Source organism: Crinia signifera, chromosome 11, assembly GCF_055691185.1.
Source record: "Crinia signifera chromosome 11, ASM5569118v1, whole genome shotgun sequence".
Lineage (NCBI taxonomy): Eukaryota > Metazoa > Chordata > Amphibia > Anura > Myobatrachidae > Crinia > Crinia signifera.
In genome coordinates, this window is record NC_139227.1 from 8,388,422 (window position 1) to 8,532,600 (window position 144,179).

General features: G+C 44.4%; 1 protein-coding gene across 2 annotated transcripts; it reads left to right on the top strand.

Annotated features, from left to right (window-relative positions):
- Positions 1-32,791: 32,791 nt before the first annotated feature.
- Positions 32,792-93,213, top strand: LOC146045561 (uncharacterized). Of its 2 annotated transcripts, none has more exons than XM_083164503.1 (7): positions 32,792-33,612; positions 86,352-86,814; positions 87,564-87,641; positions 88,854-89,036; positions 90,079-90,710; positions 90,801-90,922; positions 92,173-93,213. In XM_083164503.1, the coding sequence occupies exons 2-5, from the start codon at positions 86,361-86,363 to the stop codon at positions 90,699-90,701; spliced, it is 1,338 nt and encodes a 445-aa protein (XP_083020629.1). In that variant the 5' UTR covers positions 32,792-33,612; positions 86,352-86,360; the 3' UTR covers positions 90,702-90,710; positions 90,801-90,922; positions 92,173-93,213. The 2 variants fall into 2 exon arrangements, with proteins under 2 accessions (XP_083020629.1, XP_083020630.1); XM_083164504.1 differs by having other exon boundaries at positions 90,466-90,710.
- The last annotated feature ends 50,966 nt before the right edge of the window (positions 93,214-144,179 follow it).

Consider the following 144,179-nt stretch of genomic DNA (forward strand, 5'->3'; position numbering starts at 1 on the left):
TATGAAACCCTAAGGGGACCACGAAAGGTATCTGTGCAACAAAAGATATGGCTTATGAAACTAATTTTGTTCTCGTCAAGGTGAATTAAGGCTGTAAGAAGATTGCTGCATAAACAATTTCTCTTCTCTACATAAACAAAGGTTAATTTCTTATCTTGAAATATACAATTGAATTACTGCTTTCTCCCCAGGGGTTTCCAATTTAGGTTTCAACTTTCTTTGACATTGGACATCTTTGACAAGAGAATACACATGTAAGTCACTTGGACAGATGCAGAGATAAGGCACAGAATAAGCTATATTAGGATGTACACTGTATACACTGACAATAGAGCTTTTCTTTTGTGATTTATTTAACATAATGGGTTTGATTTGGTTGAAAAATAAACAGTAGAGCTTTAAACCTGGACTTATTGGGCCTACACAGGGGGCGATTTCAGAGCATTGTCTAATTGATCTCACTAGATCGCTTAGAAAATGCCCCTACATCGTTCTGTGTGTAGGGGCCATAGCATTACATGGCGCTTTGCGTCACTGTGAGATCACTGGTCATTGAGATCACCGGTCAGGGACAGTGTTCTCACCAGAATGCACTGGCCCTGAGAGATTGCTCTGCAACAATCGCTGACACAGCGCTGTGCGATCTTCATTGCTCAGATCGCTCTGCAGTGTCGCCCCATGTGTAGACCCCTTTACTATGTCACAATTCAAGAGGTGTAATTACATATATTTATTTGATTTTGCATACTGCCTGTTTTTGCATGTATTTAAAAAAATATTCTGCACGAAAAAAATTATAAAACACACACAAAAAAATATTAAAATAAATTTTATTAAAATATAATAAAAATTGCACATACTTATTTCAAAATATATATAGTAAAAGAAAATGGCTGCTTCCAATAACAATCTGGAACACGCTTATAGCGACAATATGAACAATATCATAGTATCTAAATACAAAATTATCTATATGAATATTCGGAAGGGAGCACCCCAAAAAACTGATCAGATAGAATTAAAGTATTTATTAATATATAATATACTATTAAAAAAAATATAATTACAATTTTAGACATATAAATAATCACATATAAAGTAATAGAAACTGTAGCACTTCTCAACAATTAATGGAAATACAGGTTGAGTATCCCCTATCCGAAATGCTCGGGACCACGAGCATTCCGGATAGGGGAATTTTCCGGTTTTTGGAATAAATTTTTGTAGCCATACTTACCTGTCCCCTGATGGTGTCTGGTGGTCCCTCGGCGTCCGCGCAGTCCCCGGGCATCCACAGCAGGCCTCCGGCATCTTCTCCTGGTCTCCAGCGGTCCCAGGAATGCATTGCACGAGTGTGCGCGCACACCGGTGACGTCACCGGCGTGCGCGCACACTTGCGCAATGCATTCCTGGGACCGCTGGAGACCCTGGAGAAGATGCCGGAGGCCTGCTGTGGACACCCTGGGACTTGTTAAGTATGAAAAGAGGGTTAGGGGGGTTAAAAAAAAAATTCGAATGATTCCAAAAACCACGGTTTTTGGAATAATTCGGATAGGGGATGCACGGATAGGGGATACTCAACCTGTAATACCAATGTCCAGAAATGATTACTATGCTCCACTTCTGTTGAAATGTCAGTTAACCTCTTCTAACGTACTGTATATTTAGATTATCCTCATTTTGTGCTTTTGTAGCTGTGGATTCAAACTGAAGATATATATTCTAATTTGGACTAGTATCACCGCCACTGTGCATACGTCCCAACATGACCCTCTCCAGGAGGGACACAATGCTCCGTTTCTGGACTTCCCTCTTAATGTATGATTGCCATCACCTGTTTTAAACAGGTTAATTGATAAGAAAGTTGTTGCAACACAGGTGATGATAATCATACATTAAGAGGGAAGTCTAGAAACAGAGCATTGTGTCCTTCCTGGAGAGGGTCATGTTGGGAGGTATGACTGTGGGAGGACCTTAGAAGATGTAATAACCTAGTTTGAAGTAACCATCTGTGTAGATAGGGTCCATTAATGGCTCCAGCTGATCACCGTAACCGGCCACCATCATCTGTTTGCTATCCGCCTGTGGAAGGTAGCAGTGTCCGCAAGCCTGTGTCCCCGTATCGTATAGGAACCGGCGGTATGAAGCCGGGGCTTACTATTGCCTCAAGTTGTCTGCCGCATGCAGCAGCCACTGCCTGATGACAGAACGCCTGTGAATGGTCTGGTAGACAGAGAGCCATGCTGCAGTAGATGATATTGAAACAAATTATGGTGTCTTGTTTTAATTTGCTGCGGGTGAAAAACCACAGGACCAAGAGGCAAAGCAATTGGATTAGCAATGAATTGGATAGAAGTGCTGGGTATCCCATTTCTTAACGCGTTTCTAAACTATTCTGGGTGCAGCAGTTTCATCAGAAGAAGATTTGCATTTTAGTTTGGACGTGCCCCTCTCAAATCTAAAAGGTGTGTACACACCTTCTGTAGGTATCTCAGCCATCGCCGATATTAGCAGCCAGGGGGAACTGATGGGGTGCCAGCATCAGCGTTTGATTTGTCCATTGGGAAGAGTGTGCACACTGGGCTATATAATGATATATCGCTCAGAATGTCCAAAATCAGCTATAGAATTTATTATATTTCCCAGTGTGTATGGGGTTTAAATTTCCCTGCACGTTTAACATCTGCCCCATTTGCAAACCTGGATCAGTCATAATGGGCGTTCATTAATCAATGGTTGCAAAAGTTTATTGTTTATATCATATGTTTTGAAATTTGGACAAAGTAGCTGTTAAAAAGAAGCTATAGTTGACACTTATAGGAAAACAATGTCAGGCAATGCTAAACACCACAAATATCACGTTATTTTCCAAATTTATACAAATTTTACAAACAAACAATGAATAGCAGTCTACAAAATGGAAGCCATTTCTGGAGATGTGATATTTTAAAACGTGTTATTTAAAATATTGTCCCATCATTCATTTTGTGGAGAATGTGATTTTTATTTGGGTGGATTTTGACAATAGTTTTCCATCCTCAAGTTCTCTCTAAATCTTATTTTCTTCCTATTTTTCGTTTTATTCCATGTTATAACTTATCACATTACTCTCATGTTGGGCTCTTTATGAAAAGCATGATAATACTACGGTATCTGCTGCTGTGAATGCCAGCTGCAATTTGAGAGACAGAGTCACAGAGATCCAGCTAAATGGTTCAATTTTTTCCCTTTAGAAATATGGGGGGAAATGTAATAGGATGAGAGAAACAGAAAGCCAGAGGTTTGGTAAGAAAGCTCCAGATTTTTTTTAAAGCGGCAATCATTTACACGGCAAAACCAGTTTGAGTTTGCAGTGTAAATGATTGCCACTTTAAAAAACTGGAGATTTCTTACCAAATCTCTCACTTTCTGAATCTCTCATCCTATTAAATCTCACCCAACATGGGTTGTGGGTGGGTAAATGTAAAGGTACTTGTGTATTATCACGGCGCCCACCTTTTCCATCGTAGGGCATTGTACAACTAAAAAAATCGCGTTGCACCACATTGCATGCAATGTCATCGCATGCGATGCGACGCGATTGGACCAGATATTTAATCGCACAGGCACCCAGATACCCGATTCCTATGTTAAATGCCCCCCAGACCAGATTTTTTATTGTATACCCACCCTGATGGGTAATGACTATGATAAATGCCCCCCCATTGTTAATGCCACCCCACTATAAACGCCAACCTGAAGCGTGGTGAGCGCAACGAGCCAGCGAGGGGTGGCGGTACGTGTCCTCCGACCTTTTCATACCCCCACTATCCACGTCTGCGTGGAGTTGATTTTATATAGTGTGGCGAGTGCAGCGAGCCACCGAGCCCAAAGCGTGGTGAGCGGACGCGGATGACTTCACATATATTCCGCGTCCGCTCGCCATGCTTCGGGCTCGGTGGCTCGCTGCGCTAGCCACACTTAATAAAATCAACTCTATGCCGACGTGGATAGTGGGGGTATGAAAAGGTCGGAGGACGCGTACCACCATCCCGCGCGGGCTCGCTGCGCTCACCACGCTTTGGGTTGGCATTGATAGTGGGGTGGCGTTAACTATGGGGGGGCATTTAACATTACCCATCAGGGTGGGTATACAATTAAAAATCGGGTCTGGGGGGGCATTTAACATGGGAATAAGCCCAAATCGGGCATGATCGCGTCGCATAATTACATTATTATCTTCCAATTATAATGGCATGCGATGCGACGCAATATTAAAATTGTATGCTCACGCCCGGGGAAAGGCTCAAATCGGGTCCCATCGCATGCATTAATTAGTGGGCCGCCGTGATAATACTCAAGTACCAATGTAAAATATGCAAAGATATGGTTGTACAGTATATCTATTAAAGCTATATTGCCAAAGGAAATTTGGAAAAATAGACCAGCTCAAGCATTGCAACATGGTTGGAATGAGCAATAGGGTGCTAAGGAATGATTTGCAACGTGTCCTTTCAATAAACAAAAGAGAATATACTATCTAACAAGCAGGAAACTAGAAGTACAGTACATTGTGCAGTCACAGACGTTCAATTATTATTATATTTTTTATTTATAAGGCGCCACAAGTGGTATGCAGCGCCGTACATAAAGAACACATTATAACAGTACAGGGTATACAGAACTAGACATAACAGAGACAGAAAAACAAAAACAGAGCACAATTAACCGCACTAATCTTGGTACATAATACAGCTGAGATATAGGGAAGTGAATGAGAATAGATGCAGGTATAAATTGTAGGTGAGTAAGAGAGCTGTAATTGAAAGGCAAGAAGAGTGCTGTGGGAACAGGATGGAGGAATCTAGAAGGAGGGGGAGATAGACAGGTGACATGAGGTGCAGGTGAGGAGACCTGAGGCAAGAAGTGAGCATGGCAGGGATGGTCAGGACATGAGGCAGCAGGTAAAGAGAATGGACAAAGTAGTTTCTTAAACCTTTGTACTGATGCAAGTTGTGTTTCGGTTGGGGTTATCTTATTAGAAAACTTGAGCACAAAGATGGAAGGTTATTGGTTCTACACAACCTTGTAAACTTCCAAACAGTTCTAAGAAATGTTGCATACCTGACACATAGGTTCGTGGGTAGCCTTTTACAGAGCACTCAATGCCTTTAGAAGATCCCACATGTCTCACATATTCCAGTGTATGTAGTTTATCCACTGTAAATAATGGAGCCTTATGAGGAAATTACATAATTATCTGCCAAACTATTGAGATCTTTGTACAAGACCAAAGTTAATTTATTAATTAATTTAATTACATTCTAATATGCACAGCTGTACTTATATGAAACAGTGAAATCAGGTCTGATTTGTACCAGACATTTCCCTTTATAGATATTTACCAGTCCTTATATTATGAGGGCCAAACAGTCCTTAAGTAAGATGACTTGCAGTTGCTTCAGCTGTGGATCTGTGCCTTGAGAGATAGCAGGTTGCTGGTCCTGGTGGGCCTGGGCAAGATGCAATCCTAATTTCTGCAGTAAAGAGAAGTCAATGCAGCATTTGTGTAATGTGCAAAGGAGGGATTAAAAAGTTGCTGCTGGTGGCAATCTCTCCCCAGCTTCTTCAGAAGAACTGCACATAAATATAAGCATCTACTTCACAGTGTAAGTTGTCATTGTACAACTTGCGTGTGCTGTAGGTGTCACACCCAACTGTGTTTACATAAATATGAGCAGCGTGTCATGCAGTACGAGCTGCCATTTATTTTAAAAAGGTTTTTTGTTTGTACAACTTGTGTGCTGTAGCTGCCGTACCCCACTACTGTACATTAACATTAATAAACAAATGTGTCCTTTTAAATTGTTGCTGTGACACGTATACATTACAGCATATGACTCACAGTTTAACGGGAGTGCACATATTCATGCTCTTGCTATACATTAATAGTAAATGGGGGGCAGGCGGCTGTGAAGAAGAGCTGCATACCACAATGTGTATGCATCACAGCAGTGCTACTATAAAGTGCTATATAAAGCATAGAATTAAAAGAACTCATCTGTAAGCAGTGTGACTCCACATGCTGTACTCCATAATTTTCACATAAATATAAGCACTGTGACTCTGTAGTGTGAGTTTTTATTTGCGAAAAAAAGAAAATACTTTTTTTAAACCCATGTATAGTTGCTAAGCCACATTATTTTTATCAATAAAAGCGCTGACTCTAGTGTGAGAAGTTATTTATTTTTTTTAAGTGTTTTTTTGTACAATTTGTGTGTGCTGTACGTGTGAAGTACCACACTTCCAAAAATATAAGCCCTGAGTCAATTTAGATCTAAATTTTGATCGAAAAGCAGGAGCAGCAACCAAGTGCTAGTACTGTGGATGTCAGTTATTATAGTTCTGCAATATTGAGTAAAGGTGGTCCAGGGGGCAGAAAGTTTGACAAACAAGCTCTACAGTCTCTGGTACCCGCTCCCCGCCACGAACCCGGACCCTGCCAAGTACCAGGACCCTGCCCCCGCCACGGACCCGGACCCTGCCGCCACCCGCCTGCAAGCTCCCCCCAGACCCTGCTCTCCTGCAGCTCCCCCGGAATTACATGTGATAAATCGATCCGAATTATCACGTAAAAAAAATGGCACATCAAGTGCCAAATCTTATCAGGAGCTGTCAGGGGAGCTCAGGGGAAGTCGGGCCGACATTAGGCCGACTTGTCCTTAGGACAAGTCAGCCTAATATATGGGGGAATTTACTCTCTCTCCACATTACATCTGCTCCACCTGCAGTGCATATGGTTTTGTTCATTTTCAAACAAAGGGCCTGATTCTGTACCGCTCGCAAATAATGTCCCGCATGTCGACACGGACACTGTATCAGCCATGCTTCAGGCACACTTTATTTTATTCTCCCCTAGTGGATGGTAGGGCATAACATACCGCCAGTCGGCACATGTCGGCTTAAAAAAAAACCTAATGACATGTCGACCTAAGCCCATGTCAACATTCCCATGTGTCGACATTGGCTCATGTCGACCTTCAGTGGTCCCAATGCATGTCAACCATAGTGCTGTTGACCTAACAACAGTACATCAAAAGGTCACCATGCACTAGATCAGGTCGACAGATCCAAGATCTATTCATATAAAAAAGGTTTTCATTTTTTTTTATTCAGTGTCGATACCCTCGCATAACTCGCTTTGCTCACAATGCTCCGCTGCTGCTGCACTGGGCATACTCTACCGTTCCCATTTGGAGTCCATGTGGATGGTAAAAAGTCAAAAGAATTAGAAAAACTCCTGAAGAGTAGAACAAAAAAAAAAGTAGACAAGTGTGGGTTGTAATGCTGCAATTCAACATCAATCACCTTGTACTACTTTTTCTCTGAAAGCAAGTGTGGGCGCAGGGGTATACAGGCAGTAGCAAGAGAGTGCAGGTGAATATAGGCCAGCTACAAGAAACCTAGTGGCCTGGAATGCCACTTGTTTTTTGGGCCATTCCTGGATTGTAGGTATTAAATAGCATATCTGATTATAGCCAGGCCCGGTGCAAGGCCCGAAAAGCTGGGGGGGGGGGGGGCGATGACTCCACGGAAGGCCGCCGATGACTCCAGGGGGGGTGTGTGCCAATTACTCCAGGGGGGCCGCCGATGACTCCACGGGGGGGGGGGGGGGGGGGTGAGCGATGCGGCGCAGTGGGGGGTGATGCCAGGCGGCTACCCGGCCTGCTGAGACACACGGGTGGGGTGATGTCCGGCATGTGGCTGACCTGGCTTCCGAGCCTGCTGATACACGCAGAGGGGTGGGGAGCTGGGCGTGCGGTGGACCCGGCTGCCCGACCTGCTGACACGGGGGAAGGGGGGGTGCTGCTGGCGAGTCACTCCACGGGGGGGGGATGGGCGTGGCGGCGGGGGGTGTGTGTGAGAATTTATGCTCACCTCCATGCCATCCAGGGGGACACCAGCTCCAACCCCCGCCCTCCAGTGGCTGGTGCCCTAGGCAAATGCTATAGACTGGGGCACTGATTATAGCAGTGCTTTCTTTCTTACATGAACAGAAGCACACAAACTCCTCACATTCTCCATTATGTATAGATGATGATTGCTAATGAATTCGCTGTTTGTAACCAAATAATAAAATCTACAGCCAAATACAATGATTTGTGTCCCTTGCATCACGGAGGAGACAGCTATGTGAAGCAGGATTTGTTATAACTCACAGAATCTCACAAAACACATGGAAGTAAAGCCATACATCTCCTTTAGGCTTCTACCAGAAAAAATAGCTCCATCTGCTCACTTCCGAGGAATATATCAAGTATAAATGCGCTAAACGTGGATGTAAAAGGAAAATTCCAGAACAGGAAAACAAATGTTCTGTAAATTATGTCGGTAGCAGAAGAAAAAAAAAAAAGTTGGAAGACGCTGTGTACAAAATGCTTTATTTATGTAAATGCTCATTTTATCAAAGTAATCCTGCCGTTCCTAAATCCCAGCTGCTGTCTTTTCCTACAGTGGGAGCTGTACACATTTTCTACAAGTATCAGCTAACTTAGCTACTGTAACTAAAGGCTTTCACAGTTTAAATAAAAATAATGCTCTATGCGGCTCTTTATTTGAAACTAATTTGTAGCTGCGTTATACCGGTCATATGATCGAGTCCTTTTTTTTTGCCGATTTTAAAGGATATTAATGATTAAGGGGATAACTTAGGTTGGATCGCATACGTTATCCAACCGCCACTTTTCACTATGGTTGGGAACTGCGCACAGCAGGATCCAATCTGTGCATGTGCAGCAAAGAATAGCAAACACCTCTTCCTGATTGACAGGCAGACATGTTCAGGAGAATAGACAGGGGCAGGGGTAGCAATGGTGGAGTATCATCCTTGTTTTTATGGGAGTGGCCATGCCAGGGACTGTACCACAAAGGGCAGTTTCCTTGACCTCACAAGCCATCCTGCAACTGGAAGTCTGATTAAGGTTAGACTTACTCAGGATGCAGTTGCAGGTGGACTCTGTGTTCAATGGCCGTGATGTTCCTCTATGCTGAGATCATTACTGAATCAGGCCCAAAATCTTCAGAATACATTTACAAAGAGTATCTTTTGCAAATAATACACTTTCTTATTTTCTAGTAGAGCCTATCACATACTTCCCCACACATTCTACATCATTGGTTGGTGCACACATACTGTACTTCAGTAAATTACTGACCCAATTTAACCAGACTAAAAAGCAAATTCTATGGCTCATTTGTGTTATTGTAACTTTAAGGAAACTGAAAATATTGGCCCAAATTCTGTAAATTCTGTCATTTAAATTATAGAGGCCTAAGCATGTTCTCAATGTCTTCAAGGTCTACCTAACTGTAGGAGTACATGCTCCAATTAGGGTCATAACTGTGAGTGGTGCGGACAACCAGGGTGCAAGACAAAAACTACATTATACCAGTGTTTGCCCTGCAGGGTTCTTGGATCAGACTGCAGATCTGCTGGTGAACCACAATATGCATCAGGCCAGGAGATCAGCTTCCTAATACCTTTCAAGACCCAGCACTCACTTTGTGATGACATGACCCAATAAGCAGTGACAAATATTGGAATAAATGACAGGGCGGCACCACAATGGGAAGAGGGTAAAGGTTGTATGGTGTGTGACAAAGATATGACCACAGAGTGAATACCAAATTCTGCAAAAGTTGCACTTCCGGAGAACTACTGGAGCAGGTATGGGTACTGGAAGCTTCTAGTTTTTCCTAAAGTTTTCATTTTCATTCTTTTTCCTTCTCTCCCCCCCAAAGACCTGGTTTCCATTGCTTTTGTAACATAAAAATAATATCTCTTCCCGGCTCCTGCTTGGCTGCAGTCCAGGTGCATTGATTTCTGATGGAGCATTCTATTTAATGTTTGAATTAATACCAGTTTCCGATGCGTTTCGCTGCTCATGCAGCTTTTTCAAGGCCAGCTTGAAAAAGCTGCATGAACAGCGAAACGTGTCGGAGGTATTGGAGGAAGTACTTGGAAGGGATACCACCCAATATTTGCCTAAGAGGACGAACTGCACTTTTGTGGGCCCAAAAAGGAAGGGACACATAAGGAGACGAGGTGACTGAATGAATCCAGTATAAATGTGCACTATTCATAGCAGCTACTATATACATTTTATGTATTTTATTTCATTTTAATCACATTTTAGGCTACTCAGCCAATTCTTTCTAAAATGTGATATAACAATGTTTACTTTTTAAATCCTTTTTTGCACACCTGATTTACCGTATAGCGCAACTACTATTTGTTTTTCGTTTGTTTACTTATAAAGGGCGTGACACCCCTTTTCTTGTTGCAGCTTGGCAAAGCGGCTCTATACAGGCGCCCTATACAGATACTGCGGTATCTGTTTTCCCTATCCCAGGTGCACAATCAGCCAGGAAAGTGATGCAGCACATACTGTAGTCTCACACAGAAAGCATAGCAGCATAGGGGCAGATTTACTAAGCTCGTGAAGTGATAAAATGTCTGGTTTTTATCACCAGCCAATCAGCTCCTACCTGTTATTTTTCAAACCAAGCCTGTAACTTCACAGTTAGGAGCTGATTGGCCGGTGATAAAAACCAGACACCATCACTTCACTGAGCTTAATAAATCTGTGCAGTCAAGGCAATTTTGACTAGATCATAGACTATAATTACTTAGTCAAAATCTCCAGTGCATCTAGCCAACATCTATTGTGCATTTAGGCAAAATTGCGTAGTCAAAATTGGCCATTAGCCAATATCTCACCATGTGTACACCCCTTCATTTTTTAAACATAGCTGATTGGCTGCTGCGTTATCACCTCCTACTTTATCTGCATTTTATCTCCACTTTAGTTCTTCACCAGGCTTAATACAAGTGTCCCTCTGTTTTTTTAGGGAACTCTGGCATTAAAACCAGTGGGCCAGCATGGAGCACAGAGAGATCAGAGCACTGCAGGGTGCTACATCCAAGGTCAGCAACAAGTCACTTGGCAGAGGCAGTGCAAGCAGACCTCAGTGACAGCTGAGAGTGATGTGTGGATGCGGTGCGATCGGCATTCAGCACCTGTCGACACAGACATTGCAGCAGTAAGAAACTTTATTTAGAAATTTAGAGTGTGACATTTTGTTTCTGAAAAAAGGCAACAGGGAGAGCGAAAAGAAGGGTCATTCTGTCCACTGAGATGTTGAGGAGCAGGGCATGGCATGGGAGCAGAAAGATTGACAGTCAAAAGATCGACATGGGGAGTGTCACTTTTTTTTATCCTGAATGTGGACACTAAAAAAGTGCACCAATGCACTTGCCATGCTTCAGGCACACTATTTTATTCTCCCACCGTGTCGACCTAATGCATGTGTCAACCTAATGTCCCTGTAGACCAAACCCCATGTGGAAATTCAGACAAGTCAACCTCCAAGCACGTTGACCTTCCCCTTGTCCTACTAGTGACCGTATGCTGCCAGAAATACTTTTAGGACCATTAAGTCCATATCTCCTCATTTTTAAACAATAGCTCCAAGTGGCTGTTTAAACAAATTAAAAATAAATATCTAAAAAACAATAGGAGGGGGGTGGTCCTGATGCCTGGCCCCGCCTCCTTCCCCCCAGCTGTGTGTGGCTGACCTTGCTAACGTCACGCTGTACACAGCCGGGTTGCGGGGGGCAGGGCAGCGTCTAATATAGTGTTCAGCGGCGCTGCCTGGCCTCGGGAGACGCAGTGGAGGGTTTTTTTTAGGGAGTGCTCCCAAAAAACCTCACCCAGTGGGGAGCACTCTAAACAAAACACACAAAAAAAAACCACACCACTGACTGGGTTACGTAGTATCATACTTTAGAGAGACCTTATGGCTTAGAAACTACAGCTATTCTGTATATTCTGTTATAATTAATAAACTGTTAAAAAAATCTAACAATTGGGCAACACCTAATTCTGCAGTTACAGTATACAAGATGATATCAAATTATTATTTTAAACATTAAGGCATGCATGTACTATATGTTCCAACTTTTGTCTCCCTTCCTCCCTCATGGTCACTGTAGGAAGTAGGTTGGGGAGCTTTCTGCAACTAAAGGCCCATACACATGTCCAAACTGTGGCCCTCCAGCTGTTGTGAAACTACATTTCCCAGAATGCTTTGCCATAATTTTAGCAATCCTAATAGGAAAACTGTGGCATGGCATGATGGGACTTGTAGTTTCACGGCAGCTGGAGGGCTATAGTTTGGGTGTGCCTGCACTAGGTGATAGCGGCTATGGCTGTGGGTCCTGATACTGTGCATATATACTGAACAATATCGACAAACTATATCGTCCAATGACATCACCGGGACCCGCTGTACTTGTGGGTTATTTGGCTGTATATTCAAATGGACCTGTATGTTCAGCAGATATCAATCATTGTAAATGACATGTGGGAGCGCGCATCGATAATGATATTGAGTGTACACACTAGACGGTAGGAGTGACCCAGAGATAATGGGAGACTATGTAAGTATGTACCGTATATACTCGAGTATAAGTCGACCCAAATATAAGCCGAGGCACCTAATTTTACAACAAAAAAACTTATTGACTCAAGCGGGACCCTCACTTGAGTATAAGCCGAGGGGGCTTTTTCAGCATAAAAAATATTTTGAAAAAGTAGGCTTATACTCGAGTATATATGGTAAGTATAATGGATAAATGAATCAGTGAATTAGGGAAAACAGTGCACCAATTATTGATCTAAAGAATATTAGTTGCTAACTAACTAAAAAAAAAAAAAAAAAGACAGGTTTTGGTGATCACCATCAATTTATTTATCAAAAGCATTTATTATAGGATATTATTTACATAGCTTAGTTTGCTCCAAAGCAATGATAAACAGATTTTAAATTCCCATACTCAAAAATCCTGGACAGTTATAAAATAAATCAAAGAAAAATCTCTTTATAAAACATTGTGTGTGCTCTCTATATCAGCGTTGGGTCAGTATTGTATAACCAAAATGGCAGGTATGTTAGTAGGTAGTTCTTATGGCTTTGCCTTCAATAAACATCATTTGTAAGTACAGCAGATAATCAACTCTGACTCCTGGATTTATTAGAATATTGTCACATTACTAGAGACAGCACCTCCCAAGGTTGCTGCTGTGTATCTAAGAGGCAATTGCCCAGCTAATTTAATTGGAGCTGCATGTGTACAGTAATAATCAATGTATAATGAGTGCGCAATTATACACTTGGTTAAAAATGTTCAATTCATTTTAGAAGAGGAATATGCAACAGAGAACACAACAATCAACTGACAACAATCGAAAGCAGCACCGTACATGGAAGGAGATACTCCTCAAAATGATAAATACCAAACTGAAAGAACTATTACAGGAAAAGAAAAAATAGATAGGTGAGACCAGACAAAACAAGTAGATCTAAAAACTTACGCAAGGTATTTTTTTTTTTCAATAACACTCTCCAGATGCACTTTTCATTGGAACACATGTATCTATGTGAAGTTTGACCTGTATGTGATGTATTAAAAATTTTTAACCATTCATGTTTTTTCCCGGACTCTTATACCCCTTTCACATCGCCAGTACAAGCCTATTTGACCCAGTAATTAGTGCGATGTGAAAGGGGTTACCGTGTCCCAAACACAAGTAGCAAAACCCGACAATAAGAACCAGTAAGAAAGCAGAGTTTGTACCGGTTCGTTGCCACATTGCTTGGCGGTGTGAACGGGTTTAAACAGGTCAAACAACCCGTTTCACTCTCACAATATGGAGGAGGAAGCAGTTGGAGCAGTGCTAGCTCTAATTGCTGCCTCCTCCCCCGATGATGCGCCGACTCCCTGCCGCGGAGCCCCTAATGTTGTCAGTGATGTGAAGATCCCAAAATGCAGGCTCGTGCCGGGACTGAACCGTTTCAAAGTCCCGGTGCCAACCTTCATTTTGCGATGTGAAAGCGGCATGAGATGTAAATTAACCAAGAAGGGGGTCCTATTGAAGATGGGATGTTGCCCAAAGCAACCAATCATATTCTCTTTATTATCTTCTAGAACATGCCCAAACTATGGCTATCCAGCTTTTGTAAAAAAGTCCCATCATGCCTTGCCACTGTTTTGCTAGTAGGGAATGCTAAAAGTATGGCAGGGCATGCTGGGATGTGTAGTTTCATAGCAGATGAAGGACCATAGTTTGGACATGCCTGTTCGAGAAGGTGCTAAATAAATAAGTAAATAAATAAGATGTAGAATTTGAAGCTTTAGTAACCTGGAATTGGTATTCAGCATTTTTGCCGACCTTCTAAATGTCAACTTTAGAATGTCAGCTTGGTCAAAATGTCTACAGTTAACTTGTTGTCATTATGAATGTTGACATGATCATTATGTAGATGTTGACATCCACAATGCCGGCAGTACATGTCACTGTGTTAGGGAAAGGTTTAGGGCAGTGATGGCTAACCTTGACACTCCAGCTGTTGTTGAACTACACATCACAGCATGCCCTGCATCAGTTTTAGCATGGCCAAATAGTAAACCTGTAGCAGGGCATGCTGGGTTGTGTAGTTCATAGTGGAGTGTTAAGGTTAGCCATCACTGGTTTAGGGCTAGGCTGCAGTTAGGGTAGGGTAGGGTTCAAATACTGAAATAATTCCAGGTTTACATACATAGAACACACATGACGACTATGTGGACTGCTGACATGTCATTCTGAATGTTGACAATTTGTACCGTACTCCTGAAGTGAAATCCAAGAACAGTTATGTACGTAGAATGGTTTTAGGGGGCTGTTCTAAAATGTGGAACATTGGCATGTCCAACGTTATGCACAAGGTGGACAGCATGTTGGTATAAATGTATAAAGAGAATGCACATCATCGGTCTCCTTCCATAATAAATGGGACATGTTTATTCGTTCACTGGATGACATCTCAAGACAATACTGTACATTTTGGACTTTTTTGAGAAACGCCAATGGTATAGAATTAATCCTTTGTTGGATATAGTTTAAAACAGGTTTCAAACTTAACTTTAATACTCAAGGTCAACACTGCCTACAGTATATAATCTTAAACCAAGTACCTATGGATAGTGCATAACCTCCATACTCAATTCCAATCCATAAGACTCCATCAAGTAGGCTAACGAGATTTGCCTTACGATGAGACGTTTTTCAATTGTCCTACTAATTTGACAAATTTCCTACCCTCCCAATAACATAATGTATTTCAGATGTATATTGAATCCGAATAAAACTATTATACTATATGCATTGATTCCCAGAAAGGAAATTCTTACCAAACCCCCCCCCCCCTCCACATCCCATTTTTGTGTCAGCCTATTTATGTGTTAGAATGTCTTAGGTCCTAGAAACAGTTATAAATATATTGGTCAAGTAGCGAATTGTTGTCTATACATAGTTGATGTAAGTGTCTCCTTCAAGATTATTCGGAAAATTCTTAGCTAGGTAGATTTCTATGCATAAGTTCGGTACCTATATGATGGAGAATTGTAACTATGCAAAAATCTCTTGTTGGAAATTGACATTGAAAATTTAATAAAAAGTAAAAAAATTAAATAAAAAGAGAATGCACATATTTAGCAATTTCTAATTCCCATATAAGTGTGTATCTCTATATCTATGTGACGGAGTCCTATAGTGCATAGCCATAGCCAGTAGAAATAAAACAAATGCTCAAAATTTGAAGACTGTAACTGTATGTTTTCATCTAAGAAGTAATTTAATGGACTCTGTAGCAAATATACCTATTGGCACAATAAGCTTAAATAGAAAAGGAAATAAAAAGACTCCCAACCTTTCATTACTTCTTTCTGTGTTATCACCCAGAAGCACAGAAATCTTTGAAGACTAAGGAAAGAACAACTGGGGCTGTTCCTGATATTATTATGCAATAAAGAAGTTCAGTCTTAGCTGTGCGTTGCTTTCAAGGATTATACCAACTGCTGCCATTGATTCTAGTACACATAGGGAGTTTGTACTGCCTTCAATAATATTTTTCTGCATTAATTCCTACAGAGTACAGATAATAAATGAACTTTTCTTTTCAGGTGGTCAGTATGGATTGAGCAATATTACTCTGAATGAAACTATTTGTTGATCTGTATTCAAGCTATTGATTTGAGACTCTAACATCCAAAATAATTTCACCGCACAAATTCTAAAATGTGCAATGATAATATACTTTACGTCAACATTTTACAATTATTCCAAATATTTTGTTGCCAAGTATAGCAAATGAAAAAGTTAAATTGTTATTCCATTGACACAATGGCCCTTATTCTAGTTGAATCGGACGGTTGCGTATTTCATACAGGAACCGAGTGTTCTTAGCCCTGCCTACCGTACGGATTGCTTACACCATATAAATGCGGTAAGACGCCGACCGAACGGACCGTGAGTGGATGTGTCATGTGAACTCCTCCTCCATCTGTGGGAACCTCCCCCATCATCCGATGGTCGCCGACCATCGAATAATGGACCGAGAGCTCCAGATCACTCTGACATTTTTCCATATGACAGCAGGGATATGGGCGGGCAGCTGACATCCGGCTATGTTAGCTGTCCGCCCCCCCCCCACACACGTGCGTCATGGCCGCATTACCATACATACGCCCAGCGTTTTCATGGGAATGCCCATGAAACGTGGGGAGTACGCATATGGTAATGAGCCCAAACAGCACTTCACGCCCCTCTCCACCCCCTGATCGGATGGTTCCGTACGATCATTTTCTGTACGGAGCTCACACCGTGTTCGTATGTGTGAGGCATTCGCACATGCGCAGATACGCCTCTGTACATGCGCAAACACCAACCGTCGGCCGTCCATCTGCATTCAGACCCATCCGACTCAATCAGAATAAGGGCCAATGGGCGGGATTTAATTCAGTGCGAGTCTGGCAATGAGATGCATACCGGACACATTTTTATTTAAATAGGGTAAGCCAATTACAAGGCATGAATTTACCTTGTAAATTACTACCCCTTTAAAAAACCTCTGAGTTTGGCCTCCATCCTGCATGTCAAAGAAAAAGAAAAAAGGATAGGAACCCTGCGCCTCCTATTGGGGTAAATAAATAATTGAAAGGTGATGATCTTTTTCTGTGATGGATAGTTCTCGTTCCTTGGATTTATTCCTCTGGATTTTGTACCGTGTCCGGGCCTCTCCTTTAGGCCAAGAATTTCGGCGTAGGTCAGGGGTCACTTAATAAATTCAGGGATTTTTTACCCCAAGGTCTTCCTCGTTCCCTCATTTCTGAGGCCAATGCAATGTAGTCACGTAGAACCCATATACTATACACTGTACATATACCATATACTATAAGCCCAAATGTCTACCTGAAATATATATATATATATATATATAAAAGCACAACAATTGCATAATTGTGTGTGGAAAATAGAAATGCAATTGTAATACTTTATTATTAATACAGTTGGCTAACCAGGTGGCCAACTGATGTCTGGTGATCAGCATTTTGTCATGTTGATGGTTATTGTTATGTGGAGGCCTGAAGTTGCAGCTCCATCTGCCCCAATGTTAATCTGGACCTTGGGAAAATACAATGTACATTACATTAAACCCATTAAAAAAACCTAACCTATTAAAATAAAAAAGTTTCATCAGTGCCAGGCGTCACTTAAAACATAGGCAGGTCACTCTCCAGCTTCCTTTACACAAGGTATTGTGCAGACATCTATACATCGGTGGCCTGGTAGAAAGAGGTATAGTGGTTTTCCAGCTTTCCCAGACCTTACCTATCCTTTATTGTTGATATTATTTTTATATATAATAAGATATTTCCATTTTAGATTAAAATGCAATACATGGTTGTATTCATAAACTCAGCATCGGTAATCTTTATGCCGCACACTTTAACAAACTTATTCAAACCTTAAACATAACTTAACACTAAAATAACGAGACAGACACAAGTGCTGGAGTTTTAGATATAATGTCAAATTTATTAATTGACAGCTATAACTTGACTATAAAGGGTGGCGGCCCTAAAGAACGGTCATAGAAGAGAAAGGGGGGGGGGGGTGGTAAGATCACAACACACCATTCATATATATATATATATATTTCACTGCCTGTACAGATTTGAACACGATATGGGGAAGATGTATTAAGCAAGGAGAAGAGATAAACTGCAGATAAAGTGGAGATAAGGTAAAAGGAGATAAAGCACCAGCCAATGAGCTGTGTTTGAAAATGACAGTTGGGAGTTGAATGGCTGGTGCTTTATCTCCTTTTACCTCATCTCCACTTTATCTATTCTCCAGGCTTAATACATCTGCCCAATTATTAGGTTTCAGCACATTAAATAAAATCCCACCGAGATTTTCCATACACTCTATGGCTTAATCCATATCATTAAGCAAAAGATGTAATTTTCATTTTATTTCTATTTATTTCACTTGAAATAAAAGCAAACAATTAATCAGGGGATATATTAAAAAAATGTTGTCATGCAGAAATATTCTCCATAGCGATAGTGTTTTCAAAAGTGCTGATTTTGTTTGTGTTCAAAAGAAATGAAAGGTGCCCAGACTGATTATCAAAATAATCTGTACACAGGAACTCCGGGCATAATTAGACTAATTATCTACTTGCATATAAACAATGTGATGAATACAAATGAGCTGTGAAGAACAAATGTGATGATGCTGGTAGTATTTGCATAAAACAACAGATTGGATGAATATCAGCCAATATATGAGCAGTATGGTACCAGACCAATATGTATGTTTTTATGATGTTGAAATATTGCCAAGTTCCTCTCTTCCACGGTCAGTACATATTTATTTATCTTTTTGAGTTGTGAACATTTCTTGATCATTAGATACAATTTTTATTTTTTATTTAATTGAATCTAATTAAATTTGTGCCTGGTTCCTCAAAACAATCTTGACCCAATTTTGACCCAATTTCACCCATACCAGACCATTTTATCTTCTTTCTGATGTGACGAATGTGAATGGAAGATGATAATCTAAACATTGCTGATCAGCTTTTGTTAATTGTAGGGTGAGGATATCCGGGTAGGGGTGCCCTCTTCTGGGGAAACAGCACATCAGTCCTGAGTTTTCAGTTTTCTAGTTATATTGTGCAGTAAAAATTAAAACATAATAAATACTAGCCTATCTTGACAAATATAATATAATAGATTCCTTCTCTCAGAGTGGTCAGGGCAGCCGAGAGGAAACTTTTGGGGGTGTGGCCTAAGTGTGGGGGTGTGGGCACCTCCCGCACTTAGGCCACACCCCCAAAATATTTAGAGGAGGGTGAAAGGAAACTCTAAAAACTGTAATCTCAGCAGCAGCACACACCCACAGCATGTGCTGTGCTGACAGCAGGCTCAGCATGACCTCTCACGCTGTCAGTGAGACACTCATGCTGAGCCTGCTGTCAGCACAGCACATGCTGTAGAAGTGTGTACTGCTGTTGCTCCTCGGGAGGGACGGAGGGGGAAGGGAGGGGTCAGACCAAGGCCCCTGCAGGGCCCCTCCAGCAAGCCTGGGCCCAGGTAATTATTACCTGCCCCCCCTCTCAACTGCCCTGAGAGTGGTAGGACCTAATGCCCCTACCACAACCAGAGGCAGTGGTGAAACTTTTGAGTGGCGAACACAGGTGCAAAAATATAATTTGGGCCCTCTCCTCTACCCCACCCAAGAAACCAGTCTGGGCAGCAATGGGCTCCTTAGTACTAGGGGCGACAGTGCAATGCAATGCACCTGCTACACCAATGGCAGTTTGACCTCTGAAAATAGGCATATGCACAGTACTTACAGACAGTGATACCGCTTTCAGACCACACTCTAGACCCGGGTTATTGCTGTGTCCTGGCCGATTTCAGGCCAATATCTAATTGATCTGACTAGATTGAGTATAAATTAAGCATGGATCACTATAGGCCCCCATACATTAGTCCGACTTGTCCTAAGGACAAGTCGGACCTGATTTCCCCCTGCAGCTCCCCGGGAGGGGGACACACGATTTGGCACTTGTGCCAAGTTTTGCAAATGATACATCGCATGCGATGTATCATTTGCAACTCCCGGGGAGCTGCAATGTGGAGAGAGCAGGGGGGCCGGGAACATCGAGGTGGTGGGCGGGGGATGCTGCAAGGCGGCTGGGGGGACGGACGCACGCTGCTATTAGTGCGGACGCTGCGGGGGACACAGGCGGCAGTAACATAGAGCCGGGCGGGGGGAGCCGGGAGCTGTCAGTACTGAAAAAAAAAGCCCATACAATGAATGGGCAGCCTGTGATTGGCTGAGCGCTCTCTCAGCCAATTGCTGACAGGCTGAGAGAGCGCTCAGCCAATCACAGGCTGCCCATTCATTGTATGGGCTGTTTTTTTTCAGTGCTGACAGCTCCCGGCTCCCCCCGCCCGGCTCTATGCCACTGCCGCCTGTGTCCCCCGCAGCGTCCGCACTACTAGCGGCGTGTCCCCCCCCTACCCGGACGGAGCATGACAGCTCCCTGCTCCAGCTCCCCCTGCCGCCCCCCTCCCTCGCCGGCGTCTCCCGCCCCTCTCCCTCGCTGGTGTCCTCAGAGTCCCCACGGCTGCACACAAGATTTATCTTATGTGCAGCCGGTTCGACGTCCCGACTCTGACCCGATGCGCACGGGACCGCGCATCGGGTCTCGTGTCAAAACCTGCGATTTGGTCCGATTTCACTGCCCGATCCATCTGGATCGGGTGAAATCGGGGCAAAATCGCATAGTGTATGGCGGCCTTATGTGTGCATGCCCCTGAGCGATGGAGATGCGTGGTCCCATGCATCACCATAGCCTGACTAGATCTTTACTGCATGCAGTCAAAATGTTGTCAAATTGCCAGTGTTTCACCAGAGAACACTGGTCAGCACAGATCGCTCATCACACATCGCTAGTGCATAGCATGCGTGTCATCGATGTGTGCTGAGAGATCTATGCTAAACTACATCACTCAGCACGGGGCTAAAGTTGCCCTGTGTGTACTGGGCTTTACAGTAGGCACTTTTCAGCCTGTTGTCTAAAGACCAAAAGTGGGCCTCATGCAGTAGCGTAAATACAAAATATGCGTCCCCCTCCCTTGCTGGAAAATTTAGATAGCGCCCCTACCCCTTAATCACCCCCCTGACGGAAAATTGTCAGCGCCCCATAACGCCCTCATCACCCCCCCTTCTCACACACCCCCATCACACCCCTCCCCCCAGTAAAGTTTTCCCTCATTTGCCCATCCGCTTGCCGCCGCCGGGTCTGCGGAACCTCCAAATCTACTTGCCTGTGGTCCCGATGCTCTTCCTGCTGCTAATGAAAAATGCGGACATTTTGTTAGGGCTATTTTTCATTAGCAGCAGCAGGAGGAGCGCAGGGAGTCGGGACAGCAGGCAAATAGATCTGCAGGTCCCGGCAGGCAGCAGTGATTCAGCGATAACCCCGCAAACCCTCTGCGCCCACATTTAATAAGCGCCTCCCCACCACGGTGGGGTCTGCGTAGCTATAGTAACGCCACTGGTCTCATGGATGGAACCCTCCTTTCTCTATCACAGTCACACTTTACAAACCATTGTCTGGCTTTTAGAAAAGGCTCAATGGCTTACAGCAGAGCAACCACAACATTTTCCTGGGGTTTCAAAACATAGGCCAGAAGGACAAAGATATAATATATACAACATAATACGCACTTTTGTTATATTTGACATACTGTATTATTAAAAATGATTAGCGTTGATAAGAAGTCAGATTTGTGTTTAATATATTGATTATATTTAAATGAATTAATTTGAAATATCATATTTATTTTATTTTAACAATACACTTAATTCGAAATTGATAGGAAAGAAATATATAAATTCAATAAAAATCGAATTAGCTATTTAAGCAAAAGAAAAAGCTTTTTGAGAGATACACAATTGGGAAACTATTTCAACTTTGGTCACTCTGGGCCTTATTTTGGTTCATTCTTTCTGACAAAATCCTTCTTAGATGGACAAAACCATGTGCACTGTAGGGGGGGGGCAGATGTAACATGTGCAGAGAGAATTAGATTTGGGTGAGTCATTTTGTTTCTGTGCAGGGAAAATACTGACTGCTTTATTTTTACACTGCAATATAGATCTCACTTTGAAGTAAAACCCCACACAAATCTAATTCTCTCTGCACATGTTACATCTGCCCCACCTGCAGTGCACATGGTTTTACCCATCTAAGAAGGATTTTGTCAGAAAGAATGAACCAAAATAAGGCCCTAAATGACTTTTTGGATTCATGGTACTGCCTTGCTCTTACTAATGGACCTTTAATTAGTCCATTAATGGTCACAACATAGGGGGGAGTCCTAAATATTAATAATCCACAGAAGCCATGTCAGAAGCATATACATTTTATGATGATATATCATAAGTATTGATAATAATGTGGCCTATACAGTGATAATTTTGATTTATTTTACAGGTTTGATATTTTAATAAAGAATTGTTATGCTACTTACAGTATAATAACCATCCACCATACTTTTAATTTAACATAAACATAAAGTAATATGGCAGGTACACCCAGGGGACACTGGAGGGCCGAAGTTGGACCAGGTGTCGCCCTCGCCTGCTGCATTGCCTGTGCCCCCCCCCCCGTGGAGTGACTCTGTGGCAACAGCAGCACAGCCACCGGCAGCAGGAGGTGAGTGGACACACCCCTCCTCCCCCCGTTCTGCTGCCGCATCGCACATCCTCCCCCGCCCCCCCGTGGAGATACTCGGTGGCAGCAGCAGCACGAGGTGAGTGGACACACTTTACTCCTCCCCCCATGCTTCCGCCGCATCGCACATCCCCCCGCCCCCCATGGAGATACTCACCCGTGGAGCAGGCGAGAGCTGGGGCGCCCCGGTGCCTAGCACCGGCCCTGGGTACGCCCTTTATTATCTGTTTTCATGCTTTGATAGATACTCCGCATAATAGAAAAAGGCCAAATTATCAAAAGGCAAAAATATACATCTGTATCTATCTATCTAATACCACAAAGGGGATGCAGTTAGAATCCTGGTTGTCGGAATCCCGGCGTCCAAAATCCTGACCGCCGAAATCTTGACACTTTCTCCCTCTATCGGTGTCCATGACACCCATATAGGGAGAATAAATTAGTGTGCCGAGCGAGACGAGGCACCAGGCCCACTGCGTGGTGAGCGCAGCAAGCCCCCAAGGGGGGACGATCCATACCCCCCCATCAGGATTTCGGCAGTTGGGATACCGGTGTCGGGATTTTGAACGCCGGGATTCCGACCCCCGGGATTTAGTACCCAAAACCATGATTTAGTATGGCCCAAACCATGAAAAAACAGCACCTGCTTGGATTTCTGTCCTTAATGTGTACACCAACACTGTCCAGTAAAAAGCATTAGGTCTTATATGAACCTTTCAAGACCGCTGTTTCCAACCTTTGGGGAATCCCGGGATCCAGTCAGGATTAAAATAGATCTAGAAGTAGAGATGGAAGTAAGCGCTTCATAGTAAAGAAATATTTTTTATAAAAAAAGGTAATTCTTATAAAATGGTTGAGCACAAATAATCAAAGACTCGTTCGTACCTTGCTTGTCAGCAGTGTGGGCTGGAATACCACATAATATCACAAAACGTTTTTACCCCGGTCACCGTCAGTCTGTTGGGCTGGCAGGTTCGGGATCCACTGTAGTGTCTGTGTCCAACAGACATGCTAGAAAGCTGACAAGCGTCTCTCACTCTCCGCACGTTTGACCGGCGTCCGGCAGGTGTATGCATCGATATCATACATCAAATGTCCTGAAAAAGGAAGCATATTAAACTGCTTTGAAACGTTGACTATACTCACCGTTGTTGGAGTATTCTATTTCAAGTGCCGCCCATGCACTGCAGTAGCCAGCAGCGTAGCTTTGTTTGGGGCACCCACCCGCCGTTATCGTGGTCCATCTCCATAGCATTGATTGAAGCCAGGAGGGGAGCCAGGACGCGCGGACAGGTAAGCATGCGGGGGATTACTATAGCACCGCAGCCCCCCCGGCGCCCCCATATGCACAGCGCCCCCCCCCCCCCCCCCCCGCGCGACCGCGGGGGCTGCGGTGCTATAGTTACGCCACTGGCAGCACTAGCTATATATATCTAGTCTGCTACCTTCTGTGTTTGTGCATGTGTGAGAAAAAGATGTAGTTTCATTCTGGCGCCGGGAGAGTGACTGCCGGAGGAGGGGAACGCTGCTGCCGGGGTGTCATGGAGGAGGCGATTGCCGGTGGAGGGGAATGCTGGCACCGGGGACATCGCTGCGGGGATCCTGATGGACGTTTGCCGGCCCGCAGGAGGGTAAGTATAAAGCACCACACACACACACACTATCAACACACATTTCACCCACTAACACAATCGTATTCCCACTAGCCACGTCATACCCCCAGTATCCACGTGGGCATGGAGATAATTTGAGCATGAAATGGTGAGCAGTCACGTATCCACGTCCCATCGCAGGGCTCGCTGCACTCACCATGCTTCAGGCTCGGTGGCTCGCTGTGCTCGCCACACTTTATATAATTAACTCCACGCCCACGTGGATACTGGGGGTATGACGTGGATAGTGGGGATGTTAACCATTGAGTATTAGTACAGCGCTAGAACAAGTTACGTAGTTTACGTAGCCAGCATAGTGGTGTATTGGTATTCTCAATACACCACTACGCAAACTACATAATGGGCACCGTGATAATACACAAGGACCAATATATTACTATTTAAAAACAAAACCACTGGCTAGCATTTCTGGACTGAAGTTTCCAAGTTTAGAGGCCAGCTCCGAATTCGCTCCCCCCGGCTGATGGTGCAGGTCTGTACATGTACATGGGTGAATATGCGCAGAACCCCTGTGCAAAGGCTTTTGGGGTTTGCTTTGTGAAGGGAGGGGGGGCAGACAGAGGGCTGGGGAAAGCCCAGCGTTTTATGGGCATCCCCATAAAACCGCTGGGCGTTCCCCTGGGTACACCGGCATGTCGATGCCTATGTGGGGCAGACAACTGACATCAGCGCCCCCGCCCTGAATTTGGCCAACTCTGTAGGAAATAAAAGTCAGTCTAGGCTAACTTTTATTTGTGAACTGGGGAAAACAAATATTTGATGGTGATTTTTCAACCCATGCGGCCGCATTCAAGAGGATGTATTAGCATACATGCAAATGTGCAGATTCACGTGTCAGGGGGGTGGCCATTCAGGCATGCAGCGCTTACCTGTTCGCTAAACTGCGAGCATACGCAGTCTAGTGAACAGGTCCAATCAGAGCCCTTGTTCCATGATGGAACTCATACCCTCCAACATTTGAAGGCCAGAAATCGGTACAAATATAGGAAGGGGCGTGGCCATGGGTAAAGTGGGTGTGGCCTTGTGTAACGTGCCACTCTTCCCAGGCACCTGGCCCAGTGCCTGATGCAGTTCATGTCACATGGTGGCTTGGTGGGCTGCTGGCATATTAAATAAGTATATTTAATATACTTATTTAATAAATACGTATATTAAATATACTTTTATTTATTATTTATTTATTTATTTATTATGCCAGCAGCCCACCAAGCCATCATGTGACATGAGCTGCAGCAGGTGCACATGTCACATGATTTATTATTCAAAGTGCAGCCTGAGCCCAGCCATCTACTTGCTACACGGATGTGCTGTGAAGTTCAGGCAGGCAGCAGGCTCCGATGCGAAGATGATCCCCCCATTACGTGCGCCGGGGCTGGCAGGGCACCGTACCCCACTCAGCCTTTCGCGCCCACAAGTGGGCATGTGGAGAATGAGGGCTTTCCTGCTTTCCCAGGGTGCGCGGTCCCTGCGCGTGATGTCATGGCGCATGGGACCGGCCGCAATGCACTCTTGGGAACGGGGGAAAGCCGGCGCACCGAGCTGCAAAAACGGAGGTGAGCCCGAGGAGCCAGGAGGGAAATTATGTCTCACCACCGCAATCTGGAAAAAACGGTACATTCGGTACAGTTGTAATTTGCCGGTACAGACCGTTATAAAACGGTACTGTACCGGCAAATTCTGTACAGTTGGAGTGTATGGGAACTTCCTATATGTGCACTGTGCACATGGGACACACTACACCATGGGCTATTGACATAACATCCATATCAATTTTAAAATAATCCAATGACAGTTTTCTTATTGAATTATGTCATATTTACATTACTTGTATCAGAATCATCTGCGGTGCTTCTTTGAAAAGAATTGCACTTGACTTGCATATGCGTGGTTTAGATATTGATCGTGAAATATCAATTCATCCTTTTAAGCACTGCCAGCAAGAAGGGTGTCTGCAAAATGTACACTAAGCTGTCACACTCGTAGTAAGATATAATACAGTTGGGCAAATCTAGGAATATTTACAGTAATATAAGACATCCTTACTTGGCAACATCATAGCAGGTTTTGTCTGTATAATCTCTATTGAGCAGATTGTTTCAAGGGCAGTACATCTGAATAAAGGTGGTCACAGCGATGATGGTTGTATTGCATTCATTTATTGTAAACATGATGTACTGTACTATATTCATTTAAAAACATTTTGTGCCACTGGAGGACTCCAGAAGTCCCTAAAATCTTTTGGTAAGCGTATATTAAACAAAATAATATTGTCGGCAGGGTGAAGAATGATGAACATCAAGCAATGATGCAGAGCTAGGCTTCTATGGTTATGGTATATTACATCTACAATCTCTAGGTCTACATTCATATGGTCAGTGTCTCCTGGTGCTTTTTCCCAACCATCAATCCACTGGTAGCTAACTGTGCTGCCCTCAGAGATCACTGATCTGCCCCATGCTGATACGGATGGAGGAAGCAGCAGCATTAACCCTACAGGCGCTAGTGGGAACCACAAAGACAGTACAGCCAGAGGCCAGACACAGAGGGACCCAATTCCTGACCACACCCTACTCCTTCATAAGGACAGGAATACCGCTCATTTCCATTCCACTCGTAAGTACTGTTGACATTTCAAAATGAAGAGGAGGGTGTACTCATAAATAACAAGCCTTAACAAATGGGAACTGCGGAAACAGGGAAATGATAGACAGAATCTGATTGGTTGCTATGGGCAACGGCACCTTTTTAATTTTTAGAAGCTTTGGTAAAGTTACCACTAGGTGTATATTTTAGACAGAGCAGATCTCTCTATCTTACACATGTTTGTCCTTTTCATTGCTAGCACTGCATTCCTTCTATTTGCCTTATTCACAGTCATTGGTACACCCTTGCTGGTATAATGACACTGCAGCTGCATCTGTTCTTTCACCTACACATGTTGTGTGGTCCCACCTTCGGTCACTGCCCCTGGTTATGCGCATCTGGCAAGGGCGGCAGCTGGCTAAATGTCCATGTTCTCTGGCTTCCCTTTGTGGGTAGCTGTTGCAGCAATCCCACTATTAAAACTAGGGCACCTACATGGATGCAGGCTCCTACCCCATTGCTTCCTTGCCCTAGCATAAGCATAAGCTAATCACTATCAGAAATGCTCTCTCCCAGTCTCTTCTTCTACATAGGACTCCATCACAACTTCAACACAGCCGGCACATCAGTCAATGCCCTGTCAGGAAATGCTCTGTAATGACTTTACAGAGGGGCTGTGGCATATTCTCTAACCCAGCAATGTAAATTTAACATTCTCCTTGTAATGTATAATAGAGCGATGGAGGTCCATTTGGAGTGCAAGGAAAGGCCTTTTTTCTGGTATCTCCTTTTCCAGGTCTAGTGTTGTTCCTCATATAAGAGATATCCAAAAAAGTGCTTGGTAAGTTCCTGATGGGTCATTTGTTTATAATGTAATCTCTGTTAATTTGCCCCAAGTCAACTATCAGTCATTCAACCTAGCTCGTAAGTTTGCTATGGTCTTCTTACTAAGATATTATCAGCTATTTGGCTGCTTTTCTTCCATCCCTTGGTTCTAATGTATGGGATTTTGCCTGAAGGATGGTTTCGACTTGGTTCCCTGTGGGTTTCTCTGCTTTCTGTGCATGTTTTTAATTCTTCAGCACTTTAGTGGATCGTGGCTTGTAGTCAATGACTAAATTCTGGCTGTCCTGACTCTCAGTGCTTTACTGTTGACTTAATTTGGCATTTAGTTGCTGTTAACAAAATGGAATGTCCATTGCACTCAATTTGAGACCGATTAAATGATATCTACCTACCTATTATTTGTTTATTTACAGTTTCTTATATAGCGCAGCATATTCCATTGCACTTTACAAAAAGAGACAGTGATGCAACAAACTGGGTATTTACAGACAGTCAAAAAGTAGGTGGGCCCTGCTCACAAGCTTACAATCTATATGGAAATAGGCATTGATACATAAGGATAGATACTGTATTCTTTATTGCATCGATTCCACCACAATACAAGGTTCTGTGACTGGTTCTGGAATTTGATAAGCTTGCCTGAAGAGATGAGTTTTTGTGGCAATCCACTCTGAGTGCCCCTGTGCCCTCAAAAAGGTTTAATGGCAGCCAATGCTGCTATTAGGAAAGACTGCAGCTTCATAGACACTGCAGGGATGTGAGGGGTTAACAGACCCAGCTCACATCCACGTGCAGAGAACCTGACACCCCCCTGATTAGCTGGCTGAGGGAGCGTGAAGAGGAGGTCAGAGGTCAGCTGTGCAGGAACTGATGAGAGAGAGAAGTCTGCAGCAGCATGAGAGGGAAGAGAGACACGTGCTGCCAGAGAGGATACGCTGTGTAGTGTGTGTCCAGTAGCCAGAGCTGGACAGCGTGAAGTGCAGCAGCCAGGAGAGACTAAGAGAGGAGCTGCAGCACACAGCCACAGACCCAAGGCAGTGATTGATAGCCAGTGCCCGGCTGGAAGGGGAAGAGAGAGAGAGACAAGCATCAAAGCAGAGCAGTGACCCCACAGACCCTGGATGCTAGAGACAGCTGCTGAGAGGAAGCAATCGTTACTGGCTGGAGCCAGCATCAGCAGCAGTAATCACAGGTACCCAGTCCCCCTTGGCTAACCCACCCATGTGCCAACCTGCGTAGAACCCAGCTGAGGCCCAGTTCCAGGGACACCCCTACCCAGCACCTGGAGAGGAGGCCCCTTGAGAGACTCCCTTGGTGAAAGCTCCCTATTTTGCATAGAGCTTCCAAAGCCTGTTGTTACCTGAGTACAGGAGGTTACCCCAGGAAACGGGAATCTGCCTGCCCCTCTTTCATGAGGATTGTTTTGTGAGTTACATTTTTATTGGTAAGCTGCTCAATCAGAGGTCTGTCATTCAGGTGCCAACAGGGAGGGGTAAATCTGGTTAGGAAAGAAAAACAGTTTGTATCCCTATTGCACACTGAATGAGAAATATACATATAATAATCAGACAATACAGAGATCTTGGTTGCATATATCTGCAGATATAGGGTTAAGCCCCCAGGCCGTACGTCAAGGCGTCTCTGTCACTGGGGGTCCCTAACACTGGGTATGGGTCTGGGGTGTGGGCCCCCAACATGCCGACACAGGCTGACTACTCCAGGGCAGCACACAAATGAAAATTAGTAAGTGTTAAATAAGAAGCACATAAGTGCTATGTAAGGAGGTGAAGGTGTGATTAAAATAATACATACAATAGGGAAAAAACATAAATGTTAATAAAGTGTTAGGGTGTGCTACCCTGGAGCAGACCAGCCATACCAACAAAGGGGGAATCACACTCCCAAACCCATCCCATGCACAATAACAAATTTATGGGCCTAATAGCCCAGTGTAAGGCCACATGATAATGGCCTTACAACATCTAAGAGCCAGCTTACCTGGAGATACCCCTGGCTTCTCCAATGGCACTCAGGTGTCAGCAATCCCTCCTATTGCTGACCCATCTATGCCTCTCAACTGCACAACATTTTTATTGGTAAGCTGCTCAATCAGAGGTCTGTCATTCAGGTGCCAACAGGGAGGGGTAAATCTGGTTAGGAAAGAAAAACAGTTTGTATCCCTATTGCACACTGAATGAGAAATATACATATAATAATCAGACAATACAGAGATCTTGGTTGCATATATCTGCAGATATAGGGTTAAGCCCCCAGGCCGTACGTCAAGGCGTCTCTGTCACTGGGGGTCCCTAACACTGGGTATGGGTCTGGGGTGTGGGCCCCCAACATGCCGACACAGGCTGACTACTCCAGGGCAGCACACAAATGAAAATTAGTAAGTGTTAAATAAGAAGCACATAAGTGCTATGTAAGGAGGTGAAGGTGTGATTAAAATAATACATACAATAGGGAAAAAACATAAATGTTAATAAAGTGTTAGGGTGTGCTACCCTGGAGCAGACCAGCCATACCAACAAAGGGGGAATCACACTCCCAAACCCATCCCATGCACAATAACAAATTTATGGGCCTAATAGCCCAGTGTAAGGCCACATGATAATGGCCTTACAACATCTGAGAGCCAGCTTACCTGGAGATACCCCTGGCTTCTCCAATGGCACTCAGGTGTCAGCAATCCCTCCTATTGCTGACCCATCTATGCCTCTCAACTGCACAACATTTTTATTGGTAAGCTGCTCAATCAGAGGTCTGTCATTCAGGTGCCAACAGGGAGGGGTAAATCTGGTTAGGAAAGAAAAACAGTTTGTATCCCTATTGCACACTGAATGAGAAATATACATATAATAATCAGACAATACAGAGATCTTGGTTGCATATATCTGCAGATATAGGGTTAAGCCCCCAGGCCGTACGTCAAGGCGTCTCTGTCACTGGGGGTCCCTAACACTGGGTATGGGTCTGGGGTGTGGGCCCCCAACATGCCGACACAGGCTGACTACTCCAGGGCAGCACACAAATGAAAATTAGTAAGTGTTAAATAAGAAGCACATAAGTGCTATGTAAGGAGGTGAAGGTGTGTTTTGTGAGTTACCCTGTTGTGGGTCTATGTAGATAAGTGTGCACACTGTTAGGGCCTAATTCAGAGTGAGGATTTGACTTCGTGGGACCTTGTACTCCGACTCAGGGACTATCGTGTAGTATGCATATATAAGGTGCCCGGCGCCATCTTGTGGACAATCTTTATTACACCGGTAAAGTCATCTTGTTTTGAAATACCAGTCTTTGAAGTAAATCTCTTTACCCTTGTCTTTATTATAATATTTTTGTTGACTGTCATTTTATGTAGAACTGTCATTTATTGCACCAGTGTTTAGTGTTACGGTACCGTAGGTAGGAATGCTCATGACCAGTACAGTCTGACCCTTGAAACAGACTGAGGTGGTCATTGGTTACTAGTTAGCGTTGCAGAGATATTCGTTCATTCACCCATTCATACAGTCGTTATTGTAAGTGTGCTGTTTACGCAGTTATGTGAGGAAAGAGCAGCAGGATTGCACTACGTATTTTTTAAATAAATTTCAGTTGCTGCTAAATGTTTAGCGTTGTCTTCTGTGGGTCCCTTGGGTTGTGCCGTTCCCTGCCACAGGTTCTCCAGCAGAAGCCACGAAGAATCCAGAAGCCGCCGCCGTCACCAGCTCCAGATTAAGGTACGCCATCTTGCGTCACACCATACAGGGGCACTGTCACACTTGGCGTCTACGAACAGGATTGCAAAGACCCCTGTGAACGACGAGATGTGGCGATCGCAATATGCAGCACCTCAGGAGATGCGGACAACCGCCAGTCCACCACCCCAAGTAGGTCCAGACGCTATCGAGACCATGATAGAACAAATCAAGGAGGCGACTAAGGTAATCCGTGAAATGCGTCGAGAACGGGAGGAAGATGAATATAGAAGATGGCGACGTGAACTTGATAGAAGGTACAGACACCAGCGGAATCCCCGATGGAGGTTGGAGCGACGACCCACCGACCAGGTCACTGTGTGCCCACAGACCACGAGAAGACACGGGAGAGGCGGTCCACCGGCAGTGTTCCAGAATACGACGAGAGCGTCCTGTGGAATGCAGATGACCGATAGGCCGCAAACCGGCCCAAGAAGAATTACAGGTCGTGTCCTGTGGTTTGATGTGCCACGCGGATATGGATACATTAGACGTGCAGATACCGGGCGTAGCGTGTACGTCCATTACACCGCCATCCAGCATGCCGATCCTCAAAACTGCTTCCGGAGCCTGAGCGACGGTGAGGTAGTCGAATTTGAACTGGTGAATGGGAGTAGGGGCATCAAGGCCGCCAAAGTGACTGGGCCGAATGGAACACCGGTGCTGCGCAACAGACACGCCCCAGAACAGCATTGGCACTACCCACACCGTAAAGAGCCTCCACCTTACCACCAATACAGCGGAAGTAGAGCTGAACCGAGAGAGGTCAAGCAGGAAAATAAAAGGGTGAACACCAATCCTCCTAGACCAGGACAGATGCCCCGCCCACCAGAACCTGACATCATGAGGTCAAGCGAGAAACCGGTCGTGTGGAGTGAGGCAGTCCATCAGAATCGGCAAGAAGTGACCAGGCCTCAACTTCCAGAGCCGACGCGGGAGTATGTGCCCAGGATGGACGATGCCAATTACCGAGCGGCGAACCTAGGGCCAAGAAATATCAGAATGGCTGAACCAGAGAGAAACTCCAAAATTGTGGTCCATATGACCGTGGAGCCATCAGAAGTGGAACCAGCTATACCGTTGCCTGAACCCAAGGCCAAGATAGAACCAGCAGAGAGAGATGAAAAGGCCGAGACCTGTTTCATCAATGGGAAGCCTGCAACGGACGGCGAGTACACGACTATCTCTGGAGAAGAATTCGCCTTCAGAATCCAGCAAGCAATACAGAGGTCGAAGAGGCAAGATCGAGAGGCAAGACGTGCCTAAAGCTGAGTGCAAGTCGTGAGAGTGGGCGCCATCCGTTGACAGCAGTGGAGAAGCTGGACCGCAGAGGGATGGAGTCCTGTGGCGGAGGGATGGTTGACCCGGGGAGCCCACATTAGATAGGAAGGTAGTGATACTTGTAATGGTTATGTAATGTATAATTGTTCACACCTGTTTTCATTTAGCGTTTAAATACTTTGTCATGGACATTGACAGGACTTTGCCCGGAACTTATTGGTCCTGGTACAGTTGCCTGCGGACAGGCAAATTTCCAGCAGGGAGGTATGTGGCAATCCACTCTGAGTGCCCCTGTGCCCTCAAAAAGGTTTAATGGCAGCCAATGCTGCTATTAGGAAAGACTGCAGCTTCATAGACACTGCAGGGATGTGAGGGGTTAACAGACCCAGCTCACATCCACGTGCAGAGAACCTGACACCCCCCTGATTAGCTGGCTGAGGGAGCGTGAAGAGGAGGTCAGAGGTCAGCTGTGCAGGAACTGATGAGAGAGAGAAGTCTGCAGCAGCATGAGAGGGAAGAGAGACACGTGCTGCCAGAGAGGATACGCTGTGTAGTGTGTGTCCAGTAGCCAGAGCTGGACAGCGTGAAGTGCAGCAGCCAGGAGAGACTAAGAGAGGAGCTGCAGCACACAGCCACAGACCCAAGGCAGTGATTGATAGCCAGTGCCCGGCTGGAAGGGGAAGAGAGAGAGAGACAAGCATCAAAGCAGAGCAGTGACCCCACAGACCCTGGATGCTAGAGACAGCTGCTGAGAGGAAGCAATCGTTACTGGCTGGAGCCAGCATCAGCAGCAGTAATCACAGGTACCCAGTCCCCCTTGGCTAACCCACCCATGTGCCAACCTGCGTAGAACCCAGCTGAGGCCCAGTTCCAGGGACACCCCTACCCAGCACCTGGAGAGGAGGCCCCTTGAGAGACTCCCTTGGTGAAAGCTCCCTATTTTGCATAGAGCTTCCAAAGCCTGTTGTTACCTGAGTACAGGAGGTTACCCCAGGAAACGGGAATCTGCCTGCCCCTCTTTCATGAGGATTGTTTTGTGAGTTACCCTGTTGTGGGTCTATGTAGATAAGTGTGCACACTGTTAGGGCCTAATTCAGAGTGAGGATTTGACTTCGTGGGACCTTGTACTCCGACTCAGGGACTATCGTGTAGTATGCATATATAAGGTGCCCGGCGCCATCTTGTGGACAATCTTTATTACACCGGTAAAGTCATCTTGTTTTGAAATACCAGTCTTTGAAGTAAATCTCTTTACCCTTGTCTTTATTATAATATTTTTGTTGACTGTCATTTTATGTAGAACTGTCATTTATTGCACCAGTGTTTAGTGTTACGGTACCGTAGGTAGGAATGCTCATGACCAGTACAGTCTGACCCTTGAAACAGACTGAGGTGGTCATTGGTTACTAGTTAGCGTTGCAGAGATATTCGTTCATTCACCCATTCATACAGTCGTTATTGTAAGTGTGCTGTTTACGCAGTTATGTGAGGAAAGAGCAGCAGGATTGCACTACGTATTTTTTAAATAAATTTCAGTTGCTGCTAAATGTTTAGCGTTGTCTTCTGTGGGTCCCTTGGGTTGTGCCGTTCCCTGCCACAGGTTCTCCAGCAGAAGCCGCGAAGAATCCAGAAGCCGCCGCCGTCACCAGCTCCAGATTAAGGTACGCCATCTTGCGTCACACCATACAGGGGCACTGTCACACTTTCAGGGAAAGGTTATAGGTTTGGAGACTGGGGGAGAGTCTTATTGTGCTTGGGAGTGCATTCCGAGTGGGTGCAGCCCGAATAAAGTCCTGCAATCAGGAATGGGAGCGAGTAATGAGTGTGGATAAGAGACGCAGATCTTGGGAGGAGTGTAGAGGTCGTGTTGGAAGATATTTTGAGATAAGAGAAATTATGTATGTTGGTGTAGTTTGGTTTATGGCTTTGTGTGTAAGTAAAATAATTTTGTATAAAGACGACGAAAGGCCCCCACACACTAATCCGAGGTATTGCATGCAGCCTTGCATGGAATACCTAAGTAACTGTCAACCAAGTAGACGCCGGGCTCCCTGGTGACTGGACCACATGTGATACATTCTATGCGTTCCTTTAGCATATGATTTATCGTAACCATCAACCAGCAAGTGCTGCCGGATCCCGCCAGATCCACTAAGATCCAATCTCCAGATCCGATCTGATGTGCATGTGACTTCGCACCGGATTGGAATTGGAGGTTAGACACATTCGATTTGGGCTCTTTTCATTAGGTTTCTTGGCCCGATTAATCAGAATTGGGTGAAAAGGACCCGAATGGTATAAGTGTATAGGCACCTTAACTGGTCTCCAATCTTAGTGAGAGACAACTGCTATATCAATTATGGGGAGTGGTTCTACTCAGTCTTGTTTGTGTATTTATTTAAATATCATAACCTGGTTGTTGCTGAGGTTAGCATGATTTTTTACTTCCCCTTTACTGTTATTATTCAGATGTATCAATAGATTTGGCAATACAGTTTTTTTGTGTTTATTTCTTTAGTTAATTCTTAAAGTTATGAAATAATAAAAAATAAAAAAAATCAATGTGTGACTTAAAAACGGTTACTGATTTTTAACCCAATATTGCTTTTTAATTGTAAAGGTTTCAGCATTGCAGGTAAATTAAGGGCTATTCACTCTTGATGTTAAAGTAAAATTCTTTGTCGAGTACAGATAGAAAACAAACAGCTACTGTATTTCAGCATGTGTGGCCTGTCAAGGTCAGATTGCTTTGTAGGCGTATGCTGTATGAAACATGGATGTACTACAAGGAAAGAGACAAGTGATACAGTGTAAAACAAATCTATCACATTCATGCCTGTTATCTGCTATAAGATTGACTACAAATACTGCATGTGGAGTAAAGAGCTAAATACACCTTAGCTTTCCATCTTGGCGCGCCGTTTGCCGAGAATAATACGCACATACGTGTGAGATGCTCATGCGCTCCATTTGCGGTAATGGGATACGCAAGCATGTAAGATGCATGCATGTCCCCGTCTCTGCGAACAGCACGTCGAGGTGGAACACTATGGCGCAACTGCCTTATAAGCAAATGTGGCAAATCTGTAAATGAAAGACTTTAAATGACAATAATTTACACAACAAAATCTGCCTGGATTTGCAGTGTAAATGGGTACTTGCTTCCTAGCACGGCGCCACCGATTTGATTTGTATGCAATCGGGTTACAAAAATCGGGTCAATCGCATCGCATGCAACCAAATTGCATGCAATGCGATTGACCCGACCAACCCGATTTTACATTGGCCCCAATGTTAAATGCCCCCCATACCCCATTTTTCATTGTATGCCACCCATTGTTAACACCACGCCATGATCAACGAAGCGTGGTGAGCGCAGCGAGCCTGCGAGGGGCGGCTGTATGCGTCCTCCGACCTTTTCATACCCCCACTATCCACGTCGGCGTGGAGTTGATTATATATAGTGTGGCGAGCGCAGCGAGCCACCGAGCCCGAAGTGTGGCGAGTGCAGCGAGCCCCGCGAGGGACCGCACATTACTTCAGATGTATTACGCGTCACCTCGCCACGCTTCAGACTCGGTGGCTCGCTACACTATATAAAATCAACTCCTCGCTGACGTGGATGGTGGGGGTATGAAAAGGTTGGAGGACGCGTACCGCCGTCCCTCGCGGGCTCACTACGCTCGCCACGCTTCGGGTTGGCATTCATCGTGGGGTGGCGTTAACAATGGGGGTGCATTTGATATAGAAATTACCCATCAAAAATTGGGTATGGGGGGCCATTTAACATTGGTTCCTATGTAAAATCGGGTCCATCACATTGGTTGCATTGTATGCCATTATAATGGCATACAATGGACCCGATTTTACATAGGAATTTAACATACAATGCTTACAATGTAAAATCGGGTCGGTCGCATCGCATGCCATTATAATGGCATGCGATGGACCCGATTTTACATTTGTCGGGAAACCTAAAAAATAAAAAAGCCCGAAATCGGGTCCGTCGGGTCCCATCGCATACCTTTAGTTAAGGTATGCGATGACACCCGATGGGCGCCGTGCTAGGAAACAAGTACCTGTAAATATCTGCTAGCAGAGGAGACTGGATAGCGTCACTGTGGACTTTCCCCAGCATTTGACCTTCTGCCAAGCAGTTATTTCTACAAATACATTATTTGGGTCTGCAACCTATTGAGGCGAAATTCGAGGTGGACTTTATTGCGGCACCCCCTTGTTTAACCCTAAGTGGGTGGAGCTTATTCATAGACCCCCAAGGTCACGGCCACCATTTAAATCTATGTTAGACCTGCCATTAGTGAAGGAATCCCCCTGAAGGGATAACCGTTTATCCAGGAATTTAAAACCTGAGATAGATATTATACAGTGCGAAGACACTCTTCTTACATCAATCTTGTCAAGATTTTTTATATAAACCTTTTTGCTATACCCCTGACGAAGTCCTGTGCGACAAAACGCGTTGGGTTTTATGAATAAAAGATCACTTATCATAATAGGAGTCTCCTTCTTATTTGGAAAAACGGATGAAAGAACTTTCTAATTTCTTATAAGAATACCAGTAGAATGGACTAATTGTGAACAAGCTAGTTGGTACTCATTATAGCGCACTCCGATAACCCCCTTCTACATCTAAGTACCTGTAAATGTTTGCCATTTAAAAAAAAAAAAAAGGAGAACTGACTGGTATGCTATAGTGTCCAAATTCAGCAGCCGTGCTGGATGCTGGCCGAACGCTGACATTTTTTTAAAGGGGCAAATGTGTACAATGCATGGTTTTGCCATTTAAATCATTGGTTAAAAAACCATCTGGGTTTGGCCAGCTTTTCACACAGCCGATAAACTCAGACAATATTAATTCCTGCCCACAATCTCGCACTGATTCTCACACCCGATTACATTCTCCCTAATGTTCTCTGCTGCTCTACTACAGTACTGTATGTAATGTTTTGTTCTTTCTGCTCAGGGAATAAGAAAATGCCCTTTCTGAGCAGGCTTTCTGTTTGTAGCCTTAAACTGCTGGCCAGGGCCGGCAGCCACTTATGATGCCACTTATACCCACTTATACCCACTTTGCAACCCTTTAAGGCATAGTTGGCTAACATTCCAAAATGGCAAGGATGCTGAAAAAATTGGGTGGTCCTCCCAGCCTCCCAGGAAGGTGGTAAAGTCCCCTGCTTTCCCTGGCGACTCCCTTTGCCACAACAGAGTACAAGGAGGAGGTGGCAGCAAAATAGGGATGTATCTCTCAAGGCAGGTGGTATTCACATCAATACAACAAGGATCTTCATAGACATCCTTGATTTTTTTAATTGGCAGACTTGGTGGCACCCCCCCCCCCCCCCCCAGATCCTGGCACCATAGGCAGTTGCCTAAAACCACCTAATAGTAGAGCCGGCCCTGCTGCTGGCTAGTTACACGCATGTTGATATATCCCTATACAACATACAGCGCTATTAATGAATGCCCCATGCATACTGTATTAGGAAATCAGAGGTAATTATAAATGTGTTTAAGAGCCTCTATAATTTCTCAAAATAAAAATGTGCATTTTCCAATTTAGCAAAGCAAAAGATTTGTCGACTGTGCTTAGAGGTCTATATGTTACAGTAGCCAGGTTCAAGAACAGAGCACAGCCAATCCTCCACCTTGCTTTAATCCTATAAAAAAGTATCATCTCTGTAGAAGATGTGTTGTATATACATTAAAATCTATAACACCATCCAGGAAGATTTTGACAAGCTAGACAGCCAGGAGACTCCAAGGTGATTGTCTGTTGTCATATTTGACTGATTCTTCTTCCAAGCCGCACAAACTTGTTGCAGTTTGACCTTGTGGTGATAGTGATCTATCTTCATGGAAGACGACTGTCGGCAATTTCATGGAGGGAAACTGGGTAGAGCAGCATAAGAAAACATCGGCTATCCCTAAAGAGGAAAAATGTGCTAAACATCCACCGACCTTCTAACATTAACCATTAAACAGACAAGACATCATAAAAGTCAAAGCTCTAGAATAAAGCTTGCTGCATCTAATTGTCAAATGCTTTATTATACCATGGAAGCTGTAACCCTGGGCCATAGAGGAATAAATGTTTTTTTTTTTTTCTTTCAATTTTTTTGCGTGCAAAAGAATATAATATATTTTTAGCTTGCATACAATGCATGCCTGTGTGCTTGTGTATGTGTGTATACAGTGTGCATGTGTGAGTATGGGCCTGATTCAGCCCTGATCGCATCGCTGGCACGGTCTGCAGTGCACATGTGCGAGCCATCCGTGTGCAACATGCGAACAAAGCCCATGATGGCTAGCCCTTCGACAGGTGCTGGTAGAGAGGGCCGATGACGTCCTTCAGACTTACTTCGCGGTTCCGAACAAGGGGAAAACCATTTGTTGGTGAGTGATTGAAAAAGGTTTCCCACTGTGTGCATGGCTGCCATGCACAGGGGCGGGTATACACTCTGTCGGGTGGCGCTCACCTGATCGCTGAGCTGCAAAGATTGGAATCAGGCCCTGTAGGTTTGTGTGTGTGTGTGTGTGAGTATTAGCGATGTGTGCAAAACCATTTTTGCTGGTTGTTGGTTTTGGATTTTGTCTGAGACTAATTAATCGTTTTGGGGGAGTGGTTTAGCTGGAATTGAGGCAGCTCAAGCCCTGGTTCGGATTGCCTCGAATCCTTGAAGTTCAAATTTTCTTAAATCTGAACCTCTCATCTCTAATATAAAGACACTTCTTAGGAGGATATTCAATCCCGGGTCACGACTGTCGGGCTGGCCCAACAGCCATGACCCTGTCCCATTCCCGGCTGGCTCGATGAAGAATTGGCAGGTGTTCTTCAATGTCCCTCCTGCCGAATGCTGAAAAGGGGGCGTGGCCACGAGATACGGCCGTGGATTGTCAAGCTGCAGACAGAAGCTCGACAATCTATGGCCAGTCTCAGCAGAACGGGCCCGACTGCTTCTAATGACGGGTCCGTTCTGCCGAGATCCCTGTTCAATGCTGTTGGGCCCCGTCACTATTTCCCTCATCGGGAATAGTGGCGGGAGATTGAATACCCCCTAAACGTTACTGATCGGTCTCACATATTTACCATTGTAAAATTGCAGTGTTACCGCATAAATTATGCTTAAATAGCAGTAGAGCATCCACAGCAATAGTCACAACATACAGAAAGTAATCTTAACTTTTTATATCATATTAGTGAAGACTAGATCATTTAATGAAAGGGGACCAAAGAGTGGATTTGTGGTTACAGAGGAACAATATATTGTTATAGAGATATTAGGCACAATCACAATTATTCCCATTTATCTTTTCTAATTAACTACACACATGGCAGGATATACAGGAACTAAATGACCTTTGTAGCATTTTCTAACTTTATCTACACTATAACTTTTTAAATTTTAGCTTCAAAATAAAGTCTGTTTTAAATATATTCAGATCTTGACATAATTATCAATAAAGTATATATTTTAACAGCAAATTACTTGGTCCTTAGAGCACACATAGACAACTCTACTTCTACTTGTTCTATCTTTGTTGCATATTACTTAAGAAGTAATTGTATTATATTAATCTTGAAGGGGTAAGGTAACCCAACTCTGCTGGTTAGTAGTTATTCTCCTATTACCTCAGACAGAAATCCTGAAAACATGACCTGCTTAGGTTACTGTTAGTGTTACGGATGCTGCCTGGGCGCTGGATGTAACTACCGGAGGCTGGAAGCTGGAGATCAGGCGTGAGCCCGTAGACGGGACCGCCGGTTAGGACGGCCACAGCGAACCCTATACTGACTCTATTGAGTACCCCGGGCAGATGAGAAGCCCCTGCGGATACTAATACAAAAAAAGGAATGGAGGCAGCGCTGTGCAAAATCACTTCCTAATTTATTTAAAATATAAACATTAACACTTTTAAAATATATGACTAAAAATCAACAATATTAGCAGCTATTAATACTATGGTGAGTATCAAAGATCTGAAATCCCCTTCAGCTGATTAGTAAAGCGTAATTAGTTGCATGCATGCACAAGTATTTGGAGGATTCAGTTCTCTTCAGTGATCACATATAACTTTGTTAGAATGGTTAGTAACTTGATAAGTAATGCAGTCCAGTCCCACCACTCTCCGACCGCTGGTGCTTTCCAGATAGATGCGGTCATGTCAAAGAAGGTCCACCGGCTCTGTAAACGATAGCTGCCAAGCAGAAAGTCCCCGTTTTTCCCTCAACGCGTTTCTCCGCCTTATTGAGTCTCAGCGGCTACCTCCTGAGGAAGCCGCTGAGACTCAATAAGGCGGAGAAACGCGTTGAGGGAAAAATGGGGACTTTCTGCTTGGCAGCTATCGTTTACAGAGCCGGTGGACCTTCTTTGACATGACCGCATCTATCTGGAAAGCACCAGCGGTCGGAGATTGACACCGGGGTCTGACAGCCCTCCCCCACCCTGCATCTGGAATACTATAAGTATCACATCTATTATACCTTGTGCACATAGGTGGGACTGGACTGCATTACTTATCAAGTTACTAACCATTCTAACAAAGTTATATGTGATCACTGAAGAGAACTGAATCCTCCAAATACTTGTGCATGCATGCAACTAATTACGCTTTACTAATCAGCTGAAGGGGATTTCAGATCTTTGATACTCACCATAGTATTAATAGCTGCTAATATTGTTGATTTTTAGTCATATATTTTAAAAGTGTTAATGTTTATATTTTAAATAAATTAGGAAGTGATTTTGCACAGCGCTGCCTCCATTCCTTTTTTTGTATTTGTCTCCAATTCTCTAAGGGGTCCGGTATTCCCCTTAATTAGAGACAGCTGCAGTGCACAATCTCACAATCTGCGCTCAGAACCCTTCTTTTGTCCTGCGGATACTAGGCTTCACCTGTGGCCGCCGAGTTCGAAGGAGCGAGTTAGGCCCGCTCCAACCCTGATGCAGCTAGGTCTATGTGGGGACAAAGGGTAAGCGATCGTCAGGGGTAACTCAAGAGGATGATCTTACTAACGGGCCTAACTGGAAAATGCTCCTAACTGCCAGCACCTGGCCAATGATGGGAATGCGACCCAGTCGCAAGCACAAGAGACGGAGTCCTGGGAATCTTCACACAAACAGGAGACAAGGCTAAGAGGCGAATCCCCAAAACAAAACCAGGACTGAACGGGGGAGGCCCTGCCTATTAAATGCATAGAAAGGGCAAGCAAAAAGGAAACAAAGGTACATAACCAGAGGGAGGAAATGGGCTTGGCCCACGGCGGGGCGCAATCCTGAACACTAACAAACTAGACAACAGGCTGAACGGCCCAATAACTAAAAGAGCTTGGCAGCTCTCCAAAAGAACAAATGGAAAATAACCAGGCTCCACAGGAGCACTTACGTGAACCGAGATGGAAATAACCAGTGAGACTGGACCGGGCACAGGAACTGAAAACTGTGTGATGGCCAGGGCCGGACTGGGATCAAAAATAGGCCCTGGCATTTTGAGCACACAGGCCCACCAGACGTGGGCGGGACCTTGCGCGGCCTAGCCGCGCCGCAAAAAGGGGGTGTGGCCTCATGAAAAGGGGGAGTGGCATCACAAAAAGGAGGCATTACACATTATTGAACACACCGTAATGCCCATCATACATTGCCAGATACACATGCCCCACAGTGCCAGATACACATGCCCAACAGTGCCAGATACATATGCCCAACAGTGCCAGATACATATGCCCCACAGTGCCAGGTACATATGTCCCACAGTGCCAGATACATATGCCCCACAGTGCCAGATAAATATGCCCCACAGTGCCAGATACATATGCCCCACAGTGCCAGATACATATGCCCCACAGTGCCAGATACATTTGCCCCACAGTGCCAGGTAAATATGCCCCACAGTGCCAGGTAAATATGCCCCACATTTCCAGGTAAATATGCCCCACAGTGCCAGATACATACAGTATGCCCCACAGTGCCAGGTAAATATGCCCCACAGTGCCAGGTAAATATGCCCCACAGTGCCAGATACATATGCCCCACTGTGCCAGATACATATGCCCCACAGTGCCAGATACATATGCCCCACAGTGCCAGATACATATGCCCCACAGTGCCAGATACATATGCCCCACAGTGCCAGGTAAATATGCCCCACAGTGCCAGATACATATGCCCCACAGTGCCAGATACATATGCCCCACAGTGCCAGATACATATGCCCCACAGTGCCAGGTAAATATGCCCCACATTGCCAGGTAAATATGCCCCACAGTGCCAGATACATACAGTATGCCCCACAGTGCCAGATACATATGCCCCACAGTGCCAGGTAAATATGCCCCACAGTGCCAGATACATATGCCCCACAGTGCCAGATACATATGCCCCACAGTGCCAGATACATATGCCCCACAGTGCCAGGTAAATATGCCCCACATTGCCAGGTAAATATGCCCCACAGTGCCAGATACATACAGTATGCCCCACAGTGCCAGATACATATGCCCCACAGTGCCAAGGAAAGGAAATAGTTACACTGACCTGGGAGCTGATCACCGCTGGGGGGGGTACTGCAGTAGTGCTCCCCCTGCACCAAGTGACTGCCTGCTGAGGGAGACTGCCTGGAGAGGGTGCCGGGAACACATGCTGTATGCAGGCGGCTTCCTGCTTGTATCTGCCGCCGGTGCGTCGGCAGCTGACGTCATGACGCTGCAGCGTCACATGACGTGAATATGCTATTGATGCCGGGGGTGGGGGACGCGGTGGTGCAGTGCACAATGAAGGCATCAGCGGTGCTACTGCACCGCTGCAGTCTTTACAAGAAATCGGCCCACAAGGCCATCGGCCCTTCTGGCATTTGCCAGAAGTGCCAGATGGCCAGTCCGGCCCTGGTGATGGCACACCAACCAAAGGCCAGACACTGATGCCAGGACTGGGACAGGATGAGTCCAGGGACTGGGCACAGACATGCAAGCAGGGACTGGGATTAGTTTGCAGGAAGCTATCACTGGCAGATTATTGCAGGAGAGCCTGTCCTATAAAGGGCTCAGGTGATTAATTACACCTGAAGATCCAGGGAGCTCCCAGGCTTGTGCTTAACGAGCAAATTACCTTACAGCCTTGTGAATAATTGCTCACAGAATATTGAGCTGATGTGGCACAGACCTGCCACTGGAGGCCACCAGTGAGTCAAATGCTGAACACAAAACCAAAGCAGACTGAATCATAAATCCAGATTCCCAACAGTTAGGTTACTTGGGAATTGACATTAATAAAATGGTATGAAGGGCAGGTAAAATTAATTCAGTGATTGTACAATTTTTTTTAAAAAATGTAACTGGTTCATATTGTACCAATCTGAATGAAAAAAATGAACCACAACTTTTTTCCATAATTCCTTCACCTCAATAATAAGATAATTTCCTTTCAAAAGTGTAATATATCCATGTAAGTAGAATGGAGCCAAGAAAGCAGGCTCATGTCATGGGGCTACCCACCAAACACTCTTATATAAATTCACACGCACATACACAAAGACACACACACACATATACACAGAAACACACAATACTACTAAAAATAATAATAATAATAATGATATTTATATAGCACTTTTCTCCCAATAGGACTCAAAGTGCTTCACCATTGTCTTTACAGCTCAAATACAAAACAAGCTTAAAAGTAGATGTCAGTGAAATGCTTGAGTAAATAAGTACGAAACAGATGTGTAAACACTAGGAGTGAGCACCAAGCTATTTTTCGGGTTTGTATTGTGTTTTGGATCTGGATCTCCTTTGTGTTTTGGATCTGGATCTCCTTTGTGTTTTGGATCTGGGTCTCCTTTGTGTTCTGGATCTATATTGGTTTGGCCAAAACCACCCTTGAATAACAGGGTGGTTTTGTTGTTGGTGGTGTTGTTCCTACAGTATTAACCTCAATACCATTAATTTCCACTAATTTTCAGGCTACTCCGGACACCTCACAATATTAAAATATCCAATTTAGGCCAAAAGGTTGCACTGAGGCAGCTGGATTGCTGTATTAAATAAGTACAAAGAATAGTGAATAATAAGTACAAAGAACGAAATAGAAACAGTTCTGATACTTTGAGGACTTGGAATGAGGCAGAAGCTTGAGACGAGGTGAAGGCTTGAGATGCAGTGGAGAATGGACCAGTGCTGATTGAGTTCACTGCAGACTGGATCCGATAGAATGGCCTGGAGATGCTGGAGAAATACTGCTGGCTGTAGAATATAGCAGGCAATAGAATATAGCAGGCTTGATCTGGAGACTAACCAGAGGACTGGACCACAGACACTGGAGAAATATAACTGGCTGTGGAATATAGCAGGCAATAGTTATAGAAGTCTTGATCCGGAGACTAACCAGAAGACTGGACCAGAGACACTGGAGAAGGCTGCTGTAGAATATACTAGGTAATAATATATAGCAGGCTTGATCTGGATATTAACTGGACCAGAGACACTGGAGAACTATAGGCTACTGTAGGATATAGCAAGTAATAAAATATATAACGTCTGGATAAGGCATAATGTCAGAATACCAGGAACCAGCTGAAAGCTGTAGCTAGATGGTATAGCATTGGAATACCAAATGGGAGTCAGGTATTCGGGACAGTGGCAGGTGGGGAGTTTGACCGACGCGGTACACCTGTCAAACCGTAATGCAGGTGTCCTAAAATGAGCTCAGGGAGGACAGAAACCTCCAGTGGAGCAGAAGGGACAGCAATGGGTACAGGATTCAGGAAGTTGTCAGGAACCAAGTTTATACAGCAACAGATTGGATAAGCAACTGTGCACAAGGCAGTGGCTGTTAGTTTGAGCATGAAACTTAAAACCCCTGTGTTGCACTGTTTGGATAGCTAGGCAAATGGGAACTGCAAAAACTGGAGTGGATTCTCAATGGATCAATCAGTGTAAAGCAGGAGACTTGCATAATTCCACCCAGCAGCTAACTGAGGAGTTAATGACTGCACAAGATTTCACAGAGCTAGGAATTCCACAGGTGATAATCAGCAGAAATGCACAATCACTCAGGAAAGGAATATCAGCATGATTGCAGTCTGGATGCAGCAGGACTGGAATACTAGAAACCATAGCAACTAAAGAGTGGTCAGGGAACTCGGTCCTCATTACCCCACGCAGTGCATGTTTTGCAGGTCTCCTTACAGAATCACAAGTGAAATAATTAACTCCACCTGCGGACCTTATAATATGTGTTTGTGAGTAATTAGTACACCTGTGCACCTGCTGGGTTACCAGCCAAACATGCACTGTGTGCGGTAATGAGGACCGAGTTCCCTGACCACTGGCATACATGATAAGCCAGATATACAGGATTTAAGCAGGAACGTGACAGTATACAGTTTTAGGGTGGCGGTATTCAAACCCAGATTCCGGCTGTCGTGATGTCCCTATAGTCAGAATCCTGGCCATTTTTCGTCCCTTCCAATTGTTGAAAAACGTTCGTGAATTTGACAATCCGCGGCCATTTCCAACAAAAGAGATCTGACTTAAAAATTACCCGAACTGATGCTGAGAAGTCGTTTGACAGGATAAATTGGTTGTTCATGAGGGGGGGGGGGGAGGTTAAGATTTCTAATGATTGAATTTGGACATTTCAGGATTGTCGATAGATGGCCATGAACATAACTTGCTTTCATTTGGGGATGATCTTCTGGCTGTTCTGACCAATTCTCAATTCCAATTTCTGAATTTTAAAAAATGTGGATCTCTCTCTCACTTCAAAATTAACTATTCTAAATCCAAAGCAGTTAATCTCACAACTTCTCCTACAGTAGTTAAAAGAGATCTGTCGCAATTATTAAGACAATTTTTCGCCCCTTCCGTGATTGGCGCTGAGGAACATTCTCGTGGTTGGGTAAGGCTAGTATAATTAAAATTAATGTACTTCCCAGAATTCTCTATTTGCTATAGGCCCTCCCAATACATGTACCCAGGTCCTGGTTCTTGACCATTCATCTACACTCCGCCATGATGTGCTCTTCTGCTGCAGACACCTAAGCGTTATACAGCTATCACACTTCTATACATACTGTATATTAAGGCTATGCTGCTGGACAGAGTCCTGGAATGGACTAAATGGGATTTGGAAAAACAGTGGGTGAAGCTCGAGAGTTATGGACTCCCTTGGCTTCAAGTCCTATCCTTGGTTGCACACCCAACTTTGGGCCGACACTGATGATATGGAAGGCCCTAAGAAAAATATTGTGCATTTCTTCCATGCTATCCCCGATGACACCACCTTTTAATAATCCACATTTCCCTCCAGGGATGACTCCCTCCCCATTTGGTATGTGAGACCTGGGATATACCCTATTCCAATATCTAGAGATATGTCGCTATTAACTATTTCCTTTCAAGACCTCCGATCCCCAAGGCTGCAAGTAGCCCCCTTACAATGTTTGAATCCTTGTGCCAGACTATATCCCATTCTCAACATTTCCTTTAAACAGGCTATACACTTCTTATAGAAGATACTTTCTCCAAGTCACCACGTTACACTTCTGATTGGGAGAGAGGCCTTGGCATACACCTGGACCCTAATGACTGGGATAATATTTTCCAGGTTACGATGTCCTCTTTGGTCAGCTACTCAGTAGTAGAGACCCAGTTTAAGGTCTTGGCCAGATGGTACAAGTGCTGTTTTATATTAGATAAGACGTATTAGAGAGTTCCTGCTTTATGTTGTAACTCGGCTGTAGGTTCGCCACTCCATATCTGGTGGGATTGTACTGCACTACGTCCCTTCTGGAAATCTGTAATTTTTCTGACCAAAGAAATCATTGGTCAAAACATTAGCATGGATCCATTGTTCTGGCTTCTTACTAAAGGTATGCACACGTGTATCGATTTACTTTTGAATTGCACCTATTCCACCCCCTTTGCACCTATTCCACCCCCTTTCGATTAGGCCTTTGCTTTCACATTTGATTTCACATTCGATCTGCACATTTGCATTCAATATCGATTTCGAATTCGATTTACATTCAAGGCACATTGTACACATTTAATTTACTGGATCAAATTCGATAGTTCCTTGCCTGCACAGTCTATTTTTCTTTTCGATATAGAGAAAACGGAAGCGTGCATCAAATGAAACGCAGAGCGAAAACGTCTTAAAAACCGATCATTTTAGAATCGACTTTGCTTCTATAAGCAAATTCGAATTGAAAACCTGCCAAAATCGAACCCCTTAAGATTGATTTTTTGAGTTTATATGACCATGGACAACCTAATATTATCCGGATCTTCCAACTATAAAGCTTTTGGTACCGTGTGGACGCTTGGCTCCTTTTCAATTCTTGCACACTTATTTATAACTTTTACATTTTAAATTTATACCTATTAGTGTGTTGATCATATGATTATCTTTTTCTAATTGTAAAAGTTTGTGCAGGCACTTACCTATCTAGACCAGTACATTTGTTGATTATTTATTAATAGATTGTTATATAGCGCACACATATTATCTATATTCGCTACCACATGTACACACACACACACAGACATTCTAGGGGTAATTTTGTTGGGAGCCAATTAACCTACCCGTATATTTTTGGATTGTGGGAGAAAATCGGAGTACCCGGAGGAAACCCACACAAGCATGGGGAGAATATACAAACTCTGCACAGTTAGAGCCATGCTGGGACTGCAACCATTTGACCTCAGTGCTGTGAGGCAGTAATGCTAACCATTACACCATCCGTACTGCCCTGTATATATAACACATGGTGGGGATAGAACCCATGACCTCAGCGCTGTGAGGCAGTAATGTAACCATTACACCATCCGTACTGCCCCGTATATATAACATATGGTGGGGATAGAACCCATGACCTCAGTGCTGTGAGGCAGTAATGCTAACCATTACACCATCCGTACTGCCTCGTATATATAACACATGGTGGGGATAGAACCCATGACCTCAGCGCTGTGAGGCAGTAATGCTAACCATTACACCATCCGTACTGCCCCGTATATATAACACATGATGGGAATAGAACCCATGACCTCAGTGCTGTGAGGCAGTAATGCTAACCATCACACCGTCCGTACTGCCCCATATATATAACACATGGTGGGCATAGAACCCATGACCTCAGTGCTGTGAGGCAGCAATGCTAACCATCACACCGTCCGTACTGCCCCATATATATAACACATGGTGGGCATAGAACCCATGACCTCAGTGCTGTGAGGCATTAATGCTAACCATTACACCATCCGTACTGCCCTGTATATATAACACATGGTGGGAATAGAACCCATGACCTCAGTGCTGTGAGGCAGTAATGCTAACCATTACACTATCCGTGCTGCCGTTGATATATAACACATGGTGGGAATAGAACCCACGACCTCAGCACTGTGAGGCAGTAATACTAAGTGTGCGATCCTGTATTGCAATATTATATATATATATATATATATATATGAGAAAGAAAGATATAGCGTGCGCTCAATGGTGTCCACCACCTTAGGATTATAATTATCCAGTAGACAACAACAAATAAAATGTAGTTTAAAAGAAATTAGTTTATTTATCAGACACAGGTTTTGATTTGCAGGTCTTCAAACAACAGATACCTGACGCGTTTCGTCTTATATGACTTCATCAGGGGATAGTTTCTAAATAATTTAAAAATACATATACAATCATGTAACAACTTTTTGTTAAAATAGCAATTAAAAAAGTAGATGCCGTGATAATGAAAGCATGGATACATACCAAATTCTTTAAAACATAACGTTTAAGGAACGAATCCAACTTTGTGGATAGACTGCGTGCCAGAATAGACTTAAATCTGAAAAAAATGTATAATTAGATTTAGTGGATGAGCATGACTGAGATGGAGGAATATTTAAGGGTATGCTCTTTGTGTTAAATACATACCCAGCCAGGACAAATGTATACGTATGTATATACGGTCCAACTAGAACAGCACTCCTCACCAATGTCAAAGAGTAAGTGTCCTCCATGGATGCCCCTGTCTCGGGGATCCAATATATCGTACAATGGCTGGCAGGACTCAAGTAAATCCATTTCAACTGGTCCAATGTACAGTCAACGTTTTGAAGCCTTTATTGAATATGCTTTTTCATCATGTCCTGATGAAGAAGCGTATTCAATAAAGGCTTCGAAACATTGACTGTACATTGGACCAGTTGAAATTGATTTATTTGAGTGCCGCCAGCCATTGTACGATATATTGGATCCCCAACCAAAATAGAACCCAATCACAGCCCAAAAAATGGAATAAACGCTGGGAAGACAGACGCTCCCAGCCAATTTACCATCCAGTACAGAGATCTAGTAATGATTGGGTCAAAGTGACCAGAAATAACAATAAAAATTGGAGACCTAGGAACTATGAAATTCCAGGCCCATCCACTCCGATAACTCACAATAGATTTGCCCCACTTCAACGGGATAATACTCTTAATGAAAATCTGTCTTTTTTAGAACAACGCCGCAGGGAAAACCTGGCACCCCAGAAATGGGGGAAAAGAGACAGAGACGAAGGGGGAAGAGAGGGAGAAAAACTCCCCGTCTTCAAAAGGCGAGTGTTCAATCAATAGACACTGAAATTAAAGGTATATTCAATTTATCTGGAGTTAGTTTATATCAACCGCAAATGGATCTTTTAAAAAAAGGACTCTCTTTTGCTCCATCGACTGGTGTGAATGAATTCGCGCTACAGGTGGATTTAAACTTATATATACGCAAATTAACACTTAAACGGCATTTTTGTAAAAATAGCACACTAGAAACCAGAAATAGAGACACCAATTCCACCAATACCTCTAGCCTTAAGAAACCTGTTATCCTGTGGAATCACGTGGCCCAAATTTGGAGTTATTCGCACAGCTGGTAAAACATGACTTTGAAGGTATAGCAGAAACAATTAAAATTAAAGATAATAATTTAACACATAAAGAAAAAACGGCCCTTAAAGAGCTTATGGATGATAAAATTATAGTCTTTAAACAAGCAGATAAAGGGGGGGGGGGTTAGTAATTATATCTAGTGATTATTATGTAATGGAGATGGAGAGACTCCTATCGGACCCCATCTCATACAAATTGTTACCCAATGACCCCACAAAAGAATTTGTAGTAGAATTGAAAATAATTCTTGATTTTGGCTTTTCTAATAAAGTAATATGCAGAGATGAATATAACTATCTGTACAATGAGCAACCACGTGTTGCAACAATATACCACCTGCCAAAACTTCATAAAAATTCAGAGACCCCACCAGGCAGGCCTATCGTGTCTGGAATCGATTCTGTAACATCCAGACTGTCTTCATATGTGGATAAGTTTTTACAGAAATATATCCCCAAATTGGTTTCATACACTAAAGACCCTATCGCCATTTTGCAAACAGTTGAGAAACTAGAATGGAAAGAAGGCTATAGCTGGGAGACTATTGATGTTAATGCTCTCTACACCTTGATCCCTCACAAAAAGGGATTAGAATGCATAGCAGCCGTTTTAGCTAGAGATCCAGACATTTCAGAAATGAAATGTACATTTATAATTAAATGATTGAAATTTGTATTGAAGTCTAACTACTTCACCTTCTTGGGTCGTTATTACATTCAGCTGTGTGGGACGGCGATGGGGACAGTTTGTGCCCCGGGATTCGCTAATCTATATTTGGGGGAGTGGGAGGAACAGTCTATATATGCGAATAATCCATTTTGTGAGAATATCATTCTCTTTATGCGCTATATAGACGACCTCCTGCTGGTGTGGAACGGTTCACAAGAATTATTCAATGAATTTGTGGAATTTATCCACCAAAACAGCTATAACCTCAGCTTTACGTTTAATTTTAATAGCGAAGGTCTTGAATTTTTGGACCTCACATTGTCTAAAAGAGTAGAACAAGTCAATGTTGAAACCAGTACATTTTTTAAGAAAGTGGACAGCAATAACTATTTGCAATATAATAGCTGCCACCATAAAAAATGGAAGGACAACCTCCTTTATTCACAGCTACTAAGGCTGCCTAGGAACTGTACCAACATTGACATGTTTGAATCACAAGCTGGAGTTTACATTAGTAGATTCCAAGAGAAAGGGTACCCACAAAATTTGACAGACTGTGCCTTGAATAAAGCAAGGGGTCTGGACAGAAAGCAAGTATTACAATATAAGGAAAAGAAAAAAGAATCTGTCAATTTTTGCCCTTTTGTTACTCAATATAATGTCCAGAATTTTGAGATAAGGAAAACGCTGAATAAGCATTGGCCTATCCTGAAAATGGACCCTTATTTGAAAGAGTTCTTGGGACCTTGTCCAGATATAGTTTTTAAGAGAGCCACTACTTTACAGAACAAATTGGCTCCAAGCCTCCTTCCTATTGTACCCAGATTGATGCCAGATCCACAGCTTTCTCTTTGCCACCTGTCACAGGTTTTCATTGCTGTGGCAAGTGTAAAATGTGCCAACACGGCCTGAAAGGATGTAAGGAGATCTGTGGCAGAGCAAACAAAAAGTGGAAAATAAATAATTTTATCAACTGTAATAGCACACATGTAATATACCTTTTATCTTGTGTTTGAGGTGCACGCTATGTAGGGCAAACAAAGAGAGCTCTTAAGATTAGAATTTTAGAGCACTATAGAAATATTAAAAACCAAGTTTTGAACCATAGTGTCCCCCGACACTTTCTGCACTGCCAAGGAGGCGACCCACGTGGTATGAGATTTGTGGGAATAGAAATAGTAAATACAGATATCAGGGGCGGCAATAGAGAAAAATTACTCCTGAAGAGATAATCCTTCTGGATGTACAATCTGAACACCCTCAGTCCTGAGGGGTTAAACGAAGGATTAGAAATAACGGCCTTTATTGGTTAACAGATTGAGAAATTCATCCTCTGAACCGCGCTGATTACTTTATATATTTTTCACTTTTTTTCACTTTCTAATATGTTTTATTAACTTGTCCTGCTTGAAAAATCTGAAAAAATATGTTTTTGGGTCCTGTACATTTATTCCAATTTTCTTTGTATGAATTTATCAGTCCTTATTATGTTTTCAAGATTGTCTTTAGTATTTTAAATTATTGATACATTAACCTATGTTTTTTAAACATTGTAGGTTTTTTAAATATTGTTATATCATTGTATGTACCATTCTTTTATGGACAGAGGATAGAAACATAGAATTTGACGGCAGATAAGAACAACTTGGCCCATCTAGGCAGATAAGAACCACTTGGCCCATCTAGTCTGCCCCTAAGGATTAACTGTCCGTTCAAATTATTATAATATCAATGTTTTTATCCAATCGATCATATGAGACATATGTTCTTAATTGACTATGTGGTGTATTGAATATGTTATTTTATGTATATTTTGTAAGAATGTAACAATTCAGGTGGCCTAATGTTAACCTTGTAATGATTCCCGTTATTAACATATAAATATATATTTATTTTTATATGGATCTCTTATGATCTTTATCGGTAAATATAGCCTGCTGGCTCTAAATTCAGAGTAATGTGAAATGGTTAAAAAACAGCTGCCACCTTGATTGTGATTCCCTTTGCCTGTTAAATACGGTGAGAGACCGACTCTAGGCCAGCCCTCTGACGAAGTCGATGACAAAATGCATTGGGGCGTGGCCTAGCGTCGTCTCTGACCAAGAGTTTCCTTGTGGATCCCCTCACCGCTGCGAACAGCTGAAAGCACCGCCTGAGAACATCGGCTGAGTGTAACCACTCCATCAATTGCTGTGTGGACAGCGTGTTTGTGCGATCTACCTGCGGTCTGTGTACCGCTATATGTGGTACGTTACCCTCACTGTATTTCACCCTGTTGTTGCCCTCAATAAATCCTCTTTTTAAAACGGATTCATACACTATAGAGCGCTCGCTCTCTTCATTTCTTTTTATATATATATATATATATATATATATACATATGTAGAAGGATTCCCGGCACTCACTGTTGGACGGATGAGAACTTTGGTGCCACACAATCCTGGTGTGGATAAATATATGTAGAAGCGAGTGGGCACTCTTAAGATTTTTCAATCTGCACGGCGGCAGGTTTTTAGAAGTAAATAAGTTGAAAACACAAGTTTAGTGGGTCAACGTTTTGGGCTCCTGGCCCTTTATCAAGACATCAAGATGTCTTGATAAAGGGCCAGGAGCCCGAAACGTTGACCCACTAAACTTGTGTTTTCAACTTATTTACTTCTAAAAACCTGCCGCCGTGCAGATTGAAAAATCTTAAGAGTGCCCACTCGCTTCTACATATATATATACATATATATGTATATGTTCACATACATGTAGGGTTGAAATTGTCAGCTTGCCAGCATAGAATCAGATTAGAATCAGAATCACGACCGTCACAGGTAGTAAATGCCTCCCGGGTGCTCTAAAGACCTCACTGGATAAACTCTTCTGCATGGAGCGGCCTACACAGCCCGAGGTAGTGGAAGCAATCATCGTCAAGAGTGAGGGTTGCTTATGCTGTTTTACCTGTGTACTTTGTACAACTCTGAGATGTAAATTAAATATAGTTAATGGGTGTAGGCCTGACATTATTCCAATTAAGTTATTTATATAGTAATTGTACCACACACTAGTGCTCATTATGAATGAATCATTACACATTTTTAAATAATTGGAAAGATGGATAGCATTAAAAATAACATTTGTGGGAGACTGACAACACTGTATCGTGGAACACCATGTTTCCAAGATGTAAAAAAAGCAAATACCAGAATAAGACATTAAAATTGATCAAAAGACAGCAGGAGAAATTGCAATGTGTGGGGGGAGTGTAGATCTGTGACTTACTGGGAAGAACCATATGTGTTTTCCAGGTGGAATAGTATTTCAATATTGTTAAATAGTTACCGACATTGATGTTTATGCACCCAGAGTTCCCATTATACACTTTTTGCATAATTAGTCTTTAATTGCTGACTTCTTCAATTTTGGCATTTTGCTTTACATTTTAAATGTAGAAGTGGAAAAAATAGTTAACAATCGTAGTGCGCAATTAAATGCACTGTGCAGCTAGGTTTGTCATACACCAAAGGTATACATCCAGTGAAACACCTTAGATTGAGAGAAATTGGTACAGAGTGTTATAACAAACAGATAAGCGCTCAGTGTATATCCAGACAAATAAAGGATTTATATCACCATATGTATCCAGATTTGTTTTCAGCTGGTTTAGAATGATAACCTGTAATGATAACCACCCTTTCGCAGGATATGCGACAAGGGGGTATAACAAGGAAAAGAGAATAGTGCAAATTATCCTTTAAATGCACAAAATTTTAATAAAAGTCCACACTTACAAACTGTAGACGTATAAAACAGCATAAGGTTTCCAACAGCGGCAAAACAGCAACGCAGGATGGAATGACAAAAACACCCTCTTATAGTCCAAAAGTGACCCGTCCGGAACAGGGGACTTGAAGACCAGGGATGTGATGACTCTTGCAGCTGTCCGCCTCGAATGGAACCATACAAGACACAGTGTTCCTGAAGAAGAAATCATTCGAAACGCGTTGAGTGTGCTGTATGGTTCCATTCGAGGCGGACAGCTGCAAGAGTCATCTATCTATCTATCTACACACATGCACGCACATACATACTATATATGTATATATAAGGGGTATAATTAAGTTCTCACAAAAAAAAGAGGATTCTGACTGACGCCATGCCAGCCCTCTGACGAAGTCCTAATGACAAAACGCGTAGGGGCGTGGCCTGGCGTCATCATTTCTGTTCGTCCAAGGATCAGCTGAAGCTGAAGCTGCCGCTGCTCAAATCCTTTCCCCACGTGAACCCTCATGCTGTAAACGGTGCGGTTCTTTCTAACCGCCTGCTGTGGTACGTGATTCTGTACTTTGTGATCCAGTGTTTTAAAGGAAATAAAATATTGTACCATCTTTTATCTGCACTATGGAGCGCTCCTGTTCATTTCTTTTATAGAACATATATATATATATAAATATATATACACACATACATAATATATATATATATATATATATATATATATATATATATATATATATATATATATATATATATAAGGAAACAGCAGGCAAGCGGTGGCACTCCAAGGGATTTTAATGTGCAGAAAAAGAATCTCCAACGTTTCGGGGACTAGCCCCTTTGTCAAGGTGAAAACAAACAAGTGCAGTAAAACAATCCAACTTATATAGGGGGGTGCATAAGCATAATTACCGTGTGATGTCTTCCAGCCCGTCGGGGAGCCGCTACCGGAAGTGTCAGCGCCGGAAGCCGGGCGCCGGATGTAAGTCAGTGCAGTGTTACAGTCGGAGCATCTGGAACGCAAGCTTCTGAGTGTAGTTATGGTTACCACACTCCGGGAGCGGTCATCCGGCGGCTGGGGGACATCCTGGTTACATAAAAAGTAGAACACAGTGCCATTAAGAATCACGTCTAAAATGATGCAAATTCATTGCTAAGATCGCGGGCTCCTAGGTCCCGTGAATAAATATCTGAATTGTGTTGTGTATCTATGAACTGTGTAAGTAAAATATACACTGTGTATGATGTGTAAGGGTGAGTGAAAAAATACATGGCTGTGCAGACATGGGCAAAAGATTGGGTTCATCGCCTAAACAAGTATAGTTTGGGTCATTTGATATATGAATCAATGAATCAATGTGAGCCCATTGGGATTCAAGTTAACAAATGCTCCAAGGTTCCAGGTCAAACAAATAAATAAATAAATAGGGGTGTCTCAAACGCAGGTATGCGATGTTGATCACTGTGAGCTAGTGGGCATCCTTCAATAGGCTTTACCCAGTGTTCAGTATCATGACGCATTCCTCATGTATGGACGATGTTAATCACTATGAGTTGCTGGGCATCCTTAGATAAGCTTTACCCAGTGCTCAGTGTTATGACACAACTATCATGTATGGGCACTGGCATCAGGGGTTCTTTCAAATTACACAGTAATGACAATCAAAATATGGAAAGAGATAGGATAGAAAGATGAGTCGGAGAAGAAAACAAAGCACGCTGCGATCGGCCTTCAAGGGCCTGATGTTAAGACACTCTGATTACAATAAAAAACGGGAAAAGATAGGATAGAGAGATGAGTCAAAGATGAAAACAAAGCACACTGCGATCGGTCTTGAATGGCCTCAAGTGTGAGGTCAGTCCCATAATAGGGCACTCTCATTACATATTAATAACAGTCAAAACAAGAAAAAATAGGATAGAGAGATGAGTCAGAGATGAAAACAAAGCACACTGCGATCGGCCTTACGGGGCCTCAGGTGTGAGATCAGTCTCAAACCGGTATACATGGCAATAACACTCAAAAATCAGAAAAGATAGGATAGAGAGTAAGTTGGAGATGAAGACAAAGCACACTGCGATTGGCCTTGGAGGGCCACATTCTGAGATGTACTACATCTGAATACACGAAAAAGACACTCAAATTTGGAAAGGATAGGATAGAGAGTAAGTCAGAGATGAAAACAAAGCACACTGCGATCGGCCTATTGGGGCTTCATGATGGAAAGCGGTTCACATGGTTATAACAATGAGACAATGGAAAAGAAAGGACAGGAAGATGAGAGATGAAAACAAAGCACACAACGATCAGCCTGTCAGGGCCGTGTTTGGTCTGGAGAACAGCATATACTTTGAATGTTCGCAATAAGCGGCAACACACTGATGTGTGCACTAGCACATATACAAGCTCTCAATTGCTCCTGAACACTTTATAAAAAGATGTTCAAAGGGAGCTTGTCATTGAGCCCATGTGGCTTAATGCTGTTCAGACGGTGTATCCAAGTAGCTTCTCTTTTTAATAGTGCTCCATCTCTGTCGCCTCTCCTTTGTGTCTCTGGTATGTGGTCGACAATCATATGCTTCAGGTCAGAAAGACGGTGGGAACTTGCGGCGAAATGTCTCGCTACCGGTTGGTCATTATCCTTGCCGGAAAGTGCTTTGCCAATCGCTGATCTGTGTAAAGCCATCCTGGTTCTGAGAGATCTCACAGTTTTGCTTACATAAATGAAATTACATGGGCACTGTATAACATATATGACGTGGGTCGTAGTGCATGTCACTATATGATTAATAGGAAATGTTCTGCCATCGATGGGATGGATGAACCTTGGACCAGTGAGCATATGTTGGCACGTTGTGCAGTTAATGCACTTGTAGCATCCATTAGTTTTCCTCAGGAAGTTTTTCGGGTTGTGGTCAGAGGAACAGGGCCGGTGCTAGGGTGTCCGGCGCCCTCCTGCAAACCATAAATTTTGTGCCCTTTCACATTGCCATTGCAACAAGCTGCAGCCCGATTGTGGGAGTGTATGCAACATGCAATCCTATGTAGGATCTCGGGTGCATGTACATGTATGCATACACCATCTCAGTGCTGTGTCCGCAAAATGTTGCAGGCAATAAAGGTGCCCATACACGCTGCGAGAATCTGGGCTAGATCTCATCGCATCACACGGCATGCATGCAATGTGTGTGCGATGCGATCCGAAAGCAGTACAAAAAGTATGTGCAGCACATACTTTTTGTACTGTGCGATGTGATGCCCGATTGCATTGTGTATGGCCACCTTTACGCACATAACCCAGACCACTATTTAAAAAGTGTCTAAATTAATATAAAAGAATCTACAATTATTGAAAAAATTTGTTATAAACATGTATAATAAAAAACTCACTGTTCTTTTGCTGTTTAACTCTTGTGCAGTCCCTCCTCTTCTATCTGCGTAGGCAGGACGCTGAGGACGCCAATACACCCTTCTCGTGACTGAGGGAGAAAGGAGGGGAGAGAAGGAGGAGATGGAAGAAGAGGGGAGGAGATAGAGGGGGCGGAGTATTGAGGACTGGCAGTGGCACTGGCACAGCACACTGAGAAGAGGGAAGGAAGGGGAGGCGGCGCTAATGCCTGTTCGTCATTTGATTGACAGCTGACAGGTACAGGGAGCAATGGGTAGGGGGGCGGATGTAGACATGACATGTCATCCAGGCATTCACAGACAGCGCTACATGCCTCAGCGCAAGTGTTTGTGAGGAAGAAAGGGCAGGAGAAGGACAGTGTGTGCGCGGTGCAGGGAGCTGCTCAGCCTCTCCATACTGCCGCCCGCTGTCAGACAGGCGCTGCGGGGGGCGTGCAGGAGGCAGTGACAGTGAGGGCTGAGACAGCTTTAGCAGAGCAGGGAGGGAGACAGCGCCTTTTCAGCATGGCGCCTCCCTGCTTTGCAGGAGCTGCTGAGTGGGTAGCGCCGGCCCTGCAGAGGAAGATGAAAAACCTGTGATGTCATTCCGGACCAGCATATCTTTAATGTTTCTGAGGAAACTTCCTGAGGAAAACTAATGGATGCTACAAGTGCATTAACTGCACAACGTGCCAACATATGCTCACTGGTCCAAGGTTCATCCATCCCATCGATGGCAGAACATTTCCTATTAATCATATAGTGACATGCACTACGACCCACGTCATATATGTTATACAGTGCCCATGTAATTTAATTTATGTAAGCAAAACTGTGAGATCTCTCAGAACCAGGATGGCTTTACACAGATCAGCGATTGGCAAAGCACTTTCCGGCAAGGATAATGACCAACCGGTAGCGAGACATTTCGCCGCAAGTTCCCACCGTCTTTCTGACCTGAAGCATATGATTGTCGACCACATACCAGAGACACAAAGGAGAGGCGACAGAGATGGAGCACTATTAAAAAGAGAAGCTACTTGGATACACCGTCTGAACAGCATTAAGCCACATGGGCTCAATGACAAGCTCCCTTTGAACATCTTTTTATAAAGTGTTCAGGAGCAATTGAGAGCTTGTATATGTGCTAGTGCACACATCAGTGTGTTGCCGCTTATTGCGAACATTCAAAGTATATGCTGTTCTCCAGACCAAACACGGCCCTGACAGGCTGATCGTTGTGTGCTTTGTTTTCATCTCTCATCTTCCTGTCCTTTCTTTTCCATTGTCTCATTGTTATAACCATGTGAACCGCTTTCCATCATGAAGCCCCAATAGGCCGATCGCAGTGTGCTTTGTTTTCATCTCTGACTTACTCTCTGTCCTATCCTTTCCAAATTTGAGTGTCTTTTTTGTGTATTCAGATGTAGTACATCTCAGAATGTGGCCCTCCAAGGCCAATCGCAGTGTGCTTTGTCTTCATCTCCAACTTACTCTCTATCCTATCTTTTCTGATTTTTGAGTGTTATTGCCATGTATACCGGTTTGAGACTGATCTCACACCTGAGGCCCCGTAAGGCCGATCGCAGTGTGCTTTGTTTTCATCTCTGACTCATCTCTCTATCCTATTTTTTCTTGTTTTGACTGTTATTAATATGTAATGAGAGTGCCCTATTATGGGACTGACCTCACACTTGAGGCCATTCAAGACCGATCGCAGTGTGCTTTGTTTTCATCTTTGACTCATCTCTCTATCCTATCTTTTCCCGTTTTTTATTGTAATCAGAGTGTCTTAACATCAGGCCCTTGAAGGCCGATCGCAGCGTGCTTTGTTTTCTTCTCCGACTCATCTTTCTATCCTATCTCTTTCCATATTTTGATTGTCATTACTGTGTAATTTGAAAGAACCCCTGATGCCAGTGCCCATACATGATAGTTGTGTCATAACACTGAGCACTGGGTAAAGCTTATCTAAGGATGCCCAGCAACTCATAGTGATTAACATCGTCCATACATGAGGAATGCGTCATGATACTGAACACTGGGTAAAGCCTATTGAAGGATGCCCACTAGCTCACAGTGATCAACATCGCATACCTGCGTTTGAGACACCCCTATTTATTTATTTATTTGTTTGACCTGGAACCTTGGAGCATTTGTTAACTTGAATCCCAATGGGCTCACATTGATTCATTGATTCATATATCAAATGACCCAAACTATACTTGTTTAGGCGATGAACCCAATCTTTTGCCCATGTCTGCACAGCCATGTATTTTTTCACTCACCCTTACACATCATACACAGTGTATATTTTACTTACACAGTTCATAGATACACAACACAATTCAGATATTTATTCACGGGACCTAGGAGCCCGCGATCTTAGCAATGAATTTGCATCATTTTAGACGTGATTCTTAATGGCACTGTGTTCTACTTTTTATGTAACCAGGATGTCCCCCAGCCGCCGGATGACCGCTCCCGGAGTGTGGTAACCATAACTACACTCAGAAGCTTGCGTTCCAGACGCTCCCATTGTAGCGCTGCACTGACTCACATCCGGCGCTCGACTTCCGGCGCTGACACTTCCGGTAGCGGCTTCCCGACGGGCTTGAAGACATCACACGGTAATTATGCTTATGCACCCCCTATATAAGTTGGATTGTTTTACTGCACTTGTTTGTTTTCACCTTGACAAAGGGGCTAGTCCCCGAAACGTTGGAGATTCTTTTTCTGCACATTAAAATCCCTTGGAGTGCCACCGCTTGCCTGCTGTTTCCTTATCATACCGATCCGGAGGGCACCCAGGTACTTACCCATGATTGTTGGAGTGCCGATCCGCCACCACAACTCTATATATATTTATATATATATATATATATATATATATATATATATATATATATATATATATACCAACAATAGTGTCTTCAGCGCCCTAAATAGGTAATGTCCAACCGATATTTCAATAAAATATTTTTCAATAAAACAATTTTTTCAATAAAATATTGACAAAGACTATTGAAGTGGTTCTTTATGTAAGAAACTTTTCTTTTATTTTCAGTACATCTGACCAACACCCAACGCGTTTCGTCTCGTTAGAGACTTCATCAGGGGTACATGATCTTAGAATAAACAAGGTTTAATATGCCCATTCAGGGTCATAAGGTAAAGATAGCACGAAAACAACGTGGTTAGGGTCCAATTTTTGGTACCACCGGAAACAATTTTTGAACCTTTTTTATAATTATAGGCTGTTTAAATAGTCTGATGTCTTTGACAATATGCTTAAAAGCTTGAATGATGGACCTAATTGAGGCAATTTCAACACTTATCCCAATGTGTCCAAGAAAGTGAGGTCTTTTTCTTTCCTGTATCTGTGGAAGGTGTGTGCTCATTGGGATCCAAATTGCACCCATATAATAACAGTCTAATATAATCAGACAATTATGAAAAAGAAGCAATATGGTCCAAATAAATAATGACATACCAATAAGGGCAAGGGGGAAAAAACGACATTAAGATGGAACAATATATCACTTGCGGGAAAGACAACTAATACCCGCCAATTCGTTTAAGCCCTTGCCCTTATTGGTATGTCATTATTTATTTGGACCATATTGCTTCTTTTTCATAATTGTCTGATTATATTAGACTGTTATTATATGGGTATGGTTGAAGCTCCCTTAAGCTCCCCTAACCCTTTAAAAATAAGCTACAGTTAATAGCTCTTAAATTACCTTGTTCTAGATCTATTTTTGTACGATACAAATGATGTTGTTACCTTGTATAGCGTTTTGCTGTTTGGTTCTCTTTTATTGTGTAACGTATCTCTCGTTTGTATACTTGTTACAGTATCTACTTATTTAATCACCATGTCTATTTGATTTCTCGCAGTCCTGTCTTAATGTATTGTTCACTTTGTACATATATGTATCGCACATTGTTATTTTCTGTATCCATGGTGATGGTAGCACTTTTACAGATGGGGCCGGGCTCATCTTTCCAGGGGATGGCGATGGCGACGCCATTCGCCATTCCCTGCTCCGGCGCCATCTGTGTGTCGGAAGGGGACGCGCGCGCACGAGGTGCGCGCGCGTCCCCTTCCGACGGTGCTGCCGTCCCCTTCCGACGGGCGCCCGGTGCCCACACCGGGCGCCCGCACCCCCCCACAGCCGCCTCGGGTCCCCCCAGCCCCCCTCGAGCGGGAGGCGGACAGTATTGCGTCCGCCTCGCCCGCCGGCCGCCCGGATACTGAGACGCACGTGCGTGGGGGACGCACGCGCGTCTCAGTCAGATGGCGCGCCGTGTTGCTGGCGGATCGCCAGCGGCATGCTGCTGGCGATTCGCCAGCAAGCATAAGGCTTGCCCCATCTGTATAACGTCATTGAGGCTGCGCTGCTGTGCATGCTGGCGTCTGACGTAGTTGAGCACACGGGGTATAAAGATAAGTGGATTGTTTGTTCTCATTAGCCTGAAGAAAACGTCAAAATAAAGGACGTTGAAACGTCACCTTTGCAACTTCCGTGTACCTGAATTTTCTTTCTGCTAGGAGTGCCGCTCCACACCCTGCAAGTATACTATCATTAGTGCAGGCACCCAGCCAAGATTACAAAGCCTAGGAGCCGTGGTTTGTGCCGGTCTACTCGGCGTGGAGTTGATATTATAAAGTGTGGCAAGCGCAGCGAGCCACCGAGCCCGAAGCGTGGCGAGCGCAGCGAGCTCCCCAAGGGGACATGGATACCTGTGAAGCCCGTGAGGGGACGCGGATACCTGTGAAGGTATCCGCTGCGCTCGCCACGCTTCGGGCTCGGTGGCTCGCTGCGCTCGCCACACTTTATAAAATCAACTTCACGCCGACGTGGATAGTGGGGGTATGAAAAGGTCATAGGACGTGTACCGCCGCCCCTTGCGGGCTCGCTGCGCTCGCCACGCTTCGGGTTCACGTTTATACTTGGGGGGGTGGCGTGGGGGTGCATTTCACATTTTAAGCACCCATTAGGGTGCTTATACAATTTATAATCGCATCCCATCGCATTGTATGGCATTGTACAACATCGGCCGATATCGCATCGCATCGCATGCAATATGATCTGCGATGCAACTCACCATAGTACACAAGTAATCAGATACGCAATGAGGTTTTTAGATCATGAATTATTCAATGAATTTAAGCTTGCATCCCATCACCAAGGGACACCCTTTCAGTGCAAGTCCTACTGTGACAACCAGACTTTTAAGAACCTGGCAACGGCTGGCACATTATAGCTAAACTGATAATGTGCTTGTTTCCAGGTTTAAAGCTTATCTGCCAAGGAACTTATGGCTTTGAAAGGTGAGACAATCACCAACACAACTGCTGAATTAGCACTAAAGAAGCAGCTGTCACAGGTTTAAGATACATGAGCTTACCTGGGGTTCATGAGAAAGCTATGATGGCAAATGCTTAATTAAAAGTTAACCCAAATATACAAATACAGGAGTGCGATGTATCCTGTATGTATATATTGTAACAGTATTGTTGGGATTGTCATAAAATAACAATACTGACACCAAGGTATAACGTGAAAAAAAACAGTTTTACTAAATCACAGGTTATTTTCTACACAAAGGCCAAGTTGATCACACCGCAACATACTGTAGAGTAACAACAAATTCCCTGGCTGGTTAACATCACACAGCCATCATGTGGTTATAGCATGGTTGCCAGTGGCGTAACTAGATACATGTGGGCCCCATAGCAAAAGTTTGTAAGGGCCCTTATTTATCACCTAATGCTGAAAAATGTGTACAGCACATGATACTTTGACAGGCAAAGTGGGCCCATCTCAGCTCTGGGCCCCATAGCAGCTGCACCCCCTGCACCAATGGTAGTTACGCTCTTGATGGTTGCCGACTTTCTGGCTGCCCTCTCCGGGAGAGAGCAGCCAGCTCAGTAAGGCACGGGGGCGGGGCCAAACCTGTGAGGGCAATACGAGCGTGAAGCGTGGCGAGCGCAGCGAGCCCCGCGAGGGGACACGGAATACATGTTAAGTAATCGACGTCCCCTAGCCACGCTTCGGGCTCGTATTCCACGTCCCCTCGACATGCTTCGGGCTCGGTGGCTCGCTGCGCTCACCACACTATATAAAATCAACTCCACGCCGATGTGGATAGTGGGGGTATGATTTCCCACAGGTGCTAAAAGAAAAGAGGGGGAGGTGTGGTTATGCGCTGTCAACACACTAAGTATAAATTGTGTGGATACTTTTTAGGAACTTTAAAATAAAAACCTTTGCTAAAAGGGTCTATTTAGGTTAAGGGATCTCAGATTCAAGATGTGGGTACTCAGCCACACAATGTGTACTTAAAGAAAAAGAGAAAAAGTGCTGCGCTAAAGCTGATCTCTCTCTATAGTCTTTGAACAAAACACAAGTCTGGTAATATAATTTTGTCAGTAGGGGTCTCTAGTTTCCAGTTCTAGTCGCTATGTGCTAACTGCTTTGACAATCCAGGCATTTAGCCCAAAATGAGGTACAATGCATGATAAAAGAAAAATTATATATTTAATCCTAACTCATAAAAATGAATTAAACAAACATACAACAAATCATACAAAATGTACAAAACAATAATACACAACTAAAATAAAACGGTAAAACACACTCCTGTTAAGAGTTAGTATGGGAGTGTTCCTTAGTTGATGTTATTAGTTAATAAAACTGCATAAATATTTCTGTTTAGTGCATGCATATCAGAAAGATGAAGCTTTGGTTAGTCCATACTGATAGGTAGTTCAAAGTCTGTTAGTAAAACATTTCCATATGCTCTATGGAACTGTTTTACTAACAGACTTTGAACTACCTATCAGTATGGACTAACCAAAGCTTCATCTAAATGCTTTGATTGTCAAAGCAATGAAGCAAATAAGGAATAGAACTGGGAACTAGTGACCCCTACTAACAAAATTATATTACCAGACTTGTTTTTTATTCAAGGACTAGAGAGATATCAGCTTTAGCGCAACACTTTTTCTCTTTTTCTTTAATTACTCAGCTATCCTGTCTGCAGAATGCACAAGACCTGGACTGGCCTTTGTGGATGGGGTCCGCCCTCTTCTCCCATCAACCACCAGAGACCCTTACTGGTTTTCTATCAAAACCAAACTACGGGAGCTAAAATGGTTTCTGCTCTCTCTCTGGGGTTTTCTAAAGACTGCTGTACGCATTTTCCAAGTCCTCGCCAAATATGGAATGGATTCAATTCCATATTTTGACAAAAGAGATAAAAGTCTCACCTGCTACTTGACAAAGCGGCAAGCCAAACCTAAAACATCGGATTTTGCCAGTTTGTGACCACATTATATGGTATATATTTGAAATTACTTCATAGTGCCGCTGTTTGCTTCTCTATCGTATATACGTAAAGAGACAGGAGACGCACAATAGTGTAGTAAGTTTTAAGATGGTTTGAAAATTTTACTTCAACAAGAATAAAAACACTAACAATTTGTGTGTTAAAAGAATAACACAAACAGCGCTCACTAGCAGTTATTAACATTGTCATATCACCAGCTGCAAATGCCGCAATGCTCCGGCATTCAACTTCCGGGTCCTGCCATCAGCATGCACGGCTCGTCTGTCCCGACCGCTCCACTCCGCCCAGACTAGTTTCTTCGCTCTGACTTCATCAGTGGGGTGTCATTTGTAGATTACATCCTCTGATTATTTATAGCACCGCACTAATTACTACTTTGACTGCATCTGTGACCTTTAATAGGACGCCATCCAATAATCTCTCTATCACTCATTAGCTTCTATGTTAAACGGCAGCCATGTTTTAGAAGTCAATGTCTCCTTTATACACTTCAGCCATATTTTATTAGATTATACTTCTCTACTCACTATCCTGGAGTTTCCTTTAATGTCACATCCGTATTGAAAGTTTGCAAAATTCATATAAAACATTATAAATATGGGTACTTATGTATTATCTGGGCTCCCATGTTAAATGCACCCCATTTTTTTCATACCCCTACTATCCAACTACGCATGGAGTTGATTTTATATAGTGTGGCGAGCGCAGCGAGCCACCGTGCCCGAAGCATGGCGAGCGCAGCGAGCCCTGCGAGGGGACGCGGTCTCATAAGAATAACGGGAGCCCAGATATTACATAAGTACCTAAATATGTACCATATATACTCGGGTATAAGTCGACCCGAATCTAAGCTGAGGCACCTAATTTTACAACAAAAAACGGTACTTGTTTCCTATCTGGGCGCCCACGATTTTAATCGCGGGCATCGGGGGTAAAATCGTGGCCATCGCGGGCATCGCGGCCGATAAAAAATCGGGTGCGATGGGCCAGACGCGATGCCCGCGATTTTCCCATAGAGAACAATGTTAAATGCCTCAATTTACCCGCGATGACCGCGATTTACCATAGGAAACAATGTTAAATGGATCAATTTCCCCAAATTATCATAGGGAACAATGGGAAATGTGGCAAAAACACCCCTGAACATAAAAATGTCCCCCCAAAAGTAGTTGACGCCACCCCGCCATCAACGTGAACCCGAAGCGTGGCGAGCGCAGCGAGCCCGCGAGGGGCGGCGGTACGCGTCCTCCGACCTTTTCATGCCCTACTATCCACTAGGGCGTGGAGTGATAACAGAATAGTGTGGCGAGCGCAGCGAGCCACCGAGCCCGAAGCGTGGCGAGTGCAGCGAGCCCCGCAAGGGGACGCGGATACCTTCACAGGTAAACGCGTCCCTTTGCGGGCTTGACACCTGGGAAGCCCGCGAGGGGACGCGTATAACTGTGAAGGTATCCGCGTCCCCTCGCGGGGCACGCTGCGCTCGCCACGCTTCGGGCTCGGTGGCTTGCTGCGCTCGCCACACTATTCTATTCTCACTCCACGCCCTAGTGCATAGTAGGGCATGAAAAGGTCGGAGGACGCGTACCGCCGCCCCTCGCGGGCTCGCTGCGCTCGCCACGCTTCGGGTTCACGTTGATGGCGGGGTGGCGTCAACTACTTTTGGGGGGACATTTTTATGTTCAGGGGTGTTTTTGCCACATTTCCCATTGTTCCCTATGATAATTTGGGGAAATTGATCCATTTAACATTGTTTCCTATGGTAAATCGCGGTCATCGCGGGTAAATTGAGGCATTTAACATTGTTCTCTATGGGAAAATCGCGGGCATCGCGTCGGTCGCATCGCATGTCATTATAATGACATGCGATGTACCCGCGATGCCCGCGATGGGCGCCCAGATAGGAAACAAGTATCCAAAAAACTGGGAAAACTTATTGACGCAAGTGGGACCCTCACTCGAGTATAAGGCGAGGGGGGCCTTTTCAGCATAAAAAATGTTCTGAAAAAGTAGGCTTATACTCGAGTATATATGGTACATCTGATAGAATAAAATATAAGTGCGTTTTATATCATCAAATTTATAGATTATATATAAAGAATATATAGCGACATCAATCTAGAACCAGAGACATGGGCGCAAATCAAACAGAATTTAGTGTCAATATCGATGGTGATTCCATACAGAGAAAATACCTATAAATGATTTACTTGTTGATATATGACCCCTCTGAGGTTAGCCCATATTTTCCCAAATGTCTCTGATTCTTGTTGGAGAGGGTGTGGGTCAGTGGCATAACTATAAATTTTGCTCCTCCCTGCCAAAAAGTTTGTGCCCCCCCCCTTGTGCTCATCTCCAGCGTGTTTCCCCAGCATGACGTGATGACATCACACGCATAATGGAGAAGCTGAAGCCAGCGGCGTAACTACATTTTGGGCGTCCCCCCGCCGTTTAAGGAAGGGCGCCCAGCCACTAACCCGCCCCTCCGCCCGTCGCCCGCCGCACGCCGCACGTCGCACCAACCCCCGCAGTCTTACCTGTGTTCAGTTAAGTACGCGCTGGTCCCGGCTCCCGTTCTTCTGCTATGAGGACCACCACAAAATGTCCACCCCCATACAGCAGACAGTTTCAGAGAACTGTTTGCTATATGGGGGCGGCCATTTTGTGGTGGTCCTCAGCAGAAGAAGGGAGCCGGGATCAGCGGTACTGAACACAGGTAAAGACTGGGGATGGGGGGGGGTTTGCGAGGGTTGGTGCGGCGGGCGGCGGGGTGTAACTATAGCACTGCAGCCCCCGGCGCCCGCACATGCATAGCACCCCCCCCCCGCGGTCACGGGGGGCTGCGGTGCTATAGTTACGCCCCTGGCTGAAGCACAATAGAGGAAGAGAAACCAGCAGACACTACTGATTCCCTTGACTCCGACGCATCTCTTTGGTATTTGTAACGTTAACTATGGTGGAGATAGTGTAACAATAGTGCTTATGCCTATGAAGCAGTAGATGTGTGTGTGTCCCCCCCCCCCTCCCTTTTTTGCTTTTCTGTTTGCCCCCTCCCCCTGCCTTCATTGATGTATATGTCTATGGATGTATTATCTTTAAAATTTCTAATAAACAATTTATTAAAGAAAAAAAGAAAAAAATAAAGAATATATGCATATGCATCGCACTTCTTATATAATAGTATAAAAATATATATTTCATATCACTTCATTTGGCATCAATGAATAAACACGAGTTTTTATATACAAAACAGTAAAAAATACACAATTAAAAAACATAATAAAAACAACAAATAATGAAAAGGCTAGAATTAGTAATATGCTAGTCAAACAATGTGTCCCACTTTAAAGAAACCAGTAGGGGTATCTCTACCCAACAACTACTTGTTTCAAATGGGGCATGCTTTTTTTGATTAACCTGATGAGGGGCTAAGAGGCAGATCGAAAGATAATGGGGGGGGGGGGGGGGGGGGGGGGGGGGGGGGGGGAATCCTGATCCAGCATGGACCTGCTGTTATCAGGCAGTTATCACCCTCATTTTTTACAATATAGTGGTATTTTGTATATATAGAAATATATAATGTTTTTAAATTTATCTTAACCAAAAGCTAACAATACACATTTGTTTAAGGCATTATTGAATCTGGTTGCAAACATGGAAAAGGAACTGTGTGTCCAAATTCTTTTTCTACAGTAGCATGTGCATTTAGGGCAATTGTAATTTCATTTTTGGCTTTTAATACACATTAGAGGAGCGTCTCAGAATTACAGAATTTAATTTGTGTAGCAATTACAGTTAAAATGTTCTACTGCATTTCCAACCTTTAGACAGTAAACAACTATCTGGTGTCACAGACACAAGGATTTAATTGTCACTCTTAAATTAAAAGTAAGTGGAAAGATATACTTTCCTTCAGAGGACGAATAAGCCGAACAAGGCTGTCTGTGTTTATCGGCCTGCTATTTATGCATTCTGCTTTGACTTAAGTGTTGCACTAAACTCATTATCACAAATCATTTAACTTGGATTTAGAAGGATATATACTCTTCGTTCTTTTAATTGTGCGGCAAGTTGTTTAAAATCAAAGTGCGCAAGAGATTATAAAATACTTATATTTGAACTTCAGTGTAATAAAACCATACAAACAGATTACATTTGTAACAAAATATGTGTTATTGGTCATATCAGCAAACTCACAAATAAATAAAAAACTAACAAACTAAAAAAAAAAAAACTTTGTCTAGCAATCTATCCCATGATGCTAACAGTAATGTAGTATACACACGGGGCAATCCCGATTCGATCGAACCACACAGCTGTGTACACATTCGATTTAGACTATATAGTACAGATCTCATTTTTAGCCTGCATAGTTTATTTTTCTATTAGATTTCGTTGCCGTGGGGCCGCCCATCGGGATCGAATCTAAATTGAATGCGTTCGATTTGATTAGATTTTGCCTATTTGAGCACAATTCGATCGAAAAATAGGCTAAATCGAACCGTGTGTACACCCTATAACAGAGTACATATAGATGTCTTGCTCACAGATGGACAGAAATTAAAAACATTATTATTTTTATAAACAAATGTAACACATCTTGTTTAAGCCTGCTTAATGTATGTTATACGGGATGCAAACCATATTCCACCGGTCAAGATGCTGGTGGTCGATATCAGGGTGTCTCAATATGGAGAATCCTGACAGGGGCTCTATATGTATCCTAACCCTTTCCCTTTACACTCCTCACCCTAACCTTCCCTTGCAACGTCCTAACCCCCCCCACACACACAGCCTGATCCTTGGATGCCACAGTATGTACCACAAATAATCCAGCAAAATTGATAATCCATCACAGTTCCGGAATCAACGGTGCTGGATTATCGCTACCTGTAGTTAGTAGAATTCATTAATAAGATTCAGTCTTACAACAGTTCATTGTCCATGGATAACAATATATAATCTTGGCAACAATGAATGATATTGTACAGTATGTTGTAAATTACCTAGGAGGGGTCTCAGAGTGTCATACAGAGGGAGCGCCTGTCAGCCAGCCTGAACTATCACCAGATCGCCGGAGTTGGTGCAGGCTGGCTGACATGAGCTTCATATGACGGGGCCGCGCAAGTGTCTCACACGCTTGCGCATCCCCTTCAGCATGGCAACAGGGAGCAGATTCCTTGTCTGTCTCCACTTCCAAGAGATGGGCAGAGCAAGTGGGTGGGAAACTATGGGGCAAGACAGGGGGGCAGCATGGAGCCGGCAGAGCCCTTCTTGTGGCTGGTGACGGCTGGCGATTGGCAATAGAAATGCCAGGAGCAGCTCCAATGTGAGCTTCTCCAGTTGTACCTCAGGATGGGTCTTGGTGTGTCATGATCCAAGAGGGGTCTCAGAGTACCATGCCCCAGGAGGGGTCTCTGAGTATCAAACCCCAGAAGGACTCTCTCGGCGTTAAACCTCCAGGAGGAGTCTCTAAGTGTTGTAGCCCAGAAGAGGTCTCTGAGTGTTGTACCCCAGAAGGGGGTACACACCACCTGTGTTTCTGTAATAACCAATAGGTTGAAGTTGATACATATGAAGAGGCCATGGTTATACAGATGGAGCCCCTTTCTTCCTTGACCGGCGCTCGCCAGAACATCCCCGCTGGTGAGCGCTGGCGGAGAGGGACTCCATCAGAATGGAAGCACATGCATCTCACACGAACGTGCGTCCCAGTGTCTCGGCGGCTGGGCTGCGGCACCCTGCCCGTTTCCACTTCATGAAGATGGGCAGGGTTAGGGGGGTGCGGGGAGGTGGGGGCAGGCATCAGCGACCAGTGGTGAGGGGGGGACCTCCGTTGGAACGGGGTGTGTGAGCGTCTCGTGTGTGCGTGCCCCCTTCCGATGGCTGCCAGCTGGCAGGGGCTGGCGATTCTATTGCTCCATCTGTATGTTATTTTGTTACAAACAGATCCTTTATTCCATAAGGCACACTGATTTTGAGGATTTGGAGGGTGATTGGAGAAATGTATATTTATGAGGTTAGCTCAATTTCTATGTAGCTGCAAATCAGGTGAAAATGAGTGTGGCAATTGGTTTGGGCCTGGTTTGGTTTGGTGAAATGTTGCCAGCTATTAGAAACAGGAGATATAGACAAAAGAAGAGAGGAAAGACTGCAACTGTATCAACTGTTAAAGTTAAACATTTAAATATCTGTTTACTACATAGTAACCTACCCTCCTGCATTCTGCTGGAGACTCCTTGATATATTAGCAATCTCTCTCTCTCCCTAGAGAGGGTAGCAATATCTCTGATTTACACTAACCCACATTATGCAGCTGTTACATTTTTGGAAGAACAAAAAAACAGGAGATATATACATAAAATTGAAATCATCAGTGGCATTTCCTTGCATTGGTTATAAAGCACAATGATCCCTATGGCTACATGCATTTTGAATATGGTTTTTCATGGCCACTTATATGGAACCATGTGTAAAACACATGGTTTCTTTATTCTATTTTTACGTCCGACTGCAAACCAGTTTACAATTCCAATATCATTATTAAATTTGCCGATGATACAACATTAATTGGCCTCTACAACGATGAAAGGGCATATAGAGAGGAGATTCAGCACTTGGCTGAGTGGTGTCGTGCCAATAATCTCTTTCTCAACGCAAGCAAAACAAAAGAGATCGTGGTAGATTTTCGTAGGAAAAAATCTAACCCAGTTATGCCGGTACAGATTAATGGGACAAATGTTGACCAAGCCTCTAATTTTAATTTTAAATTCTTGGGCACTTATATCTCTGAGGATTTAACATGGTCAACTAACATAAAATGTTTGGTAAAAAAGGCCCATCAACGCCTTTTTTTTCTCAGAATGCTGAAAAAACAACAATTGTCACTGCGAATTTTGGTAATTTTTTATCGTTGTGCAGTGGAAAGCATTCTAACTAGTTGTATCTCCGTCTGGTATGGGAATTGTACCGTTGCAGAACGGAAGTCAATCCAGATGGTAATTAAACTGGCCCAACGGATAATGGGTACTACTCTCCCTTCTGCTGATGACATTCAGCGGAAACGTTGTCTGCGTAGGGCGCATAATATCTTAAAAGATGGTACCCACCCGGCTAATGGGTTGTTTGTATTACTGCCTTCAGGTAGACGGTTTAGTTGCCTAAGGAATAGGACCAGTAGGATGAAGAATAGTTTTTTTCCTAGAGCCATTTTAGAATTAAATGCTAGTTTGGGTCATGGGGGGAGGGTAATTGGGACTTAACTGAATTTTGTCTCCCTAATTGGTTTGATGACAAAGACGTATCTAATCGAATCTAATCTAATCTAATCAATACAGAAACAAGCCCTGGCACTTATCAGTGTATATTCTACAATTAGTACAGTAGATCTTACTGATTGCTTTGGGGCTCATCTTCATTTGGATGTAAATCCCTGTGCACACGGGACGACAGGAGCCCCATGTCTAGCATCCTCAAAAACTGTCAGCTGTAAGGGGGCGGCCATTTGGTGAGGGACATTTTTCGGTACTTGTGTAGTTTTATGGCGCCAGCTGTGCGTCTTAGTCCGGGCTCACTGCACTCTTCGACGCTACGGGCTTGGTGGCTCGCTATGCTCGCCACGCTATCTAAAATCAACTCCATGCCAATGTGGATATTGGGGGTATGAACTATCCATGTTGGCATGGAGTTTAGTTTATTTTAGAAAGTTTGGCGAGCGCAGAACCCGGAAGTAGCGCGCGGCCATGCTGGCAACGTGAAACTACACAAGTACCCATTTTTCATAAGGAGCCAGCCAGAAGGAATGCCGGGACACAGGCTACTAAATCTCCAGGCCCAGCAGATGCGGCATCAGGCGGCAGCGTAACAATAGCCCCCGCAGACCCCCCCGGCGCCCACACTTAGTCAGTGCCTCCCCGGTGAGAAAAGAGTCACAGGGAAATGCTGGCAAAGGAAAATTCTTTTCAGCAATAATATTATTGTCAGAGAAATAAAAAAAAGACAAGTATTGAATGTTTAGTCGAGCTTCGAGATGCAGATTTTATTGCCTGAATAAATGACTCGACCCCTTGGGAAGAAATTACCAGGTTATTAAAATGGATTTCCAGTCAATCAAGCAGTACATTTAACATCTAGGAAACCTTTAATTAATATTCGCTGCCCTTTGCTGATATTGACACATTATATGGGGTCACCTGCAGTAGGTAATAATCATTTATCACCTTCATTCAATAAGAGTTTTTAGCTTGCCAGGAGTCGTGTAGCTTTTACTTGACTTTCTCAAAGATTAAAAAAAAAAAAAAAACAGTATGAAAGCCAAAGTGATTGATAATATGTTAAGACTAAATGTACGGTGGTGGGTGTCTGCTGGCTAGCACACCCGTTAGATTAAGAATGCATGGTCACACACTGACAGCGCCAGCAAACCTTTCTTATTGCGCGTTCTATTTGCCCCTGATCTGTATATATAACCCACAGAGAATAAAGACATTTAAGGATGATCAAGCAAGGCTTATAATGAAGCTGATACCTCTTTTGTCTTTCCTTGCGCTAGTAGTGGCAGAAGGGATACTAATTAGAGAGTGAATTATTAGCATCCCATGGTGCTCTGCGGGAGAATTAAAAATGAATGGAGGCTGCTGCTTGTATTTTGGAGGGCCTGTTCTCACACTAATATATGCTTGTATCTAGCTAAGCAGCAGGGGACCACTTTTATTATTATAATTGTTGTATAATTATTGGCCTTTAGGTTAGCTATTGTTAAATTAAGAGCATGGAACAGCATTATTTTATCGAATTGCCCAAGAAGGGAAATGTGATGTATATATCTTGGCTGCCAATCACAGTCTCCTATGTGCCTTGTTTGGTATCATAATTAGACATTGAAAGCTTCCATAATTGTACGGTAAGGCACCTTGCAGGGTGATGTAGCAACCTTCATTTTAAAGGGTTACATTCCTCGGCTATCGGAAACCAACCATTTGTTTACAGGGCGCATGATAGCCATTGTTTTAGTTTCCTCTGTGATGAAGAGGAATCTTATTTTATGTTCAGCCAAAATGCTGCATTTTAGTTTGTTTAATTTAGAAACAGATTTTTACAATAACGCATTTAATATCTGCAAACGTCGCTAGTGTGCAGTACGGCAAAACACTTAAATATTGGATTTTTTTTTTTTTTTGCAATGTAATGATACAAAATGGCAAAATAAAAACTGATAACCCGATTTTATGAACAATTCAATCTGTCACCCAATTTACCTTGAAATTCACAACACTCCTGGTCAAAATATATTATGCACACACACATTATGCACACTCCATCTGACTGAGACGCGCGTGCGTCCCCCACGCACGCGCGTCTCAGTATCCGGGCGGCGAGGCGGATGCAATACTGTCCGCCTCCCGCTCGATAGTGCTGGGGGGGACCAGAGGGCAGCACCGTCGGAAGGGGACGTGCGCGCACCTCGTGCACACGCGTCCCCTTCCGGCATACAGATGGCGGGGATGCAGGTGATGGCGATGGCGACGCCATCGCCATCACCTGCAAAGATGAATCCCGATACATCTGTACACACACACACACACAAACAAACAAACAAACACACACACACGATTAGATGGGTTGTTTAATGACAGAAAATCATTAACACACCATTGGCACATAGTTTATCATGACTACACAGAGGGCCTTATTCTAGTTCACTCTTTCTGACAAAATCCTTCTTAGATTGACAAAACCATGTCAAAGGTCATTTGGACCGAAATGCGTAGATCCTGTCAGAGGAAAGTGAACAGCCACGCTCCTGGATGTATGTATATTTTATTCATGTTTTAAAGTTTTTTAGGGGTTTTGGAATTTTGGACTTTGTTTTTTGTCTTGTGTCCACATGACCTTCTCATGGGACTTTTGTAAAGTATTTTTTATGGATTAAACCTTGTGGAAGAATTTTTTTACCTAAACTGGCTCCCTGGTTCCATATGATAACATTAGTGATCAATATTTGATTTGACATATTGGAAAATAAACTGCTACGGGCATTTGCCCCCTACTAAAAGGGGTGAGTAAGGTACGCCATTCTACATGGTGTGTAACATGGTGTGTAACCCTACATATAAATCAAAAGTTGATATATTTTAACCACATTGGCAAACTTTTTGTGTTTTATGCACTTTGGAGTACTGAAGTCACTGGACCAGTAGATGTACATGTGATCTTCACAGTCACCTATATTACTACACAAGTGAGAAGCACATGTGAAAGAAACCTTTATAGGTTTGAAAACCCCACATGACACCATGAGTAGGGGTACGCCTTTCTTTCAATCAACAAAAGAAAACGTTACATGTGTTTTTCACTTATTATATATGGAAGCGAGGTAAGCTGTCAAAATTTACTGTGTTTGTACAGCCCCCACATACACCTAAAAAGAGAATATACAGTTAAACTGTAAATCTCAGACACAGCTGAGTCCCCCAGGAGTGTACAAAAGAAACCTTTATAGGAGTGATACCATTAAAACCCAAGTGAGTTTCGGTACGCCCAGTGGGACCCAACTTACCCTTGTACTAAAAGCACCACTCATTAGAGTATTTATAAAGACACACACTCAGAAATTTAATTTTTATTTCTCTATTCTTCTTTGCACGAAATATCACGATCCGGTGATCCATACTCGTCTGAGAACAACTTAATTCCACAAAAGGAGGAGTCCGAACATAAAAACTTTCTTATTTCAATTTCTTATTGCGCCAATGATTCTATATGCCAATTTTTTTTCCAAATAGCCATAGCACAGTTGTGTACCTTTTACAGAGCACATACCAATGGCAGCAGTGCTGCAGAAATCACCATGAAAATGGTGCAGCGTTTTCCAAATGGGCAGTAGAGAAATCGTGCATGTGGATATGCACATGAGCAGTAAAGATTGAAGCATGTGCACTAGAGTCTGATCAATCTGGTGCTCAGGCTCTACAGCGGTGCTGGCAGAGGGTAGGAGGGCCCATATGGAGCAGACTGCACTCCTTGTATCTTAAAACATCATAGCATACTTGAACCCCAGAGTGGAGACTATCAGCAGGACTTCTGAGGGCGGAGTTTAATGTAGACATCATTAAGCCCCACCCCCAGTATGGCAAATCCTGTTGTTCCCGGGTCTTTGAGGGGGGGGAGCGTGGCAAAAAATTTGTGATCCCGCCCCCTGAAAAGCGGCGAATTGCAGTAATTTAACTATACAATTTTTGGGAACCTCCCAGCCATTCCGGGAGGGAAGGCAACCCTGCATCGTAGCATCTATAAAAAAGTGTAATTTCAAATTTGCATAGGAATTATTATGAGTAATAATAATAATAATAATAATAATAATACATATTATTTATAGGGCAACACAAAGAATCTGCAACAATTTACAAAGTACATGTACCAAAAGATGCAAACAAATACGATAAAAAAATGCAAAAACCACAATACAGGTTACAAGTTAGATAACAGAGTTTCCATTGGAAACTTTGCAGAGAGTTGGAGAATCTGATTGGGAAAGGGATTGCGTTCTAGTGGTGGGGAGGAGCAATAAATCCTGTATAAAGTGGTGAGATAAGTCTATCAGTTTGAAATGGGGCAGTATTCATTTGCAAAGTAAAGAAGACAGACAGGAGTGTGGCATAGATCATAGTTGGAAGTGGAAGTGGATTGGAAGTGGGATTTTAACTGTAATGTATGTGAAAGCGCAGAGTAAACAGAACATGGAGAGAAATATAAGCAAGCAGTAGGATAAAGGAAGGAAGAAATGGAGGACAGAGTAATGAAAGTGGAGAAGGCTGGATAAGAGGAGGTTGGAATAGTCCAGTTGAGGGAGGACTAATGTATGGATGAGGGTCTAAATATAGGAGATTTGTGATATGACTCTTTTTTTTTTTTTTTCATTTAATAGCCTAATAAATAATTGCAGAACCAGGCATATCAGTCAGTGTTTAACCCACCATAGCTGCAATGCTAGAATATATGTGTACTTACTATAGTTTGTTCCTCAGAGGCTCACTCCTTGTATAATTGTAGGGGTAGATAGATACATAATTGAATGCGTTACTGTTGCATTAAACATTCTGCTTTGCCTCACATATTATGGTGGATATTACATTATAATTGTATGACTGAATAACCCTTCTTTAATGGGATTCACATGGTCATAAATTGAAAATATTTACTTTTGTAATTTACAGAGGGTGGAAACTCTTGCCTTTTTGCTGTGGTGTGGAAAAAGAAAAAGTACAAAGAGTTGGAGAAAATTGAGGAATTCTCAAACTGTACATACAGCCATCATTTATTTATTTATTTATTTATTATTTCTTAACAGTTTCTTATATATTGCAGCATATTCCATTGAACTTTACAAAGGAGACAGTAATACAACAAACTAGGTATTTACAGACAGTCAAAAGGTAGGAGGGCCCTGCTCGCAAGCTTACAATCTATAGGGAAATAGACATTGATACATAAGGATAGATACTGTATTCATAATTGCATTAATCTCATCAGAATGCAAGGTTCCTGGTGTGCTATGAGATATAGTGACCCAGCAGTTTGGCCATGGTTCAGGATAATTGAAAATGTGAAAAAGAAAGAGAGTGGATATGTGTGGACTATACAGTGGGGATGTGATTAGATAGGAACGGTATATGAAGGTTATGTGGCTGGTTCTGGAATTTGATAAGCTTGCCTGAAAAGATGAGTTTTCAAGGAACGCTTGTAGGTTTGGAGACTGGAGGAGAGTCTTATTGTGCTTGGGAGAGCATTCCACAGAGTTGGTGCAGCCCAAAGTCCTGCAATGGGGAATGGGTGCGAGTAATGAGTGTGGATGAAAGACGCAGATTTTGTGAGGAGCGTAGAGGTCAGGTTGGAAGATATTTTGAGAGAAGAGATGTATGTTGGTGTAGTTTGGTTTATGGCTTTGTGTGTAAGTAAAAGGATTTTGTATTGAATACGGTAGAATACAGGTAACCAATGAAGTAGCTTTGCAGACGATGAACGTCTGGCTAGGAAGATCGGTATCCGGACTTATTATCGACAGCAGTTGGATAGACAGAACTTACATCGATGCCATTTTGACGAATATTATTACTCAGACATTATTCAATAGTCGACAGCTCCAATATCGATACAACACTTATATGGAAACTTTTTATGCCGACCTAAATGATACATAGACAGCAGTAACCTAGACAGATGTCACATCGACAATATTCTAAGTAGAATTCTTATCAGTCGACATTAAACAGCTAGACAACCAGAACGTAGACAACAAATTCGTCGACAAATATATTGTTAGACAACTCCAAATTAGACAGCTAATACATCGACATTTCCTATCACAGACAATTTCAATGATCGACAACAAACATATAGACCTGCATTTAGTTTGACAACTAAAACATCGACAACTACTTCATAGACAAGTACTTTGTTAGACACTTCAGAAATAGACAGCCAATACATCGACACTTTCAATGATCGACAAATCCTAATGATAGACATGCACTTACATCGACAACATTATTGTCCGCATACACTAACACCGACAAATCAAAGATAATCATACACTTACGCCGACAACACTAACACTGACAAATGAATGATAGAATGATATGATATCAATGAATGATACCCTCCCGCTCCCTGCCCGCTGCGTTCCCCCTGTACTCCCAGCCTCACCGGGTATGTCACAGCCTGCCAACCCCAGCTTCACCTCCCCCCTGCCCAGCGCTGCCCAAAATACGTCCTCCGCTACTCCATAGGGCGCCTTAGGGGAAGCCAAAGCCACCGCGCCTTCCGCTCCCTGACCGCTGAGCCTCCCGCTTCATGCCCGCTGCGGTCCCCCTGTACTCCCAGCATCACCGGGTATGTCACAGCCTGCCAGCCATAGGGCGCCTTAGGGGAAGCCAAAGCCACCGCGCCTTCCGCTCCCTGAGCGCTGAGCCTCCCGCTTCATGCCCGCTGCGTTCCCCCTGTACTCCCAGCATCACCGGGTATGTCACAGCCTGCCAGCCCCCAGCTTCACCTCCCCCCTGCCCAGCGCTGCCCAAAATACGTCCTCCGCTACTCCATAGGGCGCCTTAGGGGAAGCCAAAGCCGCCGCGCCTTCCGCTCCCTGGCCGCTGTGTTCCTCCTGTACTCCCAGCATCACCGGGTATGTCACAGCCTGCCAGCCCCCAGCTTCACCCCCCCCCTGCCCAGCGCTGCCCAAAATACGTTCTCCGCTACTCCATAGGGCGCCTTAGAAGAAGCCAAAGACGCTGAGCCTTCCGCTCCCTGACCGCTGAGCCTCCCGCTTCATGCCCGCTGCGGTCCCCCTGTACTCCCAGCATCACCGGGTATGTCACAGCCTGCCAGCCATAGGGCGCCTTAGGGGAAGCCAAAGCCACCGCGCCTTCAGCTCCCTGAGCGCTGAGCCTCCCGCTTCATGCCCGCTGCGTTCCCCCTGTACTCCCAGCATCACCGGGTATGTCACAGCCTGCCAGCCCCCAGCTTCACCTCCCCCCTGCCCAGCGCTGCCCAAAATACGTCCTCCGCTACTCCATAGGGCGCCTTAGGGGAAGCCAAAGCCACCGCGCCTTCCGCTCCCTGACCGCTGAGCCTCCCGCTTCATGCCCGCTGCGGTCCCCCTGTACTCCCAGCATCACCGGGTATGTCACAGCCTGCCAGCCATAGGGCGCCTTAGGGGAAGCCAAAGCCACCGCGCCTTCAGCTCCCTGAGCGCTGAGCCTCCCGCTTCATGCCCGCTGCGTTCCCCCTGTACTCCCAGCATCACCGGGTATGTCACAGCCTGCCAGCCCCCAGCCTTCCGCTCCCTGGCCGCTGTGTTCCTCCTGTACTCCCAGCCTCATCGTGTATGGCACAGCCTGCCAGCCCCCAGCTTCACCCCCCCCCTGCCCAGCGCTGCCCAAAATACGTTCTCCGCTACTCCATAGGGCGCCTTAGAAGAAGCCAAAGACGCTGAGCCTTCCGCTCCCTGACCGCTGAGCCTCCCGCTTCATGCCCGCTGCGGTCCCCCTGTACTCCCAGCATCACCGGGTATGTCACAGCCTGCCAGCCATAGGGCGCCTTAGGGGAAGCCAAAGCCACCGCGCCTTCAGCTCCCTGAGCGCTGAGCCTCCCGCTTCATGCCCGCTGCGTTCCCCCTGTACTCCCAGCATCACCGGGTATGTCACAGCCTGCCAGCCCCCAGCCTTCCGCTCCCTGGCCGCTGTGTTCCTCCTGTACTCCCAGCCTCATCGTGTATGGCACAGCCTGCCAGCCCCCAGCTTCACCCCCCCCCTGCCCAGCGCTGCCCAAAATACGTTCTCCGCTACTCCATAGGGCGCCTTAGAAGAAGCCAAAGACGCTGAGCCTTCCGCTCCCTGACCGCTGAGCCTCCCGCTTCATGCCCGCTGCGGTCCCCCTGTACTCCCAGCATCACCGGGTATGTCACAGCCTGCCAGCCATAGGGCGCCTTAGGGGAAGCCAAAGCCACCGCGCCTTCCGCTCCCTGAGCGCTGAGCCTCCCGCTTCATGCCCGCTGCGTTCCCCCTGTACTCCCAGCATCACCGGGTATGTCACAGCCTGCCAGCCCCCAGCTTCACCTCCCCCCTGCCCAGCGCTGCCCAAAATACGTCCTCCGCTACTCCATAGGGCGCCTTAGGGGAAGCCAAAGCCACCGCGCCTTCCGCTCCCTGACCGCTGAGCCTCCCGCTTCATGCCCGCTGCGGTCCCCCTGTACTCCCAGCATCACCGGGTATGTCACAGCCTGCCAGCCATAGGGCGCCTTAGGGGAAGCCAAAGCCACCGCGCCTTCAGCTCCCTGAGCGCTGAGCCTCCCGCTTCATGCCCGCTGCGTTCCCCCTGTACTCCCAGCATCACCGGGTATGTCACAGCCTGCCAGCCCCCAGCCTTCCGCTCCCTGGCCGCTGTGTTCCTCCTGTACTCCCAGCCTCATCGTGTATGGCACAGCCTGCCAGCCCCCAGCTTCACCCCCCCCCTGCCCAGCGCTGCCCAAAATACGTTCTCCGCTACTCCATAGGGCGCCTTAGAAGAAGCCAAAGACGCTGAGCCTTCCGCTCCCTGACCGCTGAGCCTCCCGCTTCATGCCCGCTGCGGTCCCCCTGTACTCCCAGCATCACCGGGTATGTCACAGCCTGCCAGCCATAGGGCGCCTTAGGGGAAGCCAAAGCCACCGCGCCTTCCGCTCCCTGAGCGCTGAGCCTCCCGCTTCATGCCCGCTGCGTTCCCCCTGTACTCCCAGCATCACCGGGTATGTCACAGCCTGCCAGCCCCCAGCTTCACCTCCCCCCTGCCCAGCGCTGCCCAAAATACGTCCTCCGCTACTCCATAGGGCGCCTTAGGGGAAGCCAAAGCCACCGCGCCTTCCGCTCCCTGACCGCTGAGCCTCCCGCTTCATGCCCGCTGCGGTCCCCCTGTACTCCCAGCATCACCGGGTATGTCACAGCCTGCCAGCCATAGGGCGCCTTAGGGGAAGCCAAAGCCACCGCGCCTTCCGCTCCCTGAGCGCTGAGCCTCCCGCTTCATGCCCGCTGCGTTCCCCCTGTACTCCCAGCATCACCGGGTATGTCACAGCCTGCCAGCCCCCAGCTTCACCTCCCCCCTGCCCAGCGCTGCCCAAAATACGTCCTCCGCTACTCCATAGGGCGCCTTAGGGGAAACCAAAGCCGCCGCGCCTTCCGCTCCCTGGCCGCTGTGTTCCTCCTGTACTCCCAGCCTCATCGTGTATGGCACAGCCTGCCAGCCCCCAGCTCCACCTCCCCACCCCTGCCCAGCGCTGCACAAAATATGTCCTCCGCTACTCCATAGGGCGCCTTAGGGGAAGCCAAAGCCGTCGCGCCTTCCGCTCCCTGACCGCTGAGCCTCCCGCTTCATGCCCGCTGCGGTCCCCCTGTACTCCCAGCATCACCGGGTATGTCACAGCCTGCCAGCCATAGGGCGCCTTAGGGGAAGCCAAAGCCACCGCGCCTTCCGCTCCCTGACCGCTGAGCCTCCGGTCCCCCTGTACTCCCAGCATCACCGGGTATGTCACAGCCTGCCAGCCCCCAGCTCCACCTCCCCCCTGCCCCGTGCTGCCCAAAATACGTCCTACGCTACTCCATCCACTGTCGTCCGCAGCTTGAACTATGGCGCCTTATATCCAACCATTCCGTCAGGTGGATACTCGCGCTACAGCCTAATAGCTGCTGCTACCCGGACCCGGCTGGCCTGCTTTGTCAATGGCAGTTGCTGACGCTCCCCCCCTCCCGCAAGTACGGCTAAGAGGTGTCCCGGCACTTTAAATCTCACCAGCACACCCTCACCCTGCCCCCTTGTCCCCCACACAGCCGCCAGGTTAGCCACTTGGAGATCCATCCCGGATGCCCAAACCTTCCGTCTACCCGGCAAAGGCAGCAGGGAGGGCGGCAGCCGTGGAAGACAGTAAAGGCATAGTGGTGTGAGGAGCCGCACAGTACATGATCACGCCGCACCGAGAAGCTTGCCTGTCCAAAACCAACCTGCCGCTCTACCCGGGAAAGGCAGCTCGAAGGGCGGCAGCCGTGAGAGAGAAAAGGATGCTTGTGCGGGAGGCGCCGCACAGCTGGGGATCACGCTGCTGTACGGCTCGTCCCCCGCAGTGGCACCTCCTGCAAGGTTAATACCGGAGCTATTTGCCGGTGGCGGGCAGCAGATAGCGCCGCAGATTTTGTTAAATCGGCCCAAACGCTTATCGGCTTATTTCACGCAGCCAATCAGTGCCCGGACATTCTTCTCATAATCCGCGGAGCTTCACGGCCGGTAAATAAGGCAGAGCTGCAAGCTCCCAGCTGAGTCTGCGTATGGGGGTTTGGGCGCCTAATAATACGCCGCTGGCTTCGTCCTGCACCTGCCCATCGCTGTCCGATATGTGTGCGGCCACACTCTATTCACCATCGCCCGCCGCATCCGTTAAGGCGCCTTGGGTTCAATCAACCCACCTACAGCCCCGCGCCTCACGCACTCTTGACGCTGCGTCCCCCCTTGAGTCCCAGCATGTTTAGACATTGTAGAGACTGCCTGGCCGCAGCTTCACCTTCCCCCTGCCCAGCGCTGCCCAATGTTAGTGGGTGTGGACTGTGTGAAACCGGCCTAAAGCCTCCCTGTACGGTCCGGGCATGTAGCAAAAGCCGGACGGTCCCAACCACACAGGGAGACTGTAATCTCCCCTAGATCCCGGGCGATAGCTATCACAGGGACCCCCCTGGACAGGGCACCACCCGGACCGGACCCTAAAAGCTACGGTCTGCAGATTTTGATGTCCTTTCCTTAGGTCCGGAGTGTAGTCAGGTCCGGTTTTTACACAGTCCCTATTCTCTGCTTTACGCGACGGCGCTGTCTCTCTGACGTCGGCCGGAAGTTGGAGCTGTTACTAACGATCCACACCCAGGCTGCATCTCCTCCCTGATGCCATCTCATTGATTAGGAGCAACACTTTTTATTCAACTAGCGCCGCATTACCCTCTAAACTCCTCATCTCCGCGGTGTTCCTACTCCCTTAACAGTGTAGTCACACGAGACAGGCAATGGTCTTATTCGTGTGAGAAGACTTGACAGGTACCTTTCATTAGTCGTCAATGTTTCTTCGTGTCAATATTTTTATTTTTATAATTTTGCATGTATATTTTCTTTTCTTTTTTTGGTAACTCTAGCCCTTGTCTGTGTGGTCATCTCAATCCTTCTGTAGTGTGCAGGCATAGCTTTCTGGTCACAGGCAGATGAAAGGAACCCAGTCACTGGGATGCCGTCCTCTTTCCCGACCGACAACGTTTCTGTGCTTCCTGTTTCCGTTCACATCACAGACTAGTCAGTGCGCTCCACTCACTTGGGTGCGTCGACTTCGTGGGACTACACCTCCCAGACACCCCCACGAAGTCTCCTCACCAAGTGAGTGGAGTGTACTGACTAGTCTGTGATGTGCAACGGAGAGTGTTGGGGAGAGGGGGCAGGGGGGTGAGCACACTGCCTAATCCAGGCTACAGCCAAGGTGTCTGTTGCGGGCGGCATTAAGCCCCGCTCCCTTAATACCCGCAAATCATGGAACTCTCCGCCCCTTCTGAGCGGTTGCAGCCTTGTTGTGAGGGCTGGGGACTTACTCCCATACCATCGGTCTCCAGGAGTTGCTGCAATGGTGTGAGGGAGGGGGGGTGCTACTCATTAGGAGGTGCCATGCTCTTGTGCACTTTTGCACAAGGTGAGGGCGGGACTTGAGTGAACGCATCACATCCGGCTAGCGGGGTGTGAACGGAAGTGCGCACTTAACAGATGTCACCCTTTGTGACTGTTCATCGGCATGGCAATGGCAGAGAGTCAGGAAGTCAAGGCCCAAATCTAATGCGACTGGGCACGCCCGACAGACTCTACCAGACTTTGTGTATCCGGCTGTATTGGTCTGCTCCTGCCCTATCCTCGACCAGCGGTGAGCTGCCTGTCCCAACACTCTGCTTGCTCCCTTCATCCCATGAATCAACACAGATGCATGATTATTGTATATACAGGGTTCTGTATGTAATCTGTTCGTGGTAAGTTGTGGAGTTCTTGAACAGTGGTGTGTACACAGAACTTGTTGTGATATGAGTTGAGTGGTGTGTAAAATTTTTTGGTTATGTATTTGATGTTGTAGAAGTGGGTGTTTACGCTGTAATATTGGTTGTGGTGGAATTGGTTTAATGTGTGCAAGGTATCTAGAATATTTGTATGCAGTACAAAGATAGGTAGGCGTTAGGTTGACACCATTTCTTGTATAAGCACAAAGTTAGACTTGAAAAAAGTTAGACAATCCAATTTTTTTCCCAAAAAAAACTTTAATTTGAGAAAAGTTGACATTGGAATGAGTCAGTCTCTAGGCCAACTGTGAAAACAGACAGGCAGTATTTAATGACCTACAATGCACTAAGGAGAGATCTAAAGTTGCCCATACACGTAAACATTTTCCTGTAATTTTTGTGCTAAAATAGCAACGTTGTGCATGCAGTGTACATGCGATGCAATGCTATTTTAGCACAAACACTAACGGGAAATTGGTACGTGTACGGTCAACTTAAAAATAAAATATTGTCGCGTGCCTGAAGCTTAGCGAGCTAAATAAGCAATGCGAGGGACTGCGTTTCAGTTCTAAATGTGTTGACTGTGTCACATTTTGTTACATATAAAACTTGATAAGAACATGTTTGATTTTTGCCTGTTGAGCTTGACACTGTGAACCGATGTTTTAATTTCCTTTGGTCATAGAATGGTGGTATAACAAGCTCACATTGTTCATATTTTTTTTTTTTTATATATACTAATGAAAATACATTTTTGATCAGTTATGCCCGTTTCAAAATGGTTTTACTTTGCAATTAGTATCTGTGTTCTTAAAAAAAATTTTTTTTTTACAGTTTAGAAATATGACAGAATCACATACTTTGACACAACACTCCCTTGTTCAAGAGGGACTTCAAAAATCCCCGAAACCCCCCCCAGAAAAACAGGTTGATCTGCGCAAATATGCATCATCATCTAAAGTCAGCAGGAAAAGGGCGAAAAAGTTCAATGAAGTTGAAACAGAGACCCTGGTTGACCAAGTGATTTATCATACTTGTCTTCTTTTTGGTTCGGATTATTTAAATGCGCATCGAAATTTTGAAGATTCAACTTGGGCAGATATAGCAAAATCGGTGTATTATGCAGGAGGAGTTCAACGTACGGCTGAAAGTTGCAAGAAGAGGCTACGCGATTGTAAAATTAATACTATGCATAAGGTGCAGTGTAGACGAAAACTGCCAACGAATTGGGAAAAAAAGATACAAAAGCACTTTAAAATGCAAGCAAGCGAAGACCGTCCACACAAATGTATGAAAGGTAAACTTTATTTAATATTGTGATACTGCTGCATATTGTAATATTTACCGGGCTATATAGATAAATTCGAGTATACCTAGCTTTCTAGGTCTATGGCTGGGTCTATATAGAAAACATGCTAAGCCACTCCACTCTTGTGAAAAAATCTGTGTTATGTTGTGTAAAAAAATGTTCAGACATCTCATACCGGTGTTACCACATTTCTAAACTTATCATGTAATTTATAGTATGTTGCAATCTGAATAAAACAATTTCCTCACATTGTATGTGATAGAAATTTGTGATAGATACTGCATGCAGTGAAGGTGACATTAGCTGTTGAATAGTGCTTATTGAACGGCGGCCATCTTGACCTGTTTAGATGGTTTTAATTGAAATTACATAACTGCATCAATGCATCTTCTATGCATCTGATAGAAGTCAATATGAACAACTAGTGCCTTCCACACTACTTAATTTCTAAAGATTACATGCAAGTTTGATGTGCAATTTTACACTTTTGGACTGCCTGCAGAAAGCCACATGTAAATATATGATTATTTATTATTAAATAGTATTTTATCGCATCACCCCAAAAAATTCCATGAAATTAATTGTTCTTTTGACATAATAGTAGGCTAATCAAATGATTATGCAATAGGTTGTTACACGTAACCGACATAATGAATATGTATTTAGCAATGTGTGTTTGATATAACTTGTTTGACTCATTTACATATGCTAATTGTGCAATTTTTCTCCTTTTAAAGCCCAAAAGGTTGACCATGATAAAAAGACAAAGAAAAAAAAAAAAAAGCAACGTAAGACATTGGAACAGCCTAAGTCTGGTAATTACATTACAATGAATTTCATTGGAAAATGGAATCTGTTTGGAATGTTTAATTATGTTAGATAGGAGGGAAATTACGGATTCATGCAAATGGTCCACATAGCTGGAACGCATTGTAAAATGCTTTCATATCCCTGGGATGGTTCATCACTGTGACTGCAGGGACAGGGCTCATAAATTCGTGATGTCCGTATCTGGAAGCCAGGGGGCTGTGGGGCAGCGCATGCGTGATTATTTCCCTGTCCCCCGCCGACCTCTCATATCGCAGTGATGTAATCTCACGGTGGAATATGTAGTCATATGGTACAATAGGCTCTGGCCCACCTCAGCCGGGGCAATTTTTATACAATTTTTTATCGCATCACATTGTATGGCATTGTATGCCGTATACAATGTCATACAATTTTTAAATTGTATGCCATTGTAAAACATCAGACGGTTTTGCGTCACATTGCATGCCTATTGGTATGCGATGCGATTGGCGCGGAACAGGTACACAAGTACATGATTGTTACTCTTTCACGAAGAAGACAGGTCATGGGTCATGATTGTTTGTCTATTAAGACAATCCAGACTTTTAATTCCAATCCCCCTTTTTTTATTTTGATGGTATTAAATTTTTTTTTTGGTAAAACTAACAATTGGGCATAGATGTGTTTGTAATTTTGAAAAATTTTTAAATCCACTAACACGGGCTTCATCAATATAGGTAGCTGTAGTTGTTTGTGAACTACACTTCCCTGTATTCCATTTTTTGAAGAAAATGCAATCGTTGTCGGTATACCATGTTTGTTGTTAGCAGTATCTTAACTAACAATTGGTGTGTCCATTAGCCAGATATCCAAATGCAACAAATCACATCACACCAATATAGTCGATTTATAATATCAACATTCCACTGTATACTCTGTGTTATTAATTTAAATTTTAGGGTGTTGATCATGACAACAATGGTTGAGTTAACTTTAATGATTATTGAGTATGCACACATGTCCTTACTTATTCAGCTGTTTGCTTGTATTGTCTACTTTTCGTTTACTTTAACTTGCTAAACAACAATAATGGAAATTCGTTCCATTTCTAATATATTTTAATGGGCCCTTTCAACTACTCACATATAACATAGTAAATGGCCTGAAAAAATCAACATGCCTATTATAGCAAGGTTATCCTTATGTTACAATGCTACTTTTATTTGTTTGTTCGACAGGAACACACATGTTGAATGACCAACAAAGGCATGTAAGCGAAAATGTGGACGATGTGTCTCATACTCAAGACAATGATTTTCAAATTCTGCATTTGAGAAATACACAATCGAATACAGAGAATGAAAAATCTACCATGCTAGTCCCAGGCCTTCAAGTTGACAACATTGAATCTACCAATCAAGGTAATTGACCTATAAGTATTAATAGCTTTTATATGGCTCGTCTTGGCTGTCGTTTAGTGGCTAACAACATTTCCACTAAATTTGGTGGGCAAATATATAATGCTGGATGCACTTTACACATTGTACTCTGAACGCTGACCCAGGTTGACCTATCGGACTTTCACAACGACATAGCCTTCAACCCCGGCATACCCAACATCCATACTTGAAGTTTCATGATTTGTAAACTGTAAGCCTAAGGAAAATCTTTTTTGAATATTTTCAGTAGGACTTTAATTTGGTTAATGAAGGTTACGCCTGTAGGGGACACTATTGTGTAAAGCGTTTTGGTAAGGGGCTTACTGTTGATGGAACCGCACATACAACTTTCTTTGGATAAATCCAACCATGTACCTTCTAACTACACATTATCCAAATGGGCACCTGAATATACTGTGCACATTGGAAGACTATAGTTTTTGGATTTGAACAGTTTCTATCGATCTTTGCGCACCCACACCATTAATATAACACATTGCAAAAATGATGTGCTGCATATACTTTTTTAATTGTACTGCATATCATTGTCTTACTTACCATTCAAAACATCACATATTTGCTCTTCAATTTTCGAATGTTTTAAGTGAGGATTCTGTGGATACTTATGCTGGAAAATACTGTGTGGCTGCGTGTCCCAGTTAACACCAGGGTCATTAAATATACAGGCAATGGGTACCAATAGTGCTCAATGCTGCCTGCATACGGTTTAATACCCGTCCAGAACGGGTGAGCAAAGTGTAGGAACCTGCTTTTCGACCATTTTAAAATTATTCTGATTTTTAAATGGTAAAATCAGTCTGGACCTTTCAGACCGCACATATTATTGCTTTGAAATGGTATCGAAACGTCAATATACAGTTTCATTGGTAGGGTCTTAAAGTGGAATAATATCATTTACACTTTTGGATTTGAAAGTATGTCTATGTCGAGGAAGTAGCATTAAATCTTTTACGACGATGCATTCTCATGGTTAAACTTGTGTATTAACTTCTTATTTCAACAGTTGATGAATTGTATAGAATGAATTACACCATGACAAAAGACTCTATACAGGAAGCCTTTCTGCTTTTTCAAAATAATTTCAATGAAGACATCCAAAAAATGGATAATAAACTGAATTGTCTATGCCAAAAATTTGATAACATACAAGAAACTCAAAGAATACAGAATGACACAATATTAAGTATGTCAACTTTACTGGATAATATTGCATCATCACAGTATGTGTCAGCGATCCACTGGCAACAAATTCAAAATAGCATTAACAAAATAGTTTTGACACAATATGAGTCTTTCAATATCACACGCAGTATTTCGAATAGCATGCAAATCTTGACAGAGGCAAGAAAATCACCAGCTGTTTTAGAAAACACTTCCTCTGTTTCCGTAGCTGCACCAGAATCAGTTAATTTGATGACTTCAGTGACCCCATCTGAAGACAGCCTTGAAAATAGTAATTCAACATCCTCTGCTGTGGCATCTGATCTTCAATCTCGAATTAATATGGCATACAGAGCAAGGTCCCGATATGATGAGATAATGGATCTCCGAGTCAGATTGGAACATGCAAATCAACAGATCCAAAATTTTCAAAGTCTGGATGAGAATTCTATTATTGATGTTTAAGTAGTTATGGTAATAATAAATTTTATGAAAAACAAGTACCAATCAAAAATTTAACGTCAAGAATACATGTGTAATAATTTCTTTTTTATTTTCTGCCAGGTTTCCCATGTTGTTTTAAATCTTATACTCGTTTGACTGAAGAAGTTGGAAACTTTACAAGCCTGTAGGATATGACCGATGATACCTTTTCCGCCAAAGTTGGCAACTGTTTAAAATTAATGGTGAGAATATTTTTTCAAAAATTTCCAAAATGCATTGGTGGTAGAGTTATTATTCCAATTTGTAAGCCTGTGAATTCAATAGAGTGAAGCTGATGTGGTTGCAACATTCAACTGAACAACGGACAATAAGAAAAACAATGTACCCTATAGTCAGCTTTAAAATGGCCTAATATGTGGACAGGGACATTAATGAAATAAGTTTTTGAGGGAGGTGTAAACTTCTTTAGATCTGTTCTTCTAATAATCTGTTGAAAACAATACATCTGCAACCACATAGGCAGAGCCGTGACCAGGGTTGGTTTCAGCCGGTGGTTTGTTCCACCTCCAAAACCCCCCACCCACCCCTCCGGCCTGGTGATACAAGTACTTGACAAGTCTTGTAGACCATTACCCCAGTTGTGCCGCTTACCCCCAAAATAAATTCAACATATGTATTGCTCCTTACATACATAGCCTCCACAATTGGCGCATACACATATAATACCCCTTGTCGTTACACTTACGCACATAATGAGCCCACTTTTGCTGCATACACAGATAATGCCGCCACTATTGATTCTTACATATATAATACCCCCTCTAGTGCCACTTACACATATTATGCCCTATACACATCTATTTCACCCCAGTATTTCTGATTACAAACATAATATAGCCATTGTCTGACTTCCGGTTCCGGCTCCATGGTGGGAGGACACAGGCTCCCGGAGCTCCCCCACAGACCGTCCCGCCGCATCTTTGGCAATCCTAATCTGCATAGCATCTGATGCGATTTAATATTCGCATGCGAAGTACGATTGTGCACCGAGATATGACATATGTATAGAATCTTCCAAAACCCTTTCTCCTTCATTGTTGATTTGTAAGCGATGTACGAAAATCGATTTAAAAAAATTAAATAAATTCACGATTAACAGACAATAACCATTTTTATTAACTTATTACCCAAAGGTAATGTTTGATTATCAAAATTTAAATACTGAAAGAAATTTAGAACATTATATGTATATGTCCTTTGCCATACAAGTATAATACTTAGTGTTTGATTATTACACGAAAAATCAACATAGGGAAGCGTGGATATCCAATTGCTGCAGAAATTCGTTACTTATGCTTTTTAAAGGCATCGAATTAATAATAAAATGGGACTTTTTTCCTTTGAAAATTCAGTCAAGGAAATAGATATAAACACAATCTCAATGTATTGCAAATTTCATAATTTTACAATTGTGTTGTAATCTCGTTTTCAGGTGCCCTTTGATCGTCTTTTAAGCCACCGCCATGCATGCATGTGAAGATCAAAGGAACCAAGGTCATTCAACGTTTCTTCACTGAAATAGAAGCAGTATAATAATATGTCATATACGGGCCCAAAATAAACTAAAATAAAATAAAACGTGCAACAAAACACACTAAGGTGAGCACAACAAAAATATACCTGCAACGCAAATTCAACATCAGGCTTTCCCAACCATGGTCCTCAAGGCACACCAATAGGGAAGGAGTTAGTGATATCCAGGCTTCCGCACAGATGGTTTATTCTGAATCGCTCAGGTACTAATTAAGTCACCTGTACTCAAGCCTGGATATCTACCAAAACTGCACTGCCTTGAGGACCGTGGTTGTGAAAAACTTATCTACTCGAAGAACATATTATTTATGACATGCAATATAATATCGAAGTGCTTCACAACGACGTGAAAATTCTGCCTTTGTAATAATGATTCTTTTAAATATTCTCCCTTTAATGGATCACCTTCTATTTTTGTGAAGAAACACACCTAATTTACCGGTTTATCCAGTTGGTATTTTGGTCAGTATTATTTCTTTCTAAGAGTATACAGTTAGACTCACATTCTGATCTCACAAAGTTTAAATCTAAGTTAGCGTAATGCCTTTAAGACATGTTTACACCAGATTGTGTATTAATCGGTGTATGATCATTCTTTTTGTAATCGCTGTAATGTTATATTTGGTGACAGCAGTGTCCAGTAAATAGTTCATTACTTAACTCCTGTATAACTAAGAGGATTAACACTCATAGCTACAGTCATTGATAGTTACTGAAAGTGCGTCAGCCGCTCCGAAGCTTGACCATAACTGCATAGCAAATGTGCGCATCCACCTGGATCACTGCTTGAATTTTTGGATATTTGGACACTGTTTGGCGGATGTCAATGGTAGTACGTGTTGGGTGCTGGGACTTATAATACATCCAAATTCAACTTACCAACATACCAATAGTTTATTCCTGCCATCATCATGGAAGACTTGCAAAGATTTAAACTCTGTCAACCGTATCTTCAGTATCATCATGATACAGCTTATCAATCATGTTCCAATGCTAAATGTTTGAAAACAAAATAAAAATTGTTTGTTTAATCATGGTCCATTTTAACTTCTATTTCTATTATGTATAAATAAATTCTGCATTACATTGTGTAAGAAAGGGTGTGCGATAGGGAGCAATACTTGGTCAGAGATTTGGCTGCTGCAGCCTGACCTGCACCATACTGGTAAGGCAGTAACTGTCATGGAAGAGGCACAGGGGCAGACTCAAGAAGAGCATTTCCAATTGTAAGGGAAAATTACGCTCTTCCATGGCCTACTCCAATGTCTTATAACAGCTTTCAATGAACCAGTTCAAACAACCTTGAAAACAATAGTAAGAAATAGTAGAGGCAAAGCATGTGCAGTTCTTAATTGGCTGATAATTTAACATCAATTAGCCGATGAAATGCTTGACTAACCATTATCCAATAGATTTGCAAAAAGGTAGCTCTACAACCAAGTTAGTTAAACACATTGCATTAGGATCTGTAACATTACTAAAAGATTGAACTACAAAAGGTAAGGTAAGTTAGCATAATATAATTACTTTCATAACAAATAGAGGCACCCTCTGTTTGTCAATTGTATATTACATAGCAACTGATTGTTGGATAAAGGTTTGCACAATCACTGTCCAGGATCATTATTGTCCACATTTCTTAAATTTGCAAACACTATACAAGACTAAATTATTTACACAGGGGACAGATATGTTGCTTTACAAGTTGTTCCATCACTGGACTTGAGTTTCCTTGAAAAATTAAGTGGCATGTCCGCTTTGGTTTGAGATGCAGTGGCACATTTTGCAACATTTTATTCGACACTACGTTCTGCCTGGTATAATAATGGCCATGATCGTTTATCAAAATAACATTTACTCTGGGGGAATAACCATTATTAAGGGCACATGAACAGGTCTCCAAAAGGAGCTCTTCCATGACAAACCCTATCTTGACAGCAAAAGTGTCAAATGGACTTTCACAAACTGCAAATGGCGAGATCACGGTGTTAAAAATATGATTTTACCTTTGTTGATTGATTCATCAGGCATCTTTGCATCACCCATTTCAAACTATGTTGGATGCTCGAAACGACTCAGCAGGGGTAATCACTTTAATTTTCTGGGATTCATGCATTAGTGCACTTGCAGTAGGCAAAATTTATGGCATACCTACATTGAAAAAATGAAGTTAACGGTGTAACTGTTAATGAGTAGATATCACATTTAGTTAAATTTCCTTTATTCTAAAACGCAAAAAAATGTATTCCAAAATTACTTCAAGGCCAAAATAAAAATTATAGTAATATTTTATAAATAATGCACTTTAGAATCGATCTTCAAACTTAGTCTATGAAATGTTTAAAGAAACATATTACATGTCTTAGTGTATTATTTAATTTTTTGGTAAAAAGATCTGTATAATTGTAAAACTTAACAGTAGGATAAATAAGGACTAAATAACGAAATGTTAACTTGTTTACTAGCTCTCCGACCAAGATTTTTATTGTATTTATTGGGTTTAAAAAATCGCGTCAAACGCATCGCCCGCAAAACAAAAACAATGTACAAAGGTCACTATTACCTGAGTTTACATTTATTTCAATGTAATAAGCACCAAAACCACCCATTTCAATTGCTAACCCCACCTGATTTGAGAAATGGACCTACATTGTAAACGCCACCCCAGTATTGACGCTAACCAGAAGCGTGCCGAGCACAACTAGTGGCGGCGTTACGCGTCCTCTGTCCTTTTCATACCCCCACTATCCATGTTGACGTGGACTTGATTTTATATAGTGTGGCGAGACACCGAGCACACAGCGTGGCAAGCACAAGCGCATTCCTTGAAAGGTATATGCTTCCACTCGCAGGGCTCGCTGCGCTGGTCACGCCTCAGGATCGCTATGCTCGCCTCAATATATAAAATCAACTACACACTGACATGGATAGTGGGGGTATGAAAATGCCGGAGGATGCGTAATGCCGCCCCTCGCCGACTCGCTGCGCTCGACACACTTTTGGTTGGCATTAATAATGGGGGGCCATTAACCATACTTTGTAACCCTATACAATGATAAATTGCCCATATTGGCCGAGTTCACATTGTTCCCTTATGTAAAATCGGGTTGATAGACCGGATTTCAACTTTAATAATAATAATTGAACAGCATTATCTATGGGAAAATAGGGTTGATTGTGTGTGGCGCATGGCACCCCTTAATAATCGAATGAGATGAACACGAACTACGCAATTTTTACTGTCAACAGCAAACTGACCGGTGATTGCCATAAAACCGGGTCCATCACGTCGATCGCATGCCTTAAGTACATTAAACCAAAGTCATGTGATACACCCAATGGGCGCCGTGCTAGGATTTAATATAGTCTGCCAAGCTATGCAATGCTTAGGGCTTGGTGGCTCGCTACACTATATAAAAAGAACTCAATAGACATTTGTATAGTGTGTGAATAAATGTGCAAACAACCATACTTGAGTTCAGCATAAAAAAATCTGGTCCACATCGCTGCACATGCAAATTTAAAATAGCATGCAAAGTGAAAACTGGCTTCAAGATCTTACAGAAGGAATGAAATTTAAAAAATAGTATTTATTTTAATAATAAATGTAATATTCAACTTACCTGAGGTGGTATGATCCAAATTTCGAAACAGAGAAAAGATAATTGTAAATTCTATCGTCCAAAAAAGTTTAAGTGAAAAACAGTAACTGTAAAGAAATGCAACTATGCACAATGAACACGTGCAATATGAAACTTGCTTTGCAACAGGAATAGTAATCTTGAAATCCATAAAATAACCTTCAATCCATCTTGAGATGAAACGCAATCGCATGTAGAAATTCCATGAGATCTAATACACCAAGTTGCAAAAAACATCTTTGCAGTGCATTTTCTCTTGACACAATTTCCCTTTTAGATGGTGTGCGCAACACATTGCAGGTGACCTTGTCTAAGTTAGCCATGGTCATCTGCTGCTCCTTGTGCAGATATGATATAAGTTTGTATACTCCAAACTTCTTTTCACCCAGAAGAATGCTCCATCTCCTATGCCACCCTTCAAGTTTATTCTGGGTCCTTGGCATTCCCATCAACATATTATCATGAACAGACCACAGACATGGTGGGAAAAGTGGTGGGGTACGGCTCTGACTTCTGCTGCGTTCTCTGACCCGCCCCAAAACATAGTTTTCCTCAAAGTATGCAATTACTGGTGCAGAATTTGGTGGCATTTCAGATTTTAGTTGCTCGAAAGCAGCCGGAATCTCGTCAGCAGGAAGAAAGGCAAGGGCCTGGAGGTGTCTCATTTTCATGGCAAAATCATTATCCCGACCATATTGCACAGCCAACCCACACGCTTGAATTTTGCGCCACACATTTTGGCCTAGGTGAAATAAGCAGCACTTATGAGTACTGCTGGGAAAGACGTGTTTTGCAGCTTGAATTGCAGATGTTTCAAAATCTGTTAGTATGTACAGTGGACAGAAATGGATGTTATACTCAAGACCATAATCCTGCAAATCTTCCAAAAAACGTATGTAGCAATTTTCTGTTTTGCTACTGAGCAAGCCATAAACTAGGGGGACAAATCTTTGAGTTGTAAGATCAGTCCCAACCATAGCATGAATTGTATACAACTGTCTAAAAAGATTTGGACACGTTTTAAATGTCCCGTCCATTAGCCAGTAGGGGGCCTCCTGGAGCTTGCGCATGTTGGCCTCGGTACTAAATAACATGGTCCGCTCGTTATGAAAACTACTGTCTTTACCCAGGAATTTTATGCCATCAATAAATTGTAAATGATCTGGAACTGTAATCTCATCTAGAGTTGTTGGCTCTGGGGGGCCATCCTCTCGCCTAACACGTTTGACCAGTTTCCGCAAAGAATCACTGTTCGGTAAACATGCTGCACTGGAGGTGGGCATTTGAGCCGTTACACTTTGGATTATAACCGATGGGGGATCATTGGTTTCTCTGGCTTTTTTTTTTCATTAATGCCTTGGCAAGAGCAACGTCTGTTTTTTCAGCCTTGGGAGTGTGCGTATGCTCCCCATGTGTATTGACATGGTGTTGGCCGTCTATTATTGTGGTTTTAGCATAGCTTCCACAAGGGCCTGAAGTTTTTTCAGAGCAATGCCAGTACACTGTGTCCCCACGCTGTTTGTTTTTGGCCATGAGATAGCCATCTATGTTTAGAAGCATACCTCGTTTTGAAGGGATCAAGCGACAAGATGGCTCCACAGACATAGTTGTAAAAATATAACCAGAGCACCGTTAATCTCAATGCAGGAATGACTGTGGAGGATTCCGACCGTTTGGATTTTTATTTATATCAATTTGTAATAAGTAGGAGGAGTTTTTGATACGTATATATAAATTAACCAATGGCATTGATGCAATTTAAAAAGTGCTAGGCAGCGTTTATTAGAAAGTATCCAATTTTCACTATTGGTGTGATTTGCCATTGCTCTATGGGTGCAATGTAAATAGAGGTGGCTGCCGTAAAAAGTTTAGGCGGCCATCGAAGGTATACAAGTGTGGCGCGGGTAAGGGGGGTGGACTGACAGACAGACAGTTTCATTATGTCAGTGTGCATTATCGTGATGGAAGGGTCTGATTTCCCATAAACTTCAACTTGTCTATTTAACACCGCGTGCAGGGAGCAGAGCTATAGTAGAATGTACTTGAAGCTGCGGGAAGGGAGCGGGAGGTGTAGGGCTCTCGGCAGGGTGGTACCTTCGGAGGCGCCCTAATGGAAGCAGCGGGCGACGGTGCATAGAGTACCGAAGGACGTATTTTGGGCAGAGCGGGGAAGGGGGGAGTTGAAGCTGGGGCTGGCAGGCTGAACACATACCCGGTGATGCTGGGAGTACAGGGGGAACGAAGCGGGCGGGAAGCGGGAGGCTCAGCGGTCAGGGAGCGGAAGGCGCGACGGCTTTGGCTTCCCCTAAGGCGCCCTATGGAGTAGCGGAGAACGTATTTTGGGCAGCGCTGGGCAGGGGGGGGGTGAAGCTGGGGGCTGGCAGGCTGTGCCATACACGATGAGGCTGGGAGTACAGGAGGAACACAGCGGCCAGGGAGCGGAAGGCTGGGGGCTGGCAGGCTGTGACATACCCGGTGATGCTGGGAGTACAGGGGGACCGCAGCGGGCATGAAGCGGGAGGCTCAGCGCTCAGGGAGCGGAAGGCGCGGTGGCTTTGGCTTCCCCTAAGGCGCCCTATGGAGTAGCGGAGGACGTATTTTGGGCAGCGCTGGGCAGGGGGGAGGTGAAGCTGGGGGCTGGCAGGCTGTGACATACCCGGTGATGCTGGGAGTACAGGGGGACCGCAGCGGGCATGAAGCGGGAGGCTCAGCGGTCAGGGAGCGGAAGGCTCAGCGTCTTTGGCTTCTTCTAAGGCGCCCTATGGAGTAGCGGAGAACGTATTTTGGGCAGCGCTGGGCAGGGGGGGGGTGAAGCTGGGGGCTGGCAGGCTGTGCCATACACGATGAGGCTGGGAGTACAGGAGGAACACAGCGGCCAGGGAGCGGAAGGCTGGGGGCTGGCAGGCTGTGACATACCCGGTGATGCTGGGAGTACAGGGGGACCGCAGCGGGCATGAAGCGGGAGGCTCAGCGGTCAGGGAGCGGAAGGCGCGGTGGCTTTGGCTTCCCCTAAGGCGCCCTATGGAGTAGCGGAGGACGTATTTTGGGCAGCGCTGGGCAGGGGGGAGGTGAAGCTGGGGGCTGGCAGGCTGTGACATACCCGGTGATGCTGGGAGTACAGGGGGAACGCAGCGGGCATGAAGCGGGAGGCTCAGCGCTCAGGGAGCGGAAGGCGCGGTGGCTTTGGCTTCCCCTAAGGCGCCCTATGGCTGGCAGGCTGTGACATACCCGGTGATGCTGGGAGTACAGGGGGACCGCAGCGGGCATGAAGCGGGAGGCTCAGCGGTCAGGGAGCGGAAGGCTCAGCGTCTTTGGCTTCTTCTAAGGCGCCCTATGGAGTAGCGGAGAACGTATTTTGGGCAGCGCTGGGCAGGGGGGGGGTGAAGCTGGGGGCTGGCAGGCTGTGCCATACACGATGAGGCTGGGAGTACAGGAGGAACACAGCGGCCAGGGAGCGGAAGGCTGGGGGCTGGCAGGCTGTGACATACCCGGTGATGCTGGGAGTACAGGGGGAACGCAGCGGGCATGAAGCGGGAGGCTCAGCGCTCAGGGAGCTGAAGGCGCGGTGGCTTTGGCTTCCCCTAAGGCGCCCTATGGCTGGCAGGCTGTGACATACCCGGTGATGCTGGGAGTACAGGGGGACCGCAGCGGGCATGAAGCGGGAGGCTCAGCGGTCAGGGAGCGGAAGGCGCGGTGGCTTTGGCTTCCCCTAAGGCGCCCTATGGAGTAGCGGAGGACGTATTTTGGGCAGCGCTGGGCAGGGGGGAGGTGAAGCTGGGGGCTGGCAGGCTGTGACATACCCGGTGATGCTGGGAGTACAGGGGGAACGCAGCGGGCATGAAGCGGGAGGCTCAGCGCTCAGGGAGCGGAAGGCGCGGTGGCTTTGGCTTCCCCTAAGGCGCCCTATGGCTGGCAGGCTGTGACATACCCGGTGATGCTGGGAGTACAGGGGGACCGCAGCGGGCATGAAGCGGGAGGCTCAGCGGTCAGGGAGCGGAAGGCTCAGCGTCTTTGGCTTCTTCTAAGGCGCCCTATGGAGTAGCGGAGAACGTATTTTGGGCAGCGCTGGGCAGGGGGGGGGTGAAGCTGGGGGCTGGCAGGCTGTGCCATACACGATGAGGCTGGGAGTACAGGAGGAACACAGCGGCCAGGGAGCGGAAGGCTGGGGGCTGGCAGGCTGTGACATACCCGGTGATGCTGGGAGTACAGGGGGAACGCAGCGGGCATGAAGCGGGAGGCTCAGCGCTCAGGGAGCTGAAGGCGCGGTGGCTTTGGCTTCCCCTAAGGCGCCCTATGGCTGGCAGGCTGTGACATACCCGGTGATGCTGGGAGTACAGGGGGACCGCAGCGGGCATGAAGCGGGAGGCTCAGCGGTCAGGGAGCGGAAGGCTCAGCGTCTTTGGCTTCTTCTAAGGCGCCCTATGGAGTAGCGGAGAACGTATTTTGGGCAGCGCTGGGCAGGGGGGGGGTGAAGCTGGGGGCTGGCAGGCTGTGCCATACACGATGAGGCTGGGAGTACAGGAGGAACACAGCGGCCAGGGAGCGGAAGGCTGGGGGCTGGCAGGCTGTGACATACCCGGTGATGCTGGGAGTACAGGGGGAACGCAGCGGGCATGAAGCGGGAGGCTCAGCGCTCAGGGAGCTGAAGGCGCGGTGGCTTTGGCTTCCCCTAAGGCGCCCTATGGCTGGCAGGCTGTGACATACCCGGTGATGCTGGGAGTACAGGGGGACCGCAGCGGGCATGAAGCGGGAGGCTCAGCGGTCAGGGAGCGGAAGGCGCGGTGGCTTTGGCTTCCCCTAAGGCGCCCTATGGAGTAGCGGAGGACGTATTTTGGGCAGCGCTGGGCAGGGGGGAGGTGAAGCTGGGGGCTGGCAGGCTGTGACATACCCGGTGATGCTGGGAGTACAGGGGGAACGCAGCGGGCATGAAGCGGGAGGCTCAGCGCTCAGGGAGCTGAAGGCGCGGTGGCTTTGGCTTCCCCTAAGGCGCCCTATGGCTGGCAGGCTGTGACATACCCGGTGATGCTGGGAGTACAGGGGGACCGCAGCGGGCATGAAGCGGGAGGCTCAGCGGTCAGGGAGCGGAAGGCTCAGCGTCTTTGGCTTCTTCTAAGGCGCCCTATGGAGTAGCGGAGAACGTATTTTGGGCAGCGCTGGGCAGGGGGGGGGTGAAGCTGGGGGCTGGCAGGCTGTGACATACCCGGTGATGCTGGGAGTACAGGAGGAACACAGCGGCCAGGGAGCGGAAGGCGCGGCGGCTTTGGCTTCCCCTAAGGCGCCCTATGGAGTAGCGGAGGACGTATTTTGGGCAGCGCTGGGCAGGGGGGAGGTGAAGCTGGGGGCTGGCAGGCTGTGACATACCCGGTGATGCTGGGAGTACAGGGGGAACGCAGCGGGCATGAAGCGGGAGGCTCAGCGCTCAGGGAGCTGAAGGCGCGGTGGCTTTGGCTTCCCCTAAGGCGCCCTATGGCTGGCAGGCTGTGACATACCCGGTGATGCTGGGAGTACAGGGGGACCGCAGCGGGCATGAAGCGGGAGGCTCAGCGGTCAGGGAGCGGAAGGCGCGGTGGCTTTGGCTTCCCCTAAGGCGCCCTATGGAGTAGCGGAGGACGTATTTTGGGCAGCGCTGGGCAGGGGGGAGGTGAAGCTGGGGGCTGGCAGGCTGTGACATACCCGGTGATGCTGGGAGTACAGGGGGAACGCAGCGGGCATGAAGCGGGAGGCTCAGCGCTCAGGGAGCGGAAGGCGCGGTGGCTTTGGCTTCCCCTAAGGCGCCCTATGGCTGGCAGGCTGTGACATACCCGGTGATGCTGGGAGTACAGGGGGACCGCAGCGGGCATGAAGCGGGAGGCTCAGCGGTCAGGGAGCGGAAGGCTCAGCGTCTTTGGCTTCTTCTAAGGCGCCCTATGGAGTAGCGGAGAACGTATTTTGGGCAGCGCTGGGCAGGGGGGGGGTGAAGCTGGGGGCTGGCAGGCTGTGACATACCCGGTGATGCTGGGAGTACAGGAGGAACACAGCGGCCAGGGAGCGGAAGGCGCGGCGGCTTTGGCTTCCCCTAAGGCGCCCTATGGAGTAGCGGAGGACGTATTTTGGGCAGCGCTGGGCAGGGGGGAGGTGAAGCTGGGGGCTGGCAGGCTGTGACATACCCGGTGATGCTGGGAGTACAGGGGGAACGCAGCGGGCATGAAGCGGGAGGCTCAGCGCTCAGGGAGCGGAAGGCGCGGTGGCTTTGGCTTCCCCTAAGGCGCCCTATGGCTGGCAGGCTGTGACATACCCGGTGATGCTGGGAGTACAGGGGGACCGCAGCGGGCATGAAGCGGGAGGCTCAGCGGTCAGGGAGCGGAAGGCGCGGTGGCTTTGGCTTCCCCTAAGGCGCCCTATGGAGTAGCGGAGGACGTATTTTGGGCAGCGCTGGGCAGGGGGGAGGTGAAGCTGGGGGCTGGCAGGCTGTGACATACCCGGTGATGCTGGGAGTACAGGGGGAACGCAGCGGGCATGAAGCGGGAGGCTCAGCGCTCAGGGAGCGGAAGGCGCGGTGGCTTTGGCTTCCCCTAAGGCGCCCTATGGCTGGCAGGCTGTGACATACCCGGTGATGCTGGGAGTACAGGGGGACCGCAGCGGGCATGAAGCGGGAGGCTCAGCGGTCAGGGAGCGGAAGGCTCAGCGTCTTTGGCTTCTTCTAAGGCGCCCTATGGAGTAGCGGAGAACGTATTTTGGGCAGCGCTGGGCAGGGGGGGGGTGAAGCTGGGGGCTGGCAGGCTGTGCCATACACGATGAGGCTGGGAGTACAGGAGGAACACAGCGGCCAGGGAGCGGAAGGCTGGGGGCTGGCAGGCTGTGACATACCCGGTGATGCTGGGAGTACAGGGGGAACGCAGCGGGCATGAAGCGGGAGGCTCAGCGCTCAGGGAGCTGAAGGCGCGGTGGCTTTGGCTTCCCCTAAGGCGCCCTATGGCTGGCAGGCTGTGACATACCCGGTGATGCTGGGAGTACAGGGGGACCGCAGCGGGCATGAAGCGGGAGGCTCAGCGGTCAGGGAGCGGAAGGCTCAGCGTCTTTGGCTTCTTCTAAGGCGCCCTATGGAGTAGCGGAGAACGTATTTTGGGCAGCGCTGGGCAGGGGGGGGGTGAAGCTGGGGGCTGGCAGGCTGTGCCATACACGATGAGGCTGGGAGTACAGGAGGAACACAGCGGCCAGGGAGCGGAAGGCGCGGCGGCTTTGGCTTCCCCTAAGGCGCCCTATGGAGTAGCGGAGGACGTATTTTGGGCAGCGCTGGGCAGGGGGGAGGTGAAGCTGGGGGCTGGCAGGCTGTGACATACCCGGTGATGCTGGGAGTACAGGGGGAACGCAGCGGGCATGAAGCGGGAGGCTCAGCGCTCAGGGAGCGGAAGGCGCGGTGGCTTTGGCTTCCCCTAAGGCGCCCTATGGCTGGCAGGCTGTGACATACCCGGTGATGCTGGGAGTACAGGGGGACCGCAGCGGGCATGAAGCGGGAGGCTCAGCGGTCAGGGAGCGGAAGGCGCGGTGGCTTTGGCTTCCCCTAAGGCGCCCTATGGAGTAGCGGAGGACGTATTTTGGGCAGCGCTGGGCAGGGGGGAGGTGAAGCTGGGGGCTGGCAGGCTGTGACATACCCGGTGATGCTGGGAGTACAGGGGGAACGCAGCGGGCATGAAGCGGGAGGCTCAGCGCTCAGGGAGCGGAAGGCGCGGTGGCTTTGGCTTCCCCTAAGGCGCCCTATGGCTGGCAGGCTGTGACATACCCGGTGATGCTGGGAGTACAGGGGGACCGCAGCGGGCATGAAGCGGGAGGCTCAGCGGTCAGGGAGCGGAAGGCTCAGCGTCTTTGGCTTCTTCTAAGGCGCCCTATGGAGTAGCGGAGAACGTATTTTGGGCAGCGCTGGGCAGGGGGGGGGTGAAGCTGGGGGCTGGCAGGCTGTGCCATACACGATGAGGCTGGGAGTACAGGAGGAACACAGCGGCCAGGGAGCGGAAGGCTGGGGGCTGGCAGGCTGTGACATACCCGGTGATGCTGGGAGTACAGGGGGAACGCAGCGGGCATGAAGCGGGAGGCTCAGCGCTCAGGGAGCTGAAGGCGCGGTGGCTTTGGCTTCCCCTAAGGCGCCCTATGGCTGGCAGGCTGTGACATACCCGGTGATGCTGGGAGTACAGGGGGACCGCAGCGGGCATGAAGCGGGAGGCTCAGCGGTCAGGGAGCGGAAGGCGCGGTGGCTTTGGCTTCCCCTAAGGCGCCCTATGGAGTAGCGGAGGACGTATTTTGGGCAGCGCTGGGCAGGGGGGAGGTGAAGCTGGGGGCTGGCAGGCTGTGACATACCCGGTGATGCTGGGAGTACAGGGGGACCGCAGCGGGCATGAAGCGGGAGGCTCAGCGGTCAGGGAGCGGAAGGCTCAGCGTCTTTGGCTTCTTCTAAGGCGCCCTATGGAGTAGCGGAGAACGTATTTTGGGCAGCGCTGGGCAGGGGGGGGGTGAAGCTGGGGGCTGGCAGGCTGTGCCATACACGATGAGGCTGGGAGTACAGGAGGAACACAGCGGCCAGGGAGCGGAAGGCGCGGCAGCTTTGGCTTCCCCTAAGGCGCCCTATGGAGTAGCGGAGGACGTATTTTGGGCAGCGCTGGGCAGGGGGGAGGTGAAGCTGGGGCTGGCAGGCTGAACACATACCCGGTGATGCTGGGAGTACAGGGGGAACGCAGCGGGCATGAAGCGGGAGGCTCAGCGCTCAGGGAGCGGAAGGCGCGGTGGCTTTGGCTTCCCCTAAGGCGCCCTATGGAGTAGCGGAGGACGTATTTTGGGCAGCGCTGGGCAGGGGGGAGGTGAAGCTGGGGGCTGGCAGGCTGTGACATACCCGGTGAGGCTGGGAGTACAGGGGGAACGCAGCGGGCAGGGAGCGGGAGGGTATCATTCATTGATATCATATCATTCTATCATTCATTTGTCAGTGTTAGTGTTGTCGGCGTAAGTGTATGACTATCTAGGATTTGTCGGTGTTAGCGTATGCGGACAATAATGTTGTCGATGTAAGTGCATGTCTATCATTAGGATTTGTCGATCATTGAAAGTGTCGATGTATTGGCTGTCTATTTCTGAAGTGTCTAACAAAGTACTTGTCTATGAAGTAGTTGTCGACCATTTAGTATTCGGACTTATAGAATGCCGATAAACTAATATTCGATGTTTGACATTGTCGATAATATATATGTCGATGTTGCTGATGTGTCTACCAATATTCATTTCTACATTGCACTTATCAAGATTATTGATGTCTATTATAGGTGTGTCGAGGTAATTACTTGTCTTAAAATAGTTGTGAGTTATATGGAACGTCGACGTAAATGATTTACGAGCTTAACACTGTGTCTAACATTACGCATCTAACATTAACATGTCTGACTAAAAGCTTTGTCGACCAAATAGAAATGTCTGTCTATAAACATTCTACCTTCAAAATGTCGTTCGTACGTGCATGTCTATGAAACGCTGTCTAACATACTTCGGCCGTACAACGGTGCATCGAAGCCGCGTCCCAGTTCCAGGAAGATCAGCCTCCCAGCTGCATTCATGATGGACTGTAATGGTGAGAGTCTGTATTGGGGAAGGCCAATAAGGAGACTATTGCAATAATCAATGCGTGAGATGATGAGAGCATGGATTAGAGTTTTTGCAGTGTCTTGTGTAAGGTAAGGGCTAATTTTTAATATTTTTTAGGTGCATGTGGCATGATTTGGAGACAGATTGAATGTGGGGAACAAAGGATAGTTCAGAGTCAAGGATAACACATAGGCAGCGAGCTTGAGAGGTAGAAGTTATTGTCTTATTTTCAACAGCAATAGAGATATCAGGTTGGTAATTACTATTTATTGGCAGAAATATAATTAATTCTGTTTTTGAAATATTAAGTTTGAGGTGGAGAGATGACATCCAGGAAGAAACAGCTGAAAGGCATTAAGAGACACGGCTCAATACAGATGGGGACAGGTCCGGGGAGGATAGGTAGAGCTGAGTATCATCCGCGTACAGATGGGGACAGGTCCGGGGAGGATAGGTAGAACTGAGTATTATCTACAGATGATACTGAAATCAAAAAGAGCTGATTAGTTTGCCAAAATAAGAGGTATAGATTGAGAAAAGCAGAGGACCTTAAACTGAACCCTGAGGTAGCGAAGAGGAGGGAGAATCAGAGAAACGAACACTAAAGGAGCAGTAGGATGAGAGCCAAGAGACAGCTGTGCCTTCAAGTCCTGGTGTTTGTATGAGAACTGTGTGGTCACCAGTATCAAAAGCAGCAGAGAGATCTAGAAGAATTAGCAGTGAATAGTGGCGTTTATACTTAGCAGTGACCAGATCATTCACAACTTTAGTCAGTGCTGTCTCTGTGGAGTGTTGGGATCGAAAGCCTGACTTAAGCGGGTCCATTAAGTTGTGCGAGTTAAGAAAGTGTGTGAGGCGAGTGTAGGCAAGTCTTTAAAGTAGTTTAAAGGTGCATGGAAGTTTGAGAGATAAGACGGTAGTTTGAGAGAGAGCTTGGGTCAGAATTCAGTTTTTTCAGAATCAGAGTAATAACTGCGTGTTTGAACAATGAATGAAAGACACCAGTAGAGAAAGAAAGGTTACAGATTTTAGTTAAGGTTGGGATGAGCACAGGAGACAGAGATTTACTTATTTGTAAGGGTATAGGGTTAAGAGGAAAGGTAGTGGAGTGGGAGGAAGAGAAAAGTGCAGATTATTCATCTTCATTCGTGGGATCAAATGAAGTAAATTCATCAGAGGGCACAGGTAGGGAATTGATCAGATCACCAACTGAGTTGGAGCATACCAATTCATCTCTAATCTTGTCAATCTTATCCCTGAAGTAGGAAGCAAGATATTGTGCATGGATAGTGGCTGGTGGCTTGGGTGAGGGAGGGTTGAGAAGTGATTTAAATGTATTAAAAAAAGATGTTTTGGGTTAGAAGCTTGAGCAGAGATGAGAGTTTGGAAATATGTTTGGTTGGCAGTTTCCAGGGCATAACTATAGGACTGGTCGATAGTCTTATTAGTTAGTTACAAGTTAGATAGGTTGAACTCGATGGACTAACGTCTTTTTTCAGCATTAATTACTATTTTACTATGTTACTATGTTATATGTGAGGAAATCCATTAGACTGCAAGATTTACGTCATTTACGCTCAACTTTCCGTGAGAGATTTTGTAGGTGTCTTGTCATGAGATAACCCTAGAATTGTGAAAGCTCTCAGTAAACAATATCACATTTAAAGCAATCCAGGATATTACCCTGACATAGTCCAGTTTCTAGAAAAATGACAAGCAGTGGACAATGGGGATGCAGTTAAGATCCCGGCTGTCGGGATCCCGGCGTCGGAATCCCGACCGCCGAAATGCCGACACTTGCTCCCTCCTGGGGTGTCCACGACACCCCTGGAGGGAGAATAAAATAGCGTGCCGAGCGTAGCGAGGCACCGGGCCCGCTGCGTGGCGAGCGCAGTGAGCCCGCAAGGGGGGGCGGTCCACGTCCCCCCCTTGTCGGCATTTCGGCTTTCGGGATTCCGGCGTCGGGATTCTGAACGCCGGGATCCCGACCACCGGGATTCAATACTGAATCCGGACAATGGATTACATTGTTGACTATTTCCTAGACCTTTTCTTTCTCATCAATTGCATTTTTTAACATCAGCAAATATTCATTTTTTTTTCTCTTTAAAAAATTTGGTACTTGTGTAGTTTCACGGCGCCAGCATGGCGGCGTGCTACTTCCGGGTTCTACGCTCACCACAAACTATGTTAAAAAAAGTAACTTAACTCCATGCCAACATGGATAGTTCATACCTCCACTATCCATGTTGGCATGGAGTTGATTCTAAATAGCGTGGCGAGCGTAGCAAGCTACCGAGCCTGCAGCGTGGGCGAGCGAAGCGAGCACCGCAAGGGGACTCAGACGCCATACTGGCGCCGTGAAACTACACAAGTACCAAAAATGTTTATGGCTCAAGTCCAATTATCAGTTTTATGTTGTACAGAAGGTTTTGGGTAATGCACAGTACAGAAGCCTTTTTTGCATGTTGCCAATGGAGATCCAATGATCAGCAGGGTTTAAATGATGTTGTGTGTAGAGAGTCTCAATATATAACTTAAATTATTTTTCAACCAGGCAAATTGGTGGCAAGTCAAGTAGTGCATGAGCTCCTGATTAAAAACAAATTCCCAGTGATCTCCGAGAAGGTATTGATTGCTTGTACCCAATGCATTTAGTAGGATTAATAGCCCATGTACTCTGGCCCTGTAGTGAGCAAGGCTTAGATACTGTACTATTCTACAATAGAACATATTTGAGATATTCTGCTGCCAAACAAACTGGTTCTTGGTAATCTGATGCATTGTTTTGTAGTTTAAAGGAGTCTGATAGTTATCTAGAATTAATAATTCCTCTAATGTTCTTCAGGTGATCACATCAGTAACTGAGGGATAATGGAGTGATGTAGTAGTTGGGATATGGCGGCATCCAGCCGCGATGTCAATAAGGGCCTGATTGTGAGGTGGACATTGCTATGTCCACTGGAATATCTGTTGCTGGAGTAGCAGGTGCAATAAATTATCAATGTTAGTATCAGCCTTCACCTTGTGCATGTGAATAAGCAACACTGAGTTGGCCACTTTCAGTGTTTGTGCATGCATTTACACCTCCAGCTGTTCTAGGTAATCCACCATTGGCATACTAGCAAATACACCATCGAAACTTGCAGTTGCATATGGGATTTTTTTCCTCTGTCTGAACATGGCCACTGTGGTAGCAGCTAACACCCTATTTCATGTTAACAGAGCCGTATGCAAAAGTGCCTCCTTTATACACCCTTGGTAATGCTTGCTTGTACATCAAAATAGTGTGCCATCCGCAGACGCATCTGAATCAGGCTCTGAGCCATGGCCCTGTCTGTATGCTCCCATATGTAAGAGCTGGGCCTCAGCAGTGTTATGTAGTCCGTAATGTGTGTTTTCTGGCTGTTTCCTAGAGTTTAGGGGATGGGTGAGTTGTATTATATATGGATAGCATGGAGGACTGTACAAGGCTACCTACAGTTTCCATCTTACCTGCTCAGTCCTGAATTCCGGGTGCTATCCGCTCTCTTCCAGTTAACTGGTGGGCTTTGTGGAAACTGAGCATCTAATGGCCTCACTTGGATTCACTGTACTCCCACAGAAAGTGTGACTGATGAGTTTACTCTGGGCTCTTCCACAAGCTGCTGCAAAATGTGAAGGACCTTTGTCTCCATAGCATTCTGAGGTTGACTTAGTTGGCATTAATTTATTTATTCCTTATAATACATAGAACAGGTAGCTGTATAAAGAAACAATAAAAATCAAGTCACGGTAGCCCCACGGTAGCTCCAGGTTGTACATTAGAAATGTGGGCAAGAGTCACTGGTGTGAGTCATCAAACATAATGCCTCACCTCATCTATTTCACTAGAAATTAAGTGGGACAGAGGAAGGTCAACAAACTTTCTAAGCCTGTTGAGAATCCCCCAAATGTTTAGCTTGTTCAGACCTCATCTTCCCTGTAATTAGGCGGTCTGCTGTAAGTATGAATAACCACATCTTCGAAAGTTGCTCTTGCACATTCCTGACCAAAAGTCACCACACGATCTGGTGCTTTTAACTTCTATGGTTTTGTAGAACAGATAGACGGCTGCACTGAACAGTGCCATAAATATGCCAGAGTACATCAGAGCCTGCACATCTCTACTGAAAACCCTTTGCTTTATAACTTAACTATGTAAATAAGTACAGCCCAACCATCTGCTTTACTGAACACTTACAGAAGAATAAAGTAACAAAACCAATACTTATACGAACATGTGCCTTTCTTTCGTAATTGGCTGCACTTTGTAAGACATTCTGATGGTTACAATAACAAGGGGAATCATGTACATTACTCAGAATATGCTTAGATTTGTGCAGTGATGTGTACTGTATGAGCACATTAAAGGCGAGTCACTGCTGAGAATGGACTTTGATTGTATCTGCGGACACTAATCATCAGGAGGTGTATCAAGGGGACAGATGCTCTGCGTGGAGAACTAACTTCAGTGGGATTAACTCGAAGGTACCAAAATCTGTTGTAAATACAAATCTCAACAGGCTTATCCTAAAAAGCTTCCTCCCTTCCTCCCTTCAGCAACAAGCCTTCACATATCTACTAATTCACCTTGTATCAATAGGTTCATGTAAGGACATGAAACAATACATTATTATCATTCATCAATACAGCTGGGGACACAATAGACAGTAATGTAGGCAGTGCTAAAGAGTAACAATGTTGATTGGCCTTGAAATTGATTGCATAATATTGTGACAACACTACAATAGACATGAAAATAAAGAGATTCAAGTGAGGATTTACAGAAAAGATCCTCATTTAAATATGCAAATTGTCTTCTTTCCCAGGAGTCTGCAGTTTATTTACTGGTATCTCACCCCCTTGTATATTTACAGGTATGTGACATTTAGCTGTAACAACACGTTTCCCTGAAAGTGTTGAATATTAATGGAAATTTCCCTAAAACAGTTCACAAATCCCATTTCGGTATTTCTTTGTGAAGCTGTACAATATATACTCCTTGTCTGAGAGGCCAATTATGACTGAATAGGTAATTGAGCTATATAACACTGCAACTAGCACTAGTGTGACATAAATTACTGCTATTTTGGTGAGAACTTTGAATAAAACTGGAATAATCATCCACTTACAGGAGTCAAGATCAAGTAATAATTCAAATGCTGTTTTTAGGTCAATATTTCTGTTATAAAGACAGAGTATAATGATAAACTCGTGAAAAAAAATAAAAATGACGCTTCCATTCAAGCTAGCTGAGGTTAAACGGAATTTTGTTTTAGAAGAACATTACGAAAAAATAATAATTTTTGCTTCTAATCTATGACGCCTTATTCCAATACGCTGACCTCCCTTCCTGTGTCTGAGTTACGGATCACTAATTATGGCATTTAATCTCAGAAACTATGATGTTCTAAATTAGAACTATTCCTTCAGGCAATTATCTTCTCATTCAGTTTAAAGAGGCAATGAGACCATAAACATAGACTGAATAGATTTGCATTGTGTCCTTTTCTTCTAACACAAACATTGTTTATAAAACTAGATGATATATTTAATGTTCTTATACTTTATTTGAGCAATTTAATATTGTTTAGAATGTATGTCGCAAATATTTATATAAGTTGGGATAGATGTATGCCTAAAAACTCATCAACAAAGAAAATTTAAATACTGTATTTTGGATAAAGAACAAATTTTTAAATTATGCTTTTAGAATTTGTTATAATTAAAGTACAGTATATGGAACATTATGTTTTGTCACTGGTACCAAATGGGTCTGTAAGTAACCTGACATCTGAGTCCTTGGTTCCCGTATAATGAATGTGGATTATGGGAGTGTTTCTCTCTATGATACCCAGGTATAAGTCACTGGTGACTGGAAGTTTCTTGGGCAAACTGATATCAACTGGGGCGAAGGCTACATGTACAAGTTTCCCTTTCCTTATGCAGGCCTCTTCTGTCCTTGTCTGTACAGAGAGAGTATTGGTAGTTTCCCCTAGCAAGGCAGGCAAATCTCCACAGTAAGTATTCTGGGTTTGGGAGGGATTCACAATACCTGAACATCAGCCACCTTGTCGTATGGGCACCTTCTGTTGCAGCTGTTGGTGCAGCCTGTCGCCAGGGTCTCTCCTTGTGGCTGCCACACTACAGTTGCAGTTGCATGGCGCCAAACATTTGGGTCACTCTGGGTCTGGCCTCATGGTGCTGTACAGTGGCGCTTGACATTCGATGTGTCTCTCCATCCTCAACTAAACATCTTGCTCCGCAGCTGCTGTTCACCTACTCGGCCCCCCATTACGGACACCTCTGCTCCTCCTTCTCAAGCACTGCACACTTCTCCCTCTGTGGCCCATGTCTGACATCACATCCACTCTTTTCATTGCGCCAGCACATGCCAGCCAATCAGGTCACCCGCGGGCCTCCTAATTTTGAGCTCTCAGTCATAGACTTCCCCAAGTTCTGCCCCTTCAGGGAGTACTAGAAGTCCCAGTGACACAGTTAACCCCACATTGTCCAGCTGTCTCAGTAGCTTCATAGTCTTAAAGGGTCATACTCTGTGGGGTGTTACATACTGTATCTGCCCCTATATGTTTTTAAGATCGCTTAAAACATCCAGAATTTCAGTCATCATTATTCTCAATGTGATGTTCCAATGCTCTGCTGTTAACATATTTAAAAAAAATTGCTATAAACAGTCAAGCTTAATAAAAGATCTATTGAAATATATGTATTTGTGGCACCCACTACCGTACTGCTAAAACAAGAAATCGATATTTTAATTTATGGGCCTTTGAGAACACTATGAGTACTGAGTAGACCAGACAAACCATTAAGTTGAAAACTAGCAGTCATGGGGTGGGATGGTGGTGAAAATACGGAGGGTCGCTAAGAGAGCAAAAGATAAAGCTTTTCTTTTTCCATCACATGTGTCCTTTGTCTTTTTTGTATTTCTTAAAATGAGTTGTTCGTGGATTCCTAGACTACAGAACCCAAATTGTGAATCCTGACATATTTTCTATCAATTCCCCCCCCCCCAGCATTTACTAGTCTTAATGTGTTTTTTTTCCCAGGTACAGACAAAATGAAACCCATAATGTTGTATTATCTGTATTGTATCTCTGTAAGAGCTTGACAAATCAGATTACATCTCTGCATTTAGTTTCAGCCTTTATCTCCGTTAGGTGAAAGACACAATAATGCTTTGTATTGTACATTAAATGCTTCGTCTGGACAATTTCGAAAACAAGTAAAATGCAAAAAAAAATGAATGCATACATATCTTTCTCGCATTTTTACTAATGATTTCAGGTCATTGATGTCACTGTAATTTGCTATATTTCATATTTCTTTGACTTAATATTAACACATTTAATACAACAAGATATGTTAAAGAAAATATAACATGCCCAAAAACCATTAAAAAGGATATAGTGCAGGGTTGTCTACTTTCTGGCTGCCTGCTGCCGGCATGATGTCAAAGTGCTGGGACGGGGGCAGAGCTATGAGGGTTGTTTGGGGGCATAACCAGTGTGATCACATCATCATGGCCACACCCCCACCATGCAATGCTTGAATTATAGGCATTGTACAGCAGAAGGCGGGGCTACAATGATGCAATTTGCATAATTTTGTCTCGCTGACCTTCTGCCGAGGGGAAAGGGTCGAGAGACAGGTGGCAATGTGGGGAACTTGCCCTCCCTTCCCAGGGGGTTGGGAGGCAGGTCCAATTTACATTTTTATAAGGTTTTTGGGCTTCACCATTTTTCTAATCGTTTCAACTGTACTACACTTAAGGTAAAAAATGGTTTTCTAGTCGACTTCCAAGTATGTTTAGAGGTTTGTTTCCTCACATCAAAATGTTAATTTATTAAAATACTGTATAACATGCTGTTATAGGTTATATATATTATATCCACGGGATTTACTGGTCCAGGTAATATAAGGTATGTTGTCGCTCTTCATAGCATATATAAGATGACCAATACTAGTTACATTTATTTGGGGCAAGTTTCCCCAACACCACCCCTGGCATCAACTAATATAAACTAAAAGCTTAAAATAGCACAGAATACTAGTATAAACTAATAGTATATAAAATTTGAAAAATATTCTGTGATGCCATTTTAAGCTTTGTTTATATGGATTGAAATAAATATGATTAAACCATGTGTTCTACTCCACATATAATAAATGTATTAGAAACTGCTAAGTCATCTGAGATGTCAAATCTGTTTTTAACAGATAAGACATGAAAATTACCGCAACTGCAACACTGAAAGTGATGCCACAAAATAGTTGACTGCACATCTTTGAATTGTATTTAGAATCAGAATCAGCGCATACTAGGAATTAGATTTGTATTTCTGAGCAACAGCCAGTCAGGTAGCAAGTAAACATTGGCAGTACAGATATACATACAGTAGAACGTACAGGTACAGGTGGACATGTACAGGTGAGACACAGGGAACATATATTTGCTGAGCTGCACAGCACCTAGGCAGTCATCAGAGGCACCACTTGGTCATTGCAACAGCCAGGTAAGTAACAAATAAGCAGAGACATTACAGTTGTAGATTGCTGTGCAATGTACGAGACAGGGGAGACATGGAGGTACATACTGTATGGCTGGGTGGCACAGTTCATGCTAATCATGGGCAGCAATAGAAGGGCTCAACAGGCCATCCCCCCTACAGCACACCACAGGATGGATCCTAAGGCTGTATGAGGGGGCAGCGTGTCAGTGCCCTGGCTGGAGCTGCAGCTGGGGGGAGAGCCAGCATGTGGGGAGTGTGGGGGGGGAAATAGTCAGAGAGAGTCAGTAAGTGAGGCCGGTGACCAGTAGTTGGAGTTCGGGCCCTCACTGGGCTTAGGTCCACCGTCGCTGCCAGTGGCGTAGCCACCTTGCGGCAGACCCCACAGCTGCTTGGGGGAGCAAGCACAAGCGGGGTCTGTGGCGGGCGCCGGCAGGACAGGCAGTGTGGCATTGCACTGTGCTCCGGGTTCCCTGACAGCCGCCATATAGGACAGGACATCTGAGCAACGGCTCAGCTGTTCAATCGTGACTGACATAGCAGCCTGCCGCTCAGTGACTGGCTGAGCAAGTAGGCTGCAAGGAGAAGGAGGGTGAACGCTGAGGCATGCTGCAGCTGCAGATCGACACAAAAATTAATTCCCATATCTTCTTTAGCAAGAGTGAAGATGAAAAAAAGCAAATTTCATTGGAAGATTACCCCTATGTGTGTATATCACGCTACAGTAGAGGCGCAGCATTTTGGACATTGGTTTCCACCACTCAGAAGGGAAACCAGGCAGGGTAGGCTTACCTTGTGACCGACACATGAGTTGGACTTTGCTGGCAGATAAGAATCACACAGTCCAACTAATGTAGCAAATCTGTGTCATAATTTGTGGCATCTATTGTGCCCATTTTATTCCTGAACACCTCAGACCCTGTTTTATCATTGTTTCAGATAGATAGTAGACCTTCTGTCCATGACAAGTGTTTGTGCAATCTTCGTGCCGGACCCACCCATCCCCTCTGTGCTAGTGCACATATAGTTAAGATTCAAGCACAGTGCAAGTGTCTACTGCATACATTTCTGTGGCTTGGCTAGAACTGTCAGTTTTTATGGCATTATGGTGTGTCATATTGTGTAATAGGCATTTCGGTGGGTGGCATGTGTAATGGGCATTGTAGTGTGTGACATAATTTGTAATGGGCATTAGGGTGTGTGACAATGTTTTAGGGGCCATAACGATGGATGACATATTGTTAATGGGCATTGCAGTGTGTGGCATTTTTATAAAGGGCATTATCCCGTGAAACAAGCACATTCTTTATTTTTAAAATATCTATTGGTGGGGCACATTTTTACTGTTAAAACTAGGAGCCATATTGTCTAGAAACAGCCCTGTTTGTTTCACCAGAAGGCTAGTGGGGGGATGGGGGGGGGGGGTGTCACAGGTAACTTTTTTGGCATGGGGGAGCAAATATTACAGTTAAGCCACTGGTTGCTGCAGGAGCCATTGAATGTGAAGGACGCTACTTCAAAAAAGACAAGTGTTCCTTTTCTGTGGCATCATCTGTTACAGTATAAAAAAATCAATCTAATTGCTTTTCAATCAGCCCGTGCGTGTGTGTATGTGTGTATATATATATATATATATATATATATATATATATATATAATTATATAAAACTTACATGCATACAGAATTAAACTGCATTTACCATTCGTTGAAATGGGGGGCACACCTGTACTCACCATTCCCAGGTTGAGGCCAGTGTCCTGTGACCACATTGTTTAAATACATAAATAACTGAGAGTCGACTACTCACCAGAGTAACCTCACTCAATTTAATAAATAAATAATCTATATAAATTAAGGCATTTCAGTTAATTGATTAATGCATTCCATTTAACTGCAAGTCCTACTCTAGCACTCTTTAAAAGTCGAGGCAGTCACCAATACAGCTCCTGAATTAATACTAAATTAGCATACACAGCTTTCTCATGCAACGGAGGTAAGCTGATTTATCTTAAACCTGTGATATCTGCTTTCTTAGTGGTAATTCAGGAGCTGTGTTGGCAATTGTCTCACCTCTAAACCCATAAGTAAGTTGGCAGGTGAGCTTTAAACCAGTGTGCATAAGTGTACAAAGAAATACTGGTACTTGTTTCCTAGCAGGGCACCCAGATTTGTTACGTACGCAAACGTAGTGAAATCACATCGCATAGTACAATGCGATGCGTGCGATGCGATTTCTCCCATAGATGGTGAGTAGAATCTGTTCCTAAAACCCCATCAGTATCAACGCCACCCCGAAGTGTGGCGAGCGGCGGCGGAACGCGACCTCTAACCTTTTCATACCCCCACTATCCATGTCGGTGTGGAGTTGATTTCATATAGTGTGGCGAGCGCAGCGGGCCACCAAGCTCGGAGCATGGCGAGGGGACACGGATTACTTTACATGTATTCCGCGTCACCTTGCCACGCTTCGGGCTCGGTGGCCTGCTGCACTCACCACACTTTGTAAAATCAACTCCACGCCGACGTGGATAATGGGGATATGAAAAGGTTGGAGGACGCGTTTTGCCACCCCTCGCAGGGCTCACTGCACTCGCCATGCTTCGGGGTGGTGTTGTTACTGGTGGTGACGCAAAACGATGGCATAGGTGATTACAATTGTAAACACCAATCACATGGGTGCTTGTATAATGAAATATCGCATTGCATTTGGTGCACTGAGATCTGATGCGATATTTCATTGTATAAGCACTCCTGTGCACTTTATATGGACATCGCATCGCATGCATCGCATGCTACCATAACGTGGCATGCAATGCGATGCAAATTCACTACGGAGAATAGCCCAGTACGTATTTAGCATACTGGGTGCCCTGCTAGGATATAAGTACCAAAATACTTGATACTCATTTCATTCTTTACTAATACATTGTTACTAATACCATATAATTACCCTAACAAGTTCTTACCCTATAACAGCAGTGTGTAGATGTTTCCCGGCAACCATTCAGCCATTGTGCAGGTACTGTATGAAATGTACTGATGATCATTGGGTTCAGCTGCAGCTCACCAAAAAGGGCTGCTTACAGGCCTGGCTGTTCGATACATGTTATGCTGGGTACACACTGGGCGATTCCCAGCACCGCTGATATTGTTAACTAGAGTATAAAGAGGGAACAGTATAGTGCATACACACGATAACAATATAGGTCAGTGATGTCACACACCATCGCTCCGTTCATGCATCGTTGTCTAGATAGTCAACATTGAGCTGTTGACTGTCCTGGGGGATTGTAAACAATTTGTGGGTGAGCGCATCATTAATGACATTTCGCATACACTGATTTTTACTATATATCGTTAACAATATTGATATCGCTAATGATATTAAAACCGAGTATGCACCAAGCCTTCTACACAGACACACTTGGAAATGTTGTGTTTTTTTGCAGGCTTTTCCATTCCAGCTTCCGCGGCTGCAGTACGATGCAACTTTTTGTGTGAAATTGTGCAGTATATCTCCTGCTTTTTAAATTATTACATGTATGTTTTATTTAATAGACCCCCAAAAATTAGTGCAGGTTAATATCTCTACAAGATGTCTAAAGTCGTATATTAAATATGTAATAGCAATACAAAAGAATGTCATGAAAAATATGTATGTTTTATATTTTTTTCTTTCATTATTTACATATAATTGCAGATGTTTGCTTTTCGTCTCCCGGACAAGAGAAGTATAAATTTGAATGTCAGGCCAAGTAAATTACGCTCCAGTACAAGCTAGCAATTGTAGAGTGTTTCAAAGACTATTACAGCTGCAAAATATAGATTTTTTCATCTCCGCTGCTAAGTCTCACCAGATAGCAGAGTGACAGAGGGAAAAAAAGAGGACAATACTGTGAAATGTGTGGCATTGATTAAGTAGCTGAGGACTCTACGCTTGTGCTAGACATTGATTCCCACCCTGAATCCCTCTTTGGACTGATTGATGGCATCGTAGTTTCATGTCATCTGGAACTACAATCATATTTTACCACCATGCTTGTGAGGACTCGACTAAATGAGAACAATTGGACCAAGAGGCTGTCCGTCACATTTCACTGATTTATTGAACATGGCGTTCCAGTTATATTGTGTTCTGCCTAAAAGTGTCTGTAATTAAAGTGGATTGCTTAAATGTGTGGAGGTGAGCAAACACCATGTTCGGGGGCTCTTGTTTATTGGTAGAAATAAGCCAGACAGCTACACTTTTTTTTTCCCAGAAAGAAACTCAACTCAATATTTTCAGACAAACAGTTTGTTTCAGCTTCTGTAATTAAATGTAGTTTGTTAAGGTTACTTATGTTTAAAAAAAAAAGTTTACATTTTTTAGGAAGGTTAATAGTTATGTCCAGTGATATATCAATTCTTTATGAAACATTATATTTTAACACTTCTAAAAAGAAATACTTTAAGTTTGACACAATGGGGGAAATTTACTAGATGCTAGATAAATCAGAAGTAGATTTTGATTGGTTGCCCATAGGAACTCCCATCTTGGTATATTTCCCCCATTGTATTGTACTAGAATACTTAAGCAACAGGATAGCTAAGGCCAATATCCTAATAGCCATGATATTGTTTTCCATATTTTTGTGTTTTTTTTATTGTATAGTCTCATGTGAAAAACCCGTTTATCGGCCGAAAAACACCTAAGAAATATGATTTAAAATCCAACCTGTCATGAGATGTGGTGGTGGAAAGTTAATTACCAGAGCAATTCAGATTGGTCAGAACACCTCAAAAAGGCAATTGTGCTTACACCGGGATATGGTGACCAATAGAATTGCCCAAAGGCATGACCAGAATGGAGGAAATGGTGGTTAAGAAACAAGTTTTTTTATTATGCTGCAGGAGATCATACAGATAGTGGCAGTTGGTAAATGACTTGAATTGGTATCATGGGATAATGTACAGTAACATCGATGGTAAGTTGCAATATGAGTGCAGTGTAGGAACTCTGATGAAGTCCTTGTTAGCCGTAGTCATGTGCGGCATCCCCAGAAGCAGATCTCCTCAGGCATCTCTATCCCTGGTGCTGGTTGCTTGCCAATCAGGGATGCAGTGTCGCTTTCATCCAGCGGCGGTACAACTTTCACCCATCGGTTGCCGCCGGGGTAACAGGAGATGCCGGGTTTGCGTGCCGGACAGGGTCATCAGTATCGGGGGGCTGGCTAGATTCTCTGGAGCTGCTTCATCACCTGATCCCTTTTAAGGTATCCAATCTGGCACAGCCCCGCCGGTGATAGTTACAGGCACCTCGCTGCTCCCTGCTTAACAGTCCAGTTCCAGACAGCTCATTTCCTGTTTTCTTGCTGTGGTCTTGAGCCTTTAGTTGGACAATCTACATTTATTGGACCCCTGCTTCTTGCCTGTTCCCAATCTTGGTAAACTGTAAGTGCTCCACTTCTGGTTCCCAGGTGTTTACTCCTTATTTTCTGGATTGCAGGTTATTGGGTCAGGTTGCCACTTTTGTTGTGTTGCATGTGGTAGCTCTTATTGCAGAGTTCAAAGCAGGTTTTGTGCCATTTATTGGCAATTGCACTAGTGGGGTAAATTTCCTCACGGTACATTCCGTACCTCTGTTGTTTGCAATGTTGTGTTGTATGGAGTTTATTGTGTTTTGGTGTGACATATTGTTCTCTTGTCTATGCCTAGGCCAGCCTAGGTTCGGGACTAGGTCACGTAGGTACTTTGTTACTTATTTCCCTGAGAACTAGCCAGTGTCATCCCCAGTCAGGCCCCTGTTAGACAGTTTTACCTTTTGGTTTCCCCTGAAGAATTGCCAGTACTTGTCAAACAGTAAGACCTGGTTGCACTGGAGTTTGGGCGGACTTTTGCCCCTCCAAACGTGGTGATTATAGATGAAGCCTTAGCCTCTGCAGGTACTGACCATTCTTTTGGGTGGTGCAACAGAGGTAGTGTAGGGTTCACTGGGGACGTCCTAAACAGCAGTCCCTATAGATTGTAAGCTTGCAGCAGGGCCCTCCTACTTCCAAGTCTGTCTGTTGTTACCCAGTTTGTTTTATCACTCTCTACTATTGTAAAGCGCAATGGAATCTGCTGCGCTATATAAGAAACTGTAAATAAATAATAGCTGCCATAGCAGCAACATCAGGTGAGGCTGTGGGAAGCTGTGCTGTGGACTGCATGCTAACAGCACTGACGCGATCCAGGCCTGGAGCACAGTGACTTTTGTGGTGAGAATAAGTGGTATTTACCTGGAGCACACACCCCCCCCCCCCCAGAACAATTTTCTTTGTGGGAGAGGAAGTGTGTAGGGAAGATAGAACATCCCATAACAAATCCAAAGTGAGCATACAATTTAAAAAAAAAAAAAAAACGGGTTGTGAATCCATGAATTTAAACATATCTGACTCTTAAAATGATGGGGCTTTTGTTCTTGGTTTTTTTCTGGATTATTTATTTTCTTGTGATTCATGATTAGTGAACTAGAGTATTGAATATCTCAAGAGTGGTTGTTAGAAGAAGACAAAATGTTATACTGTATGTCATTTTCACCAGCTTGTTTTCTGGCAACTTGTAAGTCTGATATACTAGTCTAAAAAAACCAGATTGCACAGATCTGACTGGCTTCAGCCAAATACAGCTGGAAAATGAGGAGTATTTTCTAGCCGTATTTTTGGGTCATATACCGTGCATATTTTATATACGGCCGGATAGGAGATTTGGAATCACCATTCAGATTAATGGTGATTCCTATACGTATTCTTTCTATGGCATATGCATTTGTATAGCGCAGGGGTGGGGAACCTCAGGCCCGGGGGCCGTATGCGGCTTTGCCGGAGTCAAGTACAGGGAAATTCTCGTGAGAGGTCAGTAGTTCTCACGAGATTCCTCTTAATCAACAGCAGCCGGCGACTGACGGTCCTATTCAACGGCAGCCGCCTGAGAGCGGGATGGCTGCAACAGGACAATTTGTGAGAGAAATTTTTACATATGGCCCCCGACGGATTTTTATACCCATACGAACGGCCCTTGGCACAAAAAGGTTCCCCACCCCTGGTATAGCGGAAAAGGAATTACAAATATGCTTGTCAAAAGAATACAGATGCTCGTATACTGGCCTTTAAAAATTCGGAAATATGAATTTACGGCCAGAGACAAGTACGATTCGCTACGAATACGGTCTTTCATAGCCATTCATAGCTTAGTATATTTCCCCCAATGAATTTCATCAGTATAATCCAGGTTTAGGTATGACTGTCCTTTGTTCAAATAATGATATTTAATTTATATAGGCTTCCAATTTTTTTATTGGATTTACAAATAGGTATTGAACTGTTTAATCAATATTGGACAGTCCGTTAGTTCTCAGATGATTGCACATATTAACCGTATATTAAAAATATTTGACTGACAATAGAGTAAAAATGTCATCCAATTAGTACTGTAAATCTGTTAACAAAGCTTAATTAATAATTTTATAACGTTATCAATAAATACTGTAAATCTCCATGCTTCTTCCTCAGTTTCAGCCATGAAATGGATATATAAACACATTTTCTTGAGATTACATAATATTGTAATTAAAAGCTTAACAATCAGTACCTTAAATATGTAACTGGATTGTAAATGTATTATACAATATTTAGCAAACTATTCTAAAGTTCGTTACAAGTGCACCTAAATAAGCAAATTATATTTGATTTTTAGTAATTCCCAGGGGCCCATAAGTATAAAGTATGGATCCAAAAAGTGTTTTTTTTCCTTTGTTGTTTTTAAATGATTTATGATACAGTAGTAAAAAAATCCTAAATGAAGAGTCAGCCAATGGGATAACTATTGTCATTTCTTAAAACTACCAACAAGTTTTGAGGAGGGAACACAATGGGCGATTTGAGGCTATGTTGTTAACGACCATGTGGGACTGAGTAGTATTTAAAAAAAGTAGCAAGTTACCACAGGTTAAGCAGTGCCAGTCAGGGCTGGTCTGGTCACATGATGATCAGATGTAGAGGGTGGTTGTCCAATCCAATAGGGTGGCAAGGAGTCTCCTCAATGCGTTTCGCTGCTTTTTTCATCTTTGCTTTTTGTGACAACAATCTGCTGTATTACCATCGGTTCCATTTGGCTGCTGTACCTGATCTCCGCCGCACCTGATGGTAATTCTATATGGAGGAAAAAGAGGAAATGCCATCTCCCCTAAAACCATAGCCTACATACCATCAAGTGCTTGTGAACTTATCAATAGCTCACCGCAATGGAGGTAACAGATATCAGCCCGCATGTGCCGGTTTTGAATTGCAGCGCTGAGTAAGTCCAAGTCTACGCGGCGCCTTTCATGAATTGTGGCCAGTGTAAAAAATCATTTGATGGTGAACTTGTTACAAAGGATTTTGGACATATTCGCACAAGTACAAACGGATGTGCCCCTTACACATCCAGTCGCTCAACGGGCACATTAATTCACAAGGCGGGAAATCAATGGAGGGCGGCGGTGGCTTAGCTGAACACTAGATAATAATGTGTGATTATTTACTGTAAATCACACGTTACATTTGCACCAACAAATAGGTAGTCTGCAGACAGAAAAAAACAATGCAGTAGAATAGACATGCCCAGTATATGGTGATAGACATGCCCCTCCATTGGTGCACCCCCTAATAAAATGGGCTGGGCATTGATAACTGCAGTGAGTACCACTAATATCACCATTATCATTACGTTTCTCTCTGGTGACACAAACGGCTTACCTTGTTAGACTCTATGTTACAGCTGCGATAGAGGAAAGAGAAGCACTCTCTTTTTTGGGGGCACACTTTATAAAACTTAACTTTTAATTATTAATTTTTAAAACATTTAATAATTTGATAATTTCAGAAACACATATATGACATACACAGGACACATACATACATACAAACATATATATATAAATCGAATTATACTTATGAATACATTAAATCTTTGATCATTCAACAGATAATACATTTTTTGAACTAATCATTAGTTCAAAAAATGTATTATCTGTTGAATGATCAAAGATTTAATGTATTCATAAGTATCATTTAATTTATATGTTTGTATGTGTCCTGTGTGTGTCATATATGTGTTTCTGAAATTATGTAATTATTAGATGTTTTAAAAATGAATAATTAAACGTTAAGTTTTATGAAGTGTGCCCCCCAAAAAAGAGAGTGCTTCTCTTTCCTCTACCGCATACTAATATTTACTCTCAGGGGAGCACCTCCACTTCACTCACCAGTGCTAAGGCACTTACACATTCAATAACTGTGGATAAATTACATTGTCTCTTCTTGATTGTTGACATATATCAAGAAATTGGTGCTAATGCACAGGTACTCTTCCCCAAAATCCCTCCCCCATGGTACAATCTATGTTACAGCTGACAACTACTGTTAAAATTGTTATCCTAGATAACCTACAAGTGTAGTTAATGTTAAAAGGGAGTATTCTTTTATCCCTGATCCATTTTCTTGAGATAAAAATGACCTGATATTGCAGATGGTCTTTATAGTGGTATCAAATTGGAGGCCATTTTCATTGTCCAGACATGGACCCACTCATTGCACAGTAACATATGGTATCCAGGATACTCCTGTCCCCGTGTGTTATCCCAACTGTGGTAGCTACTTTTCTGCCTAATACAGAATCTAATAATTGATAAGTGCAGACATTGTGGGAATCAGAACACTTGCATGGAAGATAATTGAGTATTCCCCAATATGCATTTATCCACAGTCAATGATTACAGGTTATTGGATATCCCCCCAAACTGTCACACTACCTTTCACATTCTGCTGGTGCCCATTATTCTACCCTAATAGGACATATCAGCAAGAACTACACTACATTGATTCCTAATATCTATTAGCAGTTTTGAATATGGCATTGTGGTTTAATCCTCTATACTTTTATTTTCATTTTGAATTCCATTTTGGAATTGCATAATGTTTTAGTAAATAATGTTGAACACTGTTAAGAATTTATAAATTTATTTAAATGATTATAAACCCTGTGATCTTGCTATAAACCCAGACAGTTAGCTCCATGAGCAGGGCCCTCCTTTCTCTTGTTTATTTATTGGCAGTTGTTTACATAGCGCACACATATTCCGTAGTGCTTTACATAGAATAGTTAGCCATTCACATCAGTCCCTGCCCCGTTGGAGCTTACCAAACAAACTCACACTAGAGTACATTTTTTGGGAGCCAGTTTATCTACCAGTATATTTTTGAATTGTAAGAGGAGACCCATCCAAGCACAGGGACAATATGCAAACTCTAAAAAGTAAGGCTCTTGCCCTCCACTCTTTTTTTTTTTTTTTCAGGAAACCTAGACCTATTATCTGTGCCCAGTGTCAGACTGGGGCATGAATGGCCATCTGGGGGAATGCATTGGTAGGGACCCATGTAAAGGGGTGTGACCAGTCTCCAAAGGGGGTGTGGCCACCTGGGCCCCTTGAATACTGCTAGCACATGCATGATAATATTCCATATTAATAACAGCAATGACTTTCAGAAAATACACCATTTTCCTGTGCAGTAAAATATAACATATGTATAATATATGTTATCTTTAAAGGAGGATGTGTGGAGCCCCAGGAATTGTATCCCACTGTGGGTTTTCCCTTGCTCCCCTGTGGGCCAGTCCTGTGACCAGGATAATAGGTACAGGCATTCCTCCCAATTGTCTAGATTTTTTCGTGGCAGTCTTGTTTTTAAGGGACTGACTGCCCCACATCCAAACCGGCAGTGTCCCATGGTTGAGGGCAGTTGGGAGTCTCCTGTCATCTACTGCTCTACTTGGCAGAGCATTGGTGAATAGTCACTGTGTACATGAGCATAGCATATACTCACTAAAAGATGAAGACGGGTGGACAGTGATACAAAATGGGGAGCGTGGATTACTATCGCGGAATTGCTGCAAAGCCACACCCACTTTTTAATGAGCAAATGTGCCATTGGGAAACTTTAAAAAGTTGGGATGTATAGGTACGGGTGCCAGATTATGCTAAATATTTCACCCCATCCCATGATATATTTAGAGTAGTAACGGTATATATTTCTTATTTACTGTATTGTACTGTTCTCTGTATTGTATTTTGCCCTCTGCAGGCTACTTCTGGCAAAATATAAATAAAATGTATTATTATAATAATAATTATAACAAACATAATAATTATAATGACAGTAGTAGTTTTTACTCTGTTGCCTATAATAACAGAACTGGCGGTTGCTCACTAGCACTGCCACTAGTTCCATCTCTGACCCAGCCCCAGGGCCGGTGCTACCAATAGGCAGCTTTAGGCTGCTGCCTATGGTGCCGGCCACTGGAGGGCGCATCTTCAGCCCAACAATTAAATCAAATATAATTGTGGCAGCAGCAGGTGCTGGGAATAGCTATCTCTATTTTCCCAGCACCATTCTAAAAACCATCCCTGGTGCCTGCTGCTGGCGATGGCTGCCTAGCGCTGCTACCGCTGATGGTGAGACACTGGTCCCAGAAGATGCCGCCTGCCCCTCACCATTGGCGTCAGTGGGGAACAGTGCTCCATGGCAGCAGTGCTAGGCAGTCAGTGGCTGCAGCAAGGACTAGGGACGGATCTCCCCATCAGCTGCAGAAGAAGGAACCGCTGCACGGGTCCTGACCAGTGCAGTGGTGAGTGGCACCAGCGAGGTGAGTGGCACCAGCGACCTCCTATACCCCCCGCCACCCCCCCCAGCCCCAGGAAATGATGCGGCGGCCTGCCACCGCATCACCCCGTGCATCACCCCCCTCCCCGGAACGCCGCGTCGGGCTACCGGCGCAATCACCGGCACCCCCCCCCTGTATAGGGGGCGGGTGAGCATCGCAACATCCGCCCCCAGCGTTGCGGTGGCCTGCCGCCGCAATCACCAGCACCCCCCCTCCCATACAGCAGCGGGGGGTGGGTGAGCACCGGAGCATCCCCCCCCCCCGCCTGGGGCGCTCCGGTGCCTCGCACCGGCACTGCCCATCACCCATCACACAGCAGTACAGATCACAGCAGCATTCAGCAAAACCCAATGCCCCATAGCAATCCTCATTTTGATGCACTTGCCAGCAAGAACATGGCAACCTAACCGGCATATTTTAGATAGGTACAATGCATGCTGAAGGTATGCAGTCCAAAAAGGGGTGTATTCTTGCTGGGAATGGGTGTGGTCACACAATAATTATTATGATATAGACTTGGCATGCCCTTAGGCATTTGCCTAGTTTACCTAAACCTAGAGCTGGTTTTGTATGGGAACTGAATTTATATTCTTGCATGTTGGTACACTGCATGGTGCATGTTGACTTAAGAGCATCAAGGTGTTCTACAACAAAATAAACTTGCCATAACTGTGCTCAGCTCTGATAAAGTGCTGCTTTTAATCCACCGGTTATATAATCGAATCACTCTGCCCTCAAGTACCGGCACGATCTTACATTTGGGACAATGTTTTCCCATAAATTTACAGAAATAGCCGCGCTCATCGTTGCTGTGATACAGATGATCGCGCCTGTTTGGCGTGGAAACAAAGACCCCGGTTACATCTGTAGATCAATTTAATCAGTTTAGTTTAATTCTTATCTATTTTCAAAACGATTATGAGGATGAATACTATGGATGCCATTGTTTTATTTTCTGTAGCTTTTGAATTTAGTAAAATAGATATAGTAAAGCATAGTAAAACAAGAGCATCTATATTACAGCTGTATCCTGCACATTACCGCAGAAATGAATATATTTATTTAATAGAAACTCCAGTCGCTTCTCAGAATCAGATGTTTCTAGCTGCAAGAAGCAGGAGAGAATCTTCATAATAATGACAACAGGTTACATGGAACCGTACACAATACAGCCATAGACAGAACAACATGCTTTTAGCTTTCAACATTCTCTGACATCGCAATGCATTAGACATGGCAGTATTATATTTTCAGTCCACAATGCTGTAAAATATAAAAAAAAAAAAATTTAACTATATAGAAAAATATACTGCATTTATTTGTCGATTTAATTCTCTGTTCAAGACCCGACTACCTTGCCACCATTTAGGATGAACTTGAAATCACATTCAGATGGAACTCCAGGTCATTTCTATAATACAGTATAGAGAAGCTAGTCCTCAATAATACACGGAAAACGGTCAAGGTTGTCACATTCCTACAAAAGAAAGTTTAACAATAAATACGTGTTGCAATAATACATTTTATTTCCACAAACATCTGATTTGAAAAAAGGTCGAAGTGGAACAAATGTATTATTCTTTGTATTTATTTTTTTACATTGTGCATATTCCACAGGATTTCTCACTGTAAAACAAGCTGGGCACTGATCCTGTGGGGAGAGATTGCATGCGATCCCCCTTGAACCGCATGGTTGATTTCCGGACTGCCAGATCGCAAATGATACACCGTATGTGGTCCTGGTGTATATGATGTATCCTATGCAATCCCAGCAACGGCTGCAGGACCTGACAGATATATAGTGCAGCCCGGCCCCTTGTATTCTTTGGTGGGACTGCGCATTGGATTTGGACAAAACACGTGCGATTTGCCAATTTTTATCTGATTCATCGACACAATGCATCGAAAAGGGTTAAAAAGTGTACAAATCACTTTGGAGTACAAATTCCACACAGTTAGAATTAGAGATGAGCGGGTCCGGATTCCCGAGATCCGTCAGATCCGAATATCAAGGATCCGGGCCAGATCCGAGCCGGCTCGGGAGTTCCCGCCTGAATTCCGGACCAATAACGAGGCCGAACGTCATCATCGCGCTGTCGGATTCTCGCGGGAGCGGGATCTTATAAAAGACGCACGCGCGCCCCGCCATCTTCACTCCAATCTTGGAGAGGGAAGAGGGTGGTTGGGAAGCTCCATGTGCTCCGTGCTGTGCTCTGTGCCATGTGCTCCGTGACCTGACCTGTGCCCTCACTGCCCTGTGCTGTTCTCCGTGCCATGTGCTCCGTGCTGTGCTGTGCTCCGTGACCTGCCCTCACTGCCCTGTGCTGTTCTCCGTGCCATGTGCTCCGTGCTGTGCTGTGCTCCGTGACCTGCCCTCACTGCCCTGTGTTGTAGACTTGAGAGTCAGTGACTGTTTATAGGCCTGAGCTCTGTAGTGTGATTTAACTAACTAGGTGCTGCAGTGCTCACACACAGGGGCTGCAGTGTCCACTGTCCAGGGGCTGTCCTGTGGCCCGTGCCCTGTTGTGATTTATTTAGCCCTAAGCCCTGTGTTGTGATTTATTTAGCCCTGAACCCTGGGTTTTTTGTGATTTAACTAACTAACTCAGTGCTGCAGTGCTCACACGCAGGGGCTGCAGTGCTGCTGAGTAGTACACTGTGTACAGGGGCTGCAGTAATACAAGGGGCTGTGTCCAGTGTGACGGCCTATATCTTATCCATTGTCCAGTGTCACGAGTCACTCACGACATATATCCTGTGTCCTGTCCTGTGTGACGACTGACGACATATCCTGTGTCCAGTGTGACAACATATATCCTGTGTCCAGTGTGACGACATATATCTTGTGTCCAGCGTGATATATATCCATTGTCCAGTGTGACGACATATATCCTGTGTCCAGTGTGACGACATATATCCTGTGTCCTGTGTAACGACATATATCCTGTGTCCACTGTGACGACATATATCCTGTGTCCAGTGTGACGACATATATCCTGTGTCCAGTGTGACGACATATATCCTGTGTCCAGCGTCACATATATCCATTGTCCAGTGTAACGACATATATCCAGTGTCCAGTGTGACGACATATATCCTGTGTCCAGTGTGACGACATATATCCTGTGTCCAGTGTGACGACATATATCCTGTGTCCAGTGTGACATATATCCATTGTCCAGTGTGACGACATATATCCTGTGTCCACTGTGACGACATATAACCAGTGTCCAGTGTGACGACATATATCCTGTGTCCAATGTGACGACATATATCCTGTGTCCTGTGTGACGACATATATCCTGTGTCCAGTGTGACGACATATATCCTGTGTCCTGTGTGACGACATATATCCTGTGTCCACTGTGACGACATATATCCTGTGTCCAGTGTGACGACATATATCCTGTGTCCAGTGTGACGACATATATCCTGTGTCCAGCGTGACATATATCCATTGTCCAGTGTGATGACATATATCCAGTGTCCAGTGTGACGACATATATCCTGTGTCCAGTGTGACAACATATATCCAGTGTCCAGTGTGACGACATATATCCTGTGTCCAGTGTGACGACATATATCCTGTGTCCTGTGTGACGACATATATCCTGTGTCTAGTGTGACGACATATATCCTGTGTCCTGTGTGACGACATATATCCTGTGTCCACTGTGACGACATATATCCTGTGTCCAGTGTGACGACATATATCCTGTGTCCAGTGTGACGACATATATCCTGTGTCCAGCGTGACATATATCCATTGTCCAGTGTGACGACATATATCCATTGTCCAGTGTGACGACATATATCCTGTGTCCAGTGTGACGACATATATCCTGTGTCCAGTGTGACGACATATATCCAGTGTCCAGTGTGACATATATCCATTGTCCAGTGTGACTACATATATCCAGTGTCCAGTGTGACAGGGGCTGTGTCCAGTGTACAGGGGCTGTGTCCAGTGTACAGGGGCTGTGTACAGGGGTTGTGTCCAGTGTACAGGGGTTGTGTACAGTATACAGGAGCTGTGTACAGGAGCTGTGTCCAGTGTCCAGGGGCTGTGTCCAGGGGCAGTGTCCAGTGTGACGGCTGTGTCCAGTGTACAGGAGCTGTGTCCCAGGGCGGTGTCCAGAGGCTGTGTCCATTGTTCAGGGGCCGTGTCCAGGGGCTGTATCCAGGGTAACGGGCTGTGTCCATTGTCCAGGGGCTGTGTCCAGGGTAACGGGCTGTGTCCATTGTCCAGGGGCTGTGTCCAGGGTGACGGACTGTGTCCAGTGTCCAGGGGCAGTGTCCAGTGTGAAGGCTATGTCCAGTGTACAGGAGCTGTGTCCAGAGGCTGTGTCCAGTGTGACGGCTGTGTCCATTGTCCAGGGGCTGTGTCCAGGGTGACGGGCTGTGTCCAGTGTACAAGAGCTGTGTCCAGAGGCTGTGTCCATTGTCCAGGGTGACGGGCTGTGTCCAGTGTACAAGAGCTGTATCCAGAGGCTGTGTCCATTGTTCAGGGGCTGTATCCAGGGTGACGGGCTGTGTCCAGTGTCTAGGGGCAGTGTCCAGTGTCCAAGGGGCTGTGTCCAGTGTAAAGTAAGAAAAATAAATAAAAGTAATAAATAAAATAAAAACACATTTTTGGAGGATGATGGAGGAGGAAATAGTGGGAGATCAGCAACCTGATAGAAGTGCTGAAGCTTCTACCACCAGTCATGACAAGGCTGATACCTCTTTGTATTTGCTCTTTGGAGCATTTCTCTTTTTTTGGGATAGTTTATTAAACTGCCACCCCGTCTGCCCCTGCAGTGCCGCTCTGCCAGGTTGGAAGTGTAAGGTCCACATGTATGTGATGCCGACTGCTGTCACTTAGCTTAGTCATCCAGCTACCTCGGTATACCCTTTTGGCCCAACTACAGTAAATGAAAACCATTTTGTAAGCTGTGAAGTGATCAAAATTGCCTAGAAATAGTGGAAACTAATGTTATTGAGGTTAATAATACTTTAGGGGCAAAAACAGGCCCAAATTCTGTTATTTTAGCCATTTTTAGCATTTTTTTCATAAAAATCCAAATCCAAAACCAAAACCAAAACCCACAAGGGTGGTTTTGCCAAAACCAATCCAGTTCTAAAACACGAAGGGAGATCCAGATCCAAAACCAAAACCAAAACCCGAAAAAGTGGCCGCCGCACATCTCTAGTTAGAATTAGTGTTGGATTTTTACCTATGGGCTGCAATACTGTAACCCCCAGGTATAAACTGCCACCTCAGCTCTCAGAGTTAATGAAGTCAGATGCAGGCCGTGGTTAACTGATTTCACTGTGACTCCCTTTAGGACTGCCAGACCGGGCTGCAATAAGCAGAGTTTGCATTCTGTAGGAAACCACTCCCTGCCTTTCGCACAACCCAATCTGGCTTCTATGGGCTGCAGCCGATGTAGTCCATAGAAACGGTTGTTTTTAGCAGTCACACACGGCATCTGGACATGCATCAGTCCCGGCACCTGCCAGATCTATTGCACAGGTGCCGGGACCTGGGGATGGAAAATGTCTCCTCTCTGGTCAGGGGGATTGAGGCAGTCTCCCTACTAAAACCAATTATGAACTGCAACTGGTTAGAATCATGATGGGAATCAAATTCATCATCTCAGTGCTGTGAGGCAGTAATGCTAACCCTTTGCGCCATTTTTACTAGCCAACAAAGTAAATGTGTCTCCAGATCAGTACTTTCAATGTAATGTTAATTAATTGCAAGTGGAATGCTTATCAGTGGTGTAACTCAGGCTCCGCAGCCCCAGCTGTGGCGGGGGAGCAGGTGCCACTGGGGCGCAGGTTCACAGCATTCTAATGGAGCCCAAGGGCAGTGGCAAGGTGGAAGGGGGAGTGCTTTCTGGCTGTTTGTGTGAGGATCACTGAGCGTCCTCACACAGACAGCAAGAGAGCGCTTCCCCTTCCACCATGCCCGCTGCCATTCCAGCTTGCATGCCGTGCTGCTGTCTATTCCGGGCTCCCATTAGCCAGCCGGGCTGTGGCTTGCCTCTTGTCTGGCTGGATGAGTGGCGCTGCCTGCTATATGCTGGCAGACAGATGTAGCAAATGTACAGTGCTGTGTACCGGGGGGACGGATGGGGATGGCAGTTAGTGGGACAGTGATGAGAATTTACAGTTTTTCCACCTGCCTGGCCGCTCCTGGCCGCAGTGAACAGATAGGCTGTCTGATCACTGTGGCCAGGAACAGTATGGCAGGTGGAAAATTGGGGCGGGAGCTGGCAGGAGCTGGCAGGTTGCAGTAAGCAGGGGGGGGGGGGGAGAAGAGAGGAGAGCGCCAAGCCAGAGAAGCGCTCACCTCCGTCATTCTCCCCCTAATGGTAACACCTGAATGTTATTACTAAACTAATTGAGCACCTGCCACTAGCTGTGAATCAGAGGAATTCTACCTCTGCAGAATATCTTTCTAGCTGAGAGGGGGAGTACAATTTGGTACCTTACCCCTTAACATCAGCAAGAATTTTTGTAATACATAGTTTCATTAACTATATATATTTTTTGATTATTTATCTATGTTTGTTTGTCAAGCCTTGCTACATATTTTAACTTGAATATAATAAAAGCTAATTTTTAAATGTATCAATCTACCATTTAAACCACAAGAGTGCCAACAATAGAGACCTCTTTTCCTCAAATCTCTAGTTCTCTGAAACTGTCTGCTGCATGGGGGTGGACATTTTGTGATGGTGAATTCTTCATAGCATCAGAATGAAGCCAGGAGGGGAGCCGATACCACCGCAACGAATACAGGTAAGTCTGCAGGGGATGGGGGGGGGGGGGTCATGGGCAGCCAGGGGGGTCATGGGCGGCCGGCGGGGGGGGGGCTGCTTTATTATTGGCACTCAAATTATAGTTACGCCACTGGAGATGTGGGTCCTGATATGCCGTAGGGAGTAGTCTGAGGTTTCTCCAAGGTAGGTAGCTCTTAGTTTAGATATATTTAAGTAAGTAACCATTATCATGTGACTCCTTGCTGGATAATCGTAGTCCCAATTTAGGGTGGTGTGGGGTGCGGTGCCCCTGGACTGGTTGGGCTGGGTGGCTCTAGTGTGGCACACCTTTACATTTTATTAACACTCTGCACTATATTTTTTTTCTCACTGACACTTTCTTTAATATTTTAGGTACATTTAATTTTTTATTTATTTTCTCTCTCTCTCTCTCTCTCTCTCTCTCTCTCTCTCTCTCTCTCTCTCTCTCTCTCTCTCTCTCACACACTATCTATGTATAGCTTTGGCTTCTTATCACTAATCCTTATTAACACTATAATATTTTCACTGGTGAGCTACTCTGGACTTTCTGGCTTGTGCTGGTTTTTGGGGTGCCGCACCCCGCACCTAGATATAGCGCTAGGGACCCCCAATATACAGAGATGCCTTGACGACAACTTGAGGGCTTACACATAAATTTGCGCAAGTAACCAATGTCTCAGAATTCTATTATTATGTATTGTTTTATTCTATTATTATGAAATATTATTTCTCCTGAGGAAGCCGCTGAGAGGAATTTAAGGCGGAGAAACGCGTTGAGAGGGGACACTGAGGCTGCCAATAACATCGGGCTGATAATCGATTCTCGGATATGACCCAATGCTAAAGGTCGGAGAAAAATCGCCATTGTTTACAAGCCACATTTGACCCCAGGATTACAAAATAGGTATACCACGTCAGAATGTGCACATTTCTGTTTGGACTGAACTCAGTACTAACCTACTAACTGGCTCTACACATGAGCAAAGTATCCGCAATTGCTTTTAACAAAGCCTAACCAGCACCAGTTAAATTAAGGGGGAGTTTCTGTGTTTTATTTTTTGTGTCTATTATTGACTGTGATAACATGTAAAATTGCAATTCTTAATTAAATTTTTATATATTCAGTACAGCGCTGTTCCTATTTCTTCCCTTTTTTCTGTGCATATTTTGTGAGGGGTTTTTGGTAATCCCCCTCAAGGTCCAGCAACAGTACGGAATATTCAATCGGCGCTCAGTATCAACCTGTGGTGTTTTGATGTAGTGTTCTAGACTGGTTACTAATACCATTCAGTGAGCTGGGGGAGCCAATGTCTTGTTACTTACTCAGTATTAACCCCTCCTCCCATGCACCTGAATGGTTTACTAAACTAATTGAGCACCTGCCACTAGTTATGTCTAGTGACGGCGTGGGAGGAGGTGGAGGACCCCCTGCAGGCTCCGTTGCCACGGGGCGCGCCAGCCCCTGCAAAGAAGAGAGGGACTACATCTGTATATACACAAAATCAGTTCCTATGGAAACAGGAAAAAAGTTTTGCTAGTAAGCAATATTGGTGCAGGGATACAAATATCCTCTTCTACCTCTGTTGCACAGCGGCAATAGTTTGCTGTGTTAAGATACCCGGATTGAAGCAGGAGGTCTTGGACCGGCACTGGAGAAGAATTGGGTAGTCCTTGTCAGCAGCGCTGAGCACTCTGTGTGGTGCCGGCCCCGTCTGCAGTCTCCGGCGTATGGAGAGCACGCTGTGTGGGCTCCGTGGTGGGGAGCTCCTTCTTGCCGGTAACGGCTGCGAGTTTCACCCTATCATGTGCTTGCTCACATTATTGCAGGTAGCAAGGTGAGAAGCCTGTCTCATTCAAAAAGGTTGCTATAGTCTATCAGATGGTCATGTTTAGGAATGGGAGGGTTAAGAGTTAATTGATAGCATTAAGTGGTATCATTATATGATCATTATATTATTGAATGGTGAACATATCATATAGCATGTTATGCTTCGGTACTGTATATTGGGTCATGATAAATTTCATGATAATCTTCTATGCACATAGGAGTATTATACATGATAAAATTTATTTTATGTGAACGATACATTAAAAGTTACGTTTTACCTGACTCAGAGCACCATACACATACAGTACCTGTGATCCCCTTTTATTAAACAACAGTCTCTCTTCACCTAGGGGAGCAGCAGCCTTTTAGCTCTTTTACATGGCTGCTGCCCTCTACTAGGATTTTTGTAGTCTTCATCCAGGTGTCTTCACCCAGGGGGCAGCAGCCAGGTAAGCTCTTTTGCATTGGCCTGCCACCCACCTGAGATACTGAACTTCAGGAGCACTTGACAGCTCCTCTCCTGCCGAAAAGCCTGCCCATGTCTTGCACTTATTTATTTATATATCAACCTGGGGGGTGTGGTTATGATGGGGCAAGATCCTATTGGCTGTGTAGTTATTTAACAAAAAATAAAATAAAATAATAAAAAGAGGCAATGCAGCTTGGACATAAATTGCTGCAATGAACATAGAAAATGTCAGATCCCAGCCGCCGCACACCCTTGCCAGGGATGCTAGATGGGACAAATGGAGGACCCATTCAGAGCCCCGCTGACACCTTAATGGACTGTAGGCCACCCAGAGCCCCGCCGCCGCCTCCATTGGTGGAAAGAAGGAGCCGCTGCCTGCCCGCTCCCCAAAAAATTAAATAAACGGAGAGTCCCGGAGCCCAGCCACCACACCCTCCCCTCCCTGATCGCGGACCACCCTGACCCGCTCAGTCGCCGATGGGGGAAATTAGGAGCACAGGAGACACACCACGTGTTCCGTGCTCCTGAGCCCAGCCGCCGACCCCACTCATCCGAAGCCCTGCCACCGCACATTCCCCCTGCCAAAGGATGACAGGTAAGCACAATCTACTTAGGGAATGCCCACACATACAAAAATGAAACGCCAATAAAACCAGATTTTTAAACATGTTTAAAAATCTGATTCAGCAATCTAGATCAATTTTTGATCAGGATCACCAAAAGGGGAACCCACACATTAAAGGTTAATTGTGACAATCATCTCTAGAACGGAGGATTGTCACAATTAATTGCTGATGTATGGGGACCATAACTTAACCTGATACTACTATTTTTGAAGTGGATGCAATTTATTCTGATTGCAATGTCTGAACTGATACAAAACAGTACAAAGTAGCGAATGAGTCCGCTATCATCTGTGCCTGCATCTCACAAGCAGCTCTATATGTGGGAATATGTTTGTGATATGTGCTAGAAAATAATTTAATAAAAAAACAGCACTATAATTTAAACAAACTTACATCTCACGAGACAAAGTCACTGGGTCCTGGAGCAATTTCGCCTATAGAGAACCCTTATTCAATTGATCATACATTTGTTACTATTTTTACAACAAACAGTACTTGACATCTGAAGGGAACCATCAAAGATACCTGCATGTGTGGTTACCTGTCTCCTGTCTACGTCTGTTTTATATATTTGTATGTCTATCTCTGTATACATATTCTACATGATAAAATTCCTTTTATGTGAAAGATACATTAAAAGTTAAGTTTTAACTAACTCAGAGCACCATACACATACAGTACTTGCGATCCCCTTTCAAAACAAATAAGAGTGCCCCAACAAAAGAGCTTTCTCTCTCTATTTGCAGATATATATATATATATATATATATATATATATATATATATATAGAGAGAGAGAGAGAGAGAGAGAGAGAGAGAGAGGAAATAGAGATAAACCGCACACACTAACAAATATCAGCCACTGAGTGCCCGGTCCCAATATGGAGGTTAGGATATGGAAGAATGTAAGACCAGCAGCATCAGATTTTAGTAAACAAGTAAAAGTTTATGGCATTTTTAAAGTGCAGAAGTGACAAAAAACAATCAACAAGAGGAGTCCAAAAAAAAGAGGTTAATAACATCCATTGGTATGGGAATACTTAGTGGACATGGTTCTCCCCCAAAGATAGGTCATGCACCTATCTTTGGGGGAGAACCATGTCCGCTAAGTATTCCCATACCAATGGATGTTATTAACCTCTTTTTTTTGGACTCCTCTTGTTGATTGTTTTTTGTCACTTCTGCACTTTAAAAATGCCATAAACTTTTACTTGTTTACTAAAATCTGATGCTGCTGGTCTTACATTCTTCCATATATATATATATATATATATATATATATATATATATATATATATATATATATATATATATATATATATATATATATATATATATATATATATATATATATATATATTTATTTATATATATATTTTTTTTTTTTCTAGCTCAGGGAGCACCCCCAAACACTATCTAAACGATATTAGGTTAATGATTACCAAACCGCATACATATAAATGTAGTTTGGCATATTACACCCCAATTTCTAGTATTTCTAACGCTATATAGGGGTGAAACATCCAGTAGGGCTCCAAAAACACTTTACAGACTACAATACATACATTTGACTCAGATAAGAGTTTAAGTCTGGCTACGAGCCAAACACACACCCGTACACACCAATGAGATGCATCTCTTGTTCGTGTTTGCATTGTTGCCAACCAGTTACCACCGATAAATGGTCATTTAGAGGCTGCAGGGAAATTGTTAAGTTGCATACGACTATGAATCATACAGTACATATATTCTTAATGATGAACATGCATTACCCAATGTTTGTGCACTATGAAAAGATCTACAGGCACATATAATGTTGTTCGGTGTTACTAATCAAGTCCTCTTTTGAAAACCATATATAATATATTAAATTAAAGACATAATGCAATTTTATTACACTTAAACTAGTTTAATGATTAGCTGTAATCATAGGCGTGCGCAGCACATTTTATTAGGGGGTGCACTGTCAAAGGGGTGTGCCTAGCACCACATATTGGGCATGTATAACACTGCCCATTGGGTGTGTCTAACAGCGCCAATCAGGCGTGTCTACCATCATCTATTGGTACTCGCTACAATATAAAATGGCTCTCAGTATAATAATACATGCAAGAAACATATATGGATTATATGTAGTGATATGACAATGGTCTGGTACAAGTAACAATGCAAAACACACATCATTGATTGATGGGCGCTTCTTTCAATGGAATACAATTCTAAAAAGCAAAAGTCTCTGGTAAAAGGTATTGTTGGTAGGGAGGTGTTCATAAGGGTGGGGACAGCATTAGGAGGTGCCTGTGCACCCATAAGACTCAATGTGCTCACACCTATGGCTGTAATTTATCTGTTCTCTCCGGGGTCAATATCTGCAGCCCCCTTCTCTATGTTGGGTGTTATCATGTCCCTGCTATTCTCTAAATATATTTTATAGGTGATGTTTCCCATGCATAATCAATCCATATTTCTAAGAAAGAAAATGAACAGATAACAAATGTGTCTCAGTGCAGTGAGCTGGGAATAAAGAGCCCCAAGGGGGGATTTTACCTTGCAGCATAGTTTCTGTAATGCAACACTTACTTCAGTGTGCCCAAATGTGTCATAGTAAAGATTAAGAGTGATTACTGGGACACAAACATAATACAAAAGAGTTGTGATCACTCATATTAAGGTATATTAAAGGGAATCTGGACATTATTCTTAATAGGGATAACCATCGGACATTTGATACATTGCACTACTGCCATGCAAATGTAAAAAAAGAAAAATACTTTTTTAAAATTATTTTAGTAAACTAGATACAAAAAAAACTTTGGCATACATGGAGGATTCCCGCACCAGATTAAATTGCTGTCTTTTAGACTGTTCCTTCCCAATATTTAAATGTCTGGGGTTAATGCCCTATATTGAAAAATGCAGAGCTGCTACCCCAGAGGGTACATACACTTCAGAAGATATATATATATATATATATATATCTTTCCAATACTGCCGGCACTCAATCGACTCCAGTATACAACTTGCTCTGGTGCCAGAATAATAGTATGTATTCCATCCGAGACTAGGAAAAACGGCACTCAGAGACAGACGAAATTTGCAAAACCTTTTAGTGATAGGCAGGGGTAACGTTTCGGGGTATCAGCCCCGTCCTCAGACCCAAATCCTACAGCAAGTGAGACCCAAAACATACCCCACACTTATACTCACCACGCTGCTGGGCTCCATAGTGCGACCGTGCTGCCCACCCGCAGCCGGAAGACAAGCAACATCCTGTTTGTGTTCCACAGTCCAGGAAACGGCCCGCTGACGTCCTACACAGCGCAGACATGCGCGCTATCACCACCAACTGGAACCAAGTGGCTGGAATATATCAAATTATCTCCCGAACCTACTGTATCTGACTCCACTTGCATCCTGGTGGTCCCATTGCTGGGCAACATAGATCAGTGACCAGTGTCACCACTCACCTCAGGGTCACCACTAGGTACACCGTTCAGCCGCTCCAACTACACGGATCTGCCATTGTTATGGGTTACCTGATACAGATAGGTAAAGAGAGAACACACATTAAATACAGTAAATGACATAACATACAACACTAGTCTATATACATATATACACAGCACAGATGACAGTAATACCATCCAGGACAAAGCAATAAATATACATCTTAGGAAATACAACCAACTGTATACAGAACAACCTATCTTTATATTCATACAAGGCTGTACCATTTACATTTTTCATTAAGACCTCCAGGTTGGATAGTCCCAACCTGAAAATCCATTTGGATTCTACTAATAACAGTTGTTTAGCCCTGTTGCCACCCCGCATTGACTCAACCACATGGTCGATGATAAAATACTTTAGGGACCCAATGGGATGATTGAACCTTTTAAAATGACGGGCCACCGGCTGATCTACCTCTCTGCCCGCAATGGACAGATTGATAGCAGAGCGGTGGAGACCCATCCCCTCGCGAAAAGATCTGGTAGTCTGTCTGACGTAATGAAGGTTACAGGGGCAGACAATAATATAAACAACATGGGTCATTTTGCAACTCAGAACCTGTCTAATCTTAAAGATCTGTTCTGAGTGAGGATGTTTGAAGGAGCGACAGGATACCACGTGTTTACATGTAGCACATGTTGCACAGCTGTAGCATCCAGGTGGTTTGAAGACAGTATTAGGAGGTCTCAAGGTACCCATGCCTGTAATGTCTGTCCTCATCAGTCTACCTTTTATGTTGCTACCTCTTCTAAAGGCCGCTAATGGTCTAAGGTTTTTGAGCCCAGGCAGATCACCATCAGTCTTAATGATCGGCCAAAGGGCGTTGGTGGCATTCCGGATCACAGGACTAGCCGTCGAAAACGTGCTAGTCCAGGGTAACAGCATAGTAGCATCTTTGGTTTTAGGGACAAACAATTCGGACCTAGGCAGACTTAGCACTTGTCTTATATATGTCTTATATATGTCTTATATATATATATATATATATATATATATATATATATATATATATATATAAAATTTACATTTTATGGTTGTGTGTGTGATGGGGGGGGGGGTGCGTTCTTCAATATTTATCTTGCCTGCCTCCGGGCAACTGGGACAAACTTACGCCACTGTGATACCCATTACTTTGGATGTATTCCACTGCTGCATAAGAAATAAAGTACTGTTGGGGTGCACTGGACGTCTTTAAAACAGAGTAACAGGTGTGAAAAAGAAAGAATAAAGTGTATTTAAATGTAGAGGGCCACTGTCTCTTTAAATCCTTTATTTAAAGGGATAATGTGTCCCTGTGTGTTCCTATATGTTCCTTATATTTCTTAGAAGTGGTTATGAGACCTTCAATCAAATGGTAGTTATCAAACGAGTTTATTTCATACTCCTGTATGAGTTTAATACACCATTTGATTGTCTCTTTGCTCCACAACTATTCAGTAGAGTAAAATAATTAGATTTTGTGCTTTGTGGATATTTTTTGTTTCAGAATAGAAGAAACATGTATCACTTTATTTTCACTCTATGTTCGTTCATGTAACTATGGTATATTGCATTTACAAATAAAGCTCAGTTTTTAATCTGTGTGATATGATTTTTCGAACAGTTGAGCAGATTGTTACCCTCTGTCAGCCAATTTTAATACTGCTGAATACATACAGTGCAATTTAAGGATAAATCTTTGTTCCTGATTAATAACTGAATGACTGTTCTTGTGATATGGGGCCTTATTCTAGTTCACTCTTTCTGACAAAATCCTTCTTAGATGGACAAAACCATGTGCACTGCAGGTGGGGCAGATGTAACATGTGCAGAGAGAACTAGCTTCGGGTGATTTATTTTGTTTCTGTGCAGGGTAAATACTGGCTGCTTTATTTTTACACTGCAATATAGATCTCACTTTGAAGTAAAACTGCACCCAAATCTAACTCTCTCTGCACAAGTAACATCTGCCCCACCTGCAGTGCACATGGTTTTGTCCATCTAAGAAGGATTTTGTCAGAAAGAGTGAACCAGAATAACCCCCATTGTGTATATAGCTTAGTAAGGCTGTTCTTCTATACTGTGACCCTGTATCACTGTCCTCAATGATAGCTACTTATATTAGCTCTTAGAACATTGTCAGCTTCAATGTAAGTTTTATTTTTGCTGCTTCATAGGCTTAGTACACGGTGCCTATTAATTCTTGGCACCACTGTCAAAAATCATACACTGTAAGTATTGTGGGAGCAATGTGCTCCTTATACTGTATGCCCCGCCGCGCTGTGCTGAATACACCGAGATCTCCGGCTTTTGATATCTGAGCCATCTATGAGATCCCAGTGCAGCGGCTGTCTGCAGTGTTGGGCTGCGTCGCAGAGACGGGTGGTGTCTGTGGTGTGTGAGCTGACTCTGCTCACTACTTCCCACTGGCAGCATGCAAGTTTTTGCCACTTGTTACTTACACATACTTGCCTTGCGTGAGTGTGTACTGCTACATCTGAGGGGAATCTTGTAAAATGACTTATATCCAAATGTCGATGAGCCCCAAAGCAATTAGTAAGAGATACTATACTTGGTAAAGTGCTGGGAAATGGTGCTGATGATTTAATGTAAATGTCTCTATTTCACATTCTTTTTTTCCCCCAAAAATCTAACAGTGTATTTTTGGCTAGGTCACATGAGGGAGATTGCTAGACTAATGAGGGAGAGAGGGAGATTGTTGCTATGTCAGGGAGTCTCCTGCAGAATGCAGGAGGGGAGGGAACTATGATGTAACAGTGTAATGTGGGCTAGGTGATATGAGGGAGATTGCTAGTCTAATGAGGGAGAGAGGGAGATTGCTGCTATTTCAGGGAGTCTCCTGCAGAATGCAGGAGGGGAGGTAACTATGATGTAACAGTGTAATGTGGGCTAGGTGATTTGAGGGAGATTGCTAGACTAATGAGGGAGAGAGGGAGATTGCTGCTATTTCAGGGAGTCTCCTGCAGAATGCAGGAGGGGAGGTAACTATGGTGTAACAGTGTAATGAAGGCTAGGTGATATGAGGGAGATTGCTAGACTTATGAGGGAGAGAGGGAGATTGTTGCTATGTCAGGGAGTCTCCTGCAGAATGCAGGAGGGGAGGTAACTATGGTGTAACAGTGTAATGTGGGCTAGGTGATATGAGGGAGATTGCTAGACTAATGAGGGAGAGAGGGAGATTGTTGCTATGTCAGGGAGTCTCCTGCAGAATGCAGGAGGGGAGGTAACTATGGTGTAACAGTGTAATGTGGGCTAGGTGATTTGAGGGAGATTGCTAGACTAATGAGGGAGAGAGGGAGATTGTTGCTATGTCAGGGAGTCTCCTGCAGAATGCAGGAGGGGAGGTAACTATGATGTAACAGTGTAATGTGGGCTAGGTGACATGAGGGAGATTGCTAGACTAATGAGGGAGAGAGGCAGATTGCTGCTATTTCAGGGAGTCTCATGCAGAATGCAGTGTGGGAGGTAACTATGTACTTATAAACCAGGCCCATGGAGTAGATAACACTTTTGAAGTCCTTTCACTTCATTTATGGCACACATATTAAATCACAGGGAGTAAACTGACATTCTTAAGGGGAGGAATTTAGTATAACACACAATAGCCAGGATTTTATTTTGGTTTAAAGGATGTTTGAATGTATTTATGAGTATTGCTAAGAATAAATCAAGTACCATTTGGGGACAAGTGAGGTACGTAGTTCATAGTACCTAGCAGACCTTACTCTGGCAGCTTTCAAAAATGGCCGCCTGTGCAGCCTCGTGGAAGCCACAATCTATGGAACGAGCAACGACATAAGTTTCACATATCTAAGGGCAATGCTAAGGATTATCAAAGAGCGGCATTACCTACAGCCAAGAGTTGAAGCACATAAGGAGTACTGTATCTCCATTTGGCTAAGTGGTTGGAAACGTTTTTTAAAAAGATGTAATTAAAGAGGGTTTGGGTTTCTGGTTCGTGAGTCAGAGGTCTTGGTATCATCTTGAAAATTAAGGCTGTCTGACACTTTAAAGAAGAAGTGAGAAAGCAAGTGACATCAAAGCTGCTCCATGACTGAATGTCCGACTTTTATCTTTCACTTATTCCTGATTTATACTTTTCTGCATTTCAAGTTGGGCTTAAAAATGTTCTGGGTAGGATTAGGCTTGTATGCCCTAAATTAATGCATCACACAGATCGCATGATGATGTCACACAGTATTGACTGCAGTTCACATGGTTATATTGCACATTATTGTTCAGTTCACATGTATATACAAAAATATATGTCCCCCATCTCCTAGGTAGCGGCTGGTGCTGACTACATCCTTGTTGTTGAGAGGTCACATCTGCTGCCTGCCCTCCCTGTTATTGTGTATTTGGTGATTTGGGGACAGGCTCCCAAGAGAAACCTATGCATTTGCTTATGATTTGACACAGATGTATTTGGACATATTTTCTTATTATTGAATATATTTTTGGTGGCCAGGGCCACAACAGAAATATTGGGGCCTTCTAAAATTATATTTCTGGGGCCCTGCCCACTACCCCCCAATTCCAGACCCAAACAACCCTCCCCACATCTCCAACAATCTTCACTGCTGCTAAGGTGTTCGGTGCCCCCCTGCACACTATAAATTGCGAGTTCCCATACTCTGCCAAAGGTGTATAATGCCCATAGTAGTACTGCCTCATACACATAATGTGCCCAGTAGCAACAGTGCTGTAACTAGTCATTTTGGTGCCATGTGCCAGGAAAGGAATTGGTACTCCCACCACACACGAAAACAGGGACAGTGTATGCTAAGGGCGAGCAGCAAAAGTCTACAACGTAAGGTCAATGGCATATTATGCAACAAATGCCCATTAAACATTATGCCATACACTGTAATGCTCATTACTCATTATGTCAAACATGGTAATGACCATTTCACATTATGCCACACCGTAATGACCATTACCCATTATGCCACACACTAATGCCCATTACACATTATGTCACACACCGTAATAACATAGTAATTAAGGTTGAAAAAAAGATGTTAGTCCATCGAGTTCAACCTATCTAACATGTAACTACTGACTTGAATAAGTCATATCTATAGGATTCCCTTAGTGGCCAAAAATGCATCCAGTTTTGATTTAAATTCATTAACAGTAGTTGCTGCAATCACCCCCACTGGCAATG

What these genes read in the sequence shown, in the direction of transcription:
- LOC146045561 (XM_083164503.1), top strand. Translation starts at nt 86,361, where the DNA reads ATGACAGAATCACATACTTTGACACAACACTCCCTTGTTCAAGAGGGA. An exon ending in TCCACACAAATGTATGAAAG is followed by an intron (nt 86,815 to 87,563) that starts GTAAACTTTATT and finishes CTCCTTTTAAAG; the next exon opens with CCCAAAAGGTTGACCATGAT. An exon ending in CATTGAATCTACCAATCAAG is followed by an intron (nt 89,037 to 90,078) that starts GTAATTGACCTA and finishes TTATTTCAACAG; the next exon opens with TTGATGAATTGTATAGAATG.